Source organism: Grus americana, chromosome 4 (assembly GCF_028858705.1).
Source record: "Grus americana isolate bGruAme1 chromosome 4, bGruAme1.mat, whole genome shotgun sequence".
Taxonomy (NCBI): Eukaryota; Metazoa; Chordata; class Aves; order Gruiformes; family Gruidae; genus Grus; species Grus americana.
This window is the reverse complement of record NC_072855.1, coordinates 472,414-598,549: the sequence shown is the minus strand read 5'-3', so window position 1 is coordinate 598,549 and position 126,136 is coordinate 472,414. Positions and strand designations below refer to the sequence as shown.

Here is a 126,136-nt window from a genome sequence, read left to right as displayed (position 1 = left end):
TCAGGGATTCCCGCTCCAGGGACCCTGCTCATGGCATCCCTGCTCCGGGTGGTCCCGCTCCGGGCAGGGCGGTGGTCCCGGCAGAGGCCTGGCCCCAGAGACCCCCGCAGCCTGGCGCTGGCCCGGCCCCAGCCCCCAGCATCCTGCCAGCTCCGCATAACAGGAAAAAAATAATCACTGGGGGGGAGCGCAGAGCTCAGAGGGACACAGGGCAGAGCGCGGAGCTGAACGAAATGATGCTAGCACCCACACACACCCCCAGGTCCCCACGGTCCCCAGGCCCCCACGGGGCAGGGTGGACCCCCAGACCGTGGCTTGGGGGAGGGAGGTGCGATGACTTGGCTGTGTCCCCCAGCACCCCCAGCTGCACCGCACGCAGAGGCTGTGTTATCGGTGCCTCAGTTTACCTCTCCAGGCGTGCACAGGACCCATGGGGAAGGTGGTGCAGCTGCAGCCCCCCCTGCCCCCGGCTCCGGTTGGGGAGCCTGGCACGGCCAGTGCCATCCCCGCAGCCAAGGCTGGAGGCACACGGGTGTCCACAGACCAGCGTCATCACTGGAAACATCCACAGCAGAGCCCAGACCAACAAGGGACGTGGAGTCACAAGCTGTGAGGAACCAGGTGGGCACTGGGATGGCACCCGAAAGGGCAGGCGAGGAGAAGGAGGACAGACCTCGGGGCTCGGCTTCTCCAAAGGGCAGTCACAGGTTACTTTGCACCAGCAGACGCTGCTCAGCGTTTCGTTGTAGTTTCTGGTTCACATGCTGCCCTGCACATCGCTCCCTGCCCTTCAGCTGCTCCCGGCCCCGGGGTCTCGCCCGCCCGGCCGAGGCAGATGCACAGCGAGGGCAAGTGGGGCTGCAGGGACACGCAGGTGATGGAGTGTCAGCGCTGTTGGCACACCGGGTGCCACCAGGTGCACGGAGGAGGGTGTGATCACAGCCCTGGGGAGCTGCTACCACGTTCTGATAACCTTGACCTTTCAGGTTTCCCCAGCTCCTGCTCTGCTGGAAACCTCCCCCCCCAGCCCCCAGGGTCCCCCAGGTCACTCGCCATGGGTCCCCCGAGGACACTCACCGTGGGTCCCCCAGGACACTCGCTGTGGGTCCCAGCACCCACCGGGGCCCCACAGCCCTCCTGCACACAGCGCTGTCTCAGCTCCCACAGCCACCGTGTCGTCCCCCCCCGGGCCCCAAGGACAAGGACGGAATCGGCTCCAAACCACGTTTCATCCCCCAGGCACCCATCACCGCCGCACACAGGCGATTCCAGTTAATGAGCATCAAATTAACGTAGTTGGGGGCCTTGACACGTCTCGTCCGTGGAGCCCCGGGGTGCTCCTGGGGGTGTGGGTTCCTGCAGCGGCCCCGACTGAGCTGATGACCCCAGCAGTCAAGGGGGGCCCCGAGGGACCCCAATAAACCTCTGCTGTTGTCAGGAGGAGCTGTGGGGTCCCCGCGGCGCGCAGGCAGCGCTGGGGCTCTGCGCTGGGGTTGGGGATGCTCCTGCAGCCCCGGTGGGACAGACGGTACCAGCCTCCCGCGGGTTTATGGGGTGATGAAACCCCGGGCAGAGAAAGGAGGGGGATCACTGGGGGGCTGGGCAGGACCCGTCCACCCTCACAGCCACGGGAGGGCAGAGATCAGCCCTTCCTCCTGGTGCCCACAGCACGTGGGTGTTTGGTGTGGGTTAAGGGGACCGCAGAGGGTCTGTGGGGCTTAGCGGGGCTGGGGGTGGTGAGCACCAGCCCCTCTACCCCACCTCCCAGCCAGCCCCCGCATGACCGCAGCCACGAGGTGCAGCCACGTGCCGGGAATCGGGCAGCGTGTGTGACACGGGGACAGGAGTGGGGGGGTGCCCACGTCCATCGCCGCTGACTCGGACCCAAACAGGGGCATCAGGTGGGGGTGGCCCTGCGCGGCGTCCCACCGCAGCCGCCAAGCCTTGCCGCCGCCCAGCCCGCAGCTAGCAGCGACCTACAATTAATCGATGACGATGGCGAGGAAGAAGCGGGATGGACTTAGCAGATGTTACGGAGAGCGCTAAACCTCGGGGAGGGAGGACGTGAGAAGCGCCAGCGCTGGGATGGAGGAGAGGTGGCCCTGGCTGGGGACACCCCCAGGGTGGGCTGGGGAGGCTGCAGCTTGGAGCGGGGGGTTTTGCTGCCGGGGTGAATCCTGGGATGGGCAGGGACATCCCACGGTGGGCGGCACGGTGTTACCCCACACCTCTTGTCTTGGCACAGCGGTGGCACCCCCTCATCCCACGCCACTGCCACCCACCCGCCAGGCTGGTGCTGTTCAGAGCCGATCCCACCGCAGAGCCGGCGGGGACCGGGACCCAGGGCAGGGGGGAGGCCACGTCCGCACAGGGACATCGCGGCTCTGCTCACACGGAGCAGGTATACTCGCTTCCCGCCTCGGAGCCCAGCAGGCTGGCGATCGTCATCGCAAGAGCCCTCCGCATCGCTGTCGTGCTGAGGCCGTGCAAAGCGAGGGCGGCGAGCCCAGCCCTGCGTCCGCCCCGAGCTCTCCCTCGCCGCCAGCACCGGGTGCATTTCAGCCGTCCCCAGGATCACCGCAAACAGTAAATCCAAGTGCGCAGTAATTTATCCGAGGAGAAATGCCTAGCACATTTCTGCAAAGTCCTCTGCCGATGGCAAATCCATGGCCTCCAGTTCACCTTCTGACCTGCCCTTATTCCCTTGCTCTGCCTTTAAACCATGTGACGGGAGGATTTGGCTTAACGTGTGTCGCTCCAGAAGGAAAGGAGGAGAAGGAGCTCAGAGAGCCCGGAGGTAATCGCTGGCTCCTTGCCCGCGGCGCAGGGGCGTTCCTGCGGTCGCGGGGCTGGATTAACGCGTGTGCACACCCCGGTCCTCTCCCAGGCCCCGCTGATTGCTGCTCCCCGCGTCTCCGAGCCCGTCCGCGCAGGTCAGGGCAGGCAGCTTGCGGAGGTTCAGCGTTACGGGAGCAACCCCTCGGCTCTCCCTCCGTGCTGCCCGGTGCCTGCTCCGGGCTGCCCTCGCTCCAGGTCGGATGCAGGTTCCTGTAACTGGTGGGACCTTCCCCTCACCCTCCTCCCTGCGCCCCCAGGACCAGGCTGCACCAGTTGCACTGACGGGAAGAGCCGGCATCTGGCACGGCCGGCCGGCAGCGACTCACGGGGCCCGACGTGTGCGCTCCAGCCGGCAACATCTGCCCTGGCCCCCCCCAGCAGGCGACTGGCAGGAGGGGCCAGCTGGAGCAGCCCGGCCACCCGGGGGGGTTTGGGCAGGAGTTAATTAACTTCAGGCTGGGGAGATGCGGGAGGGAGGGAACGGATGCGCACGGGGAGCCTTCTCGAAGCCCGGGGACTCGGCTGGGAGGCAGCGAGCAGCGTGGGCGCAGGTGGTGGAGGAGGAGGAGGAGGGTTCGGCGGCAGTGGAATTGGAGGGCTCTGCCATGGAGATACCTTGAAAAGGTGATTTCCAGCCGGAGGGATGGACCTGCCCAGGTCACCCCAGCTCCATCCGAACTCATCTGTCTGGCCTTGCAGTTTAGCAGACGACAGAGGTTTAACCTCACCGCTGCCGGATGCTCTGAGGGATCTCAGCAAGGAGGCGGTGGCTGCTGCAGTGGGCTGGGCAGGGGGATACCTGCCTGCCACCCTGCCTGCCACCCTGCCTGCCACCCTGCCTGCCACCCTGCCCACCGCCCGTGGGCTCAGAGCCGCTCCCATCCCATCCTCAGCCCACCCCAGTCTCGTCACTGGGCTCCCCAGGGAACGGTTTGGCTCCATCTCCTCCCTAACCCACCGTCCCCCAGCTGCAGGCGGCAGTGAGGTCCCCCGTTGTCCCCATCGTGGCTCAGCACCCCCCCTCTCCCAGCCCCTCCGCTGGCCTCATCCTGCTTTGTGGGCTTTTCTCCAGGGCTCAGAGCCCCAGCAGGACAGGGAGCCCCCAGTGCCGGGCAGGAGGAGACATCACCGCCTTGTCCCTCCTCCCTGAACGGCCCCAACGAGCACCCACGGGTGTGGGCTGCTGCAGGGGGCTCCCTGACCCCCTCCCCGCTGCGCCATGTCCCGCTGCCACCAGCACTGGTCCTGCCACCCCGCCTGGGGACCGTGGGAGGGCTGGGGCCAGGGACAGCATCCCCACGCACAGCCCTCCCGTGAGCTGAGGGGATCCTGCTCTCACTCTGGGGGATATCTGCTGGTCAATCTCCTTCCCAGGAGCGCTGCTGTGCCACCAGCCCCGCACTCGTGGGACCGTCCCGCCCCGCTCACGCAGGGGAAGAGGCTGCACCGCTGGTGAGACAGCACCGGGAGCCGCAGCACCGGGAGCTGCAGCACCGGGAGGATGTATCCGAGGAGGATGAGGGTCTGTGCGATCCTGAGAGCTGAGCGAGAGGGAGAGTAGCCAGAAATACAGCTGGCAGCTTAGTAAGTTCGAGCGCGGGGAGCGACAGGGGTGGGGGGCGGCTGGTGGGCATGGGTGCCGGCTGTGTCCCCCGCAGCCCACGGGAACCTCAGCACCCTGCTTCAGTGCACGAACAGGAGCAGCAGCACAGGCGGATAAGGGGGGGATTAACCTCCCACGAGAGCGGAGCATCGTCCCCGACCCCCCCAGCCGCGCTCAGGCAGCTCCAGCTCCACGCTCCGAAACACCGGCCAGCTGCACGCCCCTGGCCGAGGCCCTGGCCGGCGGTGTCCGGCAGCGAGGCGGCCGCAGAGTGACATCTAACGGCAGCGGGCCGGGAGGGGACACGGCCCAGCAGCCACCCTCCTCGCTGGGGGCTGCGACTTCTGCGAGCGAAGCCCTCCCGCAGCCCCCAGCCCCAGCTCCCCCCCGGCAGCACGGAGCTGACAGCACGGGGCTCCTCGTCATCCCGCACCTCTTCCCAGGCACCGAGGGGACGCGTTTGGCCTGGGGACACCTCTGCCCTCTGCCAAACAGGCTGACAAGACAGATGCCAGGAAAATGGGGTGCTGTGACCGTGGGCTGTCTCCGAGCATCACGTCCCCGATCTCCCACCTGCCCCGCAGACCAAGCCATTGCCCCGCAGTCACCGCAGACGAGCTTTGGGGGCGAACACGGAGAAGGGAGCGGGGAAGCAGTCGCACCCCAACACGAGGTGTCCCCGGGTGAACCAGCCCTGCAGCTGCCTGGCTCCCTCCGGCTCTCACCCTTCCCAAAGCAGGGCAATACAACTCTCCCCAGCTCATCCCAACAGACACCGGGCTGCACGCTGCGCCGGGTTTTATTCCCAGAGGAATAGCACACAGGGAGACCCTGGCACGCGGGGGTCGCGGTGGGCAGCACCCTGGGGTGGTGGCTTTGGTAGGGGGACAGGACAGTGGTGATGGAGTGGCTGCCCCCAGGCTTGCACTGCCACCAGGAGATTTTTTTTTTTTTTTTCCTGGGGTTTTGCTGCTAAAGAGCTTGCCGGTGCCTGGCACACACGGCACACCACACGCGGTGGCAAGCACAGGCCGTGCCCGGCGTGAGAACAACATCCAGAGCAGGGAGGAGAGGGGCGGAGGGGTCTGGGAGGGGATGGAGACAGCACAGTTATCCCCAGGGTGGTGGCTGCCAGCTCGGCTCTGCCCCCCGGCGATGGGGAGGGATGGGGTGGGCTGCCTGGGTCCTGCCAGGCCGGGGCTGTGCGCTTCCAGCTGCTGCAGTTGCTCCTGGGCTTTAAAGAGCCACCGGCTTAAGAAGCTCCATCCACCTGGAAAAGGTTGGGGCTGGTTGGGGAAACCCTGCCCAGGGTGCCAGGGGAGCACCCAGAGCATCGCCCAGAGGGGTCCGCACCCGCCTGCGCTGTGAAGCCCCTCCGGGATGAGCCTGCAAGGGGCAATTCTGGTCCTGCCGAGGCTCCGCTGCTCCTCCTGCCCCGTCCCCGGCTCCGGCAATGACAGCCAAGGCACCCACGTCCCCCAGCCCCGTGCTGGGACAGCACGGAGATGCTCTCCAGCGCAATGCACCCCACGGACCCCCCCACGGGGTTCCCCGGGAGGTCAGGGTGGGGGTCCTTAAAGCTGGCCCCACCAAGGGCACCTACCTGCTCCTGCTCCTGCTCCTGCTTGGTCCTCAGCTCCAAGGTGTCCTCAGCACCGGACCAGCCCCAAAACTTCCTCATCCTGGAAGGGAGGAGAAGGAGCTGCCAGCCCCGCTCGTCACCACGGGCTGGCTCAGCCAGGGGTCCCTGTCCCCCCCTCCCCATCACGGCCAGGGACTTTACCTGGGCCGCAGCTTCACAGCCAGGAGGGCCAGGGCGGCCACGCAGACCACGGCCGTCAGCAGCCCGGCCACGATGGTGAAGGCCAGGAGGTGGGTGAGAGCTGCGGGCAGAGGGGAGCCAGGGCAGACCCCCACCAGCCCCAGGGCTGCCGGCTCGGCGAGACCAGCGGGGGTTCGGGGAGCCCTGCAAGGCGGGGGGGGGGGGCTCCCCCTGGCCCTTTTCCCCGTGGCTTCAGCCACAGCATGGCCCTGGGGTGAGGTCAGTGTATGTGGGACCCCCCAGGACTTGGGGTGAAGGGGACCCCGGGGAGGTGGCTGTGACAGCTGGCTGCAGGCAAGGGACACCGCTCAGCACCACTGCCAGGTCCCCAGGGCTGGGGACAGCCGGTTGGCGGGTCAAGGACACACCGCGGGGGGGGTCACAGGGTGGCACGGCACCATGCTGGGACCGTGCGGGGACACTCGCTGCTCCTGGCTGCCCCTGCCCACGTCACCGTCCCCTGCACCTGCATGCCACCCCGGGCTGGACGGTGTCCTGGCCCCCGCCAGCACGCGGGGACGGGCAGGGAGCGGGCAGGGCGGGGGGAGTCACCCCACGCAGCCACAAGCAGCATCACCCTGCTTTGTCTTTTGTCAAGCCCAAGCCAATTCCCCCTCAGTTTTTTTGATCAATCCGCAGCATTTGACTCAATTTGCTGCTTCCGTGGGCTTTTTTACCCCTTTCCTAACCCCGGCCTCCAGCCCCAGCCTGGGAGGCTGCAGGAGAAAAGCTCCTCGAAACCCAGTTCTCGCAGTAAAACCCTCCCTCTTTTCCTCCCCACCTAAAGGCTCGTGGCCAATTCAACCCGCTTCTGCCGGTCACCCCCACTGCTCTGCAATCATCTTCCCAGCACAATTCCCCACCGAGCCCCCAGCACCCCCTGCACAGCACCCCACACGGGCCGGGGGGGCAGCCCCACTCACTGCGCACATCGAAGTAGGCACCGGCCGTGGCGTTGCCCAGGGGGTTGTTGGCCACGCAGGTGTATTCCCCGGACTCCTCCGGCCCCACGGCCCCGAGCTCCACCCGGAGGGTGTTGTGGGAGGGGGAGGCGCGGACCCCCGGTGCTGTGGCCGGGGCCAGGCTGGAGGCCAGGAGCCGGCCGCGGTGGTACAGGGCGATGGTGGAAGCCGGGTGGCTGTCAGCCATGCACAACACAATGCCCACCCGCCCGTTGCGGTTCTCCAGGAAGGTGCTGACGGATACGTCCCGGGGGGGGTCTGCGTGGGGGAGATGGGGCTGGCAGCGGGCCACGGTGTGCACCCCCCCTCCCACGCTGGCCCGGACGCTTGCCAAGGGCTGCTTAGTGCATCCCTCCTCCCGTCTGGATCAGCTCCAACCGCCCAGCCCTTTGCTTCCCACCCCCAGCTGGAGAGTCCCCCCCGGGCTAGGAGCACATTGGCTTCCAGTCTGATTTTGGAGAGGTATCTGCAGCTAGGCAACCCCCCGACATCCTCTTCCTCTGGCCCGAAGGGAGAGGAGCAGGGCAGGGAGAGGAGGAAGAAGAGGAGACGGGCCCCCTTGCCGCAGCAGGAGCACACGGACGGGACGCCTGTGATGCTGGGCTGGATGCACCCCGTGTGTCAGGGACTCTGCCCCCCATCCTGCCCGGTGGCCGGTCCCCACAGGGCTGGGGAACACTCACAGAGCACGCTGAAGCTGAGCGGGGCCGAGGCGGCGCTGCCCCGCATCCCGCTCGCCCGGCAGTGGTAGAAGCCGGTGTCGGCGCTGGAGACGCGGGCGAGGACGAGGGAGCCGGCCGGTCCCTCCTGCAGCCACCGGCTGTTCTTGTACCAGGTGTAGTTGGCCTCTTCCCCCACCCAGGGGACGCCGGAGCAGGTCATGGTGGCTGCGGTGCCTTCGAGGACTTCTGGCGAGGGCTCAACCGTGACTGTGACCCCTGAGGAAGAGGAGGAGGAGGAGGGAAGCTGGGGAGTCAGGGGGTGCCCAGGGCTTGCACAGGACCATCCCCACAGCCCCCCAAAAGGCTCTCAAGTGCCACGCTCCCACAGGAGCATCCATCGGGACCCCAACACGGTGCCACCCTCACCTCCCACGTCCAGGCGCAAGGATGAGGACGCGGTGCCGCGGCTGTTGTTGGCCGAGCAGACGTAGAGCCCCATGTCCCGCGGCTCCAGCCCCTCCAGTCCCACCCGCAGGGAGTTGGGGGCCGCCTGGACGGCGAAGCGTGGGTCAGCCGAGCCCCGCGTGGAGGCCAGGGGCGCCCGGCCGGGCCCCCGGTGCAGGGCGATGTCAGCGGGTGGGAAGCTGTCCACGGTGCAGAGCAGCACGGCCTGCCGCCCCCCGTGGGGCTCCACCAGGGCGGTGAAGGACGGTTCCTGGGGTGCGTCTGCGAGGACAGGGACAGCGCGTGTGTGTCCCCCCCAGCCAGCCCCGCTGCAGGGGACCAGCCGGTGGGCTCCGGGGGTGGCAGCTTTGCTGCTGGCCGAGGCGGGGGGACGAAAGGGCTCGGGAGCACCTGGGGGACCACCCCCACCCCCCCCCAACCCCACCCCCGGTCCAGGGCCACGGGCTGTCGCGGGATGTCACCAGGTGGCGACATAGACCGTCCTCCCGACCGCGCCGCCGCGACAGCGACATCCGTCCGGGGCTGCCCCGGGCCCCTTTGCCGGCAGGACCCGGCGTGTCCGTGCCGTGTGTGTCCCCCCCCATCCCGTGTCGTTTCCCCCCCCCCCCCATGCAGCCCCCCCCCCCCCCCGACTCACAGAGCACCCGCAGGGCGGTGGGGGGGGCCCGGCGGCCCCGCTGCCCCCCCCCCGCCTGGCAGGAGTAGACCCCCGCGTCCGTGCGCCGGGCCCCGGGCAGGGGGAGGGCGGCGTGGGGCCGCTCCGCCAGCCACCGCCCGTTCTTGTACCAGGTGTAGCCCGAGCCCGGGCGGGCACCCGCGTCCCGGCAGGTCAGGGTCACGTCGGTCCCCTCGGGCACCTCGGCGGAGGGTCGCACCAGCACCCTGACGGCTGGGGGGAGCGGAGCGGAGCCGGTAAGGCACCGTCCCCCTTCCACGGGGTGGGTCCGTGGGGTGGGCGCCCACCCGAGCGGGCAGCAGCATCTCCCTGCCCTTGCTCCAGCCCCGCAGCGCCCGTGCCGCCCCGCTGCCCCACGGCGATTCTCACCGGGGCACCCTCTCGGTGCCCACACCAACCCACCCGGGGGGGCCCCAGCCAGGAGCCCCTCGTCCCCCCCACCCGCGGCAAAGCCGGACTCACCCTGCACACGGAGGGGCAGGGATGCGCGGGCGCTGCCGAGGGGGCTGCGTGCCCGGCACTCGTACTCGCCCTCGTCCTCCTCGGAGGCCTCCCGGAGCTCCAGCCTCAGCGCGTTGGGAGCGGGGGAGATGCGGCCGCTCTGCCCACGGTGGTCACCTCCCGGGGGGGGGCTGGAGGCCACCGGCTGCCCCCCCTTCAGCAGGGTGATCTCGGACAGGGGGTTGCTCTCCACAGCGCAGAAGAGGATGACTGCCGTCCCCTCGCCGCTCTCCGTGAAGGCCTTCATCTGCAGGTTCCTTGGGGGGTCTGCGGGAAGGAGACAAGACGGAGGGGGGAGAGGTGGGCTGTAGGATAAGCAGCGTCTGGGTGAGTTGGAGCATCCCCAGCCTGCGATGCTCAGGTCGGGCGGCTGCTCTCACGCTCTCGGCCGGGTGGTGAGCTGGGGCACTGATGCTCTGCTGCCTGCAATACAGCACTTGCTCGGGCAGCTGCCTGCAACACAGCACTTGCTCGGGCAACGCTGCCTCTTTCCTCAGCATCCACGGTCTCCTTGAATCAAGCTGACGCTCCAGACGGCGCAGCGTCAATCGCTGAGCTCATTTCTAACCTGCAGCTCGTTTAGGAGCCGGCTGTAGCAGCTCCAGCCACACCGGCCAGGCGTGGGAGCGTGGCACGGCACGCAGCCCGGCCCAGCTCGGTGCTCCGCTCGCACCCCGGCCTCAGTAAAAGCCACCCTTCGCACACGGGTGCATGGCAAACCTTAACAGCGAGGTTTGCGCACAGGCAGCACGACTGCGGGTGCAGCTCTGGCGTATAATGCCAAGGTACTTTTAGCAGCATCCGTCCGGCATTCCCCATCCAAAATCAGGAGGAGGGAGAGAAGCAACGGATTTGTTCCTGGGTCTGAGGCTCTGCAGAGGACCTTTCCAGGAAGGCTCCTCCACACTCCCCCCTCACAGCAGATTTATAAGTTAAAAAGCCGCCTTTTTCTAATAAAAAGGAAAAAAAAAAATCTCTTACATTCTGACTTGTAAGTACATTTTTTTGCACATCTTTTTTTTTAAACAAAGTCTGGGTTTCATTTTCCAAATCAGGAAAAAAATAAATAAATCCTGCAATGTTTCTTGAAAGCCAAAGATTTTTCTGTTTCAGTTTGGTACAAAGCACGGGGACAAACTTAGGGCGCTCGGAGAAGCTTCACTGACATCTCCTGCAGACGCCGTGGGGCTCTCTGGCCAGGTCTGCTTGCGGGGGTCGGACACAGGACTAGGGTAGAAAGCTCAGCTTGGTTAAGACCTGGGACAAAAGCCAATTTTTTTTTGACACCCCTAAACTGCAACAGGCCCCGCTAGCCCCCATCCCTCCAGAACATGCCCCCAGGAGGGTTCCCAGCCAAGGGGACCAGCTAGGTGACACCCGAGGGACCTCCCTGCAGCGCGGCTGGGTCCCTGCCCCGGGTGGGCGCCGGGGACCTCCCCCCGCGGCGTGAAGCCCCCTGCCCGCGGGAACTCACAGAGCACGTTGAGGGTGGTGGGGGCAGAGCTGCGGGTCCGCGCCGGGGTCTGCACCGTGCAGTGGTAGGAGGCGGCGTCGGCGGCAGCGACGCTGGGGAAGGCGAGGGACGGGGCCGAGCCGCTGCTGAACCAGACCTTGTTCTTGTACCAGGTGTAGCTCAGCGCTTCACCGCCGCCGGTCGCGACCGCACAGGTCAGGTTGACGGCGTCACCTTCCCGGACATCCGGGGAGGGGGAGATCCAGACCCTGGCAGCTGCGATGGAAGGGGAAGGAGGTGATGCCTGGGGAGAGCTGGTCTCATCCAGGCCTTTAGCTTGGGGCTTTTTGCCCGTCGTTCCAGACAAGAAGCGATGAAGATGCTGCAGCCTCCTCCCTGCCACCCCTCCCGCCGCTGCGGCAGCCGTAGGACAGCCCGGGGTGACGCCGGCTCCGCGAGCACAGCCAGGAGGGCATCCCGGATGGATACGGCAAAGCCAGCGCTTTGCACCAGCTCCAAGAGGAGCCGCAGTTCCTTCGCCGTGTGCGGGGGGATACATGCAGCTCCCCAGGAACACCTCCGGCACGGCCCTCCGTCCCCACAAACGCATCTTCCTCCACTTCCTCTCTATGTCTGCGCCGTCCGCCCCGTTCCAGCTTCTCTCCCCTCCCTTCCCCACGAGCATCCTCCAGCAGCGCTCGCCCTCACCTCGTCACCGTACCCCCCTGCCTCCCCCACTGCTCGCACAGCTCCGTCCCCATCCCCTGCCCGCACCCTGCCCGGCACTCACTGCCTGCCGTGAAGTTGGCCGCGGTGCTGGCGTTGCCGTAGGCGTTGCTGGCGGAGCACACGTACTCCCCCTCGTCCTCCAGCAGCACGGGGCGGACGCTGACCCGCAGCGTGTTGAAGGCCGAGGAGACGCTGAGCCGCGGCGGGGCGACGGGCTGGGGCAGCGCCGTGGAGGCCACCAGCGCCCCGTCCTTGAAGAGAGCCAGCTCTGCCCGCGGGCTGCTGTCCACCGTGCACTGCAGGACCCCCCGCTGCCCCTCGGGGGTCTCCAGGAAGGAGGTCAGCACCGGCGCCCGCGGAGGATCTGCCCAGGCCAGACGTTACACGGAGGGTGAGCAAACCCTGCCCCCAGAGCCCCCCCCCCCCCCCGGCCGGGCTGCTTGGCCCCAGCTCTGGCCCGGGAGGGGTCCCGTCCCCCCCAGGGCCCGGGGGGCATCCCCCTCCTCGGACCCCCGAGGCGTCTGCGGCGGCTCCTGGCAGCGCTCAGCCCGCACCGGGGCGGCAGCAGCACGCACGTGCAGCAAAGCCGAAGCCAGACTTCCTCTTTCCAGGATTTTGCCCTCCACCCCAGACAGATAGCATTTCTCCTCACTGAAGCAGTGAAAAATGTGGGTAATTTCAGGTCGATTGAAACATGTTTTAACAGAACCAAAATATTTGTTATTGCAATTTTTTCCCCTTTCTACGTGACCCAGCAGGCAGGTGAGAGCTGGGGCGGCCGCACCGCTGCTCATCGGAAAGTTCTGCTTGGCAGGGGACGGGACCGACCAGGCTGGGTTTTATTCAGACCAGGGGTTTATCGAGGAGATACACCCCCATAAACTTTCCACTTTTAACGCTTTGGCATTTTCTAAGGGCGGAGGATGTTTTGTTACAGGAGGGCAGAGCTCTCGTTCAGTCCCGGGCGTGGGACACACAGCCTTTGGGGACGGTGCCAGCAGCGAGGGCCGGGCAGGGCGCCCGCAACGTGCCAGCCATAGCCCTGCCTGGCCTCGCTCAGCATCCCACCCCAGCACCATCCCACCCCAGCACCATCCCACCCCAGCACCATCCCACCCCAGCACCATCCCACCCCAGCACCATCCCACTCCAGCACCATCCCACCCCAGCACCATCCCACCCCAGCACCATCCCACCCCAGCACCATTTCATTCCCAGCACCATCCCACCCCAGCACCATCCCACCCCAGCACCATCCCACCCCAGCACCATCCCACTCCAGCACCATCCCACCCCAGCACCATCCCACCCCAGCACCATCCCACCCCAGCACCATCCCACCCCAGCACCATCCCACCCCAGCACCATCCCACTCCAGCACCATCCCACCCCAGCACCATCCCACCCCAGCACCATCCCACTCCAGCACCATCCCAGCCCAGCACCATCCCACCCCAGCACCATCCCACTCCAGCACCATCCCACCCCAGCACCATCCCACCCCCAGCATCATTTCATTCCCAGCACCATCCCACCCCAGCACCACCCCAAAACTGGCACTGTCCCAAACCCAGCACCATCCCACCCCAGCACCATCCCACCCCCAGCACCCCGCTCCCCCCCCCACCTCGATCCCCAGCAGGGTCCCACTCACAGGAGACGTGCAGGGCGACGGCCGGGGAGACGCTGGTCTGTGAGGGGCTGCGGGCTCGGCAGTGGTAGGAGCCGGCGGCGGCACTGATGATGTGGGGCAGCGCGAGGAGGTTGTCGGGGCCCTCCTGGAGCCGTTCGCTGTTCTTGTACCAGGCGTAGACGGTGTCATCCTGCGGCTCTCCCACCGCTTGGCACGTCAGGGAGACGTCGTCTCCTTCCCGCACCTCCGTGGACGGCGAGACGAGGACTCGGGCAGCTGGAGCACGGACAGACGATGCCTCCAGCTCAGAGCGCGCCACAGCAGCCCCGACCCAGCACGGGACGGAAACAACCCTCATCACTTCCAGAGCGTGCATCACCGCGCTGCGCGTTTAGTCTGACCAGGGAGGCCGTGGACCCTCGCGGCCCTGGGGCTGGCACTAGACATTAATCTTAAAGAAAACATGCTGCTCCCTGTCCCCGTTAGCTGACACCCCCCAAATCCATCACTTGAGGTGCCCAGGGCTGAGGTGTTTGAATATGGGGGGGGGTGAGGTGGAGCCTGGGTGGGATCTGGCGCAGACACCGGCTCCCGTGTGGACACCTCCATGGAGACACATTTGGATCTATCGGTCCGAGGGCTGGAGCACAACCCAAAAAATGAATTTCAGGTCAAGATTCCTGCTAACCCCCTGGGTAACTGGGCACGCGGGCAGGAGCCACGCAGGAAAGGTCACGTTTCGTGCCAGCTCCCGCCTGGCCCCCACCCAACGCCCACCCCGTCAGCGTGGCCTGAGCACGCCGCCGCACGGCACGGGCACAAACCGGCCGGCGGTACTCACTCTGCACGCGGAAGTACAGGCGGCGGGACGCGGTGCCGTGCGTGTTGGTGGCGGTGCAGCGGTAGCTGCCTTCGTCTGCCGGCGTCACCTCCCGGATCTCCACCCTGAGGGCGTTGGGGGCGGCCGAGACGCCCACCCGCGGGCTGGGGCTGCCCCCCGCATCGTCGGCAGCCACCAGCTCCTCGCCCCGGTGCAGGGCCAGCCGGGCGGGAGGGTTGCTCGCCACCGAGCACTGGAAGATGGCCAGGCTGCCTCTCTCCGTCTCCAGGAACGCCGTCAGCTGGGGGTCCCGCGGGGGGTCTGTGCGGGGCAGAGAACGGGGGCTGAGCAGCTCTGGGTGCCCCGGGAAGGGAAGGGAAGGGAGAAGGGAGAAGGGAGAAGGGAGAAGGGAGAAGGGAGAAGGGAGAAGGGAGAAGGGAGAAGGGAGAAGGGAGAAGGGAGAAGGGAAGGGAAGGGAAGGGAAGGGAAGGGAAGGGAGAAGGGAAGGGAAGGGAAGGGAAGGGAAGGGAAGGGAAGGGAAGGGAAGGGAAGGGAAGGGAAGGGAAGGGAAGGGAAGGGAAGGGAAGGGAAGGGAAGGGAAGGGAGAAGGGAAGGGAGAAGGGAAGGGAAGGGAAGGGAAGGGAAGGGAAGGGAAGGGAAGGGAAGGGAAGGGAAGGGAAGGGAAGGGAAGGGAAGGGAGAAGGGAAGGGAAGGGAGAAGGGAAGGGAAGGGAAGGGAAGGGAAGGGAAGGGAAGGGAAGGGAAGGGAAGGGAAGGGAAGGGAGAAGGGAAGGGAGAAGGGAAGGGAAGGGAAGGGAAGGGAAGGGAAGGGAAGGGAAGGGAGAAGGGAAGGGAGAAGGGAAGGGAAGGGAAGGGAAGGGAAGGGAAGGGAAGGGAAGGGAAGGGAAGGGAAGGGAAGGGAAGGGAAGGGAGAAGGGAAGGGAAGGGAAGGAAGGGAAGGGAAGGGAAGGGAAGGGAAGGGAAGGGAAGGGAAGGGAAGGGAAGGGAAGGGAAGGGAAGGGAAGGGAAGGGAAGGGAAGGGAAGGGAAGGGAAGGGAAGGGAAGGGAAGGGAAGGGAAGGGAAGGGAAGGGAAGGGGGTGTCTGTGAGCCAGGGCCCTGCCAGCCCCAGGGGGGACCACAGCAGCCACCCTCATGGGCTTTTTCGAGGTGTGCTACACCACACAGCAGCCCTCACACGTATGCAAGCTTTACACCTGCAGATCACACACACGCACGCCCATGCGCGTGTTAAGTGCGTGTTCACTCGAGGAAAACAAAGACGCTGCAGACGGTGACATGGAAGGACAGACGCCCACGGAGGAAGCACCGGGACATATAAATGTGCTTAAAGATCCGCACGTGCACCCACCTCAGCTCTGCCCAGAGCCCGGGCACAGCCACACGAGTGTGAGCAGAGCTGGGGACGCTTGCTTGGACTCCAGCTACAACCCCCGATAAGACAATAAACTGCGCGTCGCCCAGCAGCCCGTACGTACACAGCACATCCAGGGAGACGGCGGGGGAGCTCCGGCTGCTGCCGTCGGCGGTGGCTCTGCAGCGGTAGAGACCCGCGTCCGTGCTGGCCACTTGCCGAAACACCAGGGAGGCGGCCGAGCCCTCGGCGAGCTGCTGCCCGTTTCGGTACCAGGTGAAGTTGGGCAGAGCCGGGGAGTCGCTGCTCAGGTGGCAGGTCAGGTTGGCGGCGTCACCTTCCAGCACGTGGGAGGACGGAGCCACTGCGATGCTGGCAGCTGCAGGCAGGGGCACAGGCAGGAGGCAAACAGGCTCCGGCATGAACTCAGCCAGGACGGCCAGCGTTAGGGGGAACAACCCCTCCCGAGGCCAGCCAGCTGGCAAGTGACTTTGCGGCTATTTCAGGAGAAGGCAAACGCTGGCTAATCCTGCAACGCTGTGACGGGGACAGCACCCTGCGGGAGCCCGGCAATGGGGTACCGGCCAGCCAGGGCCCCCCCCAGCCCAGGGCTGCTGTGTCGGCAGGAGGGGGCCCGTGGGAACCCCCTCAGCAGGATTTTGCTCGCCGTCCCCGGTCCTGCACGGGCAGGGGTCAGCAGTGAATCCCCACCAGGAGCTGGAGCCCTCGCTATGGCCATGGGGAACCCTCCAAACCCACCCTGGAGGGACTGGTGGGGCCGGCACCCCTGCCCCCCTACCCCCCCATAGCAGCCCCCACTTTAACCCCGCTCATGCCCCAGCCCAGCACCAGACGACTTGTGCATGGCAGCTCTGTCGAGACAGACGCCGTCCGACACCCCAGATTTCACGGCCATTGGCCTATTTCTGCTCGTTCCATCCTTCTGCCACCAGCACCCTTGATCTCCTGAGCTTGTCTCCTTCCCCGGCATTCCCTTCCCACCCTCCGCTCTCCCCGGATTTTCCCAGACGCTCCAGGGATGCATGGCATCTACCCTTCCCACCGCCCCCTCGCCACACTCACTCTCAGCCCTGAAGTCCACGGTCGCGCTGGCGCTGCCCTGCGTGTTGTCAGCGCGGCACACGTAGGTGCCCTCGTCCTCCAGCACCACCTCCCGCACCTCCACCTTCAGGCTGTTGTACGACAAGGTGGCGCGGAGCCTGGGGCTGGGGGCTGGGGGGCAGCCCCACGTGCAGGCTATTACTTCTTCTCCTCTCCACAGGGTCAGGTTGGCCTCTGGGTCACTCTCAACGGTGCACTGGATGATGCCCAGGTGCCCGCCCTGGGTCTCCAGGAAGGAGCTCATCACCGGTTGCCTCGGTGGGACTGCAGGGTTAAAACACCTCTGCTGAGAGTGTTATGGATTCCTGAGGTTGGGAGAACCCCAAGAACCCCAGGGCTTGCTGCTTTCCAGCGCTACCTGAGCAGTTCTTGGGCATCCCACCCTCCCTCCAGCCGCCAGACCGCAGGGTCCCACATCTGCCGGCTCTCCGCAAGGGACTGCATGCCCCTGGCACCTCTGATGGCACCTCTGTGGTCACCTAGCCTGAGCTCAGGGTCTGGGTGCAGGCGCCCAGCCCTCCCCTGGGGCAGAGCTGCAGAGACCCCAGTGGTCTGGGCATCGTTGTGATGCACGTTTCCCACCGTGACTACAGAAAAATGCCAGTTTTGTCAGGACTGAAGCTTCCTAATGGTATTTTTTCCTGGTCTGGTATCAAAGAAGATTTTTATTTTACAGCACGGGAAAAATTTGTAAGGCAAAATCCAGCCGAATGTATTTTTCACAAGGATCACTTATTGTTCTGAGAAATTGAATTTAATTTCACGGGACATTTTAAAACTCTTTGGTTCTTGGGAATTTTGGGATTCTCTGAATTTCTCCTCCCCCAAATTCACAGATTTACCTGCAAGAGGGCATTTGCCACCCTCTCCACATTTCTGCCCAAGACCTCCTTGGCCGTGCTCGGCGGCGATGGGGGAAACCTCGGGGTGGGAGCAGAGAGGGGCTTCCCAGCAGGACCACCCAGCCCAGAGCCTGGCCCCCCCTCCTCGCTGGCCCGGGCGTTAGCGGGGTGAGACCCCCGGCAGCACTTACAGAGCACGCGGAGCGGGACGGCCGCCGAGGTGTCGCTGCCGTTGCTGCTCTGGACCCTGCACTGGAAAGCGCCTGCATCCTCGCCGCGGACGGAGGGGAAGCGCAGGGTGGGCACCGAGCTCTCCCGCAGCCGCTTGCTGTTCCTGTACCAGGTGTAGAGGGTCTCCTCCGCCGCCCCCTGAGCCCCCAGGCAGGTCAGGGTGACGGCCGCCCCTTCCCACACCTCCGCCGAGGGCTGGATCAGGAGCTCTGTAGCTGTAGGAGCGATGGGAGAGGGATGTCAAGGAGGGAGGGGAAACCTCTGCCGCAAACCTTCGCTCTTCCCCCGGCCCCGGCCAGCCGAAGCCCCGCGCTCGGCTTCCCTCTGAGGCAGGATCTGAGCAGCCCCCCTGCCTCGCAGGAGCCCGTGGCCTCGGTGGCTGCGTCTTTGGTGGGTGACGATCCCTGGGGACGCCGGACATCAGCTGGGATGTCACCACCCGAGCCGTTCACCCCAGACCTCTGCCACCGGCAGGGACAAACGGGACCTTTCCTGAGCCTTCACCGGCTCCGTCCGAGCGCCCGTGATCGGCCGGGTGAATCGCTCCCGGGACAGGGTCTCCTCTGCCCGCGGTGGGGGACGTGAGCCGGAGGCACCCTGAAACGGACCCCAACCAACCAGCGTGGCACCCAGGCTCGGGTTTGTTTTGTCTGGAATTGAACCCTGAGGTCCGTTTTGGTTTCTTTGGACATCCTAAGGGAGGTTCCCCTGGGACATGGGTTGGGGGTCCTTCCCCTCCTCCTTTGCCATGGTGGCTGCCTCTGTCACCCCAAACCATCAGGGCTGGGGACCCGCTGGGTGCAGGGGGTCAGGGGACGGTGCAGGAGGAGCCGGTCCCCGCCGTGTGACACCATGGGCTGCTGGGGGCTTGCAGGGACGGGGAAGAAACAGTTTGGACAAATTTTGCTATGGATTTTGCATCATTTTGAAAAACAAAACTCAGGAGCTGCCACCAGCTTGGACCCCCCAGGGTGGGGCAGGGCTGCAGGGAGGCCACCAGCACCGCACGGTCCCCAAGGCACCGATGTCACTGGTGTCACGCCAGTGCCTCCAGCTCTCGGGGCACGTGGCCCCCCCCAGCCCCACAGAAACAGCCCCAACATCCCCAGGGGTCCATCGGCGCCCGAGACCCGGGGCCAGGAGCCGGGCAGCCCCTCGCACCGGGAGCGGCAGGACTCACCGCGGGCGACGAAGAGCTTGGCGGCGCTGGCGTTGCCGTAGGCGTTGCTGGCGGTGCAGCGATACTCCCCGCTGTCCTGCGGCCCCGCGCCGCGGATCTCCAGCCGCAGGGCGTTGCGGGAGGTGGTGACGCTGAACCGTTGGCGCGGGGCCGCCTGCAACCCGCTGGCCGCCAGCAAGGTGCCGTCGCGGTAAAGGGCCATGGCGGCCGGGGGGTGGCTGTCCACGGCGCAGCGGATGATGGCCAGCCTGCCGCCCTGTGTCTCCTGGAAGAGCGTGACGGTGGGGGTCCGGGGGGGGTCTGCGGGAGGGGAGAGGATGCTGCAGCTTGGGAGGTGCCAGCGGCGCGGCCACCACCTGCACGCGGGGCACGTCCCCCCCGACCCGCAGAGCTGCTCCTCCGAGCTGCTTTCCCCCTTACGTAAGCGGGTTGTATTTACTGACAGAAATGTCAAAGCCAAAGCCAGGGCTATTTTATTTTTCCCCTGACTTGCAAAAGCTCCTGAGCTGTTATTATCATAGCTGGCGTCTCGGTTAGTAACTCCCAGCAGTTTATGGCGTGTTACAGATTAGCGGAGCAGTGGGAGATGCTGCAATGAACGGACTGGTGCAAATACCGCTTACCGGTACCGTCAAATGCGGCTCATGACCAGAAATTGTTGCATTTACAGCAACTTCTGCCCGGGAGGACTGAAACCCCCCTTTCAGCTGGACCCAAGGCGTTCGGGGCAGAGACTTTGTTTTGACCCGGTGGGTTTGCGCAGCCCCTGGCACAAAGGGACCCTCGTCTGGTGGGGACCCCCCGCCTGTCTCCTGGCAGAGCCGCGGGCACTCACATGTCACGCTGAGGCTGACGGCCGGGGAGGTGTCACTGCCCCGCTCGTTCATCACCTTGCAGGAGTAATAGCCGGCGTCGCTGGCGGCCACGTGGTGGAAGAGCAGGACGTGGGCCGTGCCGTCCTTGAGCCAGACGCTGTTCTTGTACCAGGTGTAGTTGAGGTCCTGACCCTCCCTGCCAGGGACGTCACAGGACAAGCTGGTGGCCGTCCCCTCCCGCACCTCGGCCGCGGGGCTCACGGAGATCTCGGCAGCTGACGGAGACGGGAGCGTGGTCAGGATGAGCCGGGAGGCAGGAGAGCAGCCCCCGGCCCAGAGCCCCCCGCCCCTGCGCTGCAGGACAGAGCCCCTCTGCCCCCCAGGGATGACAATGGAGGCGGGAGGCGTCTGGGTTTGTTCCCTGCCACCAGCGCCTTGCCAGCTGGCGTTCAAGTCCTGGCTTTAATGCAAAGCGCCGGGGAGAAAACTCGTGGCGGGTGCAGCAGCATCCTTCGCCTCTCGCGGTCTGCATGGGGGGGCTCTGGGGGGAGCAGCGCGGCCCCTCCTGCTCCGGGAGGGGGTGATGCTCCCCCCATGAGACCCTGACACGGGCAGGCTCCTGGGGTGATGTGGTGGTCTGGGGCTTGTCTCTGCTGCAGGATCTGATGGAGGACCCTGGCTCCCTCTCCCCGCAGACCACCCTGGCCCCGAAGCCCCGTGAGCTCCGACAACGTCCTGCCCAGCAGCCACCGGCTCCGCTCCCCAGCTGGGCTGGAAATCCCTCCCCGCCCTGTCTTTGGGGCTCGCCACAGCCTGCACCACGAAGGATGAAGGATGCAGGCATGGCACGATGGAGGCATCACGGTCCTCCACCACGGACTCCCCAGCTCCTGAAGCTCCAGCTGGTACCGGCCACCCCGGTGCCAGCCCCTGCCCACCCCAGTCCGGACACCCCTGGCACTTACAGAAGATGTAGAGCGTCACGGCAGGTGCCACGCCAGTTCCGAGGGTGTTCTCGGCTTCGCAGCGGTACTGCCCGTAGTCCTCACGGCGAATGCCCCGGAGGGTCAGGATCTGCTCGCTGCCCACGGCCACCCCGTCCTTGTACCAGCGGTACGCCGAGATGGGGGGGTAGCTGCTGCTCACCTCGCAGGTGAGGGAGACCGTGTCGCCCACGCGGATGTTCTGCGCGGGGGGGCTGATCGACACCTGGGTGTCCTTAGGGACGTCTGCGGGAGGACAGGCAGACACGGCGGGCAGCGGTGAGGCTGGGCAGGACCTGCGGGACACCACCGTAGCCTGTCCTGCTGCTTATACGTGAGGCTCTGGTGTGGGAAAAGGGGAGCTGGAAAGGGGGAGCTGGAAAGGGGGGCAAAGCTGCCAGACTGGCAGCAGAGAGGGGTGGGTGCCAGGACGTGCCACGGAGCAGGAGCTGGCACTTCAGCAGCGTTTATGGGACCGATGCTGGCTCTGGCCACGGAGAGCCCTGGGGGAACAGGAGAGGGAGGGGGAAGCGGGAGGAAACTGTGCTCTGCCTTTCTGCAAGGAGCCCCGGGAAGGGGAGAGGCACGGTGGGTGGCAGGAGGGGGACCTGGGTGGTGTGGCCGTGCCAGCGGTGCCTCTGTCCCCCTGCCCCGCTCAGCCAGCCCCCATGCAGAGCTGCCCCACGTACGTCTCACCCGTAGGACGACCTCCCCGGCCTCCTTCCTGGAGCCGTAAGAAACTTGGCAGAGCAGCTTTTTGGAGTGGTCCTTCCAGGAGAAGGAGGTGGTGAGGGTCATGTGGTGATTGACCCCGCTCGTGTCCAGCTGGACCCATTCGGACACTGTCGAGACCTGGGGGTCGTAGCCCCCCCAGCGCAGGGCGACGTCGCCCGGCGGGCAGATGTAGGGTGTGGAGCACTCCAAGGTGGACGTTTGCCCCTCGGTTTGCTCCTCGCTGGTGGAAATGCTCGGGCGCTCGAGGTCATCTGGGGACGGAGAGCAGAGATGGGATGCTCGCGTGGGGCGGGCAGGCAAGGGGCTGGGTCTCATCACCGTACCCACCCGAAACTCTCAGCATCACGTCCCGCGCCGCCGACCACCGGTCGCCATTGATGATCTCAAAGCGGAACCTGTATGGCCCGCTGTCCTCCGGCGTCAGCCCCCGCAGCAGCAGGGTGCAGTTACGAGCGGCGGGGTCCCCCAGGAGCTGAGTGCGGCCCCTGAAGCGAGCATCCACCTCCTGGGCTGTCGTGTGGTACACCAGCGTCTTCGTGTTCTCGTAGTCCTTGTACCAGATGGCTATGATGCCGTCGCCGGCCGTCACGTCGGCGGGGTAGCTCAGGGTGCAGGGAACCACCACGCAGGAGCCCCTGACGCCCTGCAGGGACTCGGGGTAGGTGACCCCCCACGAGCCGAGGGCTGTGTCGGAGGGGAGGCAGCGGGAAGGGGGGGGTCAGGGGGTGAGCCGTGCCGGGGGCCGCCACGGTCTGCAGCCCCCTGCTCCCCTCCGGGCACCCGCCGGGGCCGCATCACGTCTCCTGAGCTGCCTGAACAGGCAGGGGGCTGTGGCAGGCAGGGGGGGGCTCAGGGGGGAGAGGAGAACGGGGGTGTGAGATAAAACCCCCCAGGAGAAAATTTCCGGGTGGAGAAGGGGAAAAGCTGGATCTGTGGGTGGTGCTTTTGGGCAGCACAAGGCACCAGCTGGATTTGAAAAGCAAAGGCCTAAATTACTAGTGAAAAGGGAAAAATTGCCCTCCTGGTCCTCCAAAACCTTATTACCGCGTCCCCCCCAGCTCCTTGTCCTTTCTCCCACGGCCTGGCTGTCCCCCCGCCACCCCATGCCCCCCCCCGCTCCCAGAGCCCAGCCCCATCGCTGCCCGTCAGGAGCTCTGCCCCGGCGGAGCACGGCACGACGCGGCACGTGCCGGCAAATCTCCCCAGAGCGCCCGCTGTGCCACGGCCCGCGGGAGAGCCAGGACCACCCTGGGGGTCCCCAGAGCCTGTCCTCCTGTCCCTCGGGCACCGCGCAGGGCTGCGGGCAGGACCAGGGCACCGGCGCTCCCGCTCTGGCCCCTCCTGGTGCAAATCCAGCCAGCCAGCCCCTGCAGGGGACCAGACCGTGCCGGCGGCGCTGGCGGCAGCGGGTCTCTCGGTGGCACCGTACCTGGCGGGACAAGGCTGGCCAGGAGGATGAGGCACCGGGGCAGGGGCATGGCAGCACCCCGGGCACGGCCGGGCGTCCCTGGGGGCAGAGGCAGGGCGGGCTCACGCCGCGAGGGTCGGAGGTGGCCGGTCTTCGGCGTCGGCATTCGGCGGAGGGGACCCTGACAAGAAGAAGAGGTTACCAAAGGCCTCGACACACATCGTACATCAGCACAGTCCAGCTTTTCCCACCGCGTGCCCCCACGCCGCGCTGCCAGAGCCCACTCCGGTGCCGGCCAAAGGCAATTCCTTCCGCACCGAAGGGGAAAACCTGGATCCCGGCTCGTTCGCATCGGTTACCCACTGACAAAACACATTATTGCTCCATGCGGGACGAATCCTGCTTAGAGCGACACTGGATGCACGGCGCTGCCGGCACGGTGTCCAACGGGCCGGGGTGGGGAGGGATGGCGGGGGGTGAGGGGGAGCCCTGGCCTTGCTGAACTCTCATGGGAGTTTAAGGAGCTAGTCGGGGTTTTGCAGTGAGGTGACAAGGGTTACGGAGCTTATTCATGCGCTCGCTGCATCCGTGCAAATGAAGAATAATATAATACACGGAAAGCGTGCGCACGGCACGGGATGGGGTCATGCAAACGTCCGTTATGGGAGTCTGGGTTGAAAATTAAAATGAGGGCAAAGGAAAGCGAGCGGATACCTGACATTAAGAGGGGAGATCCTTTTAAAGAAGCACTCTCGGGGAAATCCCCGTGAAGGCAGCAATCCCAGCCACCTCGCTCAGCCGAGCTCCGGAGGCTCTGAGGGTCTGCAGGGGGCACAGACGTGGGCGCGGAGGACAGAGGGACGTGGTCGGGCTGGTGTTAAAGCTGTCCCGATATCCCCGCTCCGCTGGGCGCACGGCATCCCGGCTGCCCCGACGCCGGAGACACAAAGGGGTCGGTGCGGGTGCCGGTGCGGGTGCCGGCGGGGTTGGGGCTGCTCCCGGCCGCGAGGGCTGCGGATCAGGTCCCGGGAGCGGGGCCGAAGGACGCAGGGCTTTAGACTCCGCAGGTTTGATTCCGATAACGCCAGCTGCGGTGAGACGGAGCGCGGCCGCGGCCCCGAGCCTGGCACAGCCGGTGCCCGCTCCGGGGTCTGCCTCGGCTTTTCGGTGGTGTGCGTTCAGGTGGGATGGTTTTAATGAGGCATTTATCAATTTTTAATGGGTTTAATGGCTCTCTGCGGCTCTAGACCTAAGAAAACTGATGAAATTATTTCTAAATTTAAAAAAATGATTTCATGATAAACCAGATTTTTTTTCTGATTTTTTTTTCATTATCATGAAAACGAGTTAATGGATTGATTTCAATTTAGATCTTTATCAAACAACTTAGCAACGTTTCCATATTGAACGAGGCAGCTCTTTACTCCCTGAGCCAACCTTTTTCCTCCTCCAAAGATTTGCTCCTTTGCTAACACCTTTTTTTTTCCACCATATGTTTTGAATTTCCTCGCTGCTAATTTGCTTTAGGGAGGTATTTTAGACTCCACAACACTCGTGAGAGGTTTTAGTTTTGCCCAGGATTTTTTTCTGGCCGACCCGAAGCACCAAAAGCAAATGAAACGGTCCCTGGGTGCCTGTGCACACGGGGGGGTCCCACCGCCCCGGCTCCCCCCCCAGCATCACGGGCTGCCCGGGGGAACCAGGCTGCGCGCGGGGGCCAGAAATAGCTGTGGGATCGGTGGGGGCCGCTGGGCTCGGGGCGAAGGAGGAAGGAAGCGCCGGCTCAGCACCGGGGTCCACTCCCCAGCTCCCCGCTCGCTCCGACACCGAGTTTCGTTTCTTCTGCTGCTCTTCTCCGGGTTTCGGTTTCTGGGCGGCGCAGCCTGGAGGGGACCCTCGGCGCAGTACGGGCACCCCAGCTCCCCCCGCGGTGGGCTCCTGCTGCTTCTTAGCTCAACAAAACCTTTCGCAAACTTTTTTTTGGCCAAAACCGTTTGTAACGGCCTGTGTGTGCGCGTGCGCACGCACATGTGCACAGAGCAGCGGCGGGCTGGACCAGGCACGTTGCACACGCCAGAGCCGAGCGTGGTCTGCGTTATCACCTAATACCGACCGGGCAAGGCTATTTAAATGCCATGCACTGGAAAACGGGGGGGGAAGGCTGTTAGCTAGGGGATACCCAGTGTCCTCTGCACCCGCAGTCACGCTCAGCCTGAGCTGCCACCGGCCCGTCTGCGGGACGGCCAGCAAAATCCCCGCCAGGACTCCTGTGCGTGCGGGAAGTGCAAGGGAGATCTCTAACTCCTTCAGGCTTTAGTGAAAATCACCCTCTGGCACAGAAACGCAGCAAGGGGGGGGCTGAGCATGAAGAGAGGAAATTTCTGGTGTTGGTCCCTTCAGTCTCCACCGTGTCCCAACGCAGAGATGGGGACTGCGGGGCGGTCGGGCAGCGTCCCCCCCGGGACGAGGGGTGGAGGTGAACTCCCCGTGTCTGTCCCCCAGGGCTCCCACCCACCGCACGGCTCCTCGGGGCTGGGGTGCCCACCTCCCCGCTGCCTGTCCTGTCCCTCTGCCTGCAAGACCCAGCGAGGGCAGCGCGGACAGCAGGGAGGGAAGGGGGGTGCCCTGTACCCCAGTCCTGCTCCACCGCTGCCTGTTCTGTACCCACCCTGGCACTGATCCTGCCTGGTCCCAGAGGCAGGGAGAGCACCCTCTGCACGGGCCGGGACCCCCACCACCCTCTCGCTGCCGCCGTCTTGGCTTTGCCAAGCTCTGTCGCCCAGGGATGAGGGGCGCAGGTCGGGTGCATCCCTGGCTACAAACCCAGCCCCGAGCCTGGACCCGGGTCCTGGAGGTATCTGGGCAACTTCCCTGGCCCCAGCAGAAGACAGACCGGGCTCAGCCCCGCAGAGATGCTCCCACCGCCGGCTACCCTCACCTCCGCAGCCACCCGCGCCGCGGCGAGGTGCCCAGGAGCAGCCCGTGCCACCCTGCCAGCCCCGCAGAGCATCACGTGGGCGCCTCGTCCCAGCCCAGCGGGGGGAACCCCAGGGTGTCCCCGTCCCAGCACCTCCCCGGGGAGCAGCGGCATTACCTGGGGGTGCCTTTGCCTGGGGGGGTCCTGAGCTGCGGTGTTCGCAGACGGCGCCTGCCCCTCGCCGCTCAGGCAGAGCTATTTATCTGGTGCAGGGGGCCAGGAGCCCAAAACCGCATCACTTCCCCGTTTGGGAGTTTGTCCCTGCCGCTGCTTTTGGGAAGTGGCTGACATCGTCAGCTATTTCTTGCCTTTTACTGATTTGGGGCTTTTTTGGGGCAAGGACCGTGGTGTCCCCACAGGAGGTTTTTTGCAGCATCCCAGCACCCCGGGTCATTGGGAACCTGCATTTTGTTTGCACCTCTGCAGCCCAACCAGCACCGCTCTCCTGGCACCCCCAGAGCCTCTCGGGGCATCCCCGGCCCTGCGCTGTGCCAGAGCCAGAGCAGGGCGATACCCCACCCCGGGGCCACCCACCCACCCGCCCAGCACCCCCAGAGACTCTCTGGGTTTAGGGACTCGGGCTGCTGAGCGGGGAGAGCCCACGGCGATGCCGCTGCAGCCAGTGTGCCATCTGCCCAAGTCCTCCCTGGGGCAACCGCTCACGCGGAGACATTATTTTTGCCGTTAATTTGTGGGTTTTCACTGCAGCACGCCCAAAGCGTGGAGAGGATTCTGCCAGCCCGCCCCAAGCAGGGTCCCAGCTCAGCGCTGAGGCCGTGCCAAGACGGGGCGATGCAGAGGCTGCTGGGGACGCCTGGCCGAGCCCAGGGGGTTTGCACCGAGGCTGGGGTACCATCCGCTTGGGTTTTGGGCAGGAGGCTCTGGGGGAACCTGCCCGAGGAACAACCAGGAGCAAACCGTCCCGGCCGGGTGCTGCACCGTGAGGTTCAAGCAGGGGCCGAGCCGATCTTTGGCTGGTTTGGGGACAGGGTCCAGATCCAGCTTCTGCCGCGGGTGCCTGCATCTAAAGTAAAGGGACGCGGCGCTTGGCACGACCCGTCTGTGCACCGGGTAGAGCTGGCACTCGAATCTGATGGCTCGGGGTCAACGCTCGACCTTGTGTAAGTGGACCGGGAGTGTGGGAAAGTGCCATCCCCCCCCCAGGCGCTCCATGCCCGTGCCAGGCGTGACTCAGCTGGGTCGGGTGCTGAGCCAGCAGGGACGGAGCAGCAGATGCCCGCAGCCCCGGAGAGCCCCTCGGGCTGTGCCGCCCGCCGCCAAGCAGCGCCAATGGAAAACTGGTCCCAGACCCCGCCGGGGAGCAGGGGGCCGGGCTGCCGGTGCGGGGACACCGTGCCAAGCCTGCGGTGGGGGCACCGCATGCTACCGGCTGGGTTCGGGAGGGAGCTGAGCTGCGTGTCCTGACACAGCACCGGGACAAGAAACCCTGACTGAGGCAAACGCGGCCATATGGCATCTGGGCTGAGACCGGCTGGTGCCAGGGCTTCTGCAAAGGGCCAGAGCGGCCATCTGGCCCTGCGGCAGGAAAGCCTGAGGCAGCTCGACGCAGCTCCAGCCCTCGTTCTGCACCAGCTTCCTGGGTCTCTGCTTCCCTTTCGGTCCCTTCGCACCGCTTTCGCCAGAGCAGCCGCCTCTCCGCTGCGCCCTTGCACGGCTTTGGGTGCTGCCGTCCCCACCCGAGGTTCGGGCGCTGCGGGGCCCGCGTGCGGCCCCTCGCTCTCCGGGGACTCTCCCTGCAGCCCTGGTGCCAAGATGTCCCCGTGGCGGGCAGCAGCGTGCCCCAGGAGGTGCGAGGGCTGGAGCAGCCGGCCTAGCTCCACAGCACGGCGAGCTCTGCCCGAGCGGGGCCTGCTCCTCGCAGGACTGAGTGAGCTTCCTCCCCCCGCCCCGGCTCTCGGGAACGATGGCGTCGGGTCGGGCCGGGGAGCAGAGCCGGGGAGCTCTCCTCGAACTTGGGGGACAGACCCAGCCCAGCTCTGCTGCCTGGGAGGAGCGGAGCCCCTCTCAAAGAGCCGTTGGAAACCCGCGCCCATCTCCATTAACAGCCAGGCTGGGTCAGACCCTGCGGACCCTCGTCATCCCCCCCGCCGTGGCCACGGCCTCAGGGCCAACAGCCCGCCTCCCCCCAGCTCCCCAAGCCCCGCAGGAGCCGAGGAGCCCAGCAGACGTGTCCGAAGCGAGATGTTGGCCAGGGGCTCAGCACCCCCACGCGCTCGCAGCTCACACCCCGCGTGCCCCCGGCCAGGCGTGGCGCAGGGACCCCGCTTCCCCAAAGCTGCTCGCAGGGTGCCGGGCACGCAGGGGCTGCCTGTCTGCGGAGCCCTCTGCCCCGGCCCTCGCGTGGGCAGCGGGCAGCATCCAGGGCAGAGCCCCATCCAGTTCCTCTTTCCAGGTCCTGAGACACATTCCCCTGGGGTGGTGGCCATCTGCAAAGGGGAACCTTCTGGGCAAGCCAAAATAAATGAAGACGACCAGGGAAATCAGTGAAAGTGTGCAATGTGTCAACGAAAGCCATGCGCTGCGCCCAGGGAGGGAGGGGCGGCCGTCGCTGCAGCCTGGGATGAGCATCCTCCCGGGGGCAAAGCCCTCCCCACCTGGTCCGTGGGGTTCCCCCCCCCACCCCGTGACGTCTGCTGGCGTGGCTCTGAGCACACGGCGTGTTCGGCTGTGCTTCGCAGGGTGGTGGAGGCACGGGGGCCAGGACTCGGCAAAAAACCCAGGGGGAGATGTGGGAGGCGGCTGGCTCCTTCGCCAGGAGGAATGCGGGCTGGCCGCCATGGCGGAGCGATAAGGGGCTGCCTGGGGGCAGCCCAGGAATTCGAGGTGTGGGCTGTCAGGGGAGGAAAACACCCGTGGGAAGAGCGAGCATAAATCAGCCGTCCTGTCCTGGCTGGCGGGGATGTGCCAAGCGCCCGCCCCAGGGACCCCCCCAGGGACCCCCCCACTCGCCGCAGTCCTCGCGGGCTGGGGGTACCCCAAAGGCAGCGCCGGGAGGGGGGCAAAGCCCTGCTTCCCCCTGCAAAATTTGCCTTTTGGCTTTCTGTCAGTGGGAGGAAGCGAGAGGGAGAGGCGGCAGCTCTGGAGGATGGGGCCGAATCTCCCTGCAGCCCCCCCCCCGAAGCCTTAACCTTCCTGGGGTGAAAGGCTGAAAGAAAAGGACAAATAAAATAAATAGCTGCTCCACTGGGAGACAGGCCATAAAACCATGGCCAAGCCCCGGCGTCGCCACGCTCGGCGCTGGCACCTGAGTCAACAGACACTATTTTTCTTTGGGAGGGGAGGCTGGGAAGCGTGGGGGGGCTGTGCCGGCCGGGGGGGGGGGGGCTGCTCTGGGGGCAGCCCCTGGGGGGTCCCCTTGCCTGGAGTCAGAGAGATGTTGGGGACCCCCTGCACACCCCGGGCGCACCCCCTGCACCTCTCCAGCCCCCCGCCATAGCACCCGGCAGAGCCAGGCACATATGGATCCCCTCTCTCTGGAATGTGCTGGGGGATGCCGAGGGGGTGGCAGGTATTTAACTCTTCCCCTCCAGCCCCACGGAGCGGGTTCAGGCGTGCAGGGAGAGCCGGCTTCCCACCGCACCCCCCCCCAGTCCCCAGCCAAGGGTCACGCAGCCCTAGGAACCCGGCCCAGCTCATGTCGGCGCTGGGGAAATATTTTCTTTGGCAGCGGGGTAGGTGCGAGGCCCCCGGGCTCCCCCCGGGCTCTGGCCCCGGGCCAGGCTCTGCAGAGCCGGGGGGGTAGGGGGGGCTGCAGCGGGGGGATGTGTGAGCCCGTAAGGGGCTCTGTGGCATGGCAGCCCGTCTCAGGGGCTGCCCCAGCCCCGCTGGTGTCCCCCCCTTATCTGAGGTGGCTTGTCCTCACCCCAACAGCGTGGGGGGAGAGGAGGGAGCACAGGGTGGGTGATGAGCCCCTCACCCGGGGGGGCTGGTTTAGGGGCCCCTGGGGTGGCATGGCACAGGACGAAATGGGGTGGCATGGGATGGCATAGGATGGGATGGCATGGCATGCGATGAAAAGGGATGGCATGGGACAAAATGGGATGGCATGGCATGGCATGGCATGAAAAGGGATGGCATGGCACGGCACGGGACAAAATAGGATGGCATGGAATGACATAGGATGGCATGGAATGACAGGATGGGATGGGATGGCATGGCATGGCATGGCATGAAAAGGGATGGCATGGCACGGCACGGCATGGGACAAAATGGGATGGTATGGAATGACATAGGATGGCATGGCATGGTATGGCATGGCATGGCATGAAAAGGGATGGCATGGCATGGCATGGCATGGCACGGGACAAAATGGGATGGCATGGAATGACATAGGATGGGATGGCATGGCATGGCACGGCATGGCAGCTGCTGGTGGGGTGCAGAGCTGGGGACCAGGGGCCGCAGGGCTCAGGCAGCAGCTGGGGGGGGCAGCAGCTGGGGGGCAGCACAGGAAGGGCAGGAGAGACCTGCGGGGCGAGGGGATGCTGCGGGGCGAGGAGCGGGCTTGCACGGCAGGGCCAAACCTTTCCTCGTGCCCAAGGGCACAGCATCGCCCGCCGGCCCCTGTCACATCTGGGTGTGCACAAGCACCCAGCTAAAATAAAAAGCCCTGGCTTGGGGTGGCGCCGGGAGGTTCTGCTGGTTTCTGTGCTGCTGAGAGCAGGAGTTTCAGGCCGAGCTGCTGCTTGACTTGAAGGAAATGTTTGGGCTTGGCTTCAACATCTCCGGGAGATTTTAATATTCACATATGTAGAAGCAAAGTAAGCTTTCAAGTGAAAAATCAATTCAAATGCACAAATCTGACTTTTAAATTTAGGAAATGCTGGACTGAAGTGTTTAAAGCATTTCGAGTCACTGATCCCAGACGCTTCATTAGTTCAAGAGCCAGACAGGGTTTTCTGCAGTCCCAGATGAGAAAAGCGACTTAAATTATTCCTGTGACACAATGAGCAATAAAGTACAATGTAATGTGATATGACACGGCGATGCTCGTGCTGCGCTGCCAGGGAGCTGTGGGCACAGCCATCGCTCGTCCCCGCTGCTGCCGGCAGCGCTGCAGCCAGCCCAGGCTGTGCCAGCGGGACGGGCCACGAGCCACCGCAGCCCTGAGGCCAGGTGAGGGACGCCCTGGGGACTGCAGGTTACCTGGGGCACCGCTCCCACCCTGGTCGCTGCTGCAGCCCACCTGGGTGGGTCCTGACAAGACCGGAGCCAAAGCCCAGCTCAGCCTAAACCCGAGGGTTTGCTCTTCCTGAACGCAGCGCCTATGTGCTCCCCTCTCCAAAGACCCCCAGGTCCAAAGCCATGACAGCCCCAGCCCGACTCGGGGCGATGCTCTGTCCCTGCCGACAGTGGCGTGGCGTGGGCAGCGACCGGCTCGGCAGCACTGTCCCGCAGGCAGCGGGATGCTCTGAGGCCATCCTGGTCCAAGCACCACTCCCGGGGACACTCTGGGTCCCCCCAGCCCCAGGCTGCGCAGCAGCAGTCGAGGAGCTTCTGAACGCCCCACCGGGTCCCGTGCTGTGCGGCAAAGGGACATGGGAGCTGAGGGCAGGCTGCGGAGCTCCTCCATAGAGGCAGAAGCTGCCCTGCAAGCCCCTGGGATGCTCCCGGGGACCATCAGCTCCATGGGGAGGAAAGCAGACGGTGCTGAGCCTCCCACAGCCAAGATCCAGCTCAGCCCTCACCTCCCTTCCCTCTTCCAGACCGCTCGAGCATCCCCCAGGCCACAGCGGATCCTCGAGCACGATGAGATGAGAGCACACGGATGCTCGAGCATCCCCCAGACAGTGCAAAGCCACGGAGGTGCCCGGCCACCCTCGCCCCATCCCAGCCAGGATCCTGAGGTTGCTTTTCCCTTCCCGGACACGGGGCCGGACCAGCTCCTTGTCTTTGGCTGGCAGCTCCGCAAAAGCCCTGGGGACAAGCACCAGGCAGAGCCAGCCATGAGGACGGGGCTGAAGAGGGACCTGTCTCCCCCGGGGCTGTGGCAGTGTCCCTCCCTCCCGTCCCCTCAGTGCCCATGCGGACCCCCGGGAGCTGCCCGGGCTCTGCGGGATGAGCCCCACGGCGCCAGGAGATCCTGCTGCCCGTGACGCCGGCAGCCGAGGGACGGCACGGTGCCTGCCGAGAGAGCTGCCACGGGGCGAGAAACGGCTTTCGCACTCACGAGAGGTTTTGTGAAGAACAACAGCAGCAGCTTTGGATGGAAATACTCTGATTTGGGCTTTCTCTTCCCTTTTCTGGCAGGGGAAAAAGCAGTTTCTGCCAAAACTGCTGGCAGTAAAACATCGGCTTGAAAATCTGAATGCTCGCGGGGGGAGTCAAGAGAAAGCAGCTTCACGGGAAATTTTTCAGGCATCCTCCCACGACACGGTTTTCCTGTGAAGGCTGCCCTCGCCCCAGTGCTGCCCATCCCCAGGGCAGCCAGGAGCCGACCCGGGACACCCCAGGGCTGTCACCGCCTGGGAGACAGGGACCCCCCATGCGGGCACCCCAAAAGCCCCTCCAGCCCCGGCGCTTGAAGCCGAACCGGTGGGGCCGCGCTCAGCTGCTGGGGGGGTACCAGACATTCCCGACCCGCTCCCAGCCATCCCTCCCGCCGCGCACGAGGCAGGACGCTGAGCACGAAGCGAAGGACGTGTTTAAAAGCGCTCAGGGACGGCTGCTGTCAAGACGATGTCCCCGACACGGCTCTCGCCTGCATCGCGTTACTAACAGCGGCCGAGATTGCAGGGAAGAGGCTAAAGATCCTTCCTACGCCGCTCAGCTCCCTTGTTCCTGACTGCGGCCACTTTGCTACATCGTTTTGCATTTTGCTCATCCTTTTTCCACCTCTCACGGTTATCAGGACCCGAAACGTCAGTCTCGGGAGCTGTAGCTGGAGGCCTGCGGGAGCCCCCCCTTCCCACCGCGCTGCCAGGGCTGCCGGGTCCGTGCTGAGCAGGGCAGGGTCCTGGGGTCCCCCAGGACGCGGGAGGGTAGAAAGATCCATTTTGATTGCAAATCCTCCAGTTCCCTTCCCAGGGGGTGGCTGGGGCCGGCCAGCAGCGATGCCCCAGACGGCCGAGGGTGCTCGGGGGGAGCAGCTTTGCAGGGGCTTCTCCTCCCCCGGTCGCAGGCAGCCGGCCGGGAGCTGGCAGCGAGGTGCTGGGGGAATTCAGAGCAGCCCAAATCCCTCTGGTCTCACCCAGCAGCGCTGCTTGAATGGAGCCATGAGTGCAGGGTGCCCTTGCCCTGCCCTAGCTGTGCCCTGCCTGCCCCAGGCGCAGCGGGGGAGATGCAGGCGACCACCCAGGGCATCCTCGGCAGCACCCGTGGGTGCTCCAGGGAGAGGCCAGGGCTGGGCTGAGCGGCAGCGGTAGGAGCAGACCCTCCTGACGCCGATCTGCCGGGCCTGGCACCAGCCGACAGCTCTGCCGGGTTTCCAGCCCTGACGCGGGGCACAGCAGGGCACCCGCCTGCAGGGTGGGTTAGGGGAGGACGGGGTCTCCAGGACATCGGAGGGCTGGGAAACCCGGGCAGCAGCCAGGCGGGCTCGCTGCGGGCAGTGCCACGGTGGGGCGATGCCGTGGTGGGGCGATGCCGTGGTGGGGTGATGCCACAGTGGGGCAATGCCGTGGTGGGGCGATGCCGTGGTGGGGCGATGCCGTGGTGGGGTGATGCTGTGGTGGGGTGATGCCATGGTGGGGTGATGCTGTGGTGGGGCGATGCTGTGGTGGGGCGATGCCGTGGTGGGGTGATGCTGTGGCAGGGGATGCTGTGGCAGGGGATGCTGTGGCAGGGGATGCTGCGGTGGGGCGATGCCGTGGTGGGGCTGTGTGCCGGAGACAGGGCGAGGGAAACACTTCCCCCCACGCGCTCGACTCGGTGTCAGGATTTTTCTGGGTTTAAGCCCCCGGAGCCCCAAGGGTTGGCAAAAACCTCAGGGAAGCAGCAGCTCCCTGCTGCAGCCCCCCTGCCCCACAGCCATCCTTCGTCCCCGCGTGCCTGTGGCCACCGGCTCCCGGTGCCCACGAAGGAAAGGGGGTCTCGGATGGGGGTCCCTGGGGGCCCAACAGAGAGGCTGGGGGACAGGCAGCCCCGAGTGCACAGCCCCATGACGGCTTCACCAGCGAATTAGGGCCACCTCCATGGGGACCGTCACTAGAGAGTGATGGAGGCAGAGGCGAGAGCACAGCTGGGCACAGCTGGGCACCGGGAGGGGACCCAGGAGTCCTGACCCCCCCCGGCTGGGACGGTGCAGAGGTCCCCAAGGCAGAACCGCTGCGCTTGTCCTCCCCCAGCCCCGTGCTCCCCGTTCGGGCCCTCTCGCCGGGTTTATTTTCCTTTCCCGGAGAACTCCAGCTGACCCGGTTCAGGAAATATTCGCTGACTGGTGGCAGGAGCCGTGGGGAGGGGGGGGAGCGCAGCGCCGGCTCCTCTCTGCCTGCTCCGCACCCCGAGCAGCGCTCACGTCTTCTCCTCGTTAGTGGCTAACGCGCCGTCCCGGCTGGCTAATGCTTTCCAGACGCCCGGCCGGCGGTGGCTTGGGGCTGGGACAGGCGGCACGCGGGTGTAACGCACCACGCGGGTGTAACGCACCACCGCGCACACCCGCAGCAGCCGGCCCCGGTGCTGCCTCCTCGTCCTCCTTCTCCTCCATCACGGCAGGGACGCTGGTGCTGGGACGAGGACCCGGGGGTCCGGCTGGGTCGGCAGGCGGGACCCCACCGGGCGTTCGGCCTCGGCCGTGCCGGCGGTCAGGGCCGGGCAGGGGAAGGGGAGAGGCCGGGAAGGAAGCGGGCATGGCCGCGGGCCGGGGACAATGCCGGCCCGGGGAGATGAAAGGCCCGGCGAGCACCGCGATGGTGCTGTGCGCTGCCACGGTTTCCTGGGGAAGTCGGGTGCACGGGTGTGCATGCGTGTGTGTGTGTGTGCGCGCGCGTGCATGTGTCTACGTGTGTGTGCGCGTGTGTGTGCGTGTGTCTACATGTGTGTGCATGTGTGTGTCTATGTGTGTGCACGCCCGCGTGTGCAGGGCGTGTTCGGCAGGAGAGGGCGGTTGCGCAGGGCTGCGTACGGCTGTGGTTCGCTTTGCGTGTGCGTCTCTGTGTGCGAGAGCGTGGGGGGGGGGGTGTGTGTGCAAGAGTGTGCGTGTGGCCGCCCCCCTCCCAGCATCAGCCCCGTGTCGGGGAGCTGGGCGGATCCCGGCTGGGGGGGGTCACAGCTGGACCGCGTGGATCCTGGCCAGGGGGTCACAGCCCCCCACCATTTCCTTGGGACCAAACGCCCGGGGCCTGTGGGCTCCCGGCACCCCGGGGAGGGCAGACGGGCTGGGACAGCCTGGGGAGCGGGCCCGCAGGCAGGCACGGCCACGGCACGCTGGCTGGCGGCTGGCTGAGCCCCCCAGGGAAATCCCGGAGCCACCTGCACCCCCAGCCCTGCTCAGCACCCCCCACAGCCCCCCGGTGGGCGCGCAGGGTGTTTTGGGGGGGCAGCTGAAGCAGCTTTGTGGGGCTCAGTGGATGACAGCCAGGGTCTCTGCACCCCCCCGCCCAGCACAGCCCTCCTCGACACCTCCGGCACGAGGACCGTGGGGAAACTGAGGCACGGGCTGTTTGCTGCCAGCCCGGCCCAAGCCATGTGCAGAACAACCGCAGATGGCCCCTGCGCTCCGGTGCTTTCCAGCTCTCCGTGGTTTCCGTGGGAAGCTGGGGCGGGGGCCGCCAACCCCAAAAGCCCCCCCCGGGGCAGCGCTCTGCCACCACAGCACAGTGCAGGATGTGGTGAGATGGGGCACGGCGGGGGGGGGGGGGAACACGCTGGCCAGGGCGGCACCTCAGGGGGACCCAAAACAACCCAAGGGGGCTGCAGCTCTGCAAGCAACAGCGGGGAGGGGTGGGACGGCCAAACAACAGGAAAATTCGTAAATCGGTTGGTACCCACCCAGCCCGGCCGTCATCACCGCGCTCTCCGGCGAGCGCCAGCTGCTCTGCCCTGGGCCAGAGCCCTCCCCGCCGGCTGCAGGCACGGGCCGTGCTGTGAGAAGGAAGGGAGCTGGCCCTTCCCAGGCTGCGCGTGCTCCTCCCTGCTCCCCTGTGCCAGCGCGGGGACGGGGGGGCCGTGGGCGGCAGCACCCCCTTCCCCGTGGGATCCCTTGGCATCGAGGTCGTGCTGACCTTGACTCTGGTTCGTGGCACCTTCCTTCGCCCCCGTTCGCACCGGCCCCGCCGTCTGCCCCTCCATCCCGCTCCCCCAGCCCCACGCCGGGATGCCTGGCGATGGGAGACGATGATGGTGATGATGACGAATGATGATGAAGACCACCCTCCTCACCCTGCAGGTCCTGGCACTGGAAGGACCGGCTCTCTGCTTTGCTCACCCTGGGAGATGCTGCCTGCCTTCGGAGGAGCAAACTGGGTGAACTGGGCAGGAGGGGACAGGCTGCCCGCGCACCCGCAGAGCTCCCCGGGGAGGGGGCACGGCCCCAGGAGCAGCACGGGGTGCTGGCGCGGGGGTTTGTTCTCCCCCCGGCAGGGCACAGGCTTTGCGTCCCGGCCAGGGTCCGGTGCTCGCTTCCCAGCTCCGGTTCTCCGTTCTCCTCCCGGGCTTCCTGTCTCACCGAGGCATTTCCATGGGCCTTGCCTCAATTACCGGAAAGCGCTACCTCATCTCTTGATGAGGCGCCAGGGAAGAAAACACAGGCGTAGCCCCTCTCTTCCCCTCCTCCTCCCCTCCCTCCAGAAGCTTCCCCGGCCCCGGGGGGCAGCGATGCAGGGCAGGGCTCCGGGCGGGGGGGGGACTGAGACCTCCCTGCTCCTGCCACCCAGCCCGTCACCTCGACCCCCACCAGCCCCAGTACGGCCCCAGTACAGCGCTGGCACAGCCCCAGTACAGCCGGCACCTGCTGCCCTGCGTGCCCTGGAAAGCGGCTTTTTCCGTGCAGCCGGTGCGGGAAGCAGGATGTAACGTGCGTGTGCATGTATGTGCACGTGTGTGCGTGTGCATTACATGCCTGTGCGTGCATATCCGTGCGCACACGTGCTGCTCAGGAGCCCGTGGCCACCAGCCCTAACTGCGTACTTTGCCCAGCTCCTGCCTGACCTGCCTGCAGGAGCTGCCTGCTCAACGCCCTCCCAGCCCAGCACACATCCAGGCACCTCCTGGCCTCTCCCCAGTTCCCAAACTGGGACCAGTGACTCAGGCACTGCTATAACAAGAGGAGAAGGGGAGGGAGCAGGCGGCGAACAGGCAGGTAAACGTGCGTGCGCGTGGCAGGAGGGATGCACGGGTACAGCGAGTCGGGAGAGGGGTGGATGGCTGTGTGCATCGGTAGGCGTGCGGGGGGACGGACAGACTGCCAGCACACCACGGGCCCCCCGGCACACCAGCCCTTTTCCACGTCCATGAGGAAGGTGACGGTCAAGGGAAGCAAGCACGGAGCGTGGTCCTCGGGCTGCACTCGCCCTGTGGGGCTCATCACCGGGGTGTCTGGGCTGCCCTCCCACCCTCTTCGGTGTTTGATGAACCACCCGTGCATCCCCCACCAGCGTCAGCCCGTTCTCACAGCTGACCATCCGGCACGTCCTGCTCCAGGTCACCGCATCCCCGGCCGATGCCCGTTCCCAGCCGTGGGGTTCTCCGTGCCGGTCCCCTGACCGCATCCAGCTCGCAGGCAGCCCTGCCCGCAGTCCTGCCCGTCGGCTGGGCCCCCGCAGCTTCCTGTGCCCCGGGGACTGTCCCAGCAGCGAGACCAAGGTTTGCCCCAGTACGACTCCAGCAGCACGGAGCCTCCGCTCCCCAAGACACCTTAGAACCCACCAGATAATCCTTTGGGGATCTGACATGTACGGTGTTCATTCTGTATCCCTTCACTTTATACACCTTCACTTCATGCACCTTTGCAGGGTTTTCAGAAGACCACCCCTCCAGCCTGCAGCGATCTGCGGGGGCTTCTTGATCTCGAGGCATGATCTCAATGATCTCAATGCCCCCAGTGACCACAATCACCCCAGCGACCCCAATGACCACAATGATCCCAATGACCACAATGATCCCAATGATCCCAATGACCCCAATGACCCCAATGATCCCAATGATCCCAATGACCACAATGATCCCAATGATCCCCATGACCCCAATGACCCCAGTGACCCCAATGACCCCAATGATCCCAATGACCACAATGATCCCCATGACCCCAATGACCCCAATGATCCCAATGATCCCAATGATCCCAATGACCACAATGATCCCAATGACCCCGATGACCCCAATGATCCCAATGATCCCAATGACCCCAATGATCCCAATAATCCCAATGATCCCAATGACCCCGATGATCCCAATGCCCCCAATGATCCCCATGACCCCGATGACCCCAATGATCCCAATGATCCTCCCATGCTTTTGAGTCCGCCACTGATGGTTTCTCCTTGACACAGAGACCTTTGGGAGCCACAGGATGGAGCCCTCGCCCGCCCCCCACTCTTGGTCACCATTTTCCCAGCACAGTGCGAGCCAGGAGCCCCGTCTGGGGAGCAGCACGGCTCGGGGGGGCTGTGGGGCTGGGAGGAATGGGGTCTGGAGTCAGGAGGTGGCTGTATGTCTGGGCAGATGGACAGAGAGGCAGGACAGGGAGATGGGCAGAGAGCCAGCGGCAGCTAAAGATGGGCATAGAGACCCACGGGGCTGCGTCTGATGCGTCAGCCAGGACAAAGAGAGTGACAAAAACTGGGGGGAAATGTGCGTGGGGATGGAGAAAAGACAAATTAAGGGGGTGACAGCGCCAGCAGAGGTGGAGGATTGTTGGTGCCTCTCCCCGCTGCCCTCAGCATCCCCGTCCCTGGCTGTTTTGGGAGCCTCACCCCCCTCAGGGGTCCATCCCCCCTCAGCCGCCCACGGTTCCCTGGCTCCGGGAGGCTGCGGCGAGCCCGGGGCCGAGCAGGGCGTTTAGGTTTCATTCCCGGCGGCGCTGGCCCTGCCTCCTCCTCCCGCTCCCACATCTGCAGCTGGAATTGCAATTTGAGGCGCTGGCTGGGCTGGGCGCCGGCCGGGAGTGGGAGTGGGAGGAAGGCGCTCGGGGAAGCCAGAGGAAGCTGGAGAGCAGGGGGCTGCGCGGCGGGGCCGGCTGCGCGGCTGGGGGGCATCGCCGGTGGCGGCGGGAGCCAGCACCCGGCCGGCACAGCCAGAGCAAGAAGGTGGTGGCCGGATCGAGGGGTCCCCAGCCTGTCCCCCGCCACAGAGGTAAGCGGCCGTGGGGCTTGGTGGGAGCTGGGGAGCAGCAGAGGCACGGCCCGAGGTGGGGGGCTGCAGGCACCCGCCATCGCACGGCTCTCGCCTTGCCCGGGGCGAGGGTGTCACCACCCCGGCTGGCCATGAGCGAGCACACCGGTGCTGGGAGGGGGGGTGTCAGCCCCTCCTGAGCTTCCGTGGGCCCCGTCTCCTCCACCCCCCGTCTCGGGGGGATACTGCTGTGACCCCGCCAACCCCAGGGATAGTGCCGTGACGTGCCGGCACCGTGCAGGGGATGCAAGTGCTGTGGCAGCCCGTGCCGGGGCAAGCCGTGCCCGGGACGTCCCGCCGGCTCCCCTGGGCCAGCCACAGCCGGGCGATGGCCGCGGGAAGGGGAGGACTCCCACAAACCGCCACGGAAACCCGACAGCTTGGCCCGGAGGATTCGGGGGCTCCCCAGCCCCGCAGACGTGCTCGTTCCCGGCACAAGAGGCTCGTGGGGACGAACGCCTCCTCCCGCTCCCCGCACATCTGGAGCCCAGCCCCACAGCTGCCCCGAGCCCCCCCCCGGCTGGGACACCCCCAGTCGCAGGGACGCCATGCCCAGCAGAGCCGGTGTCCCCACGAGGCCGTGCCGAGATCCCGGTACCCTGCCTGGCCAGCTCGGCTGCCCTGAAGCCGTCCCCAACTTGTTTCCTTTCCCCGTTTCCGTGAGCCCCAGCAGAGGCGGAAATGGTGGAAAGTCCTCAAAAATGCTGCTCCTGCACAAGCTGCTAGAGCGAGCACCGGGAGCCGCCGCGACCCTCTCCCCGGCACCGCGGCAGGGCCCCCCAGAGCGGGGGGGCTTCAGCCCATGTCCCTGGGAGGGGCTGCGGGTGCAGGCAGCTTCATGTGCAGGCAGCTTCATGTGCAGGCAGCGCGATCGCTGCCCAGGGTCTTCACGGGGACGGCGCTGGAGGACACAAGGGCTCTGCACGGCTGCTGAGCTCGATGCAGGCATGTGCCCTGCTCACACACGTGTGCATGGGAAGAGGGGGGGATCCGCTTGTGTCCACCGGCTGGGATTGTGGGGGTGCTGGGCTTGCTGGGCACCCCACGGCCAGCGCTGCACGAGGAGAGGCATGGCCGGATGAAACCCCTCTGGGGGGCTGGAGGACACCGCGGCCCCTCCGTGTGCTGCCACCAGCTGCCAGGGTGGGCTGAGCCCCCTCATCTTCCTCACCGGGACCCCAGGCAGGGGTTTGGCAGCCTGGGCACAAAGGGGGCCGTCAGACAACCCCCTGGTGAGACCTGCTCGTAGTTCGGTGTGCTGAGATGGGGGATTTCAGCCACCCGGAGCCCGAGGGTCTGCACAGGCTCCGGATCGACTGCCCGGACCATCCCGCGGCCATGGACGGACGGGGAATGAAACCATGGAGGCACCAGCGCCCGGGGCCTCGCTGCTCCCACCTGCTCGGGCTGACGGCTCCGTGCGTCAGCGGGATGCGGGAAGCCTCCCCCGGGAGCTCGGACCCCGGGGACAGGGACGCGGAGGACGTCCCTGCACAGCCCGGTCAGGCTGGGCTCCGGGGTGGCAGACCCGGGGTGACCCTCACCTGGCCCCAGAGCAGCACGAGGGGTGTCTGACCTGCAGACGGACAAACGGACGCCACAAATGGAAGCTAAGCCCAGGGCAGAGTTTCTGCCGGAGGGCACGCACATTCCCGGCGTTGGAGGGACGATCCCCTGCGCACGTCCCTGCAGGGCACTCCCACAACCTGACGGAAAGCCCAGTTTTGGTGGAGAAGCCCCTCTGACAGCCTCAGCCCACCAGACCCCCCCGCGCCCTCCCCAGATCCCCCAGCACCACGTTCCGCGCTGCGGTTTGACCCGCAGCCTGCATCGGCCACAGCTCCTCCGCGGGGGTGGCGGGGGTGACCCCCCCGCGCCGGGGAAGGGCTCGCCACCTGCCATTTTTAGCACAAGGCTTTTTCTGGGGAGGCTGCAGAGAGCAAGGACCTGGCCGCCGGGCCGGCAGCGTGTGGGTGGGTTTGGCTTGGAGCAAAGCCTCTCCCCGATGAGCTAAGCCCTGTCCTGAGCCCGTGGCTCCGCGGGATGAAAGCGGCCGGCGCGGGGCAGGCAGCCTCAGGGGCGAGGGGATGCTCTCGCAGCAGGCAGAGAGCCAGGAGTCAGTCTGTTAGCCAGGGAAGCAGTTTTGGAGCTGGTCAACGGCGGGTCACAGCCCCAAGGATGGGCAGGGACGCCTTCGGCCATTCCCGCTCCCGCCAGCGTGGCCACCGTGCTGCGGGGAGCCTGGCCCCGCGCAGTGACTGCTCCGATTTAGGTAACAACTTGAAAGGATCGCCTGCCCTCAGTTTCTTTCTTTGATCAAGCCTGAAAATCTGCAGCGTGGACCCCACCTGGTGGAATGGTGTTTTGCGCACATCTGTCTCGCACATCTGTCTCACGCACATCTGTCTGACCCGCTTGACGAAAGGAACCCGGTTCCCCCGTCCGGCACAGGCTGTGCCAGCGGCTGTGCCAGCGCCCAGCCGGTGCCAATCGGGTCTGCACTGAACCGGGACAGCCCCCCGGCACAGGGGGCCGAGCCCCCACCCTCCTGCACCCTATTGCACCCTGAGCCCCGGGGTTTGGGGTGTCCCACCTGCAGCCCCTGCTCCTGCGGGGGTCCCAGGGGATGTGGGGTCCCAGCCAGCCCTGTCCCTGCCGGGGCCTGAGCCTGGGCTCACCCAGCAATGCTCGGGGGGGTAAGGGGCCCCGTGGACCCCCCAACGCGTGGCACGCTGTGCACCCCGCTGCCGAGGGGCGGCCAGCACCTCCAGGCACACGGACGCTCGTCCCATCGCTCTCCTCCTTCTCTTGCAGCCAGGAAGGCGAGGCCGCCATGGCGATGCTCCTGGAGCCCGGGGTGCAGAGCGTCCGGATGGGTAAGGGTGCTCCCCAGCGAGGGTGCCTGCTGGGGGGGGGTAGTTTGGGGGGGGTGTCCCCATCCCTGGCCCCCCACCAGCAGGGACAAGCTCTCTGCAAGCGTGACACCGTGGGCCCCTCTCCCTCCGCCTGCCCGCACACCCGGGCGTCCCCCCACTGGTGCCCCCCGTCCCGCAGCCCCCGCGCAGGAGCGGCCTCCGTCCCCTCCGCAGTCATCCTCCCGTCCGCGGCACGGAGGAGAGGAGCCCCCCACGCTGCTCCTGCGCCGGGGTAACCAGAACCAGCTGTGGCGAGGAAACCTGAGCCTGCGGACACAACCAGGGAGCAGCCCGAGCAAAGAGCCGATATTGCCAGAATTACCCCCTTGCGGGTCCCCCCGGCCTGGCCCGCAGCCCCCCGAGGTCACGCTGCCGGGTGCTGGCTCCGGCTCTGGACCCCAGGAGAGATGCTTCACGTGCAGAGCCTTGGGCTGGGTCTCCGGAGCCCCAGGCTCTAAGCCCGGCTTAGCTGCCAGCTCCCTGCCCAGCCTGGGCGATGCTCTCTGCCATGGCCGGGGGCCTCCCCCGCCGCGCGGCTCTGCCGGCACGCCGAGACACCCGGAGAGACGTTCCCGTTTGTCGGGGATCAAATATTCATGGCACAGACATGGGGTACAGCGAAAGGCACTTACGGAGCAGGCGTGAAGGCACCGGAGCCGTGTCGCGGCAGAGAGTGGCCGAGCTCCCGGGGGACGCGTGGCACAGCACCGTCCCTGACGCCGCAGCACCAAGCCCAGGCCGAGCGATGTGCCGGCGGCTCGGCCCTTGGCCGGCCAAGGAGATGAAGCAGGAGGGAGCAGCCAGGACCCCCACTGCTGGGATGGGGGGTGCCCGTGTGGCTGAGCCTCACGGCTGCGGCTGTCGGGGTGTCCCAGAGCACCCCCGCTGCAGGCTCTGGGGCTCCCGAGCTGCCAGAGGGATTTAGGGAGCTGCCCCGTGGGCGTCCTGGTGCAAACTGGTCGCAGTGGGAGCTGAGGTGGATTCGCCTGGACACAGACACCAGCTGCCAGAGGAGAGCTGGAGTTTTACGCTTCCCTGAGGAAAGACCGAGGGGCCTCCCCCGGCCCCAAACCTCTCCGGAGTCCGGCTGGGAGCGGGTGCCGCTTGGGCCTGCTCCCGCGGTCCGGAGCCCAGCAGGGTCCCGGCACGGAGCCACCCGGCCGGGGCAGCAAACCCAAAGCACGGGGCTCGGCAGAGCCCGTGGGGCAGATGGTCCCTCGGCCTCCCCGGTGTCGCCGCCCGGACCCCATGTCCCCTTCCCAGCACGGCCGTACCCCAACCAGAGCCAGCGCCGGCCAAGTCCCTTGGGAAGGGCGGCCCCGCTCCATCAGCTGCACCAGGCCCTTCCCCGCCGCCCCCCGCCAGCAGCTGGAGCCCCTCCACCGGCTCGTGCTTCTGCGGGGCGGATGATTAATCCCCTCTGCTAATTGGAGCCATGTGGCGAGAGGAGTGCAGGCAGCAGGCAGCCCCGCACCGCGGGCGTGCAGGACGGCCCCGGGGCTCACCCCGTCCCATCGCGGCTTCTGCGGCGGCCCCAGCCCGGGCTGACGCACCGGGGTTAACGGGGATCCCCGGGACAAGGCGTCTGCTGCTGGAGGAGCTGCTGGGGGTCACCCATGGGGACGCAGAGCTGGCTGGCGTCTCGAGGAGGAGGAGGAAGAGGAAGAGGTGCCGCAGAGCGAGGGCGGCCACGCAGCCCCTGCCGCACGGTGCCTGTCCCCACGCGTGTCCGTGGGTCACCGCAGTGAGCCACAGCGGGAGCCCCCTGAGCTCCCCGATGCCTCGGCGTTACCACGGGCTCACACAGGAGTTACTGGGTCCCCACCAAACCGGGTTGTTCCGCAGCGGGGCCGCGGGCCGAGGAGCCGGTTCTGCGTGGCATCACGCTGCAGACGCTTGCTCTGCCGCGGTAGCTCACCAGCGTCTCTTTCCCAAGTTTTCCCCCCGTTCCCACTGGACACAAGCATTGCAGCCGCTTGCCCGGAGCAGCCTCTGGCACCCTTTGCAGTCGTCCCTGCCGGGCGTTGCCGAGCTGAACTAGTGTGTATTTATATGACGATGGCTGTCTTGATTTAAAAATAGTCAGCTCTGGAGAACCACCGCCCCCCTCTCTGCTACAAACATGCCGTGGGTTTTTGGCCCTGACTCTTCTGGCGTCAGCCACAAGGAATTAGACCCGGCTGCTCCTTTGCTGGTTGAAGACCACCGCACTTCCACTTCCCTGGTCCCCTGCAGATGTGCCCGGCGGGACCCATCCCACCTCGGTTTGCTCATCTGCAGGAGAAGCATCTCCGTCTGCAGCCACCCGCAAGGGCCAACGGGGAGAAACTGGGCTCGCAGGTTCACCTGACCGACTGTAGATACTGGCTTCAGGGCAAGACGGCTCTTCCTCCACGTGCCAGTTCCTCTCCGGTGATGGAGAAGATGCCGAGCCCGTCTCCTCATCAAAACCTGCCCAGCCAGCGAGCCGAACCCCTCCCTGACACACCACCGCCAGCTCACCTGAGCCATCTTCTTGCTGAGCAAGACCTGCCGTCCCCAGCCCTGGAGGGAAAGGTCCCTCAGTCCTGTGGCTCTTCTCTGGCCACCGTCCCCGTCCTCTGCACGAGCGTGAGCCCCGTGCCCGGAGGGAGGGATCCCTGGGGGCTCACCAGCAGCTCACCAGTGCTAACACCAGGTGCAACTGGCTCCTGCACCTCCTTGTGAGGCCTCCAAGGGCTTCCTCGTCTGCTAATTTAATCAGCGCTGATGAGATCCTTCCTTACGCATGGCTGAAATAAGTGTGAGACCCCCCCCACAGCCCAGAATTGCCCTGTGTGGAGCCCCCCCAGAGCAGCCCCCGCAGCAGCTCCGACCCCTCGGCTGCCAAAGCCACATCCACGCCGGCTGGGTCTTCACCGGGATGGGCACGCGTTGTCCTCACCTTGGGGAAGGGGCTCCAGGAGGGGCCGGGGGCCGTTCCTGTCCCAGCCTCACCCTGCTGTGTCCCCAGGTGCCCACGGCGAGCGGTGCCCCACGCCGTCCCCCCCCGGCTCCCCGGGGACGCCCCACGACAGCTGCAGCATCGCCCCGCTGACGCCCTCCCAGTCGCCGGTAAGGCAGTTGTGGGGTCCCCTGGGGCTCCGTCTCCCTTCCCTCATCGTGCCCACCCCCCGGCGCCTGCCCTCCCGGGCCGGTTGCCATCCCCACCGCCCACCCCGGTACCGGCCGAAGGACGGGTCGGTCTCTCGCCGGGACCCAGATCCCCCCCCAGCTGTGGGATTTGCGGGACTGAGGGGGTTTCCAGCAGAGGAGGTTAGCACCAGAGGAGCCGGAGGAATCACCAGCGCAAGTTTTACTCTTTGCAGAGCTCCCGGCCTCAGCTTGCTCCTGCATCCCAGGGGCTGCCCGGCGTGCGGGCGGGGAGCGTGCCGGAGCCCATCCCTCCCCTGCGCTCGCTGTCCTTGCAGCTCCCTGAACATGCACATTTCTGAGACAACCACTTCACCCGTGCTAATCGCCGGCTTTTTTCACAGCAAGCTAATGTCTGCGCTTATCAAATCCGGCTACGTTAAAAGTTAATGAGGGCTTTTAGCTTTCCGTGTTTGCCCCGCGTGCGCCGGGAGGCTGCGGCAGGCGGGGGCGGCGGGGCGGTGGCACGGGGCTCCTTCGGCACCGCCGGTCCCTGCCGCGTCCGTCTGCTGCCCAGGGGGCCCGACGGCAGGACCGGAGAAGCATCAGCTCTGGGGGGGGTTCAGAAAGCCCCAAAGGACCCGGGCCAGGAAGGTTTTTGGTCGGGTGACCCATGGGAGCATCTGGGACGAGGTCCCTTGGACCGAGAGCGGGAGCAGGGAAGACTTTGGGGAATCTCAGCTAAAATTTGCCAGGGTTCAAGTGCGGAGGGCTCAGCACCAACACCCCCAGCCTGGGAAGAAAAAGCCCCCCCCCCTCCCAAGCCCCCAGGCAGCTCCGGTGGGCAGTGGCTGCCGGTGTCTGTCCCTCTCGGGGGCTGCCCACGGAGCCTGGCTCTGGGAACCGGCACGGCCCCCCCTCTTCTCAGGGACTTGGAGCTGTGTAAGAGGAGGAATTGCCCAGGCCCTATCCAGGAAAAATGAACCCCTCTGCAGGTTTTTTTTGGGGGGGGTTTAACCCTTTTCCCCGAAGCAGCCAGCCCTGTTCCGCTGCTCACCCCCAGGACCGAGCCCGTCCCTAACGGCCGCCCTTGCGTTTCAGAGGAGCGAGGCTCGCTCCCAGCAAACCTCCTCCTTCGCCGTGGTGGTGGCCATCGACTTCGGCACCACGTCCAGCGGCTACGCCTTCAGCTTCTCCAGCGACCCCGAGGCCATCCACATGATGAGGTGAGGAGCAGCCAGAGGCCTGAGAGCTGCTCCCAGAATTGTTAAAAGAGGGGGTTTTGCCCAAAGTGGCTGGAAGTCGCCCTGCTGTGACGCAGGGATGGAGCCGGGCTGGGCAGTGACCATCCGCCCCATCGCGGGTGAGGGATGCCGCCTGGCAGGGGTGGGTGGAAGGACCCTGTGAAATGGGTCTCGCCCTACACAGGAGGATGGGGTGAGGGCATCTCTTCGTTAGCGCTATAACGACCCGCGCGGGCGCGGAGGAGCCCTGCAGGGGTTGCGCAGGGAGCGAAGCCTTCCCAGGGACCATGGTCCCGTCTTTGTCCCCCTTTAAGGTGCTCGAGGTTGTGCCCAGATAAATAAATGAAGTGGGGCAGGACCCGTTCTCTGGTTTTGAGGCTCACGGGCTGCTGCCGGCTCCTGTTTGCAGGAAATGGGAAGGAGGGGACCCGGGGGTGGCCAACCAGAAGACCCCCACCAGCCTCCTGCTGACGCCGGAGGGCATCTTCCACAGCTTCGGCTACACCGCCAGGGACTACTACCACGACCTGGACCCCGAGGAGGCCCGCGACTGGCTCTACTTCGAGAAGTTTAAGATGAAGATTCACAGCACCAGCGTAAGTCTCTGCTCCCGTCCCGACCTCCCCAGGGGACCCGCAGGGACCCTTGGCCAGGCTGGCCGTCAGCTGAGCTGGCCCTGGGGATTTATCCCGCTTTGCAAAGAGGGGGGGGTCACTGGGGGAGCAGAAATCCAGGAGGGCTGGAGAGGGGCTACAAGCAAAACCTCTGATCACCACCATCCCGACCCGCTCCCCGTTTGCTTTACACACTTTGCACGTAGAGATGTTTTAGCCTTTTGCAGGGGGGTGAATTTTTGGTTCCCCCCCATCCGAGCTGCCCCAGGGCAGGTGGCTGTGGCTGCAGAGCGGCACTTTGAGTGCCTGTGCTCCAGCCGGTCCACTTGGCACGGGGGGACGAGCACCCTGCCCGAGGCTAGCCGATGGAGCCGGGATGGGGTGCCGGCCACGTCCCAGCACCCTGCGTGATCTGTTTGCTGGTACTGCTCTTCCTGGCAGGACCTCACCATGAAAACTGAACTAGAAGCTGTCAACGGGAAGAAAATGCAAGCGCTGGAGGTGTTTGCCCACGCGCTCCGCTTCTTCAAGCAGCACGCCGTGCAGGTAGGGCACCCTGGCACCCGAGCCGGGTCTCCCCGCACCACGGCGCAGCCCTCCTCTCCTTCCCCAAACGGAGTACAAGTCGTGCGTGTCCTCCTCTCCACGTGTTCCTTCCCCACCCTGCACCGAGAGCCCCGATGCTCCGGCCGGGGGGGTCACCTGCTGCTTCTTGCCGGGCAGGAGCTGAAGGACCAGTGCCCGTCCCTGCCCGAGCGCGATGCCATCCGCTGGGTGATCACCGTGCCCGCCATCTGGAAGCAGCCGGCCAAGCAGTTCATGCGGGAGGCTGCCTACAAGGTAAGGGGACCCCCGGGCCGGGGGGTGACCCCCGCAGGAGGCTGTGCTCTTTGGGGGGTACCTCCTTCCCCCCCTCCCCATGGGTGCTGCCCACATAATGACGGGTCTCTGGCGTATCCCGGTAGCCTGAGGAGCAAATCCCGGAGTCTGGCTGCACGGCACAGGCTGGCTTTGAATCCTGGCGTTGGTGGGTGGGAGGATTTTGGAGCTGGGCATGCAGCAAGGTGGGGATGGGGGACACGTGCTCCCCCAGGGATGGGGGGTGCCCCTTGGGTGCTTGGTGCTGGGTCCCTGGGCGGGCAGGAGCTAACCCACCCCTACAGCACGGGTGTAACGCATAGGATTGCTGCGCATCCTATAGAACCTATACAGGCTAACAGCGATGCGCAAAGGCCGGGGATGGGAAAGCCCTGCCGGAGCACAGCCGCGACGTCACGGCGTGCAGGGACGCCCTGGTGCACCGGCACCTTCTCTGCCCTGACGGCCCGTCCTCCCCACAGGCCGGTCTGGTGTCCCCAGAGAACCCGGAGCAGCTGCTGATCGCGCTGGAGCCCGAAGCCGCCTCCATTTATTGCAGGAAACTTCGCCTCCACCAGCTGATCGACCTGAGCTGCAAACCCCCGGCCAACGGGCTGGCGTCGGACCACTCCATCGACTCCAGCTTTCGGCAGGGTGAGCGGCCGCAGGGCACCTGGAGCTGCCGGATGGGTGCTGGTGGGGGGGTTCTGGCAGGGTGGGGGCTGGAATAGCAGGAGATGGAGCGGGCAGGGATCCGGCCGTGCAAGCCAGGTCCTGAAGGTCCATCGGCAGCTGGGAAGGGGTTTGAGGCAGCCCTGGGGCACAGCTCAGCCCGGGCAGCAGCAGTGGGGTCCGTGGGCTGAGCACCACCGATAGCCCTGGCGTGGGGTGCCGGGGTGCAGATTTGGAGTGCATCCATCCTGGGGCTCTCTCGTCCCCCTCCCAAGGTCTGGGCGCTGCCCAGGGAGCGGAGGGGCTCTGGGAGCAGCCCCTGCCCAGGGGGGTCCATTCCCACAGGGACAGGCACCCCAGCGGGTCCCCACCGGCCGTGGCAGGGAGCTGGTTTGAATTACGGTCCCGGCGTGTGCCTCTCCTTTGGCTTTAGGGACAGAGCAAAACCCCAGCTGGTGGTTTGCAATTAGTGCAGGGGCTTTTACTGGGGAGCCGCTGCTGCTTCCCGGGCTGGCTCTGCCTGCAGCCCTCCTGGCCCCTGCGAGCAGGGGTACACAGATAGCCCCCCAGGGCTCTCCATGCTCCCCTCCTGGGTCCGGCACAGGCACCTTGGCCCTTCCCGGCACAGCCCCTTGCCAAGGGGTTGACTCCCTCCCTGTCCTCCTCTGCTCCCAGCTCCCTTCCGCTTTCCCATCCCCTTCCCTATAATTTTCCCTTCTCTGGTACTTTAGCAAACGAGACCGATTCTGGCAAAAGCCATTTGGGTGTGTGCACCGGGGTGAGTCCTCGGCGGGCGCTCACGGCCGTAAAGCGGGCGCAGCAATCCCTCGCCCACCGTGTGAGGACAGGACAGGGCTGGTTGCACCGCGACAGGGACCCCCATGTAGCGATGGGGGAAACTGAGGCAGAGACGAGTGGGGCACCGTGCCAAGGGAGCGAATGGGAGGCCGTGGCTGTTCCCCTCCCGGGGAGCCCGCTCCCCCCTCCCCAAGCCCACAGGGCCGGGGCAGGCGGTGGCTGCTCTCCCAGCCCCGCTGAGCCCTACGTGCTCCGTGGCCACGGCCCCTTTCAGCCGCCCGGCCGGCCCTCGACCTCCGCCCGTCCCCGCAGCCCCGGCCGCCCCCGCCTGCCCTCTGCCCCAGCCCGGCCCCCCCGCTCCCCCACCGACCCCCCGGTCACTGCCTTACCGCAACCCCGGGCACAGGGGGAGGGGCCGCCCGCTGCTCTGGGGCCGGCCGAGACCCTGTGGGGGTGCTTCCCCCCCACCCCGCATGGGAGCCCACCCGGGACCGCGCACGGAGCTCCCTGCCCTTCCGGGCTGCTCCGATGTCCCCTGCCCCGGGACGGGGGGCGGGCAGAGGAAACCCCACCCGGGCTGGGGAGAACAAGGGAAGAGGCGGCATCGCCCAGGGACACCTCCGGGCCCCGGGCACTGCGGGCTGGATGCGGCCAGGAGGGTGCCGAGGGATCCCGTGGGGTGCTGAGAGAGCCCCGGCAGAGAGCTGCGGCCACGTCGGGTGTCCCGGCTGGAGGGGAGCGGGCAACCGGTGCCCCCCGTGCAGCCCCCCCCACCCCCCACCCACCCCCCCCCCGTGTTCCCCAGCCGCCGGGGGGTCCCGGGGCTGCTCCTGGCCCCGGTGCCCCCCAGCCCGACGCCGGCCCCTCCGCCCTGTCCCGCAGCCCGCGAGCAGCTCCGGCGGTCCCGGCACAGCCGGACCTTCCTGGTGGAGTCGGGAGTGGGGGAGCTCTGGTCGGAAATGCAGGCAGGTAGGAGGGGGGATGCCCCCCCCCAGCCCCCCCCGAGGGTTCACGGGGGGGACACGCGGGAGCCCCCGCCGGCGCTGCCCGGCCCCGGGGTCACCCTGGAGGGGGGGGTGCGGGCACTGGGTGTCCCCTCCGCGGCAGACACCCCCCCCACCCCCCCGCAGCCCGAGCGTGGCCCTGCCAGTGCCAGGGGAGGGTCCTGCGTGGGGAGGGGGGACACAGCGCTCGGGGCTGTCACTGGGTCGTGACACCCCCCCCCCCAGATGATGCCGGTGGGGGCAGGGTCTGGCCGCCCCCGTCCCGTCGTTCCCATCCGACGCTGCAATGTCCCCTCCTGCCCCCCCAAACCTTCTTCAGCTGTTTCTCGGGTGGGGAAAACCCCCAAACCCCCGTATTTTGGTTAAAGCCGAGTTGGGGTTTTGGGTTTGGTTGTTCCCCCCCCGGGGAAAGCGCAGCCCACGGGCGGGGCGTCCCTGGGGTCAGCCCCGGCGCGGTGCTGGGGGGCTGCGGTGACCCCGCAGCGGGCGGGGGGGACCCGGGACCCCGACTCGGCCGTTGTCCTCGCCCGCAGGTGACCGCTACATCGTGGCCGACTGCGGCGGCGGCACCGTGGACCTCACCGTGCACCAGATCGAGAAGCCGCAGGGGACGCTGAAGGAGCTGTACAAAGCCTCGGGTGGGCTGCAGCCCCCAGACCCAGCCTGTGACACCCCCACCCCGGGCCGGGGTCCCCTCCCTGTCCCCTTGCAGGGTCCTGCCCGGGCCTGTGGCACCACCTGGTGTCAGCAGGGAGCAGGGCGCGGGGGGGGGCAAGTGGGGAGGGGGTGCTAGGCTGGGGGGGACGGGGGTGCTGGGCTGGGGGGGGATGGGGGGTCAGGGGTGCTGGGCTGGGGGTGATGGAGGGTCAGGGGTGCCGGGCTGGGGGGGACGGGGGTGCTGGGCTTGGGGGAATGGGGGGACAGGGGTGCTGAGCTGGGGGGGACGGGGGTGCTGCGCTGGGGGGTGACAGAGGGTCGGGATGCTGGGCTGGGGGTGATGGGGAACAGGGGTGCTGGGCTGGGGCGTGATGGCGGGTCAGAGGTGCTGGGCTGGGGGGTGATGGAGGGTCAGGGGTGCTGGGCTGGGGGGTGACAAGGTAGGACAGGGGTGCTGGGTTGGGGGGGGGGGGTGCCAGTTGGACAAGGATGTGGGTGGGAGAGGCTGGGGGTGCAGGGTGGGACAAGGGTCCGGGGGTGGCTGCAGGTGGGGCAGAAGCTGAGGCCCAGGGCACCCTGGTTTGGGGACATGAAACCCCACCAGTGACCCCATGTGCTGTGGACCGCAGCCCCCAGTGCCACCCGGGCATGCGGGGGGGGCACAGGGTGGCCGGGCCGTGACGTGTCCTGGCCCGTGCCCATGGGCTTCCCACCCTGCTCCTGGGGGGCACGCGAAGCCCCCAGCCTCAGCCCGTGCTGGGGATGAGATTCTGGCACGTGGTGGTCGTGCACCCCGGGGGGAAATGGGGGCTCGTGCGTGAAACTATGAGCCCGGGGTTCCCCGCAGAGCTGGGGCACAGCCAGCCATGGAGGGGGGCACCGAGCCCCCCCAAGCATCACCCAGGGACCCCCAACAGGGTTCCCTTTGTCCAGGGCACCGCTGTCCCCGCAGCCACGCTGCCTGCCCTCTCCCTGCTCCTGGGGGACGTTTCCATGCCCCCCCAGTGCAGGACCTGTCCCTGTCCCCTGGTCCAGCCCTGGGCAGGGGGGTCCCCTCTGCATCCCCCCACCCTGCCCCCCCGCAGAAGGGCCACAGCAGGGCTGGGGGCCACAGTCTGGCACAGAAAGCACCCCAGGATTTGCTAGGTGATGCCGGGGGGGGTGTCTGGGGACACGGTGATGGGGGACACATGGGGATGTGCGTTCCGTGGGGACGCTGCCTGACCCAGCCCCTCCCCGGTCCCCAGGGGGTCCCTATGGGGCCGTGGGGGTGGACCTGGCCTTTGAGAAGCTGCTGTGCCACATTTTCGGGGAGGATTTCATCGCCACCTTCAAGGCCAAGCGCCCCGCAGCCTGGGTGGACCTGACCATCGCCTTCGAAGCCCGCAAGCGGGCAGCAGCCCCCTCCCGCGCCAGCCCCCTCAACATCTCCCTGCCCTTCTCCTTCATCGACTTCTACCGCAAGCACCGGGGCCAGAACGTGGAGACGGCTCTCAAGAAGAGCAAGTGAGACCCCAGCGGGGGGGTAACGGGGCCTGGGGACCCCTGGGGAGCACGTGGCCCCGAGGGACCTAAACTGGGGGGTGGGCGGGGAGAGGGTGAGGGCAGAGGGGTGCTCTTGGGTCTGCTGGGCTGGGGGATCCCCGGGGGGGGACCGGGGGGAGCCTTTGGTGAGGGGCAACCCCACACCCTCTCTCCCTCCCCAGCGTCAACTTTGTGAAGTGGTCGTCCCAGGGGATGCTGCGGATGTCCTCGGAGGCCATGAGCGAGCTCTTCCAGCCCACCATCAGCCAGATCATCAAACACATCGGTAGGTCCTGGAGGCGGGAGCAGCCCGGCTGCCCCCCTGCAAGGGGGGGGGTCCCCTCTCCCCAGGCCCTGGCCCTCTGCCGTGGCACCCCCTGGCCCTGCCCAACGCCCCCTCCCTCCCCAGATGACCTCCTGAAGAAGCCGGAGGTCCAAGGCATCAAGTTCCTCTTCCTGGTGGGGGGCTTCGCGGAGTCAGCCATGCTGCAGCGCGCCGTCCAGGCGGCCTTCGGCCCCACCTGCCGCGTCATCATCCCCCAAGACGTGGGGCTGACCATCCTCAAAGGGGCCGTGCTCTTCGGCCTCGACCCCACCATCGTCCGCGTCCGCCGCTCCCCCCTGACCTACGGCGTGGGGGTGCTCAACAAGTTCGTGGAGGGGAAGCACCCGCGGGAGAAGCTGCTGGTGAAGGAAGGCAAGAACTGGTGCACCGACATCTTCGAGAAGTTTGTCTCCGTCGATCAGTCCGTGGCGCTGGGGGAGGTGGTCCAGCGCAGCTACTGCCCGGCCCGGCCGGGCCAGCGCAAGACCATCATCAACATCTACTGCTGTGCCACCGACGACGTGGTCTACATCACCGACCCCGGCGTGCGCAAGTGCGGCACCATCAGCCTGGAGCTGGAGGCACTGGGCGATGCCGGCAGCCCGGCCCGTGGCCGCCGCGAGATCCGTGCCAGCATGCAGTTTGGGGACACGGAGATCAAGGTCACCGCCATGGACATCCGCACCTCCAAGACGGTCCGAGCCACCATCGATTTCCTCTCCAACTGAGCCCCCCCTCTCCGCAGGGCTGTGTGGGGAGGGATGGGGACGCCGGGACCCCCAGTGGCACCCACTGGGGGCTTCAGCCCCACGGGAGCCGGGCGGAGGGAACAAGCGGCTCACTGCCCCAGCCAGGCTGTGAAGCTGCCACCGGAACCCGCTGCAACCGTCCTGGTGGCCCCCCCTTCTCACGGGACACCCCAAAGCTGCTCCCCCCGTGCTGCCGGGCCGTGCTGCACCGGGACCCGCACCTCCCACAGAAATGGGTCGGGGCCCGGCTGCCAGAAGGGGTGACTGCACCCCCAGCCCTGCCAACGGATGGGACGGGACGGTGCCGCCCGGCCGAGCGGGACCGGGGGCTCAGGCTGCCCCCCAAACACGGGTAAGGGCCCTCGCCAGAGCCCACGGCACCCCCAGCTCCCGCGAATACCGATGCACACGCTTGCTGTAAACCCACATTTCTATTTTTTACATGGATTGCGCGGCGCCCTCGCAGCTGGCGTCCCTCGAGCGGCAGAGCTCGCCCTGCCCAGCACTGCCCGACGGGGACGGTGGCACAGGAGGAGGGGGACAGCAGCCCCCCGCCCCCCCCCCCCCCCGGACCCCTTGGAACTGGAGGTCGGGGCGCTTTGCAGCACCAAGCCCCTCGCCCCAAAGGGCCCGGCCGGGTTTATCTGTGTCCGCAGGGACGGGCTCGCACAGCCCCCCGCACCCCGGGGTGCGCAGATAGATGGATGTGACCCCCCCCACCCCGTGCCGGCCCTGGGAGACAGCGCAGCGCTGCAGGGAAGGGCTGGCCTCGCCCCCCGGGGTGGCCCTGGCCCCCCCAGGCAGTGCCGGGTCCCCCCACTCTCCTCTGTGGGTGCTCAGCAGGTTGCAGCCGCCAGCTCCAACGCTCCTGGGGGGTTTAACGGGGGCGAACTGAGCTCCAGGCCCTCCTGAGCTGAAGTTTATTATTTACCTCTATAGATTTTTTTGTCCTTAAAAAACCCCACACATACACACAGACGTGTATATGTATATATATCTATATATTTATATATATATAGGCACATAAAGCCTCCTGTTGCTTTCGAAACTGAGCCACTTCTCCTGGTCCTTGTACCATGGTCTTACCGGGAAAACAAAAAGAAGAAAAAAAAAAAAAAAAAGGAAAACCGGGAGGAGACTAAGGCAACGGCTGCGGCAGGAGGAGAGGGGTGGGCACAGCCACAGGGACCCCGGGCACCGGCTCGCCCCCGGCTCCTGCCCTGGCCCCCGGCTCCTGCTCTGCTCCAAAGCCCAAGAGGCAAAATTTGAGGCCGGGGGGGGGGGGGCTCGGCTGGGGCTCTGCCACCCCCAACTGCCGCCTCTCCCGGGGAGGAAAGCGAGGGGAAAGCAGCAGCGGCTGGGGGCAGCGAGGGGATCCCTGCCCGAGGCGCCAGGCAGAGATGCGCTGGCATGTGGGACCCCCTCCTGCGCTTTGGGGACCCCCCGACCCCACAGCGGTGGCGATAGCAGCTGGGGAGGGGGACGCAGCAGCTCCCCCCCCACACACTCCGTGGTGGCTGCAGAGCCACAGCCCCTGGGGCGGGGGGGAAGGGGGTTGGTTTCTTCTTTTTTAAATTTGAGCTTCGTCCTCGGGAGCCACGCGGGCGGCGGGGGCAGGGGGCTAGTCGAAGCCATGCCAGTCGCTCTGCTCCGAGTCGTACTCCAGCTCCGCGCCGACGCAGCGCACCCCGTCCAGGAGCATCGGCGTGCCGTGGTGCCGGTCTGCGGGACAGGAGGGGACAGTGGGAACGGGGACAGAGCTGGGGTGCAGCCACAGGGCGGGGGGGGGAGCCCCTCCTTCACCTCTTTGAGAGGCCTTTGGGGAGTTTTCAGGCTCGCGGGTATTTGTCCTCCCACCCACAGCTGCCGGCACCCAGCGGGCTGGGAGAGGTGGGAACGCTGCAGCCCGTCCCCCGGTCACCGCTGCGTCGGTGTCCTGGGGGTGCTGCGCAGGGATGGTGCTCAGCCCCCGGCGTGCCAAGGCTCGGGCGCTGCAGTGCACGGGGTGCTGGGACACGGGGAGATAGCGTGGGGATGCCGGGGAGCAAACCGCCAGCCCCCCCAGGCACAGGGACCCCGGCACCGGCCGCGCGGAAGATGCCGGTGAGAGCAGTGGCCACGTCACACCACGCAGAGGAAGCCGAGCGACGAAGTGGTGCTCTAATTAACAAACCCCAATTAGGCAGCAAGGTGGGGGAGGGAAAATAAATTTAAAATTGAAGACCGCCGTGCTGCCTAACAAGCGGCTGGAGGAGAGGGGGACCCCATGGGGCTTGGCCACAGCCCCCCAGCTGGGCTTGGGGTGCAGAGGGTGCCCCCCGACCCATCCGCTGCAGCCCCCCTCCGTGCACTCCTTCACCAGGAAGGCCCCACAGCCTCCTCCCCTGGCCTGGGGGTTTTCGGGGTGAAAGTTGTCCGGTTTGGACAGTTTCTCAGCAGCGTCCACCAGGTGGGGAACGTCTGCAGCAGCTGGGCCAGAGAGCCCGGGGGGGCCACGCAGGGTCGGGGGGACGCAGGAGCATCCCAGGCTCCCCGCAGAGCAGAGAGCAGCGGGGGCTCCAGCCGGCCTGCGGTTCCTCCCTGTTACCGGCTGTGCCGGGGAAGAATCGCTGCTCCGAGGTGCCGGCAGACCCTTACCCATGACACGGGCTTGGACCACGACCTTGACACAGGCGCCTTCACCGGCCTCGCTGGCCAGGACCATCTCTTCCTTCAGGACCCCCTCCTTGTGCGCCGTGTACTCGCACTTCACGCTGTAGCCTGGGGACAGAGACACCCTGGGAGAGCTGCCTGCACCTTCCCTTCCCTGCCTGCACCTTCCCTTCCCTGCCTGCACCTTCCCTTCCCTGCCTGCACCTTCCCTTCCCTGCCTGCACCCCGGGAGCGCCTCCTCGGTGCGGGCACCCAGAGGCAGCAGAGCCTTGGGCACGCCTGATTTAATCCCATTCCCACCACCAAGGTGCTGAGCAACACAGCATGAGTCTCGCTGGGCTCCCTCCCCACCCCGTGCCTCAGTTTCCCCACCCGTGAGGCAGAGACAAGGATGCTGAGCCACGGTGAAGCACGTAAAGCTCCGCAGAGATGTGGGCGAGGGGATGCAGGATGCTGCTGTGACGGTGCTGAGCGTCCCCCACTGCCCTGAGCCGATGGCACCTATGAGAGCCGCTTGTCCCCGTCCCCCTGCCCAGGCAAACACCACGACCTCCCACCCCAGCTGATCCCGGCCCCGCGCCCCCCCAGCGCAGGGACAGAGCTGGCAGGGCAGGAAGCAGTTAATTCTGGTCCGGAGGAAAAAAAGCACAATGTAAAAATAAAGGGGGAGCAGAAAATTAAGCCAGCTGCAGAAAGGCATTAGTCAAACCCCGGCGTGGGGGGCACAAGCTCACTGTGAGCCCCCGCAGAGGCACCCCGACACGGCACAGGGGGATGCTCCAACGGCACGAAGAAACAAAAACGTGCTGAGCATCATCCAGGCTCCGGCACACGCGTGGCCATCGGCTCCTGGGGCTCGGAAACGGCGGGCGCACGTGGGGAGCGCGGGCGGGTGGGGGAAGGCAAACCACGTACGGGCAGGACAAACACCCCCGTGCTGCCAGTCCCCGGCCCAGGGCTGAGGAGCGGGAGGGGAGCTCGGGGCAGGGAAGCCTTTGCTCCGCTCTGCCGGGCGGCCGGGAGCCAGGCACCGCGCTCTGCCCAGGCACGGTGGCCCCGGCGCTGGATTTGGCAAACCTGGCAGGCTCCATCCCCGCCCGCAGCCGAGGACGGGGGCAGCGGAGCCCGGAGGGGAGCCCCAGCTGTCACCAGGGCCCCGAGCACCTCGGGGACAGATGCTGCCGAACCGCTGCGAGGCACCGGACTCCTCCGGGTCCCACCGGAGCTGCTCGGCGTCCCCGAAGGGCTCCTTTCCCCAAAGCCTTGGGAACGCTGGCCCTGAGCCCGGGCTGAGCGTGCCAGCCCGAGGTGGGAAGCTTCAAGCAAACAAAGCCTAAGTGCTTTGCTGGGCCGGGGCCAGCAGCAGCGCGGGAAGAGCCACAGCCCGAGGTCTCTGCCAGCCACCGCCCCGCTCCCGGACCCTCGGCTGGCGGGAGGCGGCACGGGGAGCGGTGGCAAGCTGCAGCCCCAGGGAGCCCAGGGGACGGGGATGCGGGAAAGAGCATCCGCCGGCTGCTTGTCAACCCAAGCCGCTGGCGCAGGACCAGCCGAGGTGCCCCAAGGCGCTTTGCAGCCCGCTGCATCCTCGGAGCGGATCCCGTGTCCCCGAGACGGCTGCCGCTGAGCCCAGGGTGACGCTCGGCTGTCCCAGCCGTCGCGCCGGAGCCACCGTGCTCAGCCCTGCTCCCCTCTCCCACGGACGTGCCGGCGGCAAACCGACCCCAGCCCAGAGCCAGCGCCTGAGCTTGGTGCGTCCTGGAGCAAACCCTGTCCTTGTCCTTGTCCCCAGCCTGACCTGAACCCACAGGGAACAGCAGCTAATTGATGCACACTTGGGGGGGGGGGAGGGAGAGCATTTAACCTCTCAGCTGCAGACACTGAGTTATGGAGACGCAGGTCTGCTGGGACGCAGCAACAGCCGCCGGCCGTGACCGAAGCCGCGGGATGGGCACAGACGGAGCAGGACGGAGCTGGGGGCACTGGGGAGGACGGACAGGGCAGAGCGGCCAGCGGGACCCCAGCCCCGATCCCGGGGGGCTGCCACGTGCCCGGTCCCCAGCACGGGCTCGGATGGGGCCGAGCCGCCGCAGGCACGGCACAAAGCAAAGCCCAGGTACCGCACGGACCTGCGCCAAGCGCTTACGTTTCAGGACGTTATTCTCCTTTCCTCTACAAGAGGAGAATTAATAAGAGGCCTGGAGACAGACGGGGAGGTGACCCCCCCCTCGGCTTCAGCCTCTTCTTTAGGCAGACCCTCGGCCCAGGCAAAAGGCAGACAGAGCAAGCGCTAAAAATACCAGCGCACCTGGGCTCTGTTGGGCAGGTTCCTGGATTAAAACGCCACAAAAGCTGCTCTCCGAGCGCGCGGGTCGGGGTCGGGCATCTCCTGGCAGGCGCAGCGCAAACACGGATTCCTCCTCCGTGGGGCAAAGCTCCCCAACGCGGCGCTGCGGGGACGGGTGCTGGGATGCGGCCCCGGCAGAGGTACGGCCGCCCTGGGCAGCGCCGGGATCGGCAGGATGCGTCCCCAAAGCCCCGGGGACGCCGTGTTCAGGGGAAGAATGAGGCCTGCGGTTTGGAAAATGCTTTGGAGGAGTTCCCAGGAGGCAGGAAAGGGGGGGGGACAAAGGGGGGGACCTTACCTTCGGGCAGGGGGGTGATGCTGATGACTCGGAGGTTGAGGTTGGGGAGGGGCACGGCACAGACGTCCTTGCCCAGCCTCTGCACCGGCGGCAGGACGAACGTGATCTCGTACTTGTGGAGGATCTTCAGGAATCCCACCTGCAAGGGGCACACGGATGGGGTCACGCCTCGGGCCAGCGCCAAGCCGCGGTGGGCTCGGTCCCACGCTGCCATCGTCCCATCCCGCCCCCTCCACGTCCTGCCCCGGGGACGGGGACCCACCAGGCATCGGGCACCCGAGAGCCCACGGGGAGGTGGGGGGCTGTTTCCTAAACAATCGGGAAAAACGTCATTAAAGACGTCGATTTTGGCTGCACAAAGCAAGCAGAAAAACCAGCGGGACCTGGGCGAAGCCCCGGGCACAGCCGCCCTTCGGGAGCAGAGCCCAATTTTCCCAGCGAAAGCTGAACGCGTTCGGCTGCTGTTTCTGGTCTCTAAAAGCCAAGGCGTTTCCAAGAGCGCGTCATTTACCCACCGCCACGACGAAAACCAGAGCCCTTTCAGAGCCGGCCGTCTCCATCGGGCTCAGAAAAAGCCATTTTGGGAAGGGAGCAGCGGGCTCCCCGCCGGACGCGCCTGAAGCCCTCCCCACGGCAGAGCTCGGAGCACAGCCAGGATCCGGCCCGGCCGAGAGAGCCATCCCCTCCCTGGGATGCAGGGCACCCGCTGCTCGCCCACGGCCGCAAACCTCGCCGGCAGCAGCGGGCAAATGCTGCCACGGGCACGGCTCAGCCGGGCACCCTCGGTCTTCCATTGCACACGTGTGCAGCCTGCTCCAAGCTGCACCGCGACCGGCACGTGAATACAGATATAATCACCCCCCCCTCCATACACACGGATATAACACACACGCCATACGCTCGCACGTTCCTGGCCACGAGCAGCTCCGAGGCAGCACCGCAAACCAAACCAAACCAACAGAAAGGATGACGCGCAGCTTTGGGGATTTTCAGGCCGTGGAAAGATGTTTGGTGAGCGGCCCCGAGGAGCCTTTTTTCCGTAGCGGAGGGCACGAGGGTCTCCTCCTGCCTCTGGAGCGAAAGGTGGGGCACGGCGTGCACCCCAAATCCGTCCAGAAGGAAGAGCTGCGTGGTTAAACGTGGCCCTGGCGCAGATCCACGCGGCACCGGCACGCTGAGCTGGCCGGGGGTGGCTGCCAGCGCCGGGCCGGTCCCGCTCTGCCGGCAGCGCCGAGAGCAGCAGGCAGCTGCCGCCCCTTCCCCGGGGAGGCACGTGCAGTGCCGGGGCGCCCGTGGCACGCTGCGCGGCACGGGTGGGAAAAATAATAACAACCACCCACAGATCGGCAATTGCTAAGCAATTCGCTGCCGTTTTTAGGGCGATAACCCGTCATCCGCCCGATACAAATAACTGACTCAGAGCTGAAAGGGAGTCTCAGATTGCTGTGCCGCAGCAACCCCGATGCTCTCCGAGGGGGTTATTTTTCGGGAGAAAAGGGCCTCCAAAGGAGAGGCTGGGGCGGGGGGGCGGCTTAAGCGGCTCCAGACAGAGGACCAGCGACTCGCACCTCTGAGTCCCTGCCGAGGTGCCCACCTGGCACCCAGACCCCGCTGCCGGCACCCTGCGGCACGAGGAGCTGGGGGACGGGGGCAGGCGGCGCGCGCCCGGGTCTGCAGACCTGCGGGGGTGAAATACCGGGGGTCGTTAGAGACGGCTCGCTGTCCCCACTGCCATCGCCGGCCCCCAGCACGGTTTGGGAGCCACCATCAAACCCGGTCTCACGCTAACAGCCTCCCACGGCCGCAGGCACGTGGCTGGAGGGGAGCGGGGACAAGCCACGGCACCCCAAAACAGGGGCAGAGGAGACGGTGCCACATCGTGCCCCCCGCCCAGGGTGCGGCACGGCCCCCAGCCCACCCTGCCAGGACCGGGCTCCGCTGCTCGGGACCCCACGGGCCCCCATTTCCAGAGGGATCCTGCATCCCACCCCAGCCTGTCGGATCCGGCCCGACAGCCCCGCAAACGCTGCCCAGGCCAGCGGCAGCACCCTGGGCTGGGGGCCCCCCCATCCGGCCCGGAACCTGCCCTGTGGCTGGCAGAGGCTGGATGGAGCCGCAGGAATCGGGTGCTAAATGGGTGAATCGGGGGCAAAGCACCCACAATTACACCTGCGCCCTCAGGAGCATCGCAGCCGCCCTCGGGGAAGGACCCGGGTTCTCGGGGTGCTCCCAGCCCCCCCCAGGTACACCATCAGGGGAGTGGGGCCAGAAGCACCCCCAGTCTGAGAACTGTAAGGGAGGCAGAGCGATGTCCGGAGGGACAGCGATGGAAACCTCCCTGGAGCGGGCAGAGCCACGGGCAGCAGGAGCCCCACAGCAGGCAGCACGGGGGGGTCCGCTCACCCCACAGGGCCCCAGGACCCACCCAGCCCCACTGCCGGGTGCGGGGACAGGCCAGGGTGGCACCAGGAACCCCCCGGGTCCCCCAGGTCGCAATTCCCACCTTGACGAGGAAGTTGCCGTCCTTCTCCTGCGTCACCATCACCACCGAGTCGTGGAGCTTCTCGTCGAAGTGCACGTGGCCGTGGGCCCCCTCGGCGGGCTGGCTGGGGGCGAAGCGCACGCCCCCCCCCTTCGCCTTGCTGCCTGCATGGGGAGGAGAGGACAGAGCCCCAGCATCGTCCCCTGCCCGCCCAGGATGCGTCCCCTCCGTCCCCAGCTCCGTGTCCCCCCACAGCCCTGGGGACGGACCGAGGCTGCGAAGGTCCCGTCCGCTCCCCGGGCTCGGCAGCGTTTTCTCGCTCCCGTGATTTCCTCGGGGCAGAGGAACAGGACGACGGAGACACCGGCTGTGCCGGGAAGGGGGCACGCGTGGGACAAGGACAGGGGAGGAGCACAGCTTCCCCAGGGATGGGCTCCCACACGTCCCAGGGTGCTGGGCAGGGCTCTCCAGGGCTGCAAAGCTGGCCAGCATTTTGGGGAGCAAACCCCACGGCATGCCAGGGAAAGCCAAAAATGCAACGGCCCTGCGAGGACAGGCAACTGCTTGGGGACACCGAAGTCCCCATGGCCGGCAGGAGCCTGCGCCGAGGCACAAACACACACATTGCACCTTTGCAATACGTTCTCTGCGAGCTTCCAAGAAATAAAACCAGCCTCTCCTCTTCCTCCTCCCCCCCGTACACCCTAAGAAACCCCCCCCCAGCTCCGGCCACCGACCGCATCCATCTGGCAGCAGCCGGGAGCAGATTGCCGCCTCCTTAAAGAAAAGGCTCTTTGTGCCTCGGCAGGCTGGAAACGCCAGAGATTTAATAACTCGGCATTGTTCAGCCGGAACAGCTCGGCAGAAATCCCTTCCCCGCACGCAGGGGAAAACAAGAGACCCGGCCGCTCGCAGGGCGATGCGGCTGCACGTGGCTGTGGTGGGGAAGGGGATGCAGATGGGACCCTCCCCACCAAAACGCGGGCAGCCCCCACCCCCCCGTGCCGGGGCACAGCCACCCTCTGCCCCGCAGAGCCTTTACGTTGCCACAGGGACCCACGGGGATCCCGTACGCCGGCCGGGAGCGGTGGCAACGGGCAAGGTCCCAGCCCGCGGTTGCCGCCGGGCGTTCCGATGCCAGCGCCGGGCTCGGGAGGAGCTGAGCCCCGGTGCCTGCCAGGAAACCGGCAGGGAAAATCCCAAATATGCGTCTTTGTCACGCGGCGCTTGGAGGCAGCGCAGCCGATGCCCGGCACGGAGCCCAGGCAGCCGTGCGGCCCCCCGGGGACAAGTGTCTCTGGAGGGCACCGAGCCACCGTCAGCCTGGCAGCCGCGGCTGCCTCCCCAGCACGGTGTGCCTGGAGACCCTCGGGAGAGAGGGAGGTTGGAGGAGGGCGAAGGTGGCAGCCGGGCACCGCGGGCAGAGCTGGCCCAGGAACCGGCTGTCCTGGGAACCGGGTCACCCGCCGGCACGCATCCCGGTGACCTTGGGAGGCTGCACGGCGCGGTGCCCCCGCCCCGGCTCAGGAGGGGCCGGCAGGGACCATGCTCGCCCTGGCAGGAGGGGACAGCCCCGAGGGTGCTGGGCAGAGCCCAGACGGGCGACAGCGGCCCCTCCGCAGCCCTGGGCACGTGGGGAAGGGTGGACGGGGCAGGGGCACCCACGCACGCAGGACCTGCCGTGAGTCAGCCAGCACGGAAATCTCATTAGGGGCGAAATGCAATTGTGCACACACGGCAGTGAGGGGAGGCACAGGCAGGGGTACAGGCAGGGGCTCCATCAGGCAGGAGCTGGGCACAAAATCACCTGGAGCTGGTGTGTTTAACCTCGAGTCCCACCGCAGTCATGGCAGGAGGGTCACCAGGACCTGCCGGACCCGGCACGGTCGGCGTGCCAGCAGCCGATCTGGTGCCACGCTCCCCAGGGACCCGGGGGGTGGGTTTGGGGGTCCAACCTACACCCTATCGCAGGAGGGGGCACAGCGGGGGACGCCTGCCTCGCACGTGTCGGCAGCGATCGTAAGCCCTGGAAGCAGATGCCACCTTCAGAGTCACCGTGTCCCTCCCGAACCGGGAGCGTCCCCCGGGAGAGTCACCGTGTCCCCAGCGTCCCTGGGGAGGCAGGGCTGGAGTGGGAAGCACGGGGGGCTCAGGGTTTTCCCCCCAGGGACCCCCAGCTCCTCTCCCCCACGCTGCCGGGTACGAGGCAGCCCAGAGCAGGCAACCTGCCTGTCCTTTGGCATCAGCACCGAGGGACGGCTCGCCTGGCCCTCATCCCGCCGGGAAGCCGGAGGTTTCACCACCGGCAGGAGGAAAGCCCCAGGGATGGAGCCGTCCCACAGCCGCGCTCACCGGCGGTGGGGAAGGAGCCGCGGAGGCCGGAGCCACGACCGGGCACACAAAGGGAGATGAAATCACGCCCAGCAGCAGCACAAAGAGCCTCTGCGGTCTTTGTCTCGGCGCACCTCTCGCCAGCGGCCTTTCAGGGTCCCCTCTCGACACCGAGAAAGCATCCGGCTCCGCCGGAGCCTTTTGGGGAGGCAGCTGGGGTCCAGAAGAGGCCAGGAGCACCCAGCACCCATTGCCACCCAGAGCAGCCTTGTCTGGGGCAGGGGGTGCTGATGACCGGAGGAGGGACAGCAGCTGAGCAACACCAGCAGCACCCCACCGGAACCCCCACCCTGCCGCAAACCCCTCAGTGGGTGCTCGGTTGCAAATCACAGCAAAAAACCAGCAGGAACGTACCGCCGGTGCCCCGCAGCCTCGGCTGCTCCCCAGGCACGGAGCAGGCAGCTCCAGGCAGCCCTCGCATCCCCGGCTGCGGGCAGAGACCCCCGGCAGGGCCGCGGGCAGAGAGACCCCCCCAGCAGGAAGGGGCATCAAACTTGGCAACTGGCCCCGGGCCGGGGCAGGCAGCCCGGGAGGGGGCAAGGGGCAGGCAGGGAGGGGGACGCCGGGGACTCACCCTTGCTAGCCGTAGCCATGCGTCCCCGCTGCGGTCGTCCTTGCGCGAAACTTCAAAGGCACGGGCAGGAGGCCATCCTCCGGGGCCGCTGCTGCTCCCGAGCGCCAGAGCTGAGGAGGGAACGGGCAGGGTTAGGCAAAGTGCAGGCAGCACCAGGGAAGGCAGCCGCTGTTTACGGCCGGGTCCCGGAGCCAGCCGAGCACCACGGACGCGACGGCACCGTACGACTGCGACTCCGGCGCTGCTCCGGCACAGACCTGCCAGGGAGGAGCCTGCCTGCAGCTCAGGGGCGTCAGGCAGCCGGGCGTTGGGCAGCGGCAGGCAGCACGCCAGGGCCTGCGCCCAGCCCTACCCCGGGGCACGATGGGCGCAGGACGGGCAGGAGCAGCGGCAGGACGGGCAGCTCCTCTACCTGCTCCGCCGCAACTCTGCGGCGTGACTCGGTCAGCCCCGGCTCTGGGGACGCAGCCAGCCCCTGCCCGGGAAAGGGAGGATTCGCACCCCGGCCGGCGGCCAGGGCACGACCACTGCGGCCCCCAGCGCCGAGCGGAGCGCGCCCCGTGCCTCAGTTTCCCCAGTTCCTCCCTTGCAAAGACTCCAGCAGCCGCCACACCAAGCCCCGAGCCGGGGAAGCCTCGCAGGCCATCAGCAACAGCAAGGACCCCAAATCCCGACCCCCTCAGGATAACGGGGGGCGCCCAGCAGCACTCCCAGCCCCGGGGGGGGGCTCTGCCAGGGCAGGGGGATCCACCGGTGCCGGGCTGGGGGGGCTGGTGCCCCCCACCTCGGGGCTGGGATCCGACACCGTGCCCTTGGGAAGGGTCAAGACCCCCCCGCCCCAGCCGCAGCCCCGGGGTGGGGAGTACCCCACGGACCCCACCGACAGCCCCACGCCGTCGGGTCCCCCCACGGCACCCCGGGCACTGGGTCCCCAGCGCTCAGCCCCTTCCCGGGGCTCCCCGGCACCCCGAGCCCGGGGGTGAGCGGCAGTAAGGAGGCGGCGGCGCTGACGCACGGCTCCCCGCCCGAGCCGCGCCAGGTGGCCCCAATCTGCCTCCGCCATCACCCGCGGGGCCCCGGTCCCCGTCACGCGTGGGTATGCCCCCCCTCCGCCGTGTTTTCGCCTCCCGCCGGCTCAGCCCCGGTTGCTGCAAGAGGAGACGCGGGGACGCGCCCCCGACCTCGGTGCTCCTCTCTGTGCAACGGGCCAGCGACCGGACCGGACCGGGCGAGCATCCCGCCCCAGCCCACCGGGACCGGGGACCCCCTACCGGGGCGGTTATGCCGGGAGGGGGCCCCGCCGCCCCGGGGAGGGGACAACCCGAGGGTCTCTCCCCAGCCCCGCTGCCTGCCTGCCTGCCTGCCTGCCCGCCCGCCCGCCCGTCCGTCCGTCCGTCCGTCCGTCCGTCCGTCCGTCCGTCCGTCCCTCACTCACCCCCGGTCGGTCCCGTCCGTCCCGGACGCCGCCGCGCTCCCCACTCCCCGCTTCCCACTACCGGGACACGCCCCCCGCCCTCCTATTGGACCGACGCACCCTCCACCGTTCGCATTGGTCCGCCCGCTCGGTGGCCACGCCCATCAGCTGCGGCTTCGGAGGCGCCGCTTCCCGAGCGGCCCCGCGGGGTAGGGTCGTCTCCAAGGGGCGGGACTGTCGCTAGGGGGCGTGGCAAAGGGCTGTGCAGCCAATAGGGAGCGGGCGCGCACGGCAGTGGGGCGCCACGTGTGGGCGGCGGGGTGCGCAGCGCGCGGAGGGGGGGGGCACCCGCCCGGTCCCGCCATCCCTGGGCGATGCGGTTGCCATGGCAACTTGCCATTTCCTGGCAATTTTTTGCTGCTCAGACCCCAATCTCCGAGCCCGGCCGAGCTGTGACAGGAAATCCCAGAACCCCAGCCTGGTTTGGGTGGGCAGGGACCTCCCAGCCCACCCAGTGCCACCCCTGCCATGGGCAGGGACACCCTCCACTAGCCCAGGTTGCCCAAAGCCCCATCCAACCCGGCCTTGAACACTGCCAGGGAGCCAGGGGCAGCCACAGCTTCTCTGGGCAACCCCTTGGTGCCCATCCCTGGGAGCCCTCGGCCACTCTCCCAGCACCCGTGGCCCATCGTGGGGCAGCCACGGGGAAGCTGTGGGGTTTTGGGGGTGAAAGCAGCCCCAGGTGGCTCCGGCGATGGAACCAACGCCATCAGCTGGCTAATGGGAAGGATCAGGGCGCAGCGGCAGCCATGCCTGTGCTGTCCCTGTCGCCCCTCAGCACATCCTGGGCCGTGCGGGAGGCTGGAGCTGGGGCCCAGGCACAGTGGCCGGGCAGGGCTGGCTCATTCCATCCTATCCCATCCCATCGCATCCCCATCCCATCCCCATCCCATCCCACCCCATCCCCTCCCCAGTCCCAAATCCCCTCCCCATCCCCATCCCCACCCCATCCCCATTCCATCCATCTCCCGGAGACCAGCCCTAAGGCTCCGGACAGCCTGCATGTCCTGTCACCAGTGGGACAGAGCATGGGGAAGGGCCACATCTCACCAAGGGGATGGCGAGGCACCAGCAGGGATGGGGGGAGCCAGCTGTCAGGGGTGCCGAGGATGGGAAAGGCAGCTGGGATGTGTCCCTGCCAGAAAAACGCTGATGGTTCCCTTCCAAAGCGCACGTCCGCCTGCCTGGGAATAATGTGGGGGGAGGCAGCGGCCCCCCGGCCAGGCAAGAGCTGTCCCGGTGGGGGAGCAGGGTCAGGGCTCACTCGGCCCCGGCGGGCGGGCAGCACGGCGAGCAGGCAGGGCTGGATCTCACAGGCAGTGCCGGCAGGGCCAGGGGACGCGACACACCCCGGGGGCTAAGCTGACCCCCCGCCCCGGCTCATCCTGCGGCCCCCCGGCAGCCCTGGCCTCAACTGCGGCCTCCAGATGCCAGAACACTTAAAACGACGGGGCTGCGTTCCCAGGGAGCTGCTGGAGCCCCGGCTGTGTCCTCGCCTCCGGCACGCGTGACACCACGCACGCTCAGCCCCACGGGAAGGGGCGCACAGGGCCTGGCTTGCCCCCCCCGCAGGGACACACTGCACACCCACGAGTTGGAAAAAAACCAGCTGGTTTTTACCCTGAAAAGGCTACAGGTGACCCTGGTGCAGCGAAGGTCATGCCCAGAGCCCCCCCACGGCCGGGCTGCCCACGCGGTCGGTGCACGGCAGTGCCAGGCCGAGCCCCACGACCGCTGCCCAGACACCCCACGAGCAGGTCTGTGCGCCGAGGCACGGATTTTCTCGGAGATTACAAAAACAAACAGCTTTGGCAAAGGGATTAAATCCCAGCCGCCACCAGCGCACGTCTTCCCGGCCCGGGCAGCCAAGTGCCGTCCCCACACTGCCGACCACCCTGGGAAATAAATGTCCCCAGGCTGGGGCAGGCGGGACCCCCGCAGCGACGCAGCCTTGCAGGGAGGTCTCTGAGCGATGACCCGGCTTTTCAATTACCAACGCGCAAGGCAAAGGCAGGAGGAACCGCTGCCACCGACGGGTGCTGGCTGGAGGGCTGAGCGGAGCCTGTGCCGTAGCGACGCTGCTGCCGCCCGCTGGTGGGCCTGGGGGGTCCCCAAGGTGGGCGCAGGGTCCCTGCTTCTGCATCAGCATTTCCCAGCTCTGGCTTTTGTCCTTGAGAGTCAGCCCCGGGAACTGAGGCAACCGGGAGGTACTGGGACGGCTCTTCCAGCTCAGAGGAGCTCCCACGGGTGGGAGAGGTGGAGCAGGCGGTGAGGGGCAACCCCAGGCGAGGGGCTGCCGGGCGGGCGAGGGTCCGCTCACCGCTGCTGGCACTGGGCTTCCTGCAGGCGCCGGCTGAGGTCGTCTATCCGCACGTTCTTGAGGTGCAGCAGCTGCTCCAGCCTCCCCACCTTCAGCTGCAGGATCTGAGCAGAGACACCGACACCCCCTCAGCTTGGTTTCGGGGGGTGGGAGGCACATCCATCCACCCCAGACAGGCTCTGCGGGGGGCCGGGGCCTGCCTGACAGCCAGCAGCGAGGACAGAGGATACAACGGGGGACAACGGGGGGCTCAGGGCCAGGCTGATGTGGCTGCTGGAGTCACTGAGCGGCATCAGCCACCTTTTACTGCGGGGGAAACTGAGGCAGATGAGTACCCGTGCCAGATTTGGGGTCCCTGTTCCTGCTCCCGCAGCCCACGTCAAGCTATCGCTCCCCCAAAAACATAGCCCGGGAGTCCCAGGTGACAACTCTTCCCACTTGAGATGCCCCACAGCATTCCTTCCCCTCTTTCAAAATTTTACATCTTAGGAGATGTTTTCCAGCAGAAAAGCCCTGGTTTTAGGCAAGACAGAGCCACTGCCCTGGCTCGCTGCTGAGTGAAGCTCTGTTTCCAAAATAACCCGCTGCCCAGGGTCGAATAAGGGACACCCAGAGCCTGGTCTGCAGCTCGGGGACGGTCCAGGGCCATGACAAGCCACGTGCAGAGGGTCTGTGCGGCTGCGATGCCCATTCTGCATCACCCTCGTCACTGCGGGCTGGAAGTCTGACCAGAAAGGATGAGGATCGGGAACTTTTGGGAATCACGGATTGATGTGACCGACATGGGTGTGTGCCACAGAGATTGAGGGCACGGCCAGGACAGAAGGATTGAAAGAGAAAGCTGTTCACCACGGGGGGGATCTGCAGGCAGAGGCTTCACAAGGGCTTTTACCCGGTAAATGCCAAAAAACACCTGCTGCTGCGGACAGAGACAAGGGCTGCAGGGACTGAACCATGCCTCCGGGCCCTGCTGAGCTACGCTGCCTTCCTAGCCTGGTTTGACCAAACTTTTGTCCTTTAAGCCCAGCACGGTACCCAAGGCCCCAGCGCTGCCCTGGAGCAGCCAGAGCAGCACCTCAGCCAGACATCGCCCAGCTGGCCCACGGCAAAGCCACCGCCAGGTCCGAGGGTGCTACTCGAGCGGGTACGGAGACCGGAGCAGCCCAGGAGGTTGACAGCACCAAGCAAATGCCCGTTTTGGCTGCCGTGTACACCCCTGTCGCAGGACGGTTGGGGAGGCAAAGGGAGTCTGTCCCTGGCTCGGTGCTGCCATGGGGACAGTGCCTGGCACGGTGACGGAGAGTGGGCTCACCTGGATGGTCTCCTGTGCCAGGAGCAGGGCCTGCTCCCTCTCCGCCAGCTGCAGGCAGACAGCGTCGTCCCCCGGGGGAGCCTGGGCACAGCCATGGTGGCTCTTCATCACCCTGGACCAGGAAAGGAAACGCCGGGACAATAACTGACCCCTTCCGCAGCGCTGCTCACAGCCCACGGAGCTCACGTACACACCCAGCTCCTCTGCGTCCTGCCCCACGCACCGCTGCCCCTGCAGCACAGGGCTCCTCTGCCCCCCTGGGGACCCCCAGAGCCCCTTCCCTCACGAAGCCCCCAGGAAGGGGACATCACCCGCGCCCAGCACACGCCTGCAGCGTCCCTGCGCAGCACCAGCAGCCCTTACCCGGCAGCCCTGGGAGACTCCAGGTAGCCGACCTCTTCCAGCGCCGCCTGTACGCCCGGCTCCTGCAGCGAGGCAGGAAAACACCCGTCACGCCTGGCCACGAGCTGTGGGTCGCCCTGTGGGTGAGCCCACAAACAATCCCTCTGCAGGGAGAGGGCCTGGCTGGGCCCGTGTCAGGAGAAGGGGGGACAGGGTGCCCCAGCCCGCCCGGCAGCTCGTGCCATCCCTCTCTGAGCGCTGTGCTGGGGCTCGAGGCCTTGGGGAGCGTCGGGGCGGGGGGGTTTGCTCCCACAGCAGTAGGAGAGGCCAGTTCAGAGCAGGGGGTTCCCAGCGCAGCTGCGGTGCTGGCTGTGCCGGCGTTACAGCCTGAAGGCAGAGCTGGGATCCATCTGCCTGAATTCCTGCCCTTGCCATGGTGAATTCCTCCTCTGACCCAAGCACCAGAGCCACTGGCAGAGACAGCCCAGCCTGCCCTGGCCCCGCAGGTTCGTTATCCTCTCACACCACAAGGACCAGGACAGACAACCCAAACAGAGGGTTTGCTCAGGGCAGGAGAGGAGGCAGCAGCTGCTGCCAGCCCCATCCTGGAGCTGCACACTCAGCACACGCTGCCAAGCCCCGTGGAACCCCCTGACACCCTCCCTGCTCCTCCTCAGGGGCCTCACGTGAGCGGGGAGCACAGTGAGGAGGGCCGGGTGACGGGCGGTGGGGAAGGTAGGTGATGGAGACGGCGTCCCCTCTCCTCCCCGGCTCAGAGCGGCTCCTCCCGCGCTGCCCCAGCCAAGTGAAGGCTGCAGAGCGAGTGGGGCCGCAGCGCTTCCCATGACAGCGCACGGCTGCCATCTGCGGCTGCCAAGCGAGGCCAGCCCTGCCACCCGCATCGCTCCCAGTGGGGTGCTCCTCTGCCCACGTGGGGGGCTCCCCTGCCTCCGAGCACCCTGCTGCACTTCCCCACGGAGATGGCAGCGGGATCCTCGTGTTGAGGAGATGGAAGTGCTCAGGGGGAAAGTGATGCCCAGAAGGACGCCTGGAGCTCAGCCCGGCCCTGCTCTGATTACCCCGATCTCTCTGTGGGGTGGCTACTCGCCCTCATCCCCTCCACCCCCGCAGCCATAGCACCTACGAGCAGAACGTGGCACATTGGGTGCCACCCGCCCCCAGGCCCTGCTGACTCAGCCTGGGCCAAGCACCACCTTGCTCTGCTTCTGCTTCTCCTCGATCTTCTGCCGCAGCAGGAGCAGCACCTGCTCCACCGTGCCCGGCCGGCACTGCACGACCTGCCGGATCACGTCCTCTGGGATGGAGAAGTTCAGCTTACTCAGCACTTTCCTAAAAGAGGGGTCAAATGAGCACCCAGGAGAGCGGGGAGGCAGCACCCCCACTGCCTGCAGTGCCCTCAGCCACGTCCCAGCCAGCCTGGTCCCCAGCCAGGACAAATGGGGGACACTCTGCGGGCAGCACGGTGCTCCCAGCGCGGGGGGGGGGGGGAAGGGGCAGGACGCCCACCCTGGTACCTGTTGAGATGACCCCAGTTGGCGAGTTTCTGCGGCGTGGAGCTGGCGGGCACATAGCTGTGCAGCTGCACCATGGCGGGAAAGAAGAACTTCACCACCTCGGCTGCCAGCACTGGGGGAGGAGAGGAGGAGAAGGGCTGGGGGCGGCGGACACACCGGGAACCCCCCCCGGGAACCCCCCCCCGCCCTGCAAGGCCACCCCGGCCTAGGCCCGCCCCCCCCCCCAGGCCCGTCCCGCTGGCCCCCCCCGTCCCACCCCCGTCGCTGAAGTCTCGGGCGATGTTCCTGCGTGGCCGGGAGAGCGGCACGGCGTCCAGCCAGCGGTAGAGACCCCGCAGCTCGCCCGCCGCCCCGCCGCCCGCCATGCGGCCTCCCACCGCCCCCAGGCCGCGCCGCGTCCCGCCGCCATGGCAACGCCCCCGCGGGGCATGCTGGGAGCGCGCGGCCGTCGCCTAGCAACGGGCGGCCCGAGGGGGGAAATGGGGGGAGGGAGCTGGGTAAGGGGGGTCGGGGGGGGGCTCTGAGCAATGGGGGGTCCTGAGCGATGGGGGACTGGGGGGCTGGGCCCTGAGCAGGAGGGGGCATCCGGGGGGTGGAGGACCAGGTTGAAGGAGCCTGTGGGCAATGGGGGGCCCTGAGCTATGGGTGGTCCCTGGGGGTCTGAGACCACAGTAAGGGGATCCCCGAGCAAGGGGGGAGGCTGGGGGGGGGGGCAGGACCAGTCAAGGGGGGCTCTGGCACCCACCAGCAAGGAGGACCCCAAGCAAGGGGGGGTTCCCGCTCCAGGAAGGTGCAGGGGGAGGATCCCAAGACCCCGCTGTGGCGGGTGGCTCCGGCTCCCCGTTCCTCCGGGACATCAGCTCGAGATGTTGCTCCCGGCAATGGGCACCATGAGCCTGTGCCCGAGGGCTGCCATCCTGCCGGGGGTGGCCACTGGGGACACTGCCTGGGGGGACACCATGGCTGGGACGGGCACCACAGCTGGGATGGACCCTTCCCTGGGGTGGACACCACAGCTGGGATGGGCATCTTGGTGGAGAAGGACGTCTTAGCTGGGACAGACACCATAGCTGGGCTGAACATCTCAGCTGGGGTGGGCACCATAGCTGGGAGGACATCTTAGAGGAGAAGGACATCTCAGCTGGGATGGACACTTCCCCAGATACCACCAGAGCAGCCATCTCTCCCCAGCACAGGGGCACCAGTAGAACCAGCCATGTTTGTGGGTGGGCACTGAGGACTCCCCGGGACGCCGGCACCGTGGTCACCCTGGCGGTAGCCCACGTGGCTCCTGGCAGCCGTGCTGCGGGCTCGCGCCCGATGAAGCGAAGCAGAAGAGCTGGCTGAAAGTCGGTCGAAGTCGGTCAGCTGTCAGTACTGCGGCTCAGGCAGGGTCCCTGCTCCGCTGTGCCGGCACACGGGCAGGAATGGGCAGATTGTGGTGCTGCGGGCAGCGATACCGGGGTGAGTGAGATGCTGGGGACACCGATAAGCCCCGTCTGCAGCTCAGTCCCCAGCAAGGTGGGACGGGGACAGTGCGGGGACGGCTCCCACCGATGGGGCGGTTTTCCTGCCGCTGCCGCCCCATCGGTCCCCGCTGCTCCCTCGCCACAGCAGGAGCCAGACCTGGTAGCTCCGGCTCTGCCGCCAGCAGCTCTGCAGGATGCGTGCCTCAGTTTCCCCACCCCACCCCTCTTCTGGCCACAGCAGCTGTGAAAGACGGGGAGAGACGGGGTTTCACTCCTGGTTTGCTTCTCACTGAAGATAAAAGCGGCCTGAAAGGGTTTATTTTTGGCCAAACCAGAACCAAATTCAGTGTGTTACACCAGAACCCCCCCGGTCCATCACAGCAGCCACTGCCCTGGGCCCCGAGTCACAGGAGCGGGTGGCAGCCGCAGCCTCCCCTGGGTGTGCGGAGCAGAAAGCAGCAAAACAGGAAGGAGGGGACGGAGATGCCCCATTGCCCCCCCGCAGCTTCCTCCCCGTCACTGAGGTGCTTCGGGGCGGGGAGGTTTTGCTCCGGGAGCCCCGGGACCCTCTGGCCGCAGCTCCCGAAATCGCAGCCTCACCCAGAGCCTCCGCCGCAGCCGTGGGTCCCGGCTGTGCCGGCAGAGCCACATCCCGGGCCACCCCTCAGCATCTCGCTGCCACCATCCTCCTCCTCTGCTCCTCAATGTCTGGAGTCTTTAAAATCTCTCAAATGCTCTCCTTTGGTGCTAAGGTGCCCCAGAGCCCCGCACACCCCACAGCTTGGGAGGGGGGTGACCCCCCCCCTCACCGCCCACACGGTTGTTCAGCCACAATCCCCACCCAGAGCCACCGGCGGCTTCGCAACACCCACGGTGACACCGGCCGTGTCGGTGCACATGCTGCCCACGAGCAGGACCCCGGCCACCCCGGGGATCGTGGGGTGCTCAGGGTGGGGGGCACAGAGGGTCCTGCCGCAGCCACGCCGTGCAAAATGACCAGCGATGGCCATAAAGGATTTGGAAAAAAACCCCCAGCCGGATGGGCACGCTCTGCCACGGAAGCCTCTTGGGGCAGAAAACTGGTTTTCCGCAGCCGGGCAAAAGCTCTCGGCATTTTTGGGGCGTATTGCTGCCCAGAACATCCAGCTGGGGGGGACATGGGGATGCTGCGGGGGGGCCCGTTGCCCGGGTGGAGCAGCCTGGGCTGGGTGAGGGGCTCGGGGACACCCACAGCTGCGAACAGCCCCCCACCCCGTCCTCGTTAATTAGGGTAATCTTTATGGCAGGTCTCGCTGTGCGGCCATTAAAGCGAGCCAGCCTCCTCCAGCCCCTGAGGCCCCCCCGCGTCGTGTCCTCGCTTCAGCCCCGTGCCCCCGCACCGGGGCAGGCAGCAGCACCCCAGGGAGGTGGGGGGCTTTGGGGGACACACCCCTGCACCCCACCACAGGGAGCAGTGGATGGGGCTTGTGCGGGTGCTGCTGCACCCCCCAGTTCCTCTCTCCTGTGTGCAGCCCCACTCCCCAAAACCCCCTGTTTGGGGGGGGGTGCAGAGCGGAGCACGTGGCCCCTTCCCCGAGGACGCAGCTGCCTGCAGACCCCGTGAGCCCCCCCCCATGCAGCTGCGGCCAGGCTGGCCGGAGACCCCCCCTTCCCTTCCTTCCCTCCCCGAGGCCCCCAGCGCGGGCTGGGGCAGCCATCAGAGCTGACCCCCCCGGCCCCCAGCCCCAGCCCAGCCTCGGTGGCTGGAAGCAATTAAAGCCCTTGGTGGCCAGGGACAACGTCCCGCAGCTGCCCCGGAGTGCTGGGGGGCCAGAGACCCCCCCAGGACCACCAGTCCTCCTCCCTGGGGCACTGCGGGGTGCTGCAGCCCCCACACACACCCCGAGGACCCCCCCCAGCCCACGGCAGCAGCGATCCCCAGCCCCACTGCACTGGGATGTGCTGGGCTGTGCCTGGCATCCCTGCGGGGGGGGGGGGATGCAGGACCCCCACACCTTGCATGGGCTCTAGAGAGCAGGATCTGGCCACTACGGGGGCGTCGCAGGAGCCAGTGGGGCCGAACCCCCCCAGGCTGCCCCTGCCCTGGCTGGGGAGGGGGTCTCCACCCCGGCCCCCCTCCTCCTTTCTGTTCCCCTCTGAAAGGAAAGAATGGGGCTGGGGACAATGGGGGCCAGGCCAGGACGGCCACCCAGGCCGAGCCGCCCAGCGCATTCCTGCCCAGCGGTCCGTCCCAAGGCCCCCCCGGGGTTGCAGACCCCCCCGGGCAGGCGGAGGTCTGTGCCCAGGCATCGGGCTGGGGGACGGGCGGTGGGTTTGGGGTTCAGGCAGCACCGTGGCCCGGTGACACGCGGGGGTGGCACGTGGCTCTGGCTGAGCCCAGCACCCCCCAGCACCCGCTGCGGGGGTCCTGGAGCCGGCACGTGGCTGGGGGTGGGGGACTGGGCGGGGGGCAGGAGGGGCCGTGTCTGAACACTGGGACCCCCCCCGGTTGCACCATTGCCCACAGACACCCATCCGTGTGCATCGCACACCCACTGCTCCCCCCTCCCCAGCTGTGCCCCCAGCCACGCACCCCTCCATGTCCCCCCCAGCCACGTGTCCCCCAGCCATACACCCATGTCCCCCCCCCAGCCATGCACCCCTCCACATGTCCCCCCAGCCATGCCCCCCAGCCATGCATCCTCTGTGCCTGCTCCCTGAGCCATGCACCCCTCCATGCCCCCCCCAGCCACGTGCCCCCAGCCATGCACCCATGTCCCCCCCAGCCATGCACCCCTCCACGTGTCCCCCCCGCCATGTCCCCCCGTGCCCCCCAGCCATGTCCCCCCCATGCCCCCCAGCCATGCATCCTTCTGTGTCCCCCACCCCCAGCCATGTCCCCCCCATGCCCCCCAGCCATGCATCCTTCTGTGTCCCCCACCCCCAGCCATGTCCCCCCCCCGGTGTCCCCCAGCCATGCACCCCTCCATGTGCCCCCCCCAGCCATGTTCCCCCCCAGTGTCCCCTAGCCATGCACCCCTCCATGCCCCCCCCAGCCATGCCCCCCAGCCATGCACCCCTCCATGCCCCCCCCAGCCATGTTCCCCCCGTGCCCCCAGCCACGCGCACCCCTCCTTTTACCCCCCCGGCCGTGTCCCCCCCCCCCCGTGCCCTGCCCCCACGTCGGGCCGTGTGCCCCTGCACCCCCCAGCCATACCCCCCCCCCCCAGCTGTGCCCCCACCGGCCGTGCTCCCCCCGGGCTGTGCCCCCACGTTGGGCCGTGTGCCCCCCCCCCCGGCTCGGCGTGGCCCCGCCCCCCGGGGCCGCCCATTGGCTCCCGCCGCGCCGCTCCCCTGTTATTTTTCGAATATAAATAGGGGCGGCGGCGGGCGCGCGCCCTGCCGGGCCCACCCGAAGCGGCCCCGAAGCGGCCCCGGCACCGTGCGGCCCCGGCACCGTGCGGCCCCGCTCGGGGGGGGGGGGGGGGCTGGGTATTTATACGGGTCTATAATCCCATTCCCTGCACCCCCATGGCGGCTCGGAGCGGCCCCGGCCGTCGCGGGCTGCCCGGGCTGGCGGGGATGTCCCCGGTCACCACGCTGGCGCTGGACATGGACAACCTGGCGGGACTGGGCAGGTGAGCGGGGCCGGGGGGGTTTGGGGGGGGGGCCTGCCCCACGCGTGGCTCCTCCGGCAGGACACGGGGTGCCCCACGCGCGGCTCAGGGACCCCCTCAGCCCCTGCAGCTGCTCCTGCCCCCCCCCCCCCCCCGCGGGAAGGGACGGGGGTCCCCGCAGGCTGACACCCCCCCCCGGCCCGCCCGCAGCCACTGGGACACCCCGAAGCGGCGGGTGGCGGGGCTGTCCTTCCAGAGCCGCTGGTCCAGCCTGTCCTCGGAGTCGGTGGCCTCGGACTCCTCCCGGGACTCCGTCTCCTCCGAGTCCTCGGACGCGGGTGAGTGGTGGGCGCCGTGCAGCCCCCCGACACCCCCCCCCCCCGGCTTGGGGATGTGCGGGGGGGGGGGCTGGGGGCTTCTTGGGGTGCACGTGGCGGCTGGGACCCCGCTCTGCTCCCGGCTCCGCTCTGAGTCACCCCCGGTTTGAAGCGGGCGCGGGCCGAGCGCCAGGCAGGACTTCCTACACCGCGTCCGACTGCGGGGGACACCGGGCGAGAGCCCCCACCCCGCTCCCCGGGGGCTCGGGCATGGGCCACCCTGGCGGGGTCCCCAGTGGGGGTGACGTGGGACAACTCGGCCGGGATGGGGGCTCCCGGGGTCGGTGCCATCCCCCTTGCCATGCTGGGGGGCTGCCCCCCGTGAGCACGCAGCAGGTACTGCCAGTGCTGGCCGCGGCAGTGGGGAGGCGCAGCTGGGGTGGGGGGGACCCTCAGCCCGGCCACATCCTGCGAAGGACCCCGTGGGCGCAGCGCCGGTGCTGTGCTGGAGCCGGGGCTGGGGTGGGGACCCAATGGGGCCTGATTCCCCCCTCCCCCCGTGCTGCCCCTGCCCCTTGTTCCCGCAGGAGTGGGGCTGGACTCCCCCACGCAGGAGGACCCTGTGGTGCTGGAGGAAGTGTGAGTACCCCGTGTCCCCCGGGGGCTCCCCCCAGCCCTCCCCTGCCTCCTGCAGGCAGCGTGGGCCCTGCCTGCATGCCCTCCTTGCTGCGAAGCTGTGTTCCAGCTGTGGGCCCCCCCCCCAATTTACTTATGGGAGGGGGTGAGAAACCACCCGGCACCAGGGGGAGCGGGGATGTCAGTGCTGGTGCTTGGCACAGCCGCGTTGCAGGCAGGGCGCTGGCAGCGGGTGCAGGCAGGAAGCCTACGCAGCGCTGCCTTGCTGCACCCGGGCCAAATCCTCTTCCGGGCTGTGCCGGCAGGGACGGCCTGCTGCCGGCTCGCTGCCTCGCCACGCAGTGGGACAAGGGTGCTGAGCACCCCCCCCCAGGCTCCCTACACCCCCACCTCCCTGGGGAGCCTTGGGGTGCTGCTGCACGGGCCCCACGGGGTGGGGGTGCAGGGTTCAGCCTAGAGCAAAGCCCTGCGGTGCTGCCCTGTGCAGGGGTGAGGGGCTCTGCCTGCTGTGCCCGCTGCCTGCTGCACCCGAGGTCCCCACCGTGCCTGTGGCTTCGCCCGCCCCCTCCCCTGCCGCCTGCCCGGCTGTTGGCAGAGCCGGGTCCCGGCAGATGTGCCGGGTGAATGAGTAACCAGGGGCAGATGGTGGGGCCGGGGCAGCCGTGAGGCTGGGTGTGCTCGGCCACGGGGGACTTCGCTGGTCCCCGTCCTGCCACCACGGCGTGCGCCGGCACGGCCATATGGCTGCCGGCCAGCATCCCCAGCATCCCTGCCGCGGGCGGATTTACATACAGGTGGAGAGCGGGCGCTGCTGCCGCCCCACGCGGGGCCCTGCCGCCGGCTTTGTCTGGGTGCGGAGCGAGGTCAGCGGGGCGCCCCGGACCACCCCGGCGTGCGGCCCCCCTCCTTGCCCCCCCCAGCCTGGGGTCCCCAGCCTGAAACCAGTGGTGTCCAGATGGGGCTTTAACCCTTTGTGGGGCTGAAAGCCCTGGCTGCTCTGCCTTGTTGCAGGGGGGGTGCACTGCAAGGGCTGGGGCTGCCCATCCCCGGGGCTTCAGGGCTGCCTGGGCTGGGGCACAGGGCTCGATCCCCCCTAACCTCGGCTCTCCTCTCCCCGCAGCTTTGAGAAGGCGATCCTGGCGTCTGGGAGAGTTCTCAAGGAGTAAGTGAAGGGGCTCTGTCCCCACAGCGAGACCCAAAGGCCAGGCTGTCCCCGTGCCCTTCCTGGGGTCCGGATCAGGCCATCCTTGTTGCTCAGTGCCTGGAGGAGCTCCTGCCCTGGGTCTTTTGAGCTATGACAGCTCCAGGGAGGTCTCACCCTGCTGGGGGGACCAAGGGGGCCATGCCAGCCTCGGGGGGGGTCAGACACCACCAGTGCGGGACACCTTCACTCATTTGGTCCTCTTCTTTCCCTGCTTCTTGCAGCAATAAGTTCCTTATTCGGAGGATCCACTCGCTGCCGGTAAGTCCCGAGGGCTCTGCAGGGCTGAGCAGGGGGAGGCCGGATCCTGCTGCACCCCTGGCCGAGTAGGGGGGAAGAGGATGGAGCTGGGGAGGGCAGGGGCTGTGCAGCACCTCTCACCCCCCCACCCCGCAGCCGCGGCTCCTGGGGGCCAGCCCGGTCCTGAGGAACATCTCCCATGCCCGGGAGTTCAACGGCTGCAGGGCCAGAGAGCAGCAGGGCCGGAGGGAGCCCGAGGACAAGGTGAGGGGGGGCAGGAGGCTGGGGGGGGGGGTGGCTGGGGAAGGGGCAGGGGGATGCTAACGCCGTGTCCCCCGCTGCCGCAGGAGGGGTTTGTCTTCAAGAAGCCGCAGAGGCCGGGTCAGCGCAGCCGACTGCCTGCCGGCGATGGGGCTGTGGGCAGGGACCCCTTCGCCCAGAGACCTGGCTCCGCACCCAACCTGCTGGTGAGAAGGGCTGGGGGGGCTCTGGGGGGTGCCGGGGATGGAGCACCCCGCTGAGTGGGACCCCGCTGCTCAACATCCATGTTTGCCCTGGAGACCCGTGGATGTGGGAGCTGGAGGGGCTGGGGCCCCCCGGGCACCCTGTCACCAAACAGGGCTGGCGTGGGGCGGGCTCCGCTCCTGAGCCGTGGGCCGTGTCCTTCCCAGTTCGACACCCCCGAGAAGGAAAACGTCCCCCAGGGCGAGAGCCCCATCGTACTGCGCCGGTGCTCCTTGACCTCCTCCATGTCCGAGGAGGAAGATGATGGCTTCATGGAGATCCTGGATGAGGAGGAGATGAAGGTAGGGAGGGCTCCTCCACCTGGGGGGGTGGTGTGGGGTTGGATGGACCCTGGGCAGGGGGTTCATCCCTGCTGGGGGGGGGGCACTGGGAAGCAGCCAGTGGGACTCGGCCCCTCCACGCTCTCCTCTGCAGAGCGATGCTGACGTGCCGCAGGGGATGGAGAACCTGCTGACCGCGCCGCTGGTGAGGAAGGAGGAGACGGAGCCGGTATGTGGGAGCCTTGGGGGTGGCTGGAGCCTCAGGCTCCCCCCCCCCACTGGGGTCTCCAAAGGGGGGGTCTGTGGGCGAGGGTCCCTGGCGAAGGGGCTGGTGGGGGAGCAGTACCAGCCCAGGGGCTTTGGGCTCATCCTGGGTGGTGTGCGGCCACTGGAGCGGGGATCCTTGTCTCCCCCACCCTCACGGTTCTGGGGAGGATGCGGGGGGGGAGCAATGCCAGACCACCAGGCAGCAGCACAAGCTCTCCCCGCACAGCGTCCTGCAAAGCGCAGCAAGTGCCGGCAGCTCTTCCGCTCGCCCTCGATGCCCAGCAGCGTCATCAGGCCCATCCTGAAGCGGCTGGACCGGCCCCAGGACCGGGACACCCCCGTCAAGACCAAGCGGCGGAGGAGCGTGGCCGGTACCCCCGGCGAGGAGGCAGCAGAGGAGCCGGTGGGTGACGGGGAACATTTTGGGGTGAGGGGTCTTTGCCGTTGTCCAGCTCATCCCCGGCGGGACTGTGCCGTGTCCCGGCTCCGCCGGCGCCCTCGCTGACACGGGGGGGTGTCTCTGGTTTGTGTCCCCGCAGAAAGCACGGCTGCTGCGCTCCAGGTCCTTCAGCCACGAGGAGATCGAGAACCTGCTGGCCAACGACCACCGGGAACTCATCGGGGACTTCTCCAAGGTGGGGCCCTGGGGGTGCTGCCCCCTTCCCCCCCAAAGCGGGGGGCTGCCAGCAGAGCCCTGTGGGAGCCCAGACCCAGCAGGTTGCCTGGGGACAAGGGGACTTGGGGCTGTGGCTTTCCAGCCTGCGGCCCCCATAGCACAGGAGTGCTGCTCTGGTGCCAGCACTGGGCTGCAGCTCCCCTGGGGGGGGCAACCTGCAATGTTGGGGGGGCAGGTGGCAGCCCTGGGGGTCTCCCTGGGTCGGATCCTGACCCAGCATCCCACCTCTCCCCAGGCTTACCTCCTGCAGACGGTGGAGGGGAAGCACCAGGACCTGAAATACATTTCCCCCGAAATGGTAAGAGAGCAGCAGCCTCTCCCGAACCCCCCTGTGGAGCTGCCTGCCTGTTATTGTGTGTGTCCCCCCCCATGTCCCCCACTGTGACGGGCTCCCCCCGCAGATGGTGGCGGTGCTGACGGGGCAGTTCAGCAGCCTCATCGAGAGCTGCGTGATCGTGGACTGCCGGTACCCCTACGAGTACGAGGGAGGCCACATCAAGGTCAGAGCCGCTGCTGTGCCCCTCGGGGCTGGGGTGGGGGCAACTGAAACCATCAAATCCCAGAGGGGCTGAGTCCCCCCACAGGGGCTGAGCAGCCTCCCCAAAGGTGCTGAGCCCCACTGGGAGGAAGGGTGATGGTGCCCCAGTAGACAGATGATGCTGGAGCCGGGGGAGGCTGGGGACATTCATCCTGGGGCAGGGGCTCAGTACAAACGGGAGGTAGGGGGGATGGGGATGAAGGTGCCTCCTCTCCCTCCCCAGGGTGCTGTCAACCTGCCGATGGAGCAGGATGTGGAGGAGTTCCTGCTGAAGAAGCCCATCGTGCCCTTTGACGCCAGCAAGAGAGTGATCGTCATCTTCCACTGCGAGTTCTCCTCCGAGAGGGGGCCCAGGATGTGAGTGGGGGGGATGCTGGGGCCTGCCGGACCCCCTGGGCATGGCCGGACCCCGGCTGGGTGACAATCCCTCCTGCGGCCCCTTCCCATCGCCTTCCCTGTCCCGCAGGTGCCGGTTCGTCAGGGAGAAGGACCGAGCCTGTAACGAGTACCCCCACCTCCACTACCCCGAGCTCTACGTCTTGAAGGGGGGGTACCGGGAGTTCTTCCCCCAGTACCAGGTGAGCCCCCCCCCTTTGCTCCCTGTGTTTGGGGGGTGGGAAACACCCTCTCCGGTCCCCAAACCCTGCCCTGCGGGGGGGGGAAGGAGGGGTCTGGCTCTGAGCATCCTCCCCGAGGAGGGGCAGGGGGGTCCTGGGGGCTGGGGGCTGCGCTGCGGGCGCTGATGGGCCCGTGGGTGCCCAGACACACTGCGAGCCCCAGGACTACCGGCCCATGCACCACGAGGACTTCAAGGAGGACCTGCGCAAATTCCGCCTCAAGAGCCGCACCTGGGCGGGCGAGCGCAGCAAGAGGGAGCTCTACAGCCGCCTCAAGAACTTCTGATGGCCCTGGGGCACCCCTGCAGCCCCCCCACCTGCCCTGGGGCACCCCCGCAGCCCCCCACCCCCCCCAGGGCTGCCAGCAGGCACCATCCCCCAGCCCAAAATCTGGCTGCCCCCAGCTCTGCACAGCACCGCTGACCTCAGCAGTGGGGGGGCACAGTTAGGGTTTTACTCCACTTTTACCCTAAAAAGGGTTTAAAGTTTTACCTAAAATGGGAGTGGGGGGGGAGCTTGGGCTTCCACCCACCCTGGGCCATAAGTCACTGCCACGGGGGGGGGGGGCAGAGCTGTGCTGGCTGCTCCCCCAGCTCTGTGCCCTCCCTGGAGCAGCCATGGGGGGGGCTCTGGGGCTGGGTGCCCCCGGGGGGGCTGAGGGCACAGAGCTGTTCCAGAAAAGCACTTAAACCCCGGCTGCGGGTGCGGCAGGGCCCCGGCCCTTCTCTGCGGGGGGGGGGGCACCCTGTGGGTGCTCCTTGTAACAGTCACTGACTGCAGCAGCCTGGGCTGGTTTGGGGTTTGTTGGTTGTTGGGGTTTTGCCCTCTTCCCCCTTATTTAAAGTGGGTTGTTCCGAGTCGGCTGTGGTTGTCTGGGGGGGGGGGGGGGGGGGGGGGGCAGCGGGGGGGAGCACCTGCCTGCGGGCCGGTGGCACCGAAGCACCGTGGGCTGGGGCGGGTGGGCAGGAAGCGTTTCGCCGTGGGGCCGTACCCGCGGGTCCTGGGCAGGAGAGCCGGGCCCTGCCCTGTGCCGGGGGGGGGGGGGGGGGGGTGCCCCATCCCCACCTGCCGCTGCAGCCTGGGGGCGGCCGGTGAGCCCCGGCTCCGGGGGGGGGGGGCGGGGGTGTCCCGGAGGGGGGGGGGGGTGGCTGGGGCCGGGCCACACGGTGCCGTGTGTGCCGCTGTCCGTGCGCAGAGCCCGGAGCTGTGCCCCGCTCCTGCGGGGGGGGACACGGGGGGGGGGGGGGCACCCCAGCCTGGCACCCCAATCCCCACCCTGCCTGTACTTCCTCCTTTTGCCCCGCCCCCAGCCCCTCTCCGCCAATCATCGCGCCGCCCGCGTAGCCTTGACCGATCACGGCCCAGCGCAGTCGCGCGCAGCGGGTGGGGCCAAGCTCACCGCCCCCTCTCACCATTCACCAATCACCGCCCCCCTTCCTTCCTTCCTTCCTTCCTATCGGCCAACCGCAGGAGAATTGAGCCCAGCTACACCCGCCGACCAATAGCAACGCGGCGGAGGGGCGTGTTGGCTCCGCCCATTTCCCCCCTCCCTCCCTTACACACACGTGACGGACAGGCGGGCCGGGGTCGCGGCGCCGTTGCCATGGTGAGGGCGTTCATCCTGCTGGCGCTGGGCGGGCCGGACCCCCCAAGCCCCGCCCCCTGCCGCGTGCTTTACGCGCGAAACTTCGGGACCCCCCCGGGGACCCCCCTCGATCCCGGGGGACCCCCCCGGCAGCGTCTCCGTCGCAAGGAGCAGATGCTGGCAGTGGCCAGGTACCGGGGAACCCCCCCCCCCCTTCCCCGGGAGGGGCTGGGCGCGACCCCCCCTCACCCTGGGACCCCCCCTTTTCTGGGTTGGGGGGGACCCCCCAGAGCTGTGACAGCTCCCTTTGCGGGGGGGGCAGGGCTCGGCGGGACCCCCGGGGCCGTGATACGGCCCCGGGGGTCCCGCCGAACCCTGCCCCCCCCCAAATCGAGGGGGTCACCCTGTCCCTGGATGGATGGGGGGGGTCTTAACGCGAGGGTCCCCCCCTTTCTCTCCCAGGCAAGTGGCCTCCCAGTGCCGGCTGCTTCAGTCATCTTTGGGGCGCCCATCCATCCCCCAAATCCCCCAGCTCCCCGACGAGCCCGTGTCGTTGCAAGACGCCCCGGGGGGGGTTTTCCAGCTGCCCCCCGGAGACCCCTTCCCCGAGCGGGTGAGGGTAACCTGGTTATCGGTGTTCGCCCTGGCTTTCGCTTTGATTTGCGATCCCCGAGAGAATTTATCGTTGGCCGAAATCACCCTACGGCGTCTGGCCCCCCGACTGCTCGCTTCCCTACGTCTCCTCGGTCCCGGCGCCGACGTCCTGCTCCGACCCGATGTCATCGACGTCCTCCTCGATCGTCTCCTACCCCACGGGCAGATGCTTTTCCTCAACGAAGGTTTTCTCCAAGTGACGGACCGGGAGATGGGTATCAAAGCATCCCGCTGAGCCACAACCGGCATCCCTGCCCCGGCACGCCCCGATATTTCGGGATCCGGGATGGACAGGAGAAGCGGCTCAGCAATAAAGACTAACGAGCAGCAAAGAGCAGGTTTTTAATCTGTTTAATCTGTTTATCCCCCCGATGCCGTCGTGGGAGGAGCTGGGGGGTGCTAATAGCCGTGCCCGTAAAAATCCAGCCGGAGCTGGGGGGGTGCCACGTTCCGGCACCTCCTGCACCGCTTCGTGGCGGCAGGACGGCGGGCGGTGGGGCTGTAAGCAGATGTTCAAAGAGAGGGGGGTCTCCCGCAGAGGGGGTTTCTGCAAAGCTCTCACCTGCCAGCCTGAAGGGTGGATGGGTGCTGGGTGCCTCCGTCCCTGGGACCCTGGGTTGGGGTTTCCCCGGCCGCGTGCTGCGGGGCAGGCGGGGGTCCCTGGACGGAGCAGCGGCCGTGGGCAGCGCAGGTCCCCTCTGCTGTGGGACAGGACGGCTGGAGATGGGGGTCCGTCACCTCGGGACAGGAGGGACCCCGGGGGGGACGGGGCAGCCAGGGGGGTGCAACCGGCCCTGGCGCGTCGGGGTCACCGGGGCGGAGGAGTAAATAAGCAGGCAGCGGGGCAGGGGGTGGCCGTGTGCCCCGTTTGGTGGTCCCCGGATGATGCCGCTCGGGGCGGGGGGATGCGTGTGACGCCCTGGGAGGTGGCAGGAGCTGGCACCCCCCCACTGGGCTCTGCAGGGCGCGGCGGTGAGCAGGGTCCTGCCGCAGCAATTTCTGGGTGCTGGGAGAGCCAGGAAGCTGGGAGCCTCTGTTCCCGGCTCTCCCACCAGTGCCGCTGTGCCAGGGACGGGCTGGGTGCTGCATCACCCAGGTTGGCCCTTGGGGGGGCCGCCGGGGGGCCAGACCCCAAAACACTTCCCCGCGTAACTGCACCGGTAAAGCTGAAGCATCAGGTCGAGGCACCGGGCATCGGCAGCACCGGGCTTTGGCTGCGGTGGGTCTCTCTGGTCACGATGCTGGGTGGGATCCGGCCAGGCACGCCGGTGGGGGCCGCAGGCACAGGGGGGTCCTGCCACCCCCTCCCACCCCACTCGCAGGGCGGACAGATCCGTCCTTCCCGCGGCGCTCGTGGGACCCCTGTGGCATGGGGGGTGTAGCACCGCAGTTGATGCCAGCAAAGGTCCCCAGGGCAGGTCCGGGGGGGGGACCTCACCGGGTGCGGGGGGGCTGTGGGGCGATGGAGCCAACCCCCCCTCGGCAGGGCGGGCGAGAGGCAGCCGGAGGAGGTGCGGCGGGAGCGGTTTAATCAGAGCCGAGCAAAGGGCCGTCGGTGCGGGGGGCAGCGCCGGGATGGCAGCGCCGGGATGGCACCGGGGTCTGGAGCGGCGGCGGCAGTGCGGCACGGGCGCTGGCCTGGGAGCTGCCCCGCTCCGGGGAGGAGCGGGGGTCCCCGAGGGGGGCTCATCCGGCACCCGTGCGTGGGGCGAGCGGGCCGGCAGCGCGGCGTCAGGGCCTGCTCAGGTCCCTCTTGCAGATCCAGAGGAAGGTGAAGTTGCAGTTATGGTCGTTCCAGAGGCCGTGGCCCACCGGGTGGATCTGGGCGCAGCCCTCCTGGCCCCACTTCCCGTGGTCCGTGTTGTCCGGCTGCCCCGGCGCCCAGAAACTGCCGGGGCAGAGCGGGGTCAGCGGGGGGTGCCGGGGGGGTGCCGGGGGGTGCCGGGGCAGGAGGGTGCTCACCTCTGGGCCTGGGAGTAGGCAGCCCCGTCCACCCAGCGCCAGGAGCTGCCCGTGGCCACCAGCCCGATCCAGTAGGATCCTCCTCTCGCCTCCCGCGCCAGGTAGTCCTGTGGGACGGGGCACAGGTGGGGGGCATGCGGGCAGGGGGGTGCACGGGCAGGGGGGGGCACGGGGAGGAGGGTGCATGAGGCAAGGGGGTGCACAGGGCAGGAGGGTGCATGGGGAGGGGGGTGCATGGGGAGGGGGGTGTGTGGGAGCAGGCAGGAGCAGGCAGCAGCAGGGCAGGAGAGGGCAGGAGGGGGCAGGCGATGGGCGCTGCAGCCCCACGCACCCACCTGCTCCTCGGGGCTGGTGATGGAGGTGAGGTGGGAGTGCGTGGAGCGGCAGGCAGCCTCCGCCTCGCTCCAGGGCTTCTGCTCCCCCGAGAAGAAGTAGATCTTCCCCCGGTGGTACCGCCAGCCCAGGGACAGCCCCTGCAGCCACTGCCCTGGGGAGCGGGCAGCCGTGGGGATGGGGCGCTGGCTGCCGGGGTGGCCCAGGGACGGGTGTCACCCCCGCCTCGTCCCCCGCCTCATCCCCCTCCTCCCAGGTACGTTACCGAGCTGATCCCGCCGCCTCTGCGCTGCTGCTGGGCTCTCGTGGGGGCTCCGGGGACCTGCCACGGGTCAGGGAGAGGAGCCGGCAGCAGCCCGCCCGTCACCCCAGGCAGGGGCTGGGGTACCGGGGACAGGGGCTGCAGGCGGGGGCTGGGGTACCGGGGACAGGGGCTGCAGGCAGGGGCTGGGGTACCAGGGGCAGCCCCAGGGTCCCACTCACCATCGGGGTCAGGCAGCAGAGGGGTCCTGACTGCCGCCAGCTCTGCCCGTGCTGCCTGCAGCTCTGCCTGGCCCTGCACGTCTGGGAAGGGCAGGGCAGCGGGTCAGCGCCGTGCCAGGGCTGCCTGCGGGCTGCTGCCCACTCCTAGCCCCTGCCTGCTCCTGGCCCCCGCCAGGCATCACCGCGGCCCCCCCGGCGGCACTTACGCAGGGTGATGAGGGTTGCCAGGGCGGCCCCCAGCACCAGGACCACCCCCACGCCCACGGCCAGGATGGTGCCCAGCGGCCAGCGGGATGCGGCCGGAGGGGACGCGGGCGCCGACGCTGCGGGAGAGAAACCAGAGGTTCCCTGAGCCGGCGCTGAGCCACCCCGGCGCTGCTGGGGAAGGAAGGGGCTCGGCCAGCTGCCCGCTCCTGCCCGCAGCATCCCAGCCAGGCAGGGCTTACCTCGAGTGGGGCTGGGCGGGTAGCGGATCTGCAGGCTCTCATACAGGTCCGGCCCCGTCGCGGCCATCCCCGGCGGCCGGCCCGGCAGCGGGACCTGCCTTCTGCCGAAGCCTCGGCGCATGCCGGCGAGGGTGGCCCAAGGCACCGGGAAAGGGAACCTGGCAGCTGGGCGCCCACAACCGTGTCTGGGTGCCGGTTCCTGCTGCCGGCGGGGGAGTCACACGTGTCCCCCCGCCCCGGGTGGCATCATCTGGGAACAACCCCCGTGCAGGGCACATGGCCGCGTCCCGGCCCTGGACCGGTGACCGCCCCCAGCCCCTGCCCCCGCGGGTTTGTCCCAAAACGCATCCCAGTTGCAACTGGGGTTTCCCACCCCCAGCCACAGAAATGCCGGGGGAAATGAGTCCCAGGAGGGAACTGGCCCCCCTGGGCCTGGTGAGTGCCGGCACAGCGTGGGGCTCCCAGCCCTCGTCCCCTTATCTGCCAGGGCCTGTTGTTCTCCTCCTCCTCCTCCTCCTCACTATAGGCGACGTGCACAGGCAGTGCTGGAGCTCCCCCCCCGGCGGTGAACCCCAAAAGGGGGGGGGTCTGTGCCCAGGGAGGGGCAAACCCCCCCACCATGGGATCTGCTCGGGGCTGCCCGGCTCTTCCCAGCACAGACCCCGGGGCGCTGCGGCAGGACAGCCGGCACCACCGCGCACGGCACAGAGCTCACGGGTGCTGCCACCACACCCGGCTGCCCACGCTCTGCTCCGGAAACACCAGGATGTGGTATTTCAGAACTTCTGGGTTTGGGAGGGTTTTTTTCCCCTTTTTGGCCTAAACCATCGTTGCATTTGACGCAGATGCTGGAAATAGCTTCAGAAACAGCGTTTTCCCAGCAAATAGAGGAATTGCCCAAAAGCCCAGGGGCGCCTTCCCCCCCGAACCTCCCCACGCCCCTCAGGCACGGGTCCGGCCCTGCAGCTGCGCCGGCGGCCCTGCGACAGGCAGACCTTCATCCTCATCCTCCTCCCTGCTCCTCCCCTTCCCTACTCCCCCTCCCCAGGGCTCAGACCCCTGGCTCGGCCACCACCGGCTGCGGTGCCGGTGCCGTCCCCATCCCCTGAGCTCCAGCTGAGTCGCTGCCCGGCTCGGAGCCGGCTGCTGGCACCGAATCGAAGGCAGCCTGGGGTGCACCGGGGTGGCGAGGGGCCGCTGCCGAGGGTCCTCTCCACGTCCCCCACCTCCCCTGCCAGCCCTCACCCTTTGAGCTGCTCCATTTAATTGCCTTTTAACACTTTTAAGTGCCCTCCTCCCTGGGGAAGTCTTAGCGCGATGGACTTGGTTGGTGACTTTCGGGTTCGGCTGCGGGGTGGGCTCTGCGGTAGAGCTGGGTTTGGGGATGATCTCTTGAGCCACGTCTTCACAGCCAGCGCCAGCGAGAGGAAGAGCAGCAGGGCTGAGCGTGGTCCAGGGGCTCTGCGGAGCCCGGACCCCCATCCCTGGCGACGCCTGCTTTCCTCCTGCTTGTGCCAGAGCTCGTTGTCCAGGACCGGCGGAGCCGGACTCACCGACAGCCGCGTTCCCCGGCGTGCCTTGGCTGAGGACGCGGCAGGGGGGAGAGGTTCTGCCTGGGACCTCAAGCATCGTTTCTGCGTCAAACCTGGTCTCACCTTTGCCGGTGTCCGGGGAATTAACTGAATTGTCCTGTTACTGCAACTGCATTTTCTGCCCCGGCAGAGACCCGCAGCCTCTCTGGAATTCCTTGGCATTCTGCAGCGGCTGCCGGCGTCCTTCTCCGCTCACCAGCGCTCTGCCTTGCTCGGTTGGGGTCCCGGTCCGTGAAGGTTCTCTGCTGAGACTGGACCTTGGGAAAAGGTTCTTCACATGGAGGGCGGTCGGTCCCTGGAGCGGGGTCCCCAGGGAAGCGGTCACTGGCAGAGCTTGGGGAGCGTCCGGACGATGCTCTCACTCACGCGGTTCGGCGTTAGGCGGTGCCGCGGGGAACGGGGACTCGATGGTCCTTTACGGGTCCCTTCCAGCTCGAGGTATCCTGTGACTCTGATTCTACGTACTGGCGTAATAACAGCTCATTTATTGGGCTGCGCTTTGCTCTTCTGTCAGCACAAGTCCATCGTTCCTACGTAATGTGGATATGGACCGTGACGCCTCGAGTCCTTTGCTTCCTACCTGAATTTTTAGGAAGTTTTTCAGGGATACAGCATCCCTCAAACCCGCGAGCAGCGTTGGGTGGAGGCGCTCGCCCATTCGGGGCCGTCGGGACCTCGGGAGGTGAGAGGATGTGGTTGGGGCTTGCAGCGTTGTGAAACGGGGTGAGTCAGGGCTGACATTCCCCAGCACCCGTCACCGAGAGGCTGGACGATGCTGAAAAAGCGGCTAGAAGAAGATGAAACAGCTGGGGAGGAGGAAGGAAGCCAGCTCGTCTGCAGGTTGCACAGGCAGTGAATCATAAAGGCGTAGCAGATCTGGAGCTGGAAGGGACCCGTCAGGATCATCGAGTCCATCGCACGGTGAGGAGCAGGGGCTTGGACTCAGAGATCCTGACGGGTCCCGTCCAACTCCAGGTCTCCTACGATTGTTTGGCTACGAACCGTGTGAGTGAGAGCATCGTCCGGACCCCCCCGAGCTCTGCCAGGCCATCACCGCTTCCCTGGGGAGCCCGTTCAGTCCCAACAGTCGATGTCCTCCTCCTCCTCCTCCTCCTCCTCCTCCTCCTCCAGGGTGCCCCAGCAGCGCCATGGGCCAGGGCAGTGCAGAGCGGGCTGGTTCGGTCCCTCGCCCCGCCGGCCTGGGGGCTGCCAGGGCACGCTGCACTCCACGCCTTGCCGTCACCCCGAGCCCCGGAGCTCTTTCCAGGGGGCTGCTCTCCAGCCTCTCCTCCCCCGACGCGTGCGGACAACCGGGATTGTCCCATCCCGCGTGGAGAACCCGGCGCTTGCTCCTGGTAAATCCCCCACGGTCGGTGACTGCCCAGCTCTCCAGTCTGCCCGGATCTCTCCGAGGCCTCTCTGCGCTCGAGGGAGTCCATAGCTCCTCCTGCGCCAGCACCGTCAGCCAACTTAATGGCCAAAACGTCCAGACCGTTGATAAAACCATTACAGAGCACCGGCCCTGGGGAAGGGGCCGCCAGCCTGATCGGACCCCGTTTACTGTAATTCTTTGAGTTTGACCCGTCGGCCAGTTGCTCACCCAACGTGGGATGGAGCTGGGTGCTTTGTCCAGAAGGACGCTGCCGGAGACGGTATCTCAAGCTCTGCTAAAACCCCACACCCCACATCTACCGGCTTCCCTTGGTCAACTCGATGGGTGACCTTGTCATAAAAGGGAGCGAAGTTGCTTTGGCAGGACTTTCCCCTCGTGAACCCACGCTGGCTATGGCCAACAACTGCGAACCGACGATAACTCCTGGAAAAACCTTCTCCGTCATTTCCCAGGCACCGAGTGAGACTGACGGGCCTGTAACGACCAGGGTCTGCCTTCCCACCCTGCTGGGAAACTGGGATGACGTTTGCCAGCTTCCAGCCGATCGGGACCTCTCCAGACTCCCAAGACTGTTGAAAAATAACGGAGAGAGGTCCTGCAACGCCATCAAGAGATGTTATCGTGATATCATGACGTTATATGATAGCACCAGGGAGCGGGCGGGGAGGGACGGGCCCTGCCGGGGAGCATGGCGCTGGGGCCTGGCCCCATTCCCCGTCGGTGGCGGCAGCTCCAGGCAGGCCTGAAGGCAGGGAGCAGCCCGGGGCGGTAGCGAGGGGCCGCCTCTCCCTCCGAGGTCCCTGGCAGAGTCACAGCTTTTCGTGGTCAGGAGGAGGAGGAGGATGATGCCAGCACGAGCACCCATGGGCGCATCCCCACCAAACACCACGGCTCTGCCAGGAGACGCGGCCAGACCGGGCACAGCTCCTGTCGGGGCAAGGGGCCCTCTGCCCATCGGGGAGCACAAAACCCCAAAGTGATTCAAAATCAGCTTTGCAGGAGCCCTCGCTGCAGGCAGGAGCCCAGGCAGGAGCCCTCGCTGCAGGCTACAGACCCAAACCAGGGCACAGAACAGAGAACAAACAATGCCAAATAGTGAAAAACTCCTTCAAACCAGGATGGTGCCCATGTGCCGTCCTCAAACAGCCGAGGTGCCAGGCAGGAGGACGCTCCAGGGCCACCCGTCACCCCGTGCCCCTCTCTGTGCGGGGTTCGCCCAAACCCCCCCCACGCCCCCACTGCCTGCACCCACCTCTGAGTCCAACCTGGCTCAGCCCGCTGTCTGAGGAGGCGCTGGAGGAGCAAACCTTGTCCTGGGGCTCTGCCAGGAAGCTCACCTGCACCCTGCAGCACCCCTGTCTGTCCGTCCATCCATCCATCCATCCATCCAACCATCCAACCATCCCTCCATCCATCCCTCCAACCATCCCTCCATCCATCCATCCGTCCATCCCTCCAACCATCCCTCCATCCATCCATCCGTCCATCCCTCCAACCATCCCTCCATCCATCCGTCCATCCCTCCAACCATCCCTCCATCCATCCCTCCATCCATCCATCCCTCCATCCCTCCCTCATTCCCTCCTCCTGCTGGCTACGTTTCTAGTTCTGATCTGACCCAACCTAGTGCAATCTAACCTGAGGTGCCATGGCCTGGGGTGCCCCGGCAGCACCCGGTGAGGGGACGGGCCCTGCTCGGCGCTGGGTGAGCGAAGGCAGCCGCGGGCAGGGGCACCGGAGATGCCAGGGCTGAATTAACCAGGTGCCGGTGTGGGATTGCCAGGTCCCTGCCACCCCGGGCGGAGGTGAGCAGGAGCAGGGCAGAGTCCCACGGGAGCATTTTGGGGAGCAGGTGGAGCAGCACCCACAGCCCCTCTGTCCCCCGGGGTGCCCTGCAAGCGTCAGGGGGTCCCAGTCGCTCTCCATTAGGGGGGACAGGGAGGGGGTGGCTGGCAAAGCCCCATGGAGCCAGAGCCGGTGGCGGTTCCCCCCGACCCCAGACACACTGAGCGAGGGCACCGGGCAGCGGACAGGAGGCAGAGACCAGGCACCCGGGATGGAGACCGGGATGGAGCGGCCAGGGCACACGGGGGGGGGAGCGGGGCCAGCGCTGTCTGGGAGCTGTGGGACAGCAGCAGGGAGTGGGAGGGGAGTGGGGCTGCACCGAGCCCAGCCTGCAGGACAGGGCCACCCAAAGCCACAGCACTGGGAGCCTGGCAGTCTGTCCTGTGCCCATCTGTTGATCCATGTGCCCATCGGTCCATCCCAGTGCCCATCATCATCATCATCATCCCAGAACCCCAGCCTGGTTTGGGTGGGCAGGGACCTCCCAGCCCACCCAGTCCCACCCCTGCCATGGGCAGGGACACCCTCCACTAGCCCAGGTTGCCCAAAGCCCCATCCAACCTGGCCTTGAACCCTGCCAGGGAGCCAGGGGCAGCCACAGCTTCTCTGGGCACCCTGTGCCAGGGCCTCAGCACCCTCACAGGGAAGGATTTCTGCCTCACATCCCATCTCCATCTCCCCTCCTGCAGCTTCAGGCCATTCCCCTTGGCCTGTCACTCCCTGCCCTTGGCACCAGCCCCTCTCCAGCTTTCCTGGAGCCCCTGCAGGGACTGGAAGGGGCTCTAAGGTCTCCCCGCAGCCTTCTCTTCTCCAGGCTGAACAATCCCAACTCTCTCAGCCTGAGGTCTCCATAGCAGAGGTGCTCCAGCCCTGGGATCATCTCTGTGGCCTCCTCTGCACTCGCTCCAACAGCTCCATGTCCTTCTTGTGCTGGGGACCCCCGAGCTGGACGCAGCACTGCAGGGGGGTCTCACCAGAGCGGAGCAGAGGGGCAGAATCCCCTCCCTCGACCTGCTGGTCACGCTGCTGGACACGCAGCCCAGGACACGGGTGGCTTTCTGGGCTGCCAGCGCACATTGATGTGTTCTGTTGAGCTTCTCATCCCCCAACACCCCAAGTCCTTCTCCTCAGGGCTGCTCTCCATCCATTCCCTGCCCAGCCTGGAGTTGTGCTTGGGATTGCCCCGACCCACGTTCAGCCCCCGCGGACGCGCTGCCCGCAGGCAGAGGCCGGGCAGAGGGCCCGGGCAGGAGCTGGGTGCGGAGCAGATGTCGGTGCCACGGGCTGGGTCCCTGTCCCTGTGCCCCTGCTGTCCCGTGCCCTTGGCAGGCTGGCGGGACCCCCATGGCGACCAGCCCAGGGAGAGGCGTGGGGGCCCTCGGGGGTCCCTCTGCACCCCCCTCCCCTTGCCCGCCCCGGCCCCACAGACCCCGGCACGGAGACGGGAGCAATTGCAATCGGGGGGTAGGGGGGGAAATCAGCTTCACCCGTGGGAGATGTGCCGAGGCAAAGGGTTCGGGGGGGGGGGGGAGGGTGGTTACAGCCTGGGGGCTGCGGGGTTCCGAGGCTGCCCCGTCCCCGGCGCAGGGAGCCGCCCCTCGCAGCCCCCCCGCTCCCCTATCCAAATGGCGGCCAGCGCCTGCCCTCACCGTCTGCCCGCACCCAAGATGGCCGACGCGGGGCCGGGCGGGGCGGTGGGAGTGACGTCCCCGCAGAGGGCCGCGCCCCTCTCCAAGATGGCCGTGTACTCCCCGCCGCCGGCGCCTTGCCCTCATCCAAGATGGCGGAAGGCAGAAGGGAGGGAAGAGGGTTGCGCCCTCTTCTAAGATGGCGGACGCGGCGTCAACGCTGCGCCCTGGCGCAAAGCCTCTCCGTTAACGCGCTGGGCGTAGGGGCGGGGAGGGAGAAAGCGAAAGTGGCGGAGGGACCGGAACAGCGGCGGCGGCGGCGGGAGCGCGAGCGCGAGTGCGAGTGGGGCCCGCCCCGGCGGGAGGCGGCCGGGCAGACAGGCCCCTGCTGGGCGCGGGGCGGGCGCCCCCTGCCGGGCCGGGGGAGGCGGCGGGGGCGGCGCCGGGGGGGGGGTCCCCCCGCTCCCCCCCCGCTCCCCCCGGTCGGGGCTGCGGGACGCGGGGACCCCCCCGCCCCGCGGGCCATGGCGCGGCTGGAGGCGGTGGCCAACGTGGCGCTGCGGGTGCCGGGGCTGGCGCTGCTGGACCTGCTGTACCGCTGGGACGCGGCGGCCCTCGGCGACCTGCTGCGGCCCCGCCGCGGGGACCCCCCGCTCCTCCGGCCCCCCGCCCTCCGCGGCGCCTACTGCCTGGGTGAGGGCTGCGGGGGCGGGGGGCGCGGGGTGGGCGGGCTGGGGACACGGCGGGGTGCCCGGAGGGGTGGCCGTGCTGGGGACACCCCAAGGGATGGTCAGCTGGGGACACGAGGGGACACCCCAGGGGACACCCAGGCTGGGGACACGAGGGGACATGCAGGGGCGGGGTGCCCGGAGGGGTGGCCGTGCTGGGGACACCCCAAGGGATGGTCAGCTGGGGACACGTGGGGACACCTGGAGGTGGACAGGCTGGGGACATGAGGGGACACCCCAAGGGATGGTCAGCTGGGGACACGAGGGGACATGCAGGGGGCTGGACAGGTTGGGGACACAAGGGGACACCCCAAGGCATGATGAGGTCGGGGACACCCCAAGGGATGGCCACACTGGGGACACGAGGGGGCACCCGGGGGTGGGCAGGCTGGGGACACGAGGGGACACCCCAGGGGACACCCAGGCTGGGGACACGTGGGGACACCTGGAGGTGGACAGGCTGGGGACATGAGGGGACACCCCAAGGGATGGTCAGCTGGGGACACGAGGGGACACCCGGGGGTGGGCAGGCTGGGGACACGGGGGGACACCCCAAGGCATGACGAGGTCGGGGACACCCCAAGGGATGGCCACACTGGGGACATGAGGGGACACCCAGCGGTGGATGGGCTGGGGACACAAGGGGACACCCCAAGGGACACCCAGGCTGGGGACACGTGGGGACACCTGGAGGTGGACGGGCTGGGGACATGAGGGGACACCCCAAGGGATGGCCACAGTGGGGACATGAGGGGACACCCCAACAGGTGGATAGGTGGGGGACATGCAGGGGCTGGACAGGTTGGGGACACAGGGAGTCACCCCAGGGCATGGCCACGTTGGGGACACAAGTGGAGACACCACGGGATGGGCAGGTGGGGGACATGAGGGAACACCCAGGGCCTGGCCAGGCTGGGGACACCCCGAGAAATGACCATGCTGGGGACATGAGGGGACACCCCAGGGGACACACAGGTTGGGGACATGGGGGGACATGCAGGGACTGGACAGGTTGGGGACACAAGGAGTCACCCCAGGGGATGGCCACGTTGGGGACACAAGGGGACACCCAGGCCATGGCCAAGCTGGGGCCATGAGGGGACACCCCACGGCTGGCCGTGTTTGGGGTGTTGCCTCCCCAGCCCCTGCTGACACCCGCTTGGTGTGGGGCTGTCCCCAGGGCCGGTGGCCACCGTGTCCCCAGCGTCGTGCCCTCAGCACCGCGTGTCCCCAGCAGCGGGGCAGCCGGGAGGTGCCCTCTCACCGGCGGGCGCTGCGTGGCCGGAGGGGGGCTCGGCCGGGTGGGGGGGCTCGCCGTGGCCGTCTCACCCCATGTCGTGTCCCCCCAGGCCACGTGCTGTGCGTGGTGGTGCTGATGCTGCCGGTGCGGTCCCTGGTGAAGCTCTACCTCCACCTCCTCACCGTGCTGCTGCTCGGCGCGGGGCACGCGGCGGCCAGGTGAGCCCGGGGGGCTGGGGGGGCCGTGCCGGGGCGGGGGGCTGGGGGCTGAGCCTCTCTCCCTGCAGGGACTATGTCCGCCACGAGCTGGAGTACGGCTTCCAGGGTGCCGTGTACGGCAACGCCGCGGCGCTCGGCCGCTTTGCCACCACCCTCGCAGGTGAGCCGGCGGGGGGTCCCAGCCCCCCGAGGTGTCCCCTGCCAGGGGGAAGGGGTGGCGCTGGGCAGGGTGAGGGTCTTCTGTGCTGACCCGGCTGTGGGACGACGTGTTGGGTGACGATGGCATGGCTGAGCCAGATTGTCCGCGCCACTCGGGTCGGGCGGGGGGCTGGAGGCAAGCCCTCGGGGGGTTTCCGCTGCCCCGCCGCCCCGGGGCTCACAGGGGAAGGGGCTGGGTGGTCTCGGGGTGCTGCCTGTGTTGGGGCGAGGGCAGCAGCAGGGTTTGCCGTGGGGCACGGCGGGGCCGGCTGCGAGGTGTGTCGTGTCCCCCCGCTGAGCCTCCTCTCCACCGGTCGGTGCCCGGGTACTGGTGCGAGGGGGCTGTGCCGGGGGAGCCAGGGAGGGGGCACGGGGGTCTCGCGTCCTCGGCGTGCCCAGACGTCCCCGTCCCCGCCGCAGGCCAGCTCTGCCTGTGCACCCTCTGCTCCCTGCTGATGAGGAGCAGGCGGCCCTGGCTGTTCAGCGCCCCGCTGCTGCCGGTGCTGGCTCGCCTCTGCGGCCTCCCCCTCCACATCCTGCCCAGCCTCAACACCTTCGCCGCCGTCCTCACCGCGCTGGAGGTGCTCTACGTCGTCGGCACCCACGTCCTCGTCCCCTTCCAGCTGGCCGCCGCCGCCTGCCGGGAGGTCATGCAGGTGAGCGGGGCGGGGGGCTGTGGGGTGGGGGGCTGCGGGATGGGGGCTGCAGGATGGGGGCTGCAGGGTGGGGGGCTGCAGGATGGGGGGGCTGTGGGGCAGGGGGCTGCAGGGCGGGGATTCCCATGCTGAGCCTGGCTTGATGCAGAGGGGGCTGCAGGGCTGTCCCCTGGCACGGCCAGGCCCCCCGCACCCTCCGCTCCACACCCCGCTGTGTCCCCTTGCCGCAGGCACTGGAGGTGTACCGGCTGGTCGCGCTGGGGGTGTCCCTCTGGAGCCAGCTGGCCATCCCGCTGCTCTTCCTCGTCTTCTGGCTGGTGCTCTTCTCCCTCCGGCTCTGCTCCTTCCTCACCTCCTCCAGCAGTCCCTTGGCCCAGCAGGGCCTCCTCTTCCTCCTCCTCAGCAGGTAGGGACCAGGGCAGGCAGGAGCTGGGGGAGCTCAGCCTTCCTCCAGCGTGGCTGCAGGAGGATGAGGAGGGGCTGGGGCTCCGGTTTGTGCTGCCTGGCCCCCGCCGGCCCCTGCGCTCACCCCGGGCTCCGTTGCAGTGCGGCTGAGTGCTGCAGCACGCCGTACTCCCTCATCGGCCTCACCTTCACCGTTTCCTACCTCGCCCTGGGAGTCCTCAACCTCTGCAAGTTTTACCTGCTGGGCTTCGGCGCCTTCCAGAACGGCAACGTCATGCACAGGTGAGCCCGCGGCGGGGGGCACGGGCAGGCGGGGGGCACGGGCAGGCGGGGGGCGCGGGCAGACGTCCCTCCTCCCAGCCCCGTCTGCCTGCAGGAGCCCAGTGCAGGGTGGGCTGGACGGGGGTGTCACGAGGGATCTGGGGACCGGGACACGTCCCCGAGGGGTGACCAAGGCACGGCACGCGCGGTGCCGCCTGGCACGTGCCTGCGGCTGCCGGCCTCACGCCCCCCGCTCCTGGCAGGGGGGTGACGGAGGGCGTGACGCTGCTGCTGCTGGCGCTGCAGACGGGGCTGCTTGACCTGCAGATCCTCCAGCGGACCTTCCTCCTCAGCATCATCCTCTTCATCGTGGTGACTTCCACGCTGCAGTCCATGATCGAGATAGCTGATCCCATCGTGCTGGCGCTGGGGGCCTCCCGCAACAGGTACCAGGGAAGGAAGAGCAGCAGGATCCGGCCCCCCGGAGCAGCCCTGCCCCAGGGGAGGCTGCGTGCTGGGGGGGGCAGCGGGGAGGAGCGGCGGGGGTGTCCATCCCCCCTCGATGTGGGGAAAGAGCCAAGCTGGGCCCATGTGCTCCCTCCACCTCGGGTCCTTGCTGCCCATTTCTGGGCAGAATCGGTGCCAGAGGAGGGGGCTGGAGCGGGGGTCCCAGCGGGGGTGGGTGCTGCTCCTGGGGTGGGCACGGCCCCGCTGAGGTGTGCCTCCCCTAGGAGCCCCTGGAAGCATTTCCGCGGCATCAGCATGTGCCTCTTCTTGCTGGTTTTCCCTTGCTTCATGGCCTACAAGATCGCCCACTTCTTCCACCTGGATTTCTGGCTGCTGATCCTGGTCTCCAGCTGCATGCTCACCTCTCTGCAGGTACGGCAGCTCCCGCTCCCCCCGCCTGGGTGGGCGTCCCTGCCCGTCCCATGCCCACAACCCTGCCCCGGTCACCCGCACCCCGCCACCGTCAACAAGGCGCCGTCCCACCGCTCGCCAGGTGATGGGCACCCTCTTCATCTACGCCCTCTTCATGGTGGAGCTGCTCCAGGACACGCCGCTGGAGCGGATGGACGAGATCATCTACTGCGTGAACGCGGTCAGCCGGGTGCTGGAGTTCCTGGTGGCCGTCTGCGTGGTGGGCTACGGCACCTGGGAGTCCCTCTTCGGGGAGTGGAGCTGGATGGGCGCCTCCGTCATCATCATCCACTCCTACTTCAACGTCTGGCTGCGCGCTCAGTCGGGCTGGAGGAGCTTTCTGCTGCGCCGGGAGGCTGCCAAGAAAATCAACTCCCTGCCCCGGGCCACGGGCGGGCAGCTGCAGGACCACAACGATGTCTGCGCCATCTGCTTCCAGGTCAGCCCCCTCCCCTCGCCGGCACCCCTGCAGCGCTGGGGGACCCCGCTCTGGGCAGCGCCGGGGGTCCCCTGCCCGCCGGGTGACGTCCTTTTCCTGCCGCAGGACATGCAGGTGGCCGTCGTCACCCCCTGCAGCCACTTCTTCCACGCTGCCTGCCTCCGCAAGTGGCTCTACGTGCAGGACACGTGCCCCATGTGCCACCAGCAAGTCACGCCGGCGGCCGCCGAGGAGGATCCCGACACCGGGAGGGCGGCTCAGCCAGCGCCGGCCGACGGGGACGAGGGGCCAGAGGACAGAGGAGCCACCGTGAGCCCGGCCCCGGCTCGGCCCGGCGGGGACAGCATGGTCTGGGGCCAGGGGGACAGCGGGGATTCCCAGGACGATGGTGCTGGAGACCTTCGCCCCTCCCACCCCGCTCCTCCCCACGCCTCCACCCCGCAGGAACGAGAAGTGGGTGCCGTCCCCCAGCCCCGCGGGGACCCTCAGCCCCAGAGCTGGGACACGCGGCATCTCTCCCCCCCGCCCGCCAGCCCGGACCCTTTTGCCAGCCCCGAGCTCGGCGTGGGGGACAGCAGGGAGCCTCACAGCGACCGCCGCCCCTCCTAGCACCCCAGACTGCCGCCCCGGTGCCGGGGTCCCTCCGCGGGGGCCGTGCTGGCAGTGAGCGGGGCCGGGACCCCGCACGGCACCAGTGTCCCCGAGTGCCCGCATCCCCACGGACTCTTTTTGCAATAAAGCCGGAGCTGAAGCGGCTGCGCCCAAGGGCTGGGGCTGCGCGTCTCGCCCGCCCCGTGCCGGGACGCTGCCCCGTGCGCGGCATGTCCCTGGGGGGGACAGTGCTCTGCCACGGGCATGGGAAGGGTGGGCACCCGGTGGGTGCCCGGTGGGTGCCCGGCTGCCTTCTGGCCTTACCCCACTAGATGGCACGGGTGGCACACGCCGGGCGGTTTGGCATGGGCGGTAGGGGGGCTCTGGGGGTTTTGGGGTGGTGCTGGGGGGGCATGGCGTGGGCATGGATCTGGGGTGGGGTGGCGTGGGGCTTGGCATGAGTCTGGGGCAGGATGGCGTGGGCTTGGCGTGGGTCGCCTTTCCCAGCTCTGCTGCCAGCCCCCTTTCCCCGTGCCAGGATGGGACCGGGGGGTCCCGCTGCAGCCCCACAGGAGGGGAGGCTTGGGGGCAGGAGCCCGGCTGCAGGGGGGTCCCCATCTCCTGGCTGCGGGGGGGACCCAGCACCCCCGGTGCTGCCCACAGGGGAGGGGGATCCCTGGGGAGGCAGTAAATGGGCTGCGCCCCACCCCGCACTTCCCCTGACGCGGGGGCTCCCCTGGGCCCGCAGCCCATTAGCCGGGGAGGGGGAAGCCCAGCCGTAAAACCCAGCTGGGCGCAGGCGAGCGGGCTGAGGCCCCCTGCCCCCCCCCCTTCTCCAGCCCCCCAGGCCGCCCCCAGGCCCCCCTGGCTGCTCCCCGGGGTCCCGGCCCCCTCCCCGGTGCCCCTCTGCCTGCAGCAGGCGGGGGGGCATGGGGGTCCCTGCGGGTGCCCCGGGCAGTGGGTGCAGCAGCCCCCACCTCACTGCTCGGCCCCACAGGGGTTTGTGGGGCGGCTGGAGCGAGGGGCCCTGAGCATCCCCCCTCGCCCCCAGCCACGGGTGGGGTGCAGCCCTCGCGGTGCTGCCAGCCCCCCGCCCCGGCGCTCGGCCATGCTGCCTCCATTAGGGCCCATTACCGGAGCCGCGCCGGGAACACGGCTCCCCACGGGGCCAGTCCCGGCGGAGGGACCCGCGTCCCCTGGCACCGCTCAGCCCAGCACTGCCTGGAAGTGGGAGATGGGGGGCACAGGGAGCAGGTTCCCCACCGCCCTCCGCTCTGCCCGCAGCGGGACCAGGGGTCCCTTCGGTGGTGCCCATCCGTGGGGTATCTGGGCAGGATGGGGGGGCATGGATGGGTGAACACCAGGATGGGGGGGCATGGGTGGATGGACACCAGGATGGCCGGGGGCATGGAAGCACAGACGCTGTCTGCAGAGCCCCGTGCAGGTGCTGCGCCAGCCCCGGGGCCGCGTGGCCGGAGGGAAGCGGGCACAGCCCAGACCGGCATCGGGGACGGGCTGCAGAGCCCCACGGCGTGCGAGCGAGAGGGCGGTGTGCGAGAGACGCTGCCCGCAGCGAGGGGCTGCCCGGGGGTCCCTGTGTGCCACGCTGACCGGCTCTGCCCGCAGGCGTGGGTCGGCATCCCCTCCTGCAGGAAGGGAGAGCCGGAGCCGGTCGGGATTCGCAGCCCCTTCAGCTGCTGGAGGCCTCTGCTCCCCCGGGACCCCCCTCGCCTCCCCCCGGCTGGCAGCACCGGCTCCCTGGCGGAGGATCAAGCAAAGCCCCGACTCCTCGGCCTCCGACTCCTCGGCCTCCTTCGGGGCCTTTCCCTGTGGGCGAGGGTCCCCTGGGCAACGGGCACCCCCCCCCCAGGGCTCCCTGCCCACCCGCTGGGTGCTGGGGACACCCCAGGAGGGACCGGGACGAGTGGCTCCTCGCTGCCCCTGGGGTCCCTGCCCCCTTTGGGTGCTGCCCGCTGCCCCCTGGCCCCCAGCCCAGGGACTGGAGGCAGCTGTGCAGGGTTGGCACCCCCTTCCCTGCCTGTACCCTGCCTGTACCCTGCCTGCTGTGCAGCGGGGAGGGGATGAGGGGCCTGCGGGAGGTCCCTGCGGGGGATGCCCTGGGGCCTTGGGGTGTCGGGGGGATGCAGAGGGGTCACGCTGCTGTCGGGGGGATGCAGAGGGGTCACGCTGGCTCGTCTCCAGAGCTCGTCTGGGGTCTCTCCGAGGCAACCCGCGATGTGGGGGGGCTGCGGGGTGTCTCAGGGGCTGCAGCGGGGTCACTCCGGGGTATCCCCAGGGCCCGCTTGGATCCCTCCAGGGCGTCTCGGTGTCTGCAGCGGGGTCTGCAGAGCCTTTCGGGGTCCCCCCCGGGGCCTCTTTGGGATCTCCCCGGGGTGTCTCAGGGGATGCAGCGGGGTCTCCTCCGGGCTACCCCCGGGGCCTGCCCGGGGAGGGAGGGGGGGGGTCGGGGCGGGAGGCGCCGTGGCCGCCCCAGGGAGCGCCGGGGCTCCCGGTCCATCCCGTCCCGGCCGCCCCCGGTCCGGGGTGCCCGGTCCCCGCCGCCGCCGTCTTTCCCCCGGCGCGGCCGGTGCGGCGTTGGCCGCGGAGCCCCTCCGCCGGCGCGGGGAGGGACCGCTCCTCCCCGGAATGATGTCAGCCTGCCCGGCCGCGGCCCCCGCCTCCCCCGGCGGCTCCGGCCCTGCCTCCCCGGGGAGGCGGCGGCGGCATGGCCCGGGCCGGCGGGGCGGCGGGGCCGCGGCGGCGGGTGCTGGTGCTGATGGTGCTGGTGGCCGCGGCGGGGCGGCGGGGCCGGGGCGCGGGGCGGCGGCGGGGAGGCGGCCCCCCCGGACCTTCGGGCCCCCCCGGGCCCCCGCCGCCCCCCGGGCCCCCCTCCCGCCCGCTCCTGCTGCTGCTGCCGCTGCCGCTGCCGCCGCCGCCGCTGCCGCCGCCCCGCGCCGCGCCCGCCGCTGCCGCCCGCCCGGTAACGAGCCCCCCCCCTTCCCCGCCGCCGCCCGCCCCCGCCCCATCCCGGGCCGCGCCTGCCCCCTCCCGCGCCCCTCTCCGGCCTCCTCCCCCCTCCATCCCTCCACTCCTCCTCTCAGCCTTCCTCCATCCCTCCCTCCACTCCTCCTCTGCCTCCCTCCATCCCTCCCTCCAGTCCTCGCAGCCTCCCTCCGGCCCTCCCTCCAGTCCTCCTTTGCCTTCCCCATCCCTCCTCCGCTCCTCTAAGCCTTCCTCCATCCCTCCCTCCACTCCTCCTCTGCTTTCCCCATCCCTCCCTCCATCCCTCCCTCCGCTCCTCGAAGCCTCCCTCCATCCCTCCCTCCCTCCATCCCTCCCTCTACTCCTCCCCTGCCTCCCCCCCCCCCCCCCGCCGCCCCCCGCCCCTCCCCTCCCGGTCCCCGCACTTGGCTGCTGGTCGCCTCCGTCTCCAACTTCTCCGGCCCTGCCTCCGCCTGCCTCCGCCTCCCGCCTCCCCCGAGCCTCCCCCCGAGCCTCCCCCCGCTCCTACCCGGCCACCCGCCGCAGATGCCGCTTCCCCGGCGGCCCGGACGGCGGCCCCCGGCACCTGCCCGGCTCTGAGCTCCGCTGCCGGGCCCGGGGCAGGAAAGTTGGGGGCGGCCGCCGAGCCCCTGCCATGTTCTCCGTGCAGGAGGCGCTGCCCCGGGGGGGGCTGCCCATGAAGGAAGAGCCGCTGACCGCCGGGCTGCCCTCCGTCCGCTGGCTGCAGGGCACCGGCATCCTGGACGCCAGCACGGCAGCGCAGAGGTAAGGGGCTCCGCGGGCATCCCGGGCTCCGTGAGCATCCCAGGTGCTGTGGGCATGCCAGTCACCATGAGCATCCCCAGCTCTGCAAGCACCTCGAGCACTGCGGGCATCCCAGGTGCTGTGGGCATCCCGGGCACCACGGGCGTCCTGAGCACCGCAGGCATCCCGGGCACCATGGGCATCCCAGGCACCACGGGCATCCCTGGTACCATGGGCATCCCAGGCACCACGGGCATCCCAGGCACCACGGGCATCCCTGGTACCATGGGCATCCCTGGTACCACGGGCATCCCTGGTACCATGGGCATCCCGGGCACCACGGGCATCCCAGGCACCACGGGCATCCCTGGTACCATGGGCATCCCAGGCACCACGGGCATCCCTGGTACCATGGGCATCCCGGGCACCATGGGCATCCCAGGCACCACGGGCATCCCTGGTACCATGGGCATCCCGGGCACCACGGGCATCCCAGGCACCACGGGCATCCCTGGTACCATGGGCATCCCTGGTACCACGGGCATCCCTGGTACCATGGGCATCCCGGGCACCACGGGCATCCCTGGTACCATGGGCATCCCGGGCACCGCAGGCATCCCAGGCACCACGGGCATCCCTGGTACCATGGGCATCCCTGGTACCACGGGCATCCCGGGCACCACGGGCTCCACGGGCATCCCGAGTGCTGTGGGCATCCCGAGTATCGCAGGTATCCCAGGCACCCTGCACGTCCCGGGCACCCTGGGCACCCCACAGCCTCAGCACCCCAGGATCCCCGGGCAGCCTGGACTCCTTGGGTGTCCCAGTGCCTCGTCCCCTCGGTACTTCAGGCACCCCGAGTGCCCCACGTGCCCTGGGCTCCTTGGGCCTCCAGGTAACCCCTACCCCTGCGTACCTTGGGCATCCCGGGGGCCCCCGTGGACTTCACCACCCCTGGGTACCTGGGGCACCCTGAGCCCCCTGGCACCCCGTGCATGCCAGGCCTGTTGCCCCGTGTTGGAAGGGCCCGTGGGTGCTGGCAAGCGGGGCAAAAGCCGTTGCCGGAGCTGCCAGCTTGTGCCGTGCTGTGTATCCACCGGGGCCGGGACCCGCACCCTGAGCCCTGGCTCTGCTGGGAAAAGCGTCCGAGGGCGAGGGCAGGGCTGGCAGCGGTGCCATCCCCGTCTCCCGGGCAGGGCTGGTGGCATCGGCTGGGGCGAGCGAGCGCTGCAGCGGCTCAGGCAGCCTGCACCCCTGGGCTCGCTGCACCACAGCCCGGTGCTCGCCTGTACCCGGCTGGCCCTGTCCCCTTCCCCGGGGGACTCCGTGTGCCCTGTCCCCATCCCCTGCCCTCCCTGGGGGGCTCAGGGCTCCGTGCACCCCCTCCTCTCCCCGGGGGCTCTGTGCACCCTGACCCCCTGCTCTCTCTCCACCCTGTGCCCAGAGGGGTCCCGGCTGCAGCTGGGGGACACCTTCGCCCCCACCCCCAGCTCCTGCTGTCCCTGCCATGTGCTGTGGGGTTTGGGGGGGTCGGTAAGGGGTGCTGTGCTTGGAGCACACTGTGGCTTTGTCCAGGGGGGACAGGAGATGCCCCACAGCGTGGAGGGGCAAGGGGACCCGGGCCAGCCTGGGTGCTGCCTCCCTGGGGTGCCCCACGCCTTCTGCCCAGCCAGGGACAGCAGGTTTGGGGGTCTAGGGGGTGTCTCCCCTCTGCGTGGGGCCCCGGTGGAGCAGGACATCCCCAGCACTTCCAGCACCGACCCGCTCCGTGGGTGAGACCATCCGGTTGTGTGCACCATCCCCGAGCTTGGGGTCCCCAGCCACGGCGTCAGCCCCGCCACCGGCTCTCTACCGGGGACCGTTACTGCGCCAGAGGCTGCATCCCACAGCTGAAGCCCCGGGGGCTCCCCAGGGCCTCCCCCAAAGCCGCTGCAGTTGCAGATAGTCTGGGATGCTTCAAAACTGCAGCGATCCCCCCCCCCCCCCCAACCCTGGCAAAGCCACCCCAGCCCCGTCCCAGGGCAGCCACTGCTGGGGGGGGACAGCCACCGCCGCGGCCCAGCCTGGAGCCCCTGGAGAGCGGCCGGACCGAGGGTCCCACCCGGCCCCAGGGAGCTGCGACCCCCCCCGGCCACGTTGGGCTGGCCCAGGAGCTGGGGGTGGGGGCAGTGCCAGGGTGGGGGGCTGCGGCGTCCGAGCCGGGGTGCAGGAAGGAGCTGACCTTGCCGCTGTGCACCCAGAAACTTCCCCGTGCCCCGGAGCAGGGCTGCGAGAAAAAGGGCAGAGATCCGGCCCCAGCTCCGGCAGCGCGGGGGGACGGGGGGGACGCACACAGGGCTGGGACCCCCGCGGCGGCTCTGCAGGGACGTGGCTGCCCGCGTGTCTCCGTGTGCCGATGGGGTCCTGTGTGCCACACGCCCCGTGTGTGAGGATGGGGCTCACAGACCCCCTGTCCCCACCGAGCCGGGTGCCGGGCAGCCTGCGGTGCCCCCCAGGCCCCCTCTCCTCCCCGGCCCACCGTGGGAGCCGGTGTGTGCCATGCTGCGGGCAGTGACACGCGTGTGGACATGCTCGTGGGGTGCTCGTCACCCCCAGACCCAGCCTGCCTCTGCCCCGTGTCCCGCACCCCTCTCAGACCCCCGGCTGGGGGGCTCACACCGCCATGCTGCAAACACCAGCACCCGCAAAGACCCCCCCCCCCCCGCCCTGTGGGACCCCGTGGCCACCGCAGGGTCCCCGGGTGATGCCAGCCAGCACCCACGGCTGCAGAGGGGCTGCCCCAGGCGTGGGGAGGGCAGAGGGGCTGGGGGCCGTGGGCTGAGCCCACACGGGGTCTCAGCTTCCCCGGGTGGGGTCCGGCACTCCCCCCTCTCCCCCCATTTGGCGGAGCCGCCCGGGGAGCCGTGGCTGCGTAATTGCGCGGTGCCCTGGGTGCCTCCGCCAAGGGAAGATGCTGCTTTACTGTAAGAGACGTTCGCTGGGCTCCTCTGCTAGGAAATGCTCTGATTGCCTTTAATAATTAATGGCAGCCGGGCTCGGCTCTCGGAGCGCCGGGGTCTCGGCAGCGCTGGGAGCGGAGATGCAGCCATTACCCGGCTGGGCTGGCGGCTCCATCACCACCCCCCCCCCCCGCCAGCACTTTAGGGCTGAAGCTTTGGGGGGGCAGAGGAGAATGGGGGGGGCCAGCAGGCGCTGGCTCGCTGCAGCCGCCCTCCCCATCGGGAGCCCCGTGGCTGCGCTTCAGCGGGGGGGGCAGCGGGGTCCCTGGGGGACATCGGGGTCCCTGGGGCACCGGGGGTCCCCATCCCTTGGGGAGCTGCGTGGCGTGCCGGCTGGGGACACCGGGCTGGGGGCCTGGCGAGCCTGTGGGGTCCCGGTGGGGTCAGCGCCCCATGGCACAGGGCCAGATGCCACGGGGATGGGCCCCGAGAGCAAACCCGTTGGCACCGGTTGGAGCACTGGTGGGGCACAAGGGACACCCACGGGGTGTGCAGGGACACGGCCATCAGCAGTGCCCGGGGACACGAGCGCGCACACGTTTGTCTGCACACGTGTGCCTGGACACGCGTGTTGGCCGTGCACACAGGCACCCGTGTGCCAGGCGAGCGTGCCAGGCACGTGTCCTGGGATTTGCCGACTGGGGACGTTTTGGCTCCTGGGTGATCACCTTAGCGAGGTTTTTCCTCCATCACCGCGAAGTGTCCCCAAGGTTTTCAGGGTCTGGGCTGCGCACTTGGCCTTGGCTGGTGCCCACGGCTGGGGTCGGGGCTGGGGCCGAGGGTGATGCGGGGGTGATTAAAGCCCAAGGAGCAGCATTAAGGGGAGGGGGGGCCCTGGGGGCCTCTCCCCACCCTGCGCTGGCTCTGCCCGGGCTCCTGGGTGCTGCTGGCACCGGCCGCAGGGGCAGGTCGATGGTGAAGGGGCTGAACCCTGTTTTGTTCTCTTGCTTGGAGGAGATGCTGGTGCCTGTGGCTTGTGTGGGACCCTGGAAGTGTCCCCATGTCCCCATGTCCTCATGTCCCTGCATCCCCATGTCCCCATGTCCCCGTGTCCCTGCGTCCCCATGTCCCCGTGTCCCCACATCCCCACGTCCCCATGTCCCCATGTCCCCGCATCCCCATGTCCCCGTGTCCCCATGTCCCCACGTCCCCACATCCCCACGTCCCCATGTCCCCATGTCCCCGTGTCCCCGTGTCCCCACGTCCCCACGTCCCCACATCCCCACGTCCCCATGTCCCCATGTCCCCATGTCCCCACGTCCCCACATCCCCACGTCCCCACGTCCCCATGTCCCCACGTCCCCACGTCCCCATGTCCCCATGTCCCCATGTCCCCACGTCCCCACATCCCCACGTCCCCGTGTCCCCATGTCCCCACGTCCCCACGTCCCCACATCCCCACGTCCCCATGTCCCCATGTCCCCATGTCCCCACGTCCCCACATCCCCACGTCCCCATGTCCCCATGTCCCCGTGTCCCCATGTCCCCACGTCCCCACATCCCCACGTCCCCACGTCCCCATGTCCCCACGTCCCCACGTCCCCACGTCCCCATGTCCCCATGTCCCCGTGTCCCCATGTCCCCGTGCAGCCAGCGATGCCCCTGGCGCAGGGGTCGGCCCTGGGCAGCGCAGCCAGTGGGAGCAGCCGTGGAGGAGCGGGGTGGGAGCGGGGTGGGAGCGAAGGCCCCCCACGGCAGCGGGGTGTAAGCAGGGGGTCGCGTGGGGCTGGGGGGTCTGCGGGGGCAGGGCTCGGGCACCCCCCCCATCCTCCGGCTGCAGATGGAGGGGTGCCCTCAGCCTGGCCCCCACCCATGTGCCGTGTCCCCGGCCACCCCTCCGGGGGGTCAGGGTGCTGGGGGTCCTGCTCCTCACCCGTCACTGCGTCCCTGCACCCTGGGGCTCCTCTCCTCAATGCCCCCCCCCCAGCAGGGTGCTGCAGGCAGGGGGCTGGGTGTGACACCCCCCCACCCCCCGTGCCATTCCCCGGCCACCCATCGGGTGACAGTTGTGTCCCTCTGTGGCTGGGGGTGGTGGCGGAGGGAGCCCTGCAGTGAGCACCCCCTCGGGCCGGCAGCGGGGGGGGGTCACACCTAGCCCAGCACCCCCAAACCGTGTCCCCGGGTGGGCTCCCGGGAGCAGGGCCGGGGGTGCTGGGGCAGGCGGGGACCCGCAGCAGGATCTGTCCCTGTGCGTTTGTGTGTGTGTCCCCCCTTTGTGTGCACCCCGGTGCTGACCCCTGCCCGGGCCCTGGCTGCCCCACACTGGGGGGGTCTGCAGGCCATGGCGGGATCTGGGGGGGGCTGCAGGGTCCTGCTCCATGCTGGGGGGTGCTGGAAGGTCCGTGGGGTCCTGCCCCACACCGGGGGGGAGGTCTGCAAGGTCCGTGGGGTCCCCACGGGGTGCGGGGGCTGTCCCCAGCGCAGCGTGGGAACTGGCTCTGGCAGTTTAAGCCCCCCCCCGAGGTCGGTACAGGAGGAGCCAAACCCCCCCCCCCGCCACTCCTCGCCCGATGTGTTTTTAATCACGAAAGGGGGGAACTTTTTACATCTGCCTGTTTATCTTGGCCCCCTCGCCTCGCCGGCTGCCGCGCTGGGGGCTGGTCCGGCTCCCGCGGCCCCCCACGCCGCCGCCATGCTGGCTCCTGCAGCACCGGGGGTGACACCGGGCAGGGACGGGGACCACGGGGACCACGGGGACCGCAGGGACCACACGTTGGGCTGGGGGCGAGGTGCCACTTGCGCGTACCCGGCCGGTGCTGGAGCCATCGTCCCCGCGGATGGCTCTGCCACCACCCCTGCGGTGTGACGGTCCCATCACCCCGGGTGTCTGCGCAGGGACAGCAGCGGTGGCCCTGGGAGCAGCTGGTGCCACTGGCGAGGCCAGAGGTGCCTCTGCGGGCTGGCAGCGGGATGTCCCGGGGCTGGGCTGGGGTGCGGGGGGCTCGGTGCCGTCCCCTCCTGTCCCCGGTGCCTGCCCCGGGGGGGCCGGTGATGCTGCCCCAGAGCTGTCGCGTGTCCCCTGGGACGCTGCTGTGCCATGGGGGAGTTCGGCAGCTCCCACCCACCTCTTCCCCTGGGGATGGGGTGGCCCCGGGGAGGGGGTGCTGGGGGTCCCGGGGAGGGGGTGCTGGGGGTCCCGGCAGCCACCCCGTGCTCAGCACCCCCCTCCTTTCTGCTGGCAGCGGGGTGGGCCTGGCCCGAGCCCACTTTGAGAAGCAGCCCCCCTCCAACCTGCGAAAATCCAACTTCTTCCACTTCGTCCTGGCCATGTACGACCGGCAGGGCCAGCCCGTGGAGATCGAGCGCACCTCCTTCATCGACTTCGTGGAGAAGGAGCGGGTGAGCCCCCCGGGACCGGGGTTGGGGGCGGGATGGGGTCACTCTGCCCAGCCATCCCCCCCCCCCAGCTCTCGGAGGGGTGCGGGAGCCTGTGCTGCGAGGGCTGAGACCTGTCCTGAACTCATTGCGCATGTGAGGCGTTGCCGGAGCGGCTCCACAGCCCTGGGCCAGGCTGGGGGTGGCAGAGGGCTGCACCGAGAGGGGACCGTGATGTCCCCTGTCCTCCCCCCAGGAGCAGAACGGCGAGAAAACCAACAACGGGATCCACTACCGGCTCCAGCTGCTGTACAGCAACGGTGGGTACGGCGGGGCCGGGGGCCGGGGGGCGCGGGCAGGGCTGACCCCTCTCCTCTCGCCGCAGGGCTTCGGACCGAGCAGGACCTCTACGTCCGCCTCATCGACTCCATGTCCAAGCAGGTAACGCCATGGGGCCGGCACCCCCGGCACCGCAGCCCCCGACTCCGTCGGCCACCGAGTCCCCGGGGCCATCTGCACACGCGTGTGCACACGTGGGGGTGCCTGGCAGGCGCGGCTGTGCGTGTGCATGCGGCTGTGCAGAGCGGGCACGGCCGTACACATGTGCACAAGGCAGGCACATCTGTAAGCGCGCACACACGTGGGTGTGCAAAGCCGCGCAGCTGTACGCGCACGCCCAGGTGTGTAGAGTGGGCACATCTGCACTTGCACACACCCCCACGCGCGCGAACACACACCTGTGCGCTGGCACGAAGGCAGGCGTGCACGAACGCCCGCAGCAGCACGGGCATGTACAGCTATGCACACGCAGCCGTGCATGCACATGTGCACGGGCAAACACGCGTGTGGACTCGCACGACTCCTCAGAGGTGTGCACGGCCGCACACCCACCCGCGAGCGCTCCCTGCCCGGCCCCTCTCCCACCCGCCGCTCCCCCCCGGGAGGGTCCGTGGGCTGGGGCCGGGCTGGAGCGGGGGCGGGCAGGGTGCCGGGAGGCGGCGGCCCCCCCGCGGTGGCACCCCCGGGTGCTCTCTGCCCCCCCAGGCCATCATCTACGAGGGGCAGGACAAGAACCCCGAGATGTGCCGCGTCCTCCTCACCCACGAGATCATGTGCAGGTGGGTGGGGGTCCGGGGGGGTGCCGGGGGGGGGGGTGCCGGGGGGAGGGGGGTCCCGGCAGAGGTCCCGTGGGGGTCCGGCAGCACGCGGGGTGCCGGGTGGGACGGGGCGCTGCTGCCCCAGCTGCCTGCCGCCGGCGCGGGGTCCCCCGTGCCCCATTAGTGCCGCTCTTGTTTACCACCCTCGCGCGCGGTGTTTGTGCAAATTAGCGCTCCGTGCCAGCGCGGCTAATTGATCTCTGGGAGCCACGCTAACGATGCCAGGGCCGGGGTCCCCCTCCCCGCTGTGCTCCCCGGGGCCGGCGCTGCCCTGTTCGTTGGGCGCCAGCGGCACGAGTCCAGCCCTGCCGCGTGTCCCGGGGGTGGCGTGGGGCCCCTGGGGGTGCGGGGCTGGGACACCCCCAGTTCAGACCCCCCCCCCCCCGTTGTCTCACTGAGTGTTTCCCAGGGCTGGGGTGCACCCCAAGCCCCAGAGAGCCCCAAACCGGAGCCCAGCCCCGTGGTGTGGGGCAGTGGCATGGGGTGGGTAAGGGGGGGACCCCAGGGGTGCCCTCTCTGCCACGGCCCCCCCGTGCCCTGGCATCACACAACCCATGTCCCTGTCTTGGGGTGCCCCCCCGGCCCAGCCCCCTGGGCCCTTGTGGGGCACCCGCCTGTCCCCTCAGCCCCCACCCCATCCCGCCGTGGGGCAGGACCCCCCCCCGCTCTGCAGCGCAGGGCTGGGTGATGGGGGGGCACAAGGGTGGGCAGTGGGGGTCTGGTGGGTTCTCCCCTGGGGGTTGGGGGTGTGGGGCTGGCCCCGGCCCCCCCCCCGCTCCCCTGACGCCAACTCCTCTCCCCGGCCGTGCCCAGCCGCTGCTGCGACAAGAAGAGCTGCGGGAACCGCAACGAGACCCCCTCCGACCCCGTCATCATCGACAGGTACCGGGGGTCCCGGGCACGGGCCCCCCCGCGCGTCGCTGGGGCTGAGGGAGGGGGGCAGCGGCGGGGGGTCCCCCAGGGAACCGGCGCGGGGAGTCCCCAGGCTGGGGACCGGGTGCGAGCGCTGCCTCGTTAGCGTTAACGAGCTGGGGGAGCAGCGTTTGGGGGCCAGGAGGGCGCGCGGTGCTCCCCGGTCCGGCACGCTGCGGCGGCTGCTGGCCCCGTGCCGGGCTGCGGTGACAGCCAGCCGTGACAGATGGGGAAAGCGCCGTTCGCCGTCAGCGCAGCACTTCCGACGCGCATCAAACAAATAAATAATACAGGCGGCATCCAGCCACTTCAGCGAGCGGCGGGGAACGCGTGGCAGCCCTGCTCCCGCGCCGGGGCCACGTGCTGCAGGGACACCCCGGTGCTGCGCGGTGTCCCCAGGCGTGTGCCCATGGCACGGGCCAGGCACGTGTCCCGTGGCGAGGGATGCATCCGTCCTCCCTGCCCGGCTGGGACCACCAGGCCAGGGCAGAGTGGGAGCAGAAAGCCCAGCCCAGTGCAGGCAGCGCTCACTGGTGTGTGCACGGAAACCGTGTCCTCCCGGCACTGGGACGTGTGTCCGTCTGGCTGTCTGCAGCCCTGTCCCTCCCTGGACAGCACACACCTCACCTCCCTCCAGCCACCCATCCTTCCCTCCAGCCACCTCCTTCCATCCATCCCTCATTCCTCCATCCCTCATTCCTCCATCCCTCCATCCCTCCGTCCCTCCATCCATCCGTCCGTCCATCCATCCCTCCATCCCTCCATCCATCCCTCCACCCCTCCACCCCTCCACCCCTCCATCCATCCCTCCATCCCTCCATCCCTCCATCCCTCCACCCCTCCATCCCTCCACCCCTCCACCCCTCCATCCATCCATCCCTCCATCCATCCACCCCTCCATCCCTCCCTCCATCCATCCATCCCTCCGTCCCTCCATCCCTCCATCCCTCCGTCCATCCATCCATCCATCCATCCGTCCGTCCATCCACACCCCTCACCCATCCCCTCACCCATCCTTTCCTTCCTCCCTCCTTTCTCCTCTCCCTCCCTCCTCCAGCCCCTCACCAGCCCGTGGGCTGTTCCTCCACCCCGCAGCGTCCCCAGACCCCACGCGTCTGCCTGTCCTTCCGTCCCTCCACCCGGCGTGCCGTGTCCCCATCGCTCCATCCTCGTGAGGGGTCCTCGTGCAGGAGCCCTCGTGTATCTCGTGGCACGTCCCTGGTGACGCCAAGCGAAGCCCGGGCTCTTCAGGGGCACTGGGGGCTTAGGGGCTGTGGCCGGCTCTGCAGGGCTCAGTCACCTCGGCACTGGGGACGTGGCGGGGAGGACGGGGGCTGGCCGGTGCTGGGCCCCCTCCTCTCCTCCAGTGGGGTCCCTCAGTCCTGGGGGGTCCCTGTGAGCCGAGTCCCCGGGGCGCTGGAGGGTGCCCAGGTCCCTGGGGACGAGGGACGGCACAGCCCCTGCTCCCGCACCCCCTGTCCCCGGTTCCCCCACCATGCCGCCGGCCCCGCTGCGGCAGGTCCCCGAGCCCCCGGCTCCCCAGGCCCCACCACCCCCGGCCAGCTGTGCTGCCCCCCCCACCAGCTGTGCTGCCCCCCGCCCCCCCGGCCAGCTGTGGGGATCGTGGCCCCGGGACTCCCGGCACGACTGCGGGATGCAGCCGCCGCGGCCCAGCCAGGACAAACCTCCCGGTATCGGGGTGCCCGTGCCCCCCCCGGCCCCTCAGCCCCCTCGTCCCACGGGTGTCCTGGGTGCTGCACCCCGCGCTGGTGCTTTTGGGGTGCGCGGGGGGGCCGGGTGCCCTGTGCCCCCCCCGTGCCGGGTGCCTGCGGGGTGGGGGCTGGTCCCCTCCTAGGGCAAGTGTCCCCCGAAGCCACCCCAGCCCCCCTGTCCCCAGGGACCCCTCGGGGCTGTGCCCCAAGGAGGGGACATCCCTGGCTGTGGCATCCCCGTCCCTGTCCCTCTCTGTGCCCGGGGCAGCTGGGGGCTTCCCCGTGCCCCCGTGTCCTCCTCCGTCCCCAGGGCCCTCGGGGGTCACCCGGGGCCAGGCGGGTCCCCAGCCCGCCGCCCGCTGCCCCCAGCCCCCCCAGCCCCGCTCCCCAGCCCGACGCCCAGCCCCACTGGTTTAGAGAGCCAGATAAGTGCCCTATCAACATGTTAATCAAATTACTTAGGAGCTAAAATTGACGCTTTTCATTAATTATACAAGATTATTCTAATTGCAAATTCAAATTTATGCGCTCGGAACAGAAGGTGTTCGGCAGCAGCGCCGGGAATTTGCATATTAAATGGGGAGCGCTGTGCATTAGGGATGCTAATGCATGCACAGCGCCTGTATTTTTAACTCCCGGGCCCATATGCGCGGCTGCCGCTCGGGGGGGACAAGGCCGACCTGGGGTTCAGGATTATCCCCCCCCAGCAGCGCAGAGCCGGGGCCGGGGGGCCAGGGGGTGTCGGGGGTCCCCCCCAGCCCCTCGCCGCCCCTGTCAATCTCTTGGCGGGGGGGTGGGGGTGTTTTCCTGCCGTTTTCCAGCTCCTTCCTTCCCCTGATTACCTCCTGCCAGGCGGCGGGTGATGGGGGGACACGGGGGGGGTCCCCCTCTTCCTGCCCTTGCCTGGGAAAACCGTCCCCCCGTGGGCAGCGTCCCGGCAGCACCGGTGCAGGAGCCCCTCTCCGCGCGCTCCGGCACTGGCCGAGGGCAGGGTCCCCGGGGGTGCACGGTCTGGGGGTGCCCTCTCTGCTCAGGGGTCCCGCAGGGTGCCCAGAGTCCCCTGGGGGGGTCCCGATGGCCCCAGGGGCCATGTGCCCCCCGGCTGTGCCCCCCGTGTCCCCAGGGACAGGGCTGGAGGGGGGTTGGGGCTGGGGGCTGCACCCGCTGCTCACGTCCCTGCGCCTGCGTCCGAGGGGGTCCCAGGGGTGCCCACAGCCCCGGGTGCCCCGTCAGCCCCGGGGGTCCCGTCCTCCCCTCCAGCCTCCACCAGCAGCCAACGGGGCCGTGGGAACCTTCCCACTGGGCACCAGTGTGTGTGTCGTCCCCCCGTCCCCCGTCCCCTCCCCGTCCCCTGCGTCCCCTCCCCTGCCCTGCTGAAGCTGTGGGGCTGGGTGCTGGGTGCTGGGTGCTGGGGCTGGGGGCTGGGGACTGGGGCTGGGTGCTGGGTGCTGGGTGCTGGGGGCTGGGTGCTGGGGGCTGGGGCTGGGGGCTGGGGCTGGGTGCTGGGTGCTGGGGGCTGGGTGCTGGGGGCTGGGGGCTGGACCGTGACGTCGGGGCGAGGTGCCAGGGTCGAATGCTCCGACGAGATGCCAGGCCAGGCTGCCGAGACGGGATGGGGCAGGGTGGCACGGTGCGGTGGGGACAGGATGGCATGGAGGAACGCGGTGGTCTGGCACAGCACGGTGACCTGGCACGGCACGGTGACCTGGCACGGCACGGCGGCCATACATTGCATGGCGAGCTGGGGCAGCGTGGTGAGCTGGCACGGTGCGGTAGCCTGGCGTGGTGCGGTGACCCGGCACAGCTGGGGACTCACCATGGTGCGGTGACCCGGCACAGCAGTGACGTGGTGCTGTGCAGTCACCGGGCCCGGTGCGGTGAGCTGGCGCAGCGCGGTGAGCTGCCACGGCAAAGTGAGCTGGCACAACGTGACGGCCGGGCACGGTGCAGGGCATGGTGCAGAGCAAGTGTGTGTGTGTGTGTGTGCGCGTGCGTGCACGTGCACGCCACAAGTGTGTGCAGGGTGAGCGTGCCCGTGCGTGGCCACGCAGGGTGCCCGTGGCCGTGTGTCTTTGGCTGTGCACCACGCGCCGGCCCACGGCTGGGGACGGGGACTCGGGTCTCTCACCTCGGTGCCCAAAAGCGCACGGGGTGGGAGTGCCGGTGTGCACCCAGGTGTGCGCAGGGGGACCCCCCCCACACACAGACACCCTGGCTGGGGGTCCTGGGGACCACGTCTGGCCGTGCCCCCAGGCACGGATCCGTGCCCCCAGGCGTGTGCACCGCGATCCCCACGCGTGTGCGCCGCGATCCCCGTGCGCTCTCCTCCCGTCCCAGCCCTGCCTCTTGCGTGAGTGCTTCTGCTGCCGCTGCCCATTAATTATTTTTTTTCCTTCCATCCCAGGTTTTTCCTCAAGTTTTTCCTCAAATGCAACCAAAACTGCCTGAAGAACGCGGGGAACCCCCGGGATATGAGGCGCTTCCAGGTAAGCGTGGGGATAACACCCCACACACCCCCCCCCCCCCAAATCCTGCTCTGTACACCAGGGGCTGAAGGAGGGGATGGGGTTGGAGACCTCATAGATTTTCCCAAAGGGGTCGAGGGGAATTAGGGACTCGATTCCCCATTCGGGGAATCGAGTCCCTAATTCCCCTCGACCCCTTTGCAAACCCCCAATTCTCCTTGAACCCCTTTGCAACCCCCGATTTGCAAACCCCAGTTCCCCTCGAGCCCCTCTGCAGCCCCCAACTCCCCTCGCCCCCCCCCCCCTTTGCAACCCCTAATTTCCCCCCATCCCTTTGCAAACCCCCCCCCCCCCAATTTGCACACCCCCAACTCCCCTCGAGCCCCTCTGCGGCCCCCCCCAGCTCCCCCGGCCCCCGCATGCACCCCCCCCCCCCCCCGTGTCCCCTGCCCGTAGCCCAGCTCTCCCCGCAGCAGCTGGAGATTCGGGAGCGGAGCAGAGGGGGGGGGTCCGGCCCGTCCCCCACCCAGCACGGGCGCCTTCATTAGGGCCTCTCGTAAAGATATGATAATTGTGACATTTTTACATGATTAACGACCTATCCAATTTGCATAGCGCCAAGCAGCTCCGGGAGAGCAGCCAAGTCCATGCCGGAGAGGGGGGAGCGGGGTGCGGGGGGGTGCAGGGGATGGGGCTGGGGTGTCCCCTTGGGGTCCCCCTGGCCGGTGACACGGTGACAGGCCGGTGGTGACGCCGGGGCAGTGCCAGGGCCGGTGCCGGGGTCCTGTGGCGTTGCGTGCTGCGTGGCTACGGGGGCACGCGCGTGCGAGGACACGTAGGTATGCGTGCGCACGCGTGCACACGTATGCAAGCACATGTGCACGTAAGTGCTCCTGCACTCACATAGATGTGCACATGCGCACGCACACCCCTTGGCACGTGCACGTGCATGCACATCCACGCACACGCAGGCGTGCACGGCCACACAGGTGCAGATTTGCACACGCATGTCACCGCCAAGGCACGCAGGGTCCGGAGGACACCCGTGACAGTCCCGGGATGCTCGGGGGGACGCTGGAGACGAGCAGGGGGGCGGGGAGCCCACTGTGGGGTGATGCACCCACGGCGGGGGGGACGGGCCTCTGTGGGGTCCCGTGGGGAAGGGCGTGCCAGCCCCGTGGCCGTGGGGCGCGGGGGGACGGTGGCCCTGAGCCGGCTGTCCCGCAGGTGGTCGTGTCGACGACGGTGAACGTGGACGGCCACGTCCTGGCCGTGTCCGACAACATGTTCGTCCACAACAACTCCAAGCACGGGCGGCGGGCACGGCGCCTCGACCCCTCCGAAGGTGAGTCCCTGCCGGGCGTCCGGCGTGCCCGTGCACACGCACACAGAGCTCGTGCCCAGGCTCACAGAGCGCGTGCCCGTGCACACGCGTGTGCCGTGCACTAGCACACGTGCGCGGCCGTGCGGAGGCGCAGACGCACCTCTGTGCCAGTGGGTGCTGCTCCTACCGCGGCATCCCCTGCCCCGGCTGTGCCAGAGCCAGCCCCACGGCCGCGCATACCCCACGGCACCGGGGCAGCCCCACGGCCGCGCGTACCCCACAGCGCCGGGGCAGCCCCACAGCCACGCGTACCCCACGGCACCGGGGCAGCCCCACGGCCGCGTCCCCATGGCGGGACCCCGAGGGGGACGTGCCTGTGCCCAGCTCTGCCCCGCACCACTCGGGGGCTGCAGCTCCCCCGGCCCCGGCACCTCCCTGCCGGGCACCCCGGGCACCCCGGAGGGGGGCACCCAGCCCTGTGTTTATGCCTTGTACGTCTGTCCGTCCGCCCAGCACACGCACACGGCCTCCCCGTCCACCCGCCGTGCACCCGCGTTTTCCGTCTGTCCCCTCGCCCTGCCGTCTGTCCCGCGCGAGCAGGCTGTGCTGCCCCGCTGGGTGCTCCACCGCTGTCCGTCCGTGCATCCGCCCTGTCTGTCTGTCCCTCTGTCCGATGCACACGTGCCCCGTCTGACCTGTTTGCTCTCTGTCCGTCTGTCCGTCCCCTGCACACGCTCTCCCCCGCTGTCCCCATCCCCTCCCCGCTGTCCCCATCCGCCTCCCCCACGGCCTGGGTCCCCCCGTCCCCCCCATCCCCTGCTCCCGCCCGCTGTCTGTCCGTGTCCGTGCGTCCGTGGCCGCCCGTGTCTGTCCCCTGCCCCTCGCCGCTGCCTGGTTCTCACTCTCTGCCTCTGCTCTCCCTCTCTGCCTTCTCTCCCCCAGCCTCGCGCCCCCGGCCCCGACCCCGGCGCCCCCCGCTCCCGCCCCGCGCGCCCCCACACTCACTGCTGCCCTGTCTCTCCCCTCCCGCCCGAAGCAGCCACCCCCTGCATCAAAGCCATCAGCCCCAGCGAGGGCTGGACCACCGGAGGTGCCACCGTCATCGTCATCGGGGACAACTTCTTCGACGGGCTGCAGGTCGTCTTCGGCACCATGCTGGTGTGGAGCGAGGTAGGGGGCTGCTGGGGGGGGGTTGCGGGGGGGGTCAGCAAAGCCCCCCCCTCCCGGCCACAGGCTGAGCCCCATCTCGCCCCGCAGCTCATCACGCCTCACGCCATCCGGGTGCAGACCCCCCCGCGGCACATCCCCGGCGTGGTGGAGGTGACGCTCTCCTACAAGTCCAAGCAGTTTTGCAAGGGCGCCCCGGGACGCTTCGTCTACACCGGTGAGGGGCGCAGACCCCCGGGAAAGGGGGCGCAGACCCCCGGGATGGCACCCAGGGGTCTCTGTGCCGCTGCCAGCCCCTGGGCACAGCCCTGGCCAGGGACACCCCCCCCCCCCCGGCAGCTCTGCGGCAGGGTTAGGGCCAGGGGGCGAGGGGGCGGGCGTGGGGCTGTGACCTGGGGGGACCTGCTGGCGGGGACGGGGTTGGGGGGAGGATGGGGGGGGTATGGCAAACCACGACCGAAACCCCCGGGCGGCAAGTCCAGGGGCCCTGCACGCGTGTGGGGTGTGAGCAGGCAGCGTGCACGTGTGTGCAGTGTGAGCAGGCAGCATGCACACGTGTGGGGTGTGAGTGGGGCCCTGCACACGTGTGGGGTGTGAGCAGGCAGCGTGCACACGTGTGGGGTGTGAGTGGGGCCCTGCACACGTGTGGGGTGTGAGCAGGCAGCGTGCACACGTGTGGGGTGTGAGTGGGGCCCTGCACACGTGTGGGGTGTGAGCAGGCAGCGTGCACACGTGGGGCGTGGGTAGGGGATGATGCACACGCGGGGTGTGAGCAGGGCAGCGTGCAGTTGCAGCGGAGGATCGGTCCCGCCGTGGTGGCCACGTGCCGTGTGCCATGGCGTGTTGCACGCGCAGTCTCCTCGCACCAGCTCCGTGCCGTCACCCCGGCTCCTGTCTCGCTCTGGCACCGTCCTGTCCCCCGGGGACCCCCCCAGCGGGGCTGGGGGCTGCGACTGCCGGACGGGGGGTGGGTGAGGAAGGGGCATGGGGGCTGTTGCCACGGGTGGGGGACGGGGGGGGGGGACAGCTGGGGTGTCCCCGCGAGAGGTGGGGTTTGCCCCCCCGTTATGCCCTGGCTCAACCAGCACGGTCCGTGCCTCAGTTTCCCCCTGGGGCTGGGGCAGGGGGGCCGGGGGGCCCCGCATGCAGCAGCCGCTGAGCCCCTCTCTCTCCCTCGCAGCGCTGAACGAGCCCACCATCGACTACGGGTTCCAGCGGCTGCAGAAGGTCATCCCCCGGCACCCCGGGGACCCCGAGCGCCTGCCCAAGGTAGGGACCCCCGGCCCGCAGTTTGGCGCGGACGCTGTGCCGTGTTCTGCCGTGCCCGGTGACACCCACGGGTGCAGGCAGGGACACGCCATCACCCACGGGTGCTGGGCACCACCTCGCCAGAGGCCCAAGGGGCAGAGGGCCATGGGGGGGGGGGGGGGGACGTGACGGGCCCCCACCGGGTCCCAGCCCCACGGGTCCGTTGTGGGGTGCTGGGCTGGGACTGTGGGTGTCACACAGCAGCTGGGGAGGTGCCGGCGTGGGGACGTGTCACCGGTGGGGGGCCGGGGCAGGGGGCCTGCACGTCCCCATATGCAGATGGGGCTGGTTGGGGGGGGGGTGCCCCCCTGAGCCCCATCCCGCTCCCTGCCCAGGAGGTCCTGCTGAAGCGGGCGGCCGACCTGGTGGAGGCTCTCTACGGGATGCCGCACAGCAACCAGGTACCACGGCCCCCCCCGGGCCCCCCCGGCTCGTCCCACCCTCCGGCCCCCAGCCCCCCGCCCTGCCCGCCCGGTGCGGTGCGCACCCCGAGCCCGCCGCGCTGGAGCGGGGACGCAGGAGCCGGCCCTGGGCTCCCGGCCCCACATCTGCTTCGCATCAGGATTCCTCGGGTGCTGAGTCAGCGCTGCGCAGCCCCCCCGAGCCCCCCACCTGCAGCGGAAGGGAGAGCCGCCGGGTCCGGCCGCGGGGCTGGCGCCTCCAAAGCCGCCTTTGTTCCCACGTCCTTTCCGGCCGGCAGCACGAGCTGGGGGGTCCCGTCCCCCCCCCAGCCCCATCGCTGCCCAGCACGGCCCGTCCTGCGCCCCGGGGACGCTCGGGGCTGCGGGGGCCCTGGGAGGTGACACGAGCCGGGGCGGTCTCAGCCGCCCCCGTCCCATCGCCGCCCAGCACGGCCGTGGGGTCGCTCCAGGCTCCACGTGCCGCGGGGTGACGCCGTCCCCATGTGTCCCCCCCCACCCCGCCCAGGACATCATCCTGAAGCGAGCGGCAGACATCGCCGAGGCGCTGTACAGCGTCCCCCGCAACCCCGGCCAGCTCTCCTCGCTGGCCGGCACCCACGGCCCCGCCGGCATGATGGGGGTGAACTCCTTCGGCAGCCAGCTGGCCGTCAACATCGGCGACTCGCCGCAGGGTGCCGAGCAAGGTGGGCCGGGGGCCGTGCTGGGCAGCGGGAAGGGGGTCCCTGCCCGCCCCGTGCCACCCCCGGCCCCTCTTGCCCGCAGGCTACTCCAGAAACACCGGCAGCGTCTCGCCGCGGGGCTACGTGCCCAGCTCCACGCCGCAGCAGAGCAGCTACGGCGGCACCACCGGCATCAACGGCTACGGCGGCGGCACCATGGCTGGCCTGGGGGTGCCCGGTTCCCCCAGCTTCCTCAACGGCTCCACCGCCAACTCCCCCTATGCCAGTGAGTTGGTGCCCCGGGGTGTCCCCAAAGCCGTGCACCGGCCCCGGGGTGTCCCCAAAATCATGTACCAGCCCCGGGGTGTCCCCAAAGCTGGCTGCAAGGGCGAGAGGGAGCAGGAACACCGTGACCTGAGCCAGCCCCGGCCCTGGCCCTTGCGAGCTGGGTCCCACGCGGTGTCACTGGGGCGTGCCGGCATCCCGCACCGGGGGGGGATGCCCCGTCCCCAGCTCTGCCCGGCCTGAGTGGGTCTCTCCCCGCAGTCATGCCCGCCAGCCCCCCGCTCGGCGCCTCCTCCATCACCCTCCCGTCGGGCACCAACGCCTCCACCCCCACCGGGGTCTTCTCCTTCTCCCCCGTCAACATGATCTCGGCGGTGAAGCAGAAAAGCGCCTTCGCCCCCGTGGTACGGCCGCAGACCTCCCCGCCGCCCGCCTGCGCCAGCACCAGCGGCAGCAGCCTGCAAGGTGAGCCCGGTGCAGGCAGGGCTGCCCTCACCTGCCCGCGCTGCCCGCGGCTCCCTGCCCACCCCGGCCCACCCCCCCGGATCCCTCTTGCCCCATGGAGGGGGGTCCTGGCGGCACCGTGCCCGCCCTGCTGCCTGCACCCTGCCCAAGAAGGGCGCTTGCCTGCAGCCTCGCGGATCCCTTCCCGCAGGCTGCCTGCACTCTCCTGCCTGCACCGCTGCCTGACTGCATGCCTCCTCCCCGCACCCGGGGCATGGCTGGGGCTGCGCCGCGGGGATGGGTGCACCATGCCACCCCCCTGTCCCTCCCCGTGCCCACCGCTGCCCCCCGCCTTGGCTCACCCTCTCTTTCCCCCCCTCCCTCCCGCCACCCAGACCCGGCTTTTGAGGACTCGGACAAGTTCCACACGCCCGCGCGGCCGCTCCAGGGACTGGCCTATTCCTAAGCACAGTAGGTCCGGGGATGTGCCGGCCCTGACACCCCCCCATCCCGCTGGGACGGGCAGGGGAGCGGGGCCAAGGGGGGCAGGGACCCCCCGCCCCAGTGCGCCCACCCCTCGCCTTCCCTTGCAGCCGTGCCCGGCCGCCTCGTGCCGCCCACGTGAGCCAGGACGGCGCCGGAGCCGCAACGCGGAGCGGGACTGAGCGCGGCCTCACAGCCCAGCAGCGCCGGCCCCTCCGACCCGCTCCCGGGGGCTCCCCTGGGGATCGGGGCGTGCAGGGCTGCGGGACCCCCCCACCCCGCTGCCCTGCGGCCACCCCAGCCCGGCCCCCTCGCAGGGGGGTGACCCTGGCCAGGGCCAGCACCGGCACGGCTCGGCTCGGCACGGCTCGGTGGGCAGCCCCTCCCGGGGCCAGAGAGGGGCCTTGGGGGGAGCCCCCGGGAGTGACCCAAACGCTCTGGGTTTAGCCTCAGAAAGACACCGAGGGACCCGCGGGGGTGCGGGGTGGCAGCGGCGGAAGCCACGGGCAGGACGCTCGGGGGGGGGCAGAAGGGATGGTGGGTGCTCCAGGGCGGGGCTGGGGGGGACGTTCCGGGGCAGGAGGATGCTCGGGGGCGGGAGGGATGCTCCGGTGGGACCCCGTTCCCCCACACACTTCCCGGCTCTCTCACCGCCGTGGCCAGCGCTCTCTCCCCAGATGTGCAGCTCCACATCTGGAGCTGCCCACCCGCAGCTCCCGGACGGCCGAGGCTGGATCTCTGCCTGCGCCCCGCGCCCCCGCGCAGGATCGGGACCTCGGCGCCGTCCAGATGGGGGGGGTCCGGCTGCCCCGGCCCACTGAGCCGAACCCCCACGTGGGGATGGCGTGGTTCCCGGCCCCGTCAGCCGCCGGGGCTGGCTGCCCCAGGACACAGCCGCAGCTCTTTTCTCATTATTATCACTATTATTATTAATATTAATATTATTATTATTTTTAGCAGCAGGCGAGCCCGGTGGCCGGGGCTCTGGCAGGGCGGGTGGGAGACCCCCGGTTCCGGCGCTGCCTCCTCCTGCCGGGGTTGTCCCTGCCCTCCCGGCTGGGGGGGAGCCGACGGGAATTTTGTAAATAAAGAAAAAGGGAAAAACCTCCACCCCACTCCCCCCACCCCACTCCCCCCACCGCCACATCCCACCCGTGGGGGTGCCCCGTGTCCCCCCACCGTGTCTCGTGCCGCCATGTGCCACAGCAATGGTGCCGCCACCGTGCCCTGCTCAGTGTCAGCGCGTGTGTGTCCCCCCCCCGTGCAGCCCCCGTTGCCCCTCGCTCAGCGCTGGCTCTTCGGCTGATGTCCCCAGCCCCTGCCTGGGGTGACTGGGGGGTCCCGGGGCCGGGGGCAGCCCCCCGCCCTCCCTCAGGGACAGGGGGTCCCCACGGGGGTCCCGGTCCCCTTGTGGGGGTGGCGCAGGACGGCTGTGCCGGGGTCCCTCGGAGCGGGGGGGCTTTCTGACGTGGAAATAAAAGGCCTTGCAGAAGGGCACTGGCTGCGGGGTCTGTGAGCGGGGAGGGGGCGGCGCATGGGGACACCCCCAGGGACGGGGACACCAGCCCCGCAGGAGTGCTGGGGGTCCCGGGGAAAGGGGATGGGCGTGCTTCCCCCACAGCCCCCCGAGCACCCGCTGTTCTGGCAGCACCCACCCTGCACCCCACGGCCCCCCAGGGTCCTGCCCCCCCCCCCAGGCGGCTCAGGGTCTCAGCCCACCCACCCCAGCTGGAAACGCTCACCCCGGCTCAGCCCCCCCAGCCCGTTCCCACTGCCGGAGTCCCGGAAAAGCGGGCGCAGCGCTCCCTCCCACGCCGGGCCTGTGGGACCCCCGGGCGGCTGCCCCCCGCCCCCACGGGGACACGGGGTCATGTCCCCCCAGCCCACGGCCCCGCGGGCACCCCCCAACACCCGTGAGCAGGCAGCAGCTCCTGGGGTGCACCCGCAGCCCACCCCGCTCCCCCCAAATCCCTCGGCCGGGGGTCCCTCCTGTGGGGACGGGGCACCCCCTGCGAGGATGCAGAACCCCACCACGCTGCCAGGAGGGGGAGCGCCACAGCCCCCCGAGCCCCCAGCCCCACCCGGGGGGGCTCCTCCGGCCCCAGGGGACATGGGGGGCTGCCCCATGGCCGGGGGCTGGGGTGGGGGGGTCCCACGAGCCGTGGTCATCTCAAGGACCCTCCCTGGTCCCCCCCCCTTCATCCCAGCCCTTTGCAGGGGGTCTCTGCCCGCGGGTCTGGACAAGGTGGGGCAGGGAGGGGACCCCCACCTGGGGGTCCTGGGGACACCCCCCGGCCCTGCCCTGCCCTGCCCCGCCGGCATCCCCGCAGCACCCGGCCCCTCCGGCTGCGGGCGTCAACTCCTGCCCTCAGCCCCCCCGGAGCAACGCAGCCGCGATGTTTAGATTAGAGGATAATGTGCTGGAAATAATTGCCTTAATCAAGAAAGGTTAATGAGGCTGCCTGCGCGTACAGCAGCGGCGGGCACCAGCGCAGCACAGGCCGAGCGGGAGCCTTGGGCGAGCGGGAGCCGCGGCACAGCCGGCACGAGGCCCCGTGCCGAGGGTGAACCGGCAACCCCTGCCTGCGGTGGGCAGCCGCTGCCTGCTGCTGCCTGCTGCTGCCTGCCGGGGCTGTCCGGCAGCCGATGGACGCAGGAGGGTGGTGGCACCGAGCGTGGCACGCTGCGAGCAAGCGACGCGTGTTTGGGGCCACCTCGTCCCCGTGACCCCCCTGGGATGTGCCGCGTTTCCATGGGACGTGAGCCGCCACCGACGCTGCCGTGTGCCGGTCCCAGAGCCCCCCTGCCCGCGTGGGGGTCCCCATCCCGCAGCCGAGGCGTCCCCCCGGGGTGGCCGTGACCGGCTGCGGGCCGTGGCGCTCCCCGGAGGGAGCGGGGGCTGCGGGCACGGCCACCCCCAGCGCCTGGCCCAGCGCCGCGGCGCAGCTGGTGCTGGAATTGGCACTTCATGGCGAGCGCGCGCTCGATGGCTCTTCAGGCTCCACTCGAGGGAGCCGCGGCGCAGGGCGAGAACTGGAGCGGTGGGGAACGTGCCCCCCCCCCAGCCCCTCGCCGTGGGGCACCGGGGATCCCTCCTGCCACCCCACCGGGACCTGCCGTCAGCGGGGGGCTCGGCTGAGCAGGGCAGGGGCACCCCGCTGCTATGGGGGTCTGCACCCCCTCGGGACGACCCAGAGTCCCTCACCCGTCCCCAATCCTTGGGGATCTCGTCCCACCGGGGGCTTTGCTCGGGCTTCTCCCAGGCTGCGGGACCAGGGATGCCGGGGCGGGAGCCGGGGGTCCGGCCAGGGACCCCACCGTGCGCTGGCTGCTGCTGCCACCCGCTCCGCGTCTCGCGGGAGACAGGGACACCTGCAGGCTGCGGGCCTGGGCGCTGCACGCTGCAGGGGGGCCTTGCACGCTTGCAATGGTGCTCTGCGTGCTTGCACAGTGCCCTGCACGCTTTGCATGCTGCAGCGGCGCTCTGCACATTTGCAACGGTGCCTGGCGTGCTCGCACACTGCAACAGGGCCCTGCACGCTCACAGTGATACCCTGCACGCTCGCAGTGATACGCTGCACGCTTACACGCTGCAGCAGCGCCCTGCACTGGCAGCAGTGTCCTGTGCGCTCACATGGTGCGGCAGCGCGCTGCACACTCGCAACCATGCTGCACACACTCACACACTTCAACAGTGCCCTGCACGCTCACAACGGTGCCCTGCACACTTTGCACACTGCAACGGTGTCCTGCATGTTTGCACACCCACAGTGGTGCCCTGCATGCACACCCCACTCATGCTCACAATCGTGCTCTGTACACACACCCTGCTTGCACACCGACATTTGTGCCCAGCGCACGTCCCGCTCACATGCTTGCAACGGTGCCCCATGTGCACATCCTTGCACGTGCCTACTGCTTGTTTGCAACAGCGCCCTGCACACACACCCTGCTTTGCACAAGCATGCAAGCTTGCTTTGGTGCCCTGCATTTGCACCCCACCTGCTTGAGCAATGTGCTGACATTGGTGCCCCACACGCACACCCCACTCACACGAGTGCTGCACTTGCACCCGTGCCTGCACGCACATCCCACTTGCACAAGCAACGCGCTCGCAACAGGACTCTGTGCATACACCCTGCTCGCACAAGTGCCACACTCACATCGGTGCCCCACGCAGCACCCTGCTCACGAGTCACGCGCTCACATCAGTGCCTCGCACACACGTCCTGCTTGCACAAGCACCATGCTCACACTGGCACCCTGCACACATCCTGCTCGCACGAGTGCTGCGCTCGTATCCATGCCCCACGCGCAATTCCCGCTTGCACGAGCGACGTGCTCACAGCACGCCCCCGCCAGTGCCCGGCCATCACCCTGGCCTCTGGCCTCTGCTCAGGCTCTGCAGACACCCCGGGGCCCGGCAGCACGGCCCGGTGCTGAGACACGGGAGAGCTGCGTGTGCATGGGCACGCGTGGGTGTGCATGCATGGGCACGCGTGTGCATGC

The 126,136-nt window shown here is 68.4% G+C and overlaps 9 protein-coding genes across 19 annotated transcripts; 5 read left to right on the top strand and 4 right to left on the bottom strand.

The window, feature by feature from the left end:
- Positions 1-5,196: 5,196 nt before the first annotated feature.
- SIGLEC1 (sialic acid binding Ig like lectin 1) lies at positions 5,197-26,061 on the bottom strand. Of its 4 annotated transcripts, none has more exons than XM_054825495.1 (23): positions 25,947-26,061; positions 22,874-23,033; positions 21,772-22,128; positions 21,399-21,695; positions 20,692-20,955; positions 19,747-20,001; positions 18,912-19,211; positions 17,692-17,946; positions 16,620-16,922; positions 15,661-15,915; positions 14,186-14,485; positions 13,366-13,620; positions 12,222-12,362; positions 11,773-12,075; positions 11,004-11,258; positions 9,491-9,796; positions 8,990-9,241; positions 8,314-8,613; positions 7,909-8,163; positions 7,187-7,483; positions 6,225-6,324; positions 6,045-6,123; positions 5,197-5,711 (listed from the first exon to the last, which is right to left on the bottom strand). In XM_054825495.1, the coding sequence occupies exons 2-23, from the start codon at positions 23,016-23,018 to the stop codon at positions 5,694-5,696; spliced, it is 5,292 nt and encodes a 1,763-aa protein (XP_054681470.1). In that variant the 5' UTR covers positions 23,019-23,033; positions 25,947-26,061; the 3' UTR covers positions 5,197-5,693. The 4 variants fall into 4 exon arrangements, with proteins under 4 accessions (XP_054681470.1, XP_054681472.1, XP_054681473.1 ...); XM_054825497.1 differs by lacking the exon at positions 25,947-26,061 and adding an exon at positions 23,567-23,667; XM_054825498.1 differs by lacking the exon at positions 12,222-12,362.
- A 12,512-nt stretch (positions 26,062-38,573) lies between these two features.
- HSPA12B (heat shock protein family A (Hsp70) member 12B) lies at positions 38,574-54,559 on the top strand. The gene is made up of 13 exons (XM_054825118.1): positions 38,574-39,077; positions 41,931-41,992; positions 45,024-45,124; positions 46,244-46,368; positions 46,796-46,982; positions 47,442-47,546; positions 47,724-47,840; positions 48,341-48,512; positions 50,211-50,297; positions 50,866-50,970; positions 52,237-52,495; positions 52,696-52,799; positions 52,923-54,559. The coding sequence occupies exons 2-13, from the start codon at positions 41,950-41,952 to the stop codon at positions 53,564-53,566; spliced, it is 2,049 nt and encodes a 682-aa protein (XP_054681093.1). The 5' UTR covers positions 38,574-39,077; positions 41,931-41,949; the 3' UTR covers positions 53,567-54,559.
- Positions 54,560-54,567: 8 nt separating this feature from the next.
- ADISSP (adipose secreted signaling protein) lies at positions 54,568-65,825 on the bottom strand. Of its 2 annotated transcripts, none has more exons than XM_054825120.1 (6): positions 65,764-65,825; positions 64,329-64,438; positions 61,385-61,527; positions 58,882-59,020; positions 56,225-56,347; positions 54,568-55,309 (listed from the first exon to the last, which is right to left on the bottom strand). In XM_054825120.1, exons 2-6 carry the CDS (start codon positions 64,345-64,347, stop codon positions 55,209-55,211), a joined length of 525 nt encoding a protein of 174 aa, XP_054681095.1. In that variant the 5' UTR covers positions 64,348-64,438; positions 65,764-65,825; the 3' UTR covers positions 54,568-55,208. The 2 variants fall into 2 exon arrangements, with proteins under 2 accessions (XP_054681095.1, XP_054681096.1); XM_054825121.1 differs by lacking the exon at positions 65,764-65,825 and adding an exon at positions 64,586-64,798.
- Positions 65,826-67,325: 1,500 nt separating this feature from the next.
- SPEF1 (sperm flagellar 1) lies at positions 67,326-71,711 on the bottom strand. The gene is made up of 6 exons (XM_054824534.1): positions 71,568-71,711; positions 71,312-71,423; positions 70,991-71,126; positions 69,798-69,859; positions 69,435-69,546; positions 67,326-68,226 (listed from the first exon to the last, which is right to left on the bottom strand). The coding sequence occupies exons 1-6, from the start codon at positions 71,674-71,676 to the stop codon at positions 68,119-68,121; spliced, it is 639 nt and encodes a 212-aa protein (XP_054680509.1). The 5' UTR covers positions 71,677-71,711; the 3' UTR covers positions 67,326-68,118.
- Positions 71,712-76,166: 4,455 nt separating this feature from the next.
- CDC25B (cell division cycle 25B) lies at positions 76,167-82,510 on the top strand. 2 transcript variants are annotated; one of them, XM_054825431.1, is made up of 17 exons: positions 76,167-76,397; positions 76,587-76,714; positions 77,281-77,332; positions 78,450-78,491; positions 78,755-78,791; positions 78,927-79,034; positions 79,118-79,237; positions 79,442-79,576; positions 79,710-79,784; positions 80,049-80,225; positions 80,362-80,457; positions 80,734-80,796; positions 80,900-80,998; positions 81,260-81,393; positions 81,503-81,614; positions 81,799-81,967; positions 81,999-82,510. In XM_054825431.1, the coding sequence occupies exons 1-16, from the start codon at positions 76,291-76,293 to the stop codon at positions 81,937-81,939; spliced, it is 1,626 nt and encodes a 541-aa protein (XP_054681406.1). In that variant the 5' UTR covers positions 76,167-76,290; the 3' UTR covers positions 81,940-81,967; positions 81,999-82,510. The 2 variants fall into 2 exon arrangements, with proteins under 2 accessions (XP_054681406.1, XP_054681407.1); XM_054825432.1 differs by having other exon boundaries at positions 81,799-82,510.
- Positions 82,511-82,897: 387 nt separating this feature from the next.
- Positions 82,898-84,227, top strand: AP5S1 (adaptor related protein complex 5 subunit sigma 1). Its single transcript, XM_054825523.1, has 2 exons — positions 82,898-83,429; positions 83,701-84,227. Exons 1-2 carry the CDS (start codon positions 83,257-83,259, stop codon positions 84,125-84,127), a joined length of 600 nt encoding a protein of 199 aa, XP_054681498.1. The 5' UTR covers positions 82,898-83,256; the 3' UTR covers positions 84,128-84,227.
- Positions 84,228-85,404: 1,177 nt separating this feature from the next.
- LOC129206423 (C-type lectin domain family 4 member F-like) lies at positions 85,405-88,011 on the bottom strand. Of its 4 annotated transcripts, none has more exons than XM_054825519.1 (7): positions 87,117-88,011; positions 86,877-86,993; positions 86,671-86,751; positions 86,453-86,509; positions 86,190-86,376; positions 85,855-85,961; positions 85,405-85,780 (listed from the first exon to the last, which is right to left on the bottom strand). In XM_054825519.1, exons 1-7 carry the CDS (start codon positions 87,235-87,237, stop codon positions 85,635-85,637), a joined length of 816 nt encoding a protein of 271 aa, XP_054681494.1. In that variant the 5' UTR covers positions 87,238-88,011; the 3' UTR covers positions 85,405-85,634. The 4 variants fall into 4 exon arrangements, with proteins under 4 accessions (XP_054681494.1, XP_054681496.1, XP_054681497.1 ...); XM_054825521.1 differs by having other exon boundaries at positions 86,190-86,336; positions 87,117-88,010; XM_054825522.1 differs by having other exon boundaries at positions 86,190-86,327; positions 87,117-88,010.
- A 5,762-nt stretch (positions 88,012-93,773) lies between these two features.
- LOC129206409 (RING finger protein 145-like) lies at positions 93,774-99,392 on the top strand. Its single transcript, XM_054825494.1, is given in 13 exon segments — positions 93,774-93,821; positions 93,823-94,041; positions 94,043-94,217; positions 94,220-94,267; positions 95,652-95,760; positions 95,829-95,920; positions 96,379-96,614; positions 96,845-97,020; positions 97,161-97,301; positions 97,544-97,726; positions 98,012-98,159; positions 98,281-98,637; positions 98,743-99,392. Coding segments are annotated over 13 exon segments (2,436 nt in total). The 3' UTR covers positions 99,247-99,392.
- A 2,518-nt stretch (positions 99,393-101,910) lies between these two features.
- On the top strand, positions 101,911-122,139 carry EBF4 (EBF family member 4). 3 transcript variants are annotated; one of them, XR_008577035.1, is made up of 18 exons: positions 101,911-102,208; positions 102,881-102,996; positions 109,157-109,313; positions 109,546-109,609; positions 109,675-109,730; positions 110,334-110,407; positions 111,260-111,328; positions 115,475-115,556; positions 116,763-116,880; positions 117,802-118,029; positions 118,117-118,243; positions 119,207-119,295; positions 119,670-119,735; positions 120,262-120,439; positions 120,519-120,701; positions 120,962-121,165; positions 121,540-121,615; positions 121,738-122,139. XR_008577035.1 is itself a non-coding variant. In XM_054824961.1 (18 exons), exons 1-17 carry the CDS (start codon positions 101,954-101,956, stop codon positions 121,608-121,610), a joined length of 2,040 nt encoding a protein of 679 aa, XP_054680936.1. In that variant the 5' UTR covers positions 101,911-101,953; the 3' UTR covers positions 121,611-121,615; positions 121,738-122,139. The 3 variants fall into 3 exon arrangements, 2 of the variants coding, with proteins under 2 accessions (XP_054680936.1, XP_054680935.1); XM_054824961.1 differs by having other exon boundaries at positions 117,899-118,029; XM_054824960.1 differs by having other exon boundaries at positions 117,896-118,029.
- The last annotated feature ends 3,997 nt before the right edge of the window (positions 122,140-126,136 follow it).

Coding starts and splice junctions, on each gene's coding strand:
- SIGLEC1 (XM_054825495.1), bottom strand. CDS start 23,018: ATGCCGACGCCGAAGACCGGCCACCTCCGACCCTCGCGGCGTGAGCCC. Junction 16,923..17,691: donor CGTCCCGCTCCGCGTGCTCT/GTAAGTGCTGCC, acceptor TTAACCCTGCAG/TCCCACCGAGGCAACCGGTG. Junction 14,486..15,660: donor CGTCTCCCTGGATGTGCTGT/GTACGTACGGGC, acceptor TGCCCCGCACAG/ACCCCCCGCGGGACCCCCAG.
- LOC129206423 (XM_054825519.1), bottom strand. CDS start 87,237: ATGCGCCGAGGCTTCGGCAGAAGGCAGGTCCCGCTGCCGGGCCGGCCG. Junction 86,994..87,116: donor CCCGCCCAGCCCCACTCGAG/GTAAGCCCTGCC, acceptor TCTCTCCCGCAG/CGTCGGCGCCCGCGTCCCCT. Junction 85,962..86,189: donor TCACCAGCCCCGAGGAGCAG/GTGGGTGCGTGG, acceptor CCCGTCCCACAG/GACTACCTGGCGCGGGAGGC.
- EBF4 (XM_054824960.1), top strand. CDS start 101,954: ATGGCCCGGGCCGGCGGGGCGGCGGGGCCGCGGCGGCGGGTGCTGGTG. Junction 109,610..109,674: donor CCAGCTGCTGTACAGCAACG/GTGGGTACGGCG, acceptor CTCTCGCCGCAG/GGCTTCGGACCGAGCAGGAC. Junction 120,702..120,961: donor CGCCAACTCCCCCTATGCCA/GTGAGTTGGTGC, acceptor CTCTCCCCGCAG/TCATGCCCGCCAGCCCCCCG.
- CDC25B (XM_054825431.1), top strand. CDS start 76,291: ATGGCGGCTCGGAGCGGCCCCGGCCGTCGCGGGCTGCCCGGGCTGGCG. Junction 77,333..78,449: donor CCTGTGGTGCTGGAGGAAGT/GTGAGTACCCCG, acceptor CTCTCCCCGCAG/CTTTGAGAAGGCGATCCTGG. Junction 80,226..80,361: donor AGGAGGCAGCAGAGGAGCCG/GTGGGTGACGGG, acceptor GTGTCCCCGCAG/AAAGCACGGCTGCTGCGCTC.
- ADISSP (XM_054825120.1), bottom strand. Junction 59,021..61,384: donor ACGGCAACTTCCTCGTCAAG/GTGGGAATTGCG, acceptor TGCCCCTTGCAG/GTGGGATTCCTGAAGATCCT. Junction 55,310..56,224: donor GGTCCAAGCCCGTGTCATGG/GTAAGGGTCTGC, acceptor CCTGTCCCGCAG/ACCGGCACCACGGCACGCCG.
- AP5S1 (XM_054825523.1), top strand. CDS start 83,257: ATGGTGAGGGCGTTCATCCTGCTGGCGCTGGGCGGGCCGGACCCCCCA. Junction 83,430..83,700: donor CAGATGCTGGCAGTGGCCAG/GTACCGGGGAAC, acceptor TTTCTCTCCCAG/GCAAGTGGCCTCCCAGTGCC.
- HSPA12B (XM_054825118.1), top strand. CDS start 41,950: ATGGCGATGCTCCTGGAGCCCGGGGTGCAGAGCGTCCGGATGG. Junction 41,993..45,023: donor GGTGCAGAGCGTCCGGATGG/GTAAGGGTGCTC, acceptor CTGTGTCCCCAG/GTGCCCACGGCGAGCGGTGC. Junction 45,125..46,243: donor TGACGCCCTCCCAGTCGCCG/GTAAGGCAGTTG, acceptor CTTGCGTTTCAG/AGGAGCGAGGCTCGCTCCCA.
- SPEF1 (XM_054824534.1), bottom strand. CDS start 71,676: ATGGCGGGCGGCGGGGCGGCGGGCGAGCTGCGGGGTCTCTACCGCTGG. Junction 71,127..71,311: donor AACTGGGGTCATCTCAACAG/GTACCAGGGTGG, acceptor CCCCTCTTTTAG/GAAAGTGCTGAGTAAGCTGA. Junction 69,547..69,797: donor GAGTCTCCCAGGGCTGCCGG/GTAAGGGCTGCT, acceptor TTCCTGGTCCAG/GGTGATGAAGAGCCACCATG.